This window comes from Zonotrichia leucophrys, chromosome 7, assembly GCF_028769735.1.
Source record: "Zonotrichia leucophrys gambelii isolate GWCS_2022_RI chromosome 7, RI_Zleu_2.0, whole genome shotgun sequence".
NCBI classification, from domain to species: Eukaryota; Metazoa; Chordata; class Aves; order Passeriformes; family Passerellidae; genus Zonotrichia; species Zonotrichia leucophrys.
The window spans coordinates 615,850-756,786 of NC_088177.1; the positions used below are offsets into that span (position 1 = coordinate 615,850).

The following is a 140,937-nucleotide window of genomic DNA, read 5'->3' on the forward strand; positions in this document are numbered from 1 at the left end:
AAAGCTGCTGTGTAAGATCATAGAGTCATTGAATGGTTTAAGTTGGAAGGGACCTTAAATCCCATTCCATCCCACCCTTGCCATGGCAGGGACACCCTCCATGGTCCCAGGCTGCTCCACCCTGTCCAACCTGGCCTTGGGCACTGCCAGGGATCCAGGGCAGCCCCAGCTGCTTGGGCACCCTGTGCCAGGGCCTGCCCACCCTCACAGGAAGGATTTCTTCCCAATATCCCACCCACCCGTGCTGTTCCTGAGCCTCCCACAGGGAATGATAAAATCCCAGAATGGTTCGTTAAAGATGCTCCGGTCCCACCCTGCCGTGGCAGGGACACCTTCCCCTGTCCCAGGCGCTCGCAGCCCCAGTGTCCAGCCTGGCCCTGGGCACTGCCAGGGACCCAGGGCAGCAGCTCTGGGCAGCAGGGCAGCATGTGCGGGGGAGGCAGGCAGGATGCGTTCCATACGCGTTTCTAATGAAAGCACTGCGGCGTTCAGGGCGCTCCACCCGCGCGTCCGGGCCGGCCCCGCTCCCTCATCCCGCCCGCCGCGGCTCGGAGCCCGCTGAGCCGGACCCGAGAGGCACTTACTGCAGAGCGCCGGGAGCCCGCGTCCCTCTGCGGGCTGCTCGCCGGCCGCGGGAGGAGATCAGGAGGGCGGCTCTCTCCCTGCCCGCCCTCCGCCTGCAGCAGCCAGCCGGGCTCCCCCGAGCTCCGCCTCGAACACCGCCGGCGCCTCCCCGCCCTGCTCCCCGCCCGGGGCCGCGGCTGCCCCGCCAAGGCCGCGGGAGCGCCGCCGCTGCGGCCTGGGCCCGCGGGGAGGGGCCCGCCGCGGCCTCCTCATCCCCGGCCTTGCGTGATGGGGGTCGCCGCCCATGGCGGCCCCTCCCCGGGGCCGCGCCCGTGGCGGTACCGGAGGCGGTACTGGAGGCCTGCGGCCCACGCGTGGGGCCCGGCTCCGCCGCCCGCGCAGCTGATCGGGGTCTTCAGCTGTCTGGGTGTCATTTCCAGTCAGTAAACAACTGCAAGGATTGGATTTCGTGAGTTCTGCAAAGTCAGTGATATTCAGTCACTGGTGATGGGAGCCGTGTTTATCCCAGGAACATTAGTGCTCTTAAAAGGAGCTAAGATCTCGAGTGGCAGCTGGAATTAGAAGATACCCTGGCTTAGAAACTGTCAGCTGAAGAGAAGGAATTGAAAAGAAAAGGGAAAAGACCAGACGATGATTCATTGTTTTCTAAGGGTATGGTTTTAGGGTGTGTGGTGTTTGGAGCACAAAGGAAGAATAATTGGGATACAAATAAAATTTAAAAAAAAAAAAGGATTAAAATGCTTTTTCTGGCAAATAATTTCATCATGACCCAACCCAAGTTCTGGATGTGGATGCCTACCCGGTATATATGTTCCAACATGGCACTAGATGTTGTTTCATCCATCTCTTAACAAATATTTGTTAGAGCTAGGAGAATCCCCTTTCCTCCCGCCTCTCAAAGTGGTTGTCTACCCACATGCTGGACTATTAGTGTTCATGTATGACAAATTTTGATTGATAGAAGGCAGTTTATGAGTGCAAAATGTATCTATGGCCAGTTTCCAAGTGAGCATTTTCTGCACCCCAGCACTGCTGTGTCTCATGAGCTTTTTCCAACCTGCAAAATCTTGAAGGGGGTAGAAAATGAGAGCGTTGTACTACTCTCCTCATAAAGGGAAAGTGAAAACTTCATAAGGATCACATTTCCCAAGCAATCTCACTTTCCAGGAGAGGTTGTCTCCATCTTTACAGTGCAGCTACCAAAAAACAGGGATGGGCTGCTCTCTCCCCTACTTTGGGCTTCTGTTCAACTACTGCCGTCTTTTTATCTTAGTTACTGATTGTTTAACATTGGGCTGCATAAGTTTGAAGAGTGAAAGAGTTTTACAAGGTTAAGTAAAAAAATGAGATGCCTGAAAGTATTGCAAAATTCATCCCTCTCAAGTCTGTTTTTTATTTAATGCCTGGATGAAAATATTACCTCCAGAGCAAGTCTCCGTGCGTGTGGCTTGGTCCCCGGGACACCTGCCAAGACAGGAATTTCAGATGCCCGAAATCATGTGCTCAGCAGGTGTAAATTGTGTGCAGGGAGAGTTCACCTTTTGTCCTCAGCCCCAGAGGCACTTTCTCTTCATTAGCAAGGGAAGATGGGGAAAAAGATCATCACCGTTTCCTGACTGCATGCCAAAGTTATGTATCATAAGAAGAAAATCTGTTCATCCGTTCACAAATATGTTTTCTGCTAATCTGTCTTGAGGAAAATGTCTTTGTGAGGAGCAAGGGTGGTGACAGTGGCAGGAGAGCTGAGACAAAGGGACAGAAACAGAAGCAGAATTGCACTGCTGGGATTTTCCCAGCAGGATCCAGGGCAGGTCCTGCCGATGGGAAATGCAAGTGGCTGGTGGTGGCTGTGGTTAGGTGTGAAATCATCCCCATGTCGGGCCGGGGTGTCGGGTGTCACTGCAGTACAGCCCGAGGCTTTCCCCAGGCTCAGTTTAGTGCCCAGCAGCATGTGCTAGTAGTGCTGGTGCTGCTGCTGCTGCTGCTGCTGGTGCTGCTGCTGGTGCTGCTGCTGCTGCTCAGGTGCTCCCCTGCCCTGCAGCGGATAAATCCAGCGCTCTGAGGGGAGAAAGGGGCTGCTTTTCCTGTTCTGGTGTGTTAGCACTGTAATTATGTCTGATTGTTGGCTGTCCAATCGAGATCCCGCACCAGGGCTGAGCTGCAGAAACAAATGCAGAAATTGCAGCTTTAAAAGAATAAGGTCACGGGTCACGTTATTGGTGGCAGAACAAACACTGTAATTAATTGGCCTCTACCTGCAATGGCAGCACAGGAGGGAATGGAAGGAAGGGATGTGGAGCATCCGTGTTTTTCTGGGGCAAATGGCCCAGCTAGGTCTGATGGACAGCACAAATTCATTGGTAAAGAAAAGAAGAAGAGCAGTATCTTTTAGAAAGCAAGACTGCTTGCACTAGTCAAGAGTAGTTATTTTCTCTTTAAACGTTTAAGGAGCTTTGTTGTGGCAGGAAATATAGGAAAAAAGCCTATTAAATTTATTTTCTGTACATGTGCTGGAGTGAGAAACTGTATTCAGCAAAAGCAAGGCAAAAGGCTCTTCAGAATTTGTGCTGTATTATTTTTTTCCCTCAGACAATGACAGATGAAAACCAGCCCTGGTAACTGTACATGTCTGCTGTTTATCCAGGTATTTTCTCCATTGAATTGATTAGGAGAAGCTTAGAAAACCTGTTCAAAGACATATACAAAGATTTTTTAAAATTCCCAGCCTGGCATCCTGTAATGACTAAATCCAAGATTTGAGTCTCCTGTTTGCTTCCAATGCCCATTTCCCTGGCATTGCCTGCCTGGTGGCTTTCCTTTGGGACACTTTAGGCAGGATCTGGGATGAACAGTTTCAGGGTGTCCATGCATTTATAAGGAACTTGCAGATTGCCAGCAACATCATCAATAATTGTGCCAGGAAAAGTTATTTTAAATAACCACATGTATCATTGTCAATTTGGTTTCAGTGACCTTTTGTGATCCAGAACGATTCCATTGAACAAGAAAGGATATTGGAAAATCCCTGAGAGGCTGGTATCTGGAGCAATCAGCATTCCTGGGTGGGAGTGGCAGGGATATCTCGCCCCATTTTCCCTCAGCACCATTTTGACCACACCAGCCATCCTGTACCTTGCCCGGAATTTCAGATTATGCTTTTTCATCTACTGAAATATTTCTCCCTGCAGATTTAAATAATTAATTGGGACGTGCCTGGTGGGTCTTGAGCTAAACTTCAGAGAGGCAGCAGATATGTGTGACCAAGTGACCTTTTGCTGTCCTGCTCGTCCCCGCGCGCTCGCTGTGCTCAAAGGGACGCTGTCAAAATTGCTAGGCCTTAAAACTTTAACCCACACTGACAAGTTGTTCTACATTATAAGTCTCCCCTAAAAGATTACCAGGATTGTTTTGTTTGTTTTGTTCCAACCATCTTTGCTGAGGGCTCCACAGTACGGATTCATTTGTCCTTTTGGGTAGGTGGATATTTTTAAATGCCCGGCTCATTCCGTGACCTGTTAAAATCGAGTTGATGTGCGTGTGCTCCACTCAGGGGAGAACTCACTGGGGATGGAGCAGTTTCTCTGCACTCCACAAGAGGAGGCAGGAACACGCCTGGGAAACCTTTATGGAGAGGCTTTGAGAAGCCATTTTGCAAGGCCTCTTGGTATCTTCAGTGCCTTGGAAGTCTTGACTGGGCTTGCCTGGTGTGTGAGTTAGTGAAACACCAGCTGTTCCTACACAGAGGTTTGCTGTCTTTCACGGTGCTCTGATTTACCCATTGGGCTTTATTTCTAAGATCTCCGTTTACAGAATCACAGAATCCCTAAGGTTGGAAAAAGCCTCCAAGACCATGGAGTCCCAGCTGTGCCCAATCCCACCCTGTCCCCAGCCCAGAGCTCTGAGTGCCACCTCCAGGAATTCCTGGGACACCTCCAGGGATGGGCACTCCAAACCTCCCTGGGCAGCCCCTGCCAAGGCCTGACCACTCTTTTGTGAAGAAATTCTTCCTGAATTTCTAAAAACTCTCAACCTGCTGTCCACCCTGAGCTTCCCTGTGCCAGCCTGAGGCCATTCCCTCTGCTCCTGTCCCTGTTCCCTGGGATGATCCCAAATCCCCCTGGCTGTCCCCTCCTGTCAGGGATTTTTGCAGAGCCACAAAGTCCCCCCTGATCCCCCTTTTCTCCAGGCTGAGCCCCTTCCCAGCTCCCTCAGCTGCTCCTTCAGGATGTCCATGGTTTAATAGAGCTCCACGTGAGGAGGTGGAGCAGAGCCAGCGGTACAGGTACAGCTGTGCTGTCACACTTCCCATTTTCCTGTGCCAGGACAAAGATCAGTGCACACCCATTTTATATGGGCTGACTGCACAGTCCCTCCATGAGACAGGGGAGCACGTGTCCAAGGCAGCAGGCAGGAGGGAAGCAGCGATACCCCTGCCACACCCCAGGTCAGCCACACCTGCACTTTTAGTCTTGATTTGAGCAGATTTACTGCTGCCTATCAACCCAGCCTTGTTCCTGTCACAGTGCACCAGCTGAGCTTGGGGAGAGAGGCTGCGGGTGGCCCTGAGCTGCAGCATCCTCCTCAGAGGGGCACAGCAGAGTCAGCAAAAACACCTGAAGCTCCTGGGCTCTGCCCTGCCAGGCCTCAGCCAGAAGCAGGGACACTTCCACTGTCCCAGGCTGCTCCAGGCCCTGTCCAGCCTGGCCTTGGGCACTGCCAGGGATCCAGGGGCAGCCACAGCTGCTCTGGGAACCTGAGCAGTGCCAGGGCCTGCCCACCCTCACAGGGAAGGATTTATTCCACATATCCAACCTAAATTTCCCCTGTCAGTGTGAAGCCATTCCCCATTGCCCTCTCCCTGCAGCTCCTGGTGAAGGGTCCCTCTCTGGCTCTGCTGTACCCCCCTTCAGACACTGGAAGGGTCTGTGAGGTGTCCCTCAGGGTTTAGGGTTTAGGGTTAGGGGTTGGGGTGTCCCCAGAGCCTGCTCCCCTCCAGGCTGACCAAACCCAGCTTTCTCAGGCTCACAGGGCAGCCCCAGTCCCCTCAGCAGCTCTGTCACCTGCTCTGGGCTTGCTGCCACAGTGCTGTGTCCATGGGGCACACAGAACAGATCCCTCTGCGCTGCAGCTTGGCAGGGAACCTTCTCCCAGCCATTGTGACAGCTGAGGCAAGGAACCCCGTACAGCTCCTTGTTCTGTTGGAGTAGGGTTCTGATTCCTACTCAGCTGAACTGACCCTGTGAGATTTTCAGCAGTTCTGAGGCCTGGAGCACCATTTCTCATATTGCAGGTGTCCATTTCTGCCCCGTTCAGCACCTCCCTACTCCCAGCCAGTTCTGAGGGAAGCCAAGAGTGAGCCTGGCTCACACAGCTTGGGAGCAGATTCCCAGAGAATGTTATGGGGTGACATTTGGGCCCCAGGGAGGCCTGGGAGTCCCACACTCCTCCTGGTGACAGAATTCCCTGCAGGATGTCAGCCAACATTCCCAGATGTTCTGAGCGTTTGCAGAACAGTCCAGGGGACATGAGAAACTGTTCTGTGAGCTGTTAGAGTGCAAGGACAGGTCCCATTTCTGCTCTGAGAACAGGTAGTGCAAAGTCTGTATCACTGTGGGACCCCTGTGCAATAATTCTCCAAACTGTGGCGCAGACAGCACGTTCTGCTCTGCCTGCCCCACAGAGCACAGGGGCACCTGGGGACAGGGAGCAGAGGTGCCCTGCCAGCGCTGGGTGACCCCTTGGACCCATGATCTCACAGGGCTTCTCCAGCCCCAGCCAGCCCCGGTTATCTGGCTCCTTGCCCTCTCTGAGGGCACGCTGCTGGGCACAGCTGCTGGGCACAGATGTTGCCAGGTGCCCCTGCCTGGCACAGCCCCAGCTCACCAGCAATGAGAGGAGGTGGAGAACAGAAGGAGGGGAAGCCTCTGCATGGCTGACTCCCAGACACAGTAAAATGGGGAGTTAGGGCTTCTCAGTATGAATGTCTTCTACCTGAATGCTTGGAGGGTTTTGGTCCTGGCCTTGTCTGAGAAAACTGTTTTGCTAGGCTGACTAATCCAACCATAAGCCACAGCCTAAGTGATAATTATTACTTACAGTTTTTATTATGTTGCCTTCTGGCAGCGGAAGCTGAGAAGGAAAGGGAGCTGTACTGGGTTGTTACCTTGTGGTGTTCATGCACATCCAAGCACAGGACGCTGGAACAGAACCTGCAGTGCCAGAAGGTTGAACCAGAGAACACCTGCTTGCTTCTGACCTGTGCTGACCTTGCTTGTGACCTGTTCCTCCTGCCCAGGCAGTGTTCTCCAGCACTTTTGTACGTAAACCTCCATGTTCCCTTGATGTGAAGCACTCATTGCAGCTTTTCCTTGGACTCTGGCTCACGTGTGGCTGTTTGTGGGAGCGTGTCCAAGGCAAACTGAGCGTTTATTTTGGGACACAGCATGGCCATGTCACAGCACAATCTGGGACTCACTGCTGACATCACACACAGGCACAGTGTGCTGAAATGTCATCACCTGGCAAGTCACAGAGACCATCGTGAGCACACTCTGATGACTCCCTTGTGGGTCAGCTGAGCCTCTGAGCCCTTAACCATTGGCCTCCCCTGGCAAAGTCCTTCCAGGGTGGAAAAGGAACAAAAATAGACATTTATGACTTGATCTGAAAGCTTTTACATGTAAAGAATGATCACAGCACCGTTTAGATTGGAGAAGACCCTTAAGATCGACTCCAACCATAGTGCTTGGGGTAAAGAATCTTGGAAACCTTCACCTGTAATCTCCTGAAGTTCTTCCATTAAATCACTCCTTGCTTATTAGTTTATCTCTGCTACAAACAGAATGCTTAGAAACGAAACAAGTTTTCAAAGAATATACTGAGGAAAAAAAAAAAGTTTTTAAAATTATCACAAAAATAATCATTAGTGACGTCTTGCATCTGTGAGAGATGAACAAGACCAAAAGCAAGTCAGGCCAGACTCTGTGGTGTGTATGGTGGGTGCAGTATACACTTTGCCAGGATTTTTTAAATCCTTTAGAGGAACAATGTATAACGGCTAGTGCTGACTTTTTCAAAACTTTTTTTTCGCTGGAAATGATGGCTGAGCAGAGCAGCGTGGGGCTGAGGACGAGAATGAAGCAGGTGGGTGCGATGCTGCCGATGCCGTCGGTGCGCTGGGTGAGCTGGTTCAGCCAGGGGCGGGGGAGCTTTTCCAAGCGTGCATTGGTGGTTCAGTGGTAGAATTCTCGCCTGCCACGCGGGAGGCCCGGGTTCGATTCCCGGCCAATGCAACTCCCCTTTTTTTTTGCCGGCTGAGGAGCCGCCGCGTTTTGTGGCCGCCGAGCTTTGATTTTCCCCTCGGGGCTCCCGGGCGGGAGGAAGCGATACAGCGATGCCGGGCCGGGCCGGGCCGTGTCGGAGGCGCGGTGCTGGCTTGGCGTGGCGGAACCAGCGGCCGCGCGGAGAGACGGGAAAAAAAAAAAAAAGAATGAAAAAAAGAAGCGCCTGGAGATGCCGGGGATTGAACCCGGGACCTCACACATGCGAAGCGCGCGCTCTACCACTGAGCTACATCCCCGGCTGTGAAAGGCTCCCGCCAGGCGCCCCCAAATGGAGGGCAGGCCGCGGCCTGTGCCGGTGCTGGTGCTGCCCCGTTCCGTCCCCACACAACTCCCTCTGCCGGCACCGCGCTCCGCCCGCACCGGGACACAGCAACAGAGCCCCGCCGGAGGCACCGGGACACGGCCACGGAGTCCCGGGACACAGACACGGAGTCCTGGGACCAAGACACGGAGCTCCGGGGGCGTCAGCGGCCCGTCCGTGTGCGGGGAGCCGCAGGCAGAGCCCCGGGCCTGGGGCAGACCCAATGTCCGTGTGAAACCCTAAATGCCATCCCATGCAGGTGTGAAACCCTAAATGCCATCCCATCCACCCTGCCATGGCAGGAACACCTTCCCCTGCCCCAGGTGCCCCAGCCCCAATGTCCAGCCTGGCCTGGGGCACTGCCGGGGATCCAGGGCAGCCACAGCTGCTCTGTGCCAGGGCCTCACCTCCCTCACAGCGAGGAATACTGGATACTATATTTAATTTATTAAATAAATTAATTTAATTTATTCTCTCACAAGCAGCAATACCAATCCCTCAGGGCCCTTCCACACCCAGCCATTGCCATTCTGACATCCATTGGCCACTCAGGTGTTTCCATCTTGTCAGAAAACAGCACTTACAGTTTGACTTTCCTCCAGCCAGATTTTAAGAAGCTGCTTTCTAGGAGTTACTGGACCTGGTTTTCCTAATCAACACCCAAACTCTGGTTTGTGTGTAACCTAAGGTGCAGAGTGGCCGTGGCTCCTCACCAGGCTGAGCCAAGGGTGCTAATACCAACCTTGCAATAAAAACACCAAGCAATTTAAATCTTTCTCTTCAGTTTCTTCTCCTTTTGTTTACTTTCCTGTAGAGTTCAGAATGGCCAAAAATGAACAATACAGATATTACTATGATGTTATGGATTTGTCAGCTGTGATGGACAGTCACCCAGTTGTGGAACGTCCCCTCCGGGAGGTGGATGGAGGCAGAGCCCATTCTGTGTGCTGAGAAGAGTGGCTCCACATCCAGAGCCTATCAGCAAGTGTTTCATTCCTGTCCCTGTGGCAGCAATACAAGTGCTGCCTATATTGAAGTGAAACACGGCTTCTCTTCCAGCCTGGTCTAACTATCCTCTAGACCGCATCACCTACCAAACACAGAAAAGGTGAATTATTCAGGCAAGACACAGCACGAGGATGCTACGGGAGAAAATAAGCTGCCATAAAGTGACCGAGAAGGAAAATAAAATGCCCATGGATTGTAGCCATGATATTTTCTGAAAAATCCTTTCCTTAGGATTTTTCCTCCTGAGAAGCTGAAAGGCCTCAGGAACAAAATGCAAACAATGGTTATCTGCTGCTGTGGGATGCAACAGGTGCCTCTGTGATTGGTCTCATGTGGTTGTTTCTAATAAATGGCCAATCACAGTCAGCTGGCTCGGACAGAGAGCCGAGCCACAAACCTTTGTTATAATTCTTTCTTTCTCTATTCTTAGCCAGCCTTCTGATGAAATCCTTTCTTCTATTCTTTTTAGTATAGTTTTAATATAATATATATCATAAAATAATAAATCAAGCCTTCTGAAACACGGAGTCAGATCCTCATCTCTCCCCTCGTCCTGGGACCCCTGTGAGCACTGTCACAATGGATGGATGTGCATTGTGGGTGCAGCCCCAGCCCTAGCACAGCACGTTAACAAACAGCAGGGAGCAGATGGGGCCCTGTCCTGCTGCAGGACATTCCCATCCCTGACCTCCCCACCATGGCACACCCCTGACCTTCCCCACCACCAGGGCCCATCCCTGCTCCTGCCCAGCTGGCCGGAGCCAGCCCCTGCTTCCAGGAAACACTTTGTCATCTGGTTTCAATGCGGGCCGGACGCCGGCACAAGCTCCACATTCAGCTGCCTCCAAGGACTACATTCACCTCTTTGTGTTTGGGTTTGTGTGCTGACATCAGGGAAAAACAATGTCACTCTGTTATCTGGCAGCCCCTCCGCATTCCTTGGTGGGATTAACTCATTCCTGCTACCTCGGGAGGGGACCTCAGCCTTTCAGGGAGGCCCTGGGGATGGGCTTTGCTTTGATCTACTCAAGTTTCGGATTTTTCGTCAGTTCTCGTCAGATACACGCACAAACTCGAGTTTTCCAAGCATAAACTCGTTTTTTTCCAAGCACAAACTCGCTGTTTTCCAGTGACTCTTCTGCATGCTAGTGGAGCCTACAGGAGCTCTGCTCCAAAGCCCCCGGGCTGCATGGGAGCAGGGATCACAGCAGGCCTCTGAGGGGACAGATGGACAAGTCCGTGTTTCCTTCCAGCACAGCTTCCTCCCACAGCACTTGTTCCCAGGATTAAATGTTTACACTCAAAGTTCCCTCTGGAAACCAGTGCTCTGTTCAGTAGAACGCAGCAGCAAAGCCCAGTGGTGCAAAACAAACAGGTGAGGAGGATTGGTGTGATGGATCCAGCCCTGGAGCAACGCCAGAGCTGCAGGTCTCTGCTGCCAGGTGTGTCTGACACCTCCGTAACACCTGAGCCCACCTGGCACCAGCATTTACACTTAAATACATCAGATTCTTTTTCTTTCGTCGCATGGCCGTATCATTCATTTGTTTGGGTATCCAAATGAGGGGGTGCAGAATTCCAGCCTCAATTCCAGCCTCTCAGCCTGGAGCAAAGGAGGCTCAGGGGCCCTCGTGGCTCTGCACAGCTCCTGCCAGGAGGGCACAGCCAGGGGGATTTGGGATCACCCAGGAACAGGGACAGGAGCAGAGGGAGCGGCCTCAGGCCGGCCCAGGGCAGCTCAGGGTGGGCCCAGCAGGAATTTCCCCATGCAAAGGGGGCTCAGGGACTGGAGCTGCCCAGGGAGGTTTGCAGTGCCCATCCCTGGGGGTGTCCCAGCAATTCTGGAGGTGGCACTCAGGGCTGGGGACAGGGTGGGCATGGGCACAGCTGGGACTCTGTGATCCTGGAGGGCTCTTCCAACCTCAGGGATTCTGGGATTCTGTATGATTATTTATCTTTTATTGAGCATCCCTCTTCTCCTTCACAAAACATTCCCGTTAGAGACCAGGAAATCTGTGAAGTGACAAACATCAGAGTTAGTGTGTTGGAACAACACTGAAGTACTTAACACTACAGGAATGTGCCACTTACTGCAGTATTTTGTGTAATAAATTTGTCAGAAAAACAAAAAATCACTACAGACTTGTGATTTGCAAAGTTAAACAAGTAAAAAACCTGCCAATGTTACATTTCAAAGAATCAAAGCATCATTAAATTTGAAAAAGAGCTTTCAGATAATCGAGTCCAAGCATCAACCCACCACCATGGCCACCCTGCAATGGTGTCCTCAGGTGTCATATCCCCATATTTTGGAACATATTTCCCACTGGCACTAATCAGGGAATAGAGTGCTCAGAATCACCTTTAGGAAGTTCTGCACACAGGTTACACGAGCTGGAATGAAGTTACCACCTTGAGTCCTCCAAACACAAATGGCTTTTTCTCCTGGAATTTTACATCTTGATTTTTACTGACTCAGCTCTCTGGCTTGTTGGAATTGAAGAATAAAGCAAGGAAGGCTTTCAGCAGCTCCCAGCCATGAAGGAGAACTACAGAGTCCCCATGCTTGGCTGCCTTTTGTTGTGAGAACAAACACAGCCCCAAAATGCAGGTGACAGACGAGCCCATAGTAAACAATTAGGAAAGTTGGAGTTAAAAAAGGAGATAAAAAGGCAGAAAACATGATTAAAGTACTGAGCTGGGAGATTCATTAGTGTTGCAGACAGATAAGTAAATTAGAGCCCTGCAGAAATTATTTGACTGGCAAATTAATTACACAATATTACAATGGCTTTGCCAGCCAAATTTAGCCCTCGGGAAGCAGGTAGGAGTCTGCCTGACTTAATAAAAGGAGCCTCGACTGGTCTGCAGCTTAATCAGAGATGAAAATTAACATTTCAGGATTGGAGGCAAAGGGAGGAGGCCGGGCTCCAGCACAATTACCAGGTTCCACTGGCAAGGAGGCTGTGCAGGCAGCAGGGTGCTCCTGCCTCCTCACAGCCTGTAATTCTCTGCCCTTCCTGGGAGAGCAGGGCACGAGCTGCTCTGGAAACCGGCGTGGAGCCTCGTTAGGTCACTCAACAGGGCACTTTCCATTTGCTTAGGGAATGCCTGATTCAAATATTGCACCCTAGCCCTTAAAAAGTACACTGTAATATTATTATTATTATTATTATTATTATTATTATTATTATTATTATTATTATTACTACTACTACTACTATTGTTACTAATATAGTCCATATTGTTGTTAATATTATCATATTTCCTTCAATGCTGACTTATTCACTGAACCTCACTCTCCATTTGCAGCTCTCGCTCTGCCCCCAGCCAGCAGAAGAAATAGAAGAAATATTTGCTATAAGAAATATTTGGTTTTCAGTTTGTTTGCTTAGTATCACGTTTTTAAGGTATGGATATTAGGAAATCTCTCTCCTGGACCAAGTTCTTTTTTTTCTTTCCCTGGAGCAGCCTTGGAAATGCATATTTATATCCCTGGAACATGTCCCCTTCCATGACAAGCACAGACAGTCCTCATTATCCAGGCTGACCCACAGCATCATTTCAAACATGAAGACCTCAATATCACTGCAGACATTAAAAAATCCCTGTCCTGGGTTTTGCTGCCCCAGAGGTGGCAGCGGCTGTGGTGCCCACCCCGAGCCTGGCAGCCCTGCCCACCCAGGCCCCGCTGCAATAAATAAATCCATTTTCCTCTCCTGCAGGGACCAGGCCTGTGGGATTGCCCTCATTTAATCGGGATCTGACTGATATCAAAATTGACTCGGTTTTCCAATGATACCTTGTAGTGGAATGTTGTGAGCTGGAAACTTAATATATTTCTTCTTGCTTGTCACATCAATATGGGCTAATTTTGTTGGCTTTTGTATTGAACAATCTGGTGAATGTACAATCCAGTTTTGATTTCTCTCTTTATGATGCCTCTTATTATTAAAGCTCCCTGAACCAAAAAATAATGTGTTTTTATTTACTGGTAATATTAATGGGATTCAATTTTTGCCTCAGTTTTAATCTAGTTTTTCCATATTGAAGAACCAGATTCCATTTAATTAAAATTGAATAAAACCCAGTTTTTCCTCCATTCAGTGTGCAGGCTGAGCTTCATTTTGCATAGTTTTATTTAATACTACTCTTCTCAAATCAGTGGTTTTTTACTCACTGTGCTTCAGGTGTTGCAAAAAAGACTAAATTATTTACTATGCATGATTAATTGCCTGTTTCTCCATGATTATTCCATTGTTGGGAAAGGGTGTGCATCCATCCTGCACTTGTGCTGAATTCCAGCTCAGCTTGGCTGGAAGCAAAGAAGTGCTGAGAGAAGGAAAGAGGAGCTGAAGCTTGGAGACCCTCGTGGGTGCAGGATCAGGGAATCCCTAAATGGGTTGGGATGGAAGGGACCTTAGAGCCCATCCCATTATCCCATGCCATCCCATCCCATGCCATCCCATCCCATCCCTTCCATGGGCAGGGACACCTTCCCCATCCCAGGGTGCTCCAGCCTGGCCTCAGCATCGCAGAGCTGCAGTGTTGGGATCCAGGGCATTGCTCTGGTGGCCCTGGGTGATTCCAGACCCTAGCAGGGGCTCACAGACCTGGGCACGGAGTCACAGACACCTGTGCCTTGATTTTAGCCCATGGAAACATCACCGACTTTGTGTGAGGAGTTACAAGCCACAAGGGTTTGAGTGGAGTGACAGTGAATTTGTCACAGGGTGAAAAAGTAGAATTTTGGGGATTTAGAATGGGGGTTCAAGAGGCAAGATGGAGGAATCTGGGTGTGTCCTGTCCTCCTCCTCCTTCTCCTTCTCCTTCTCCTTCTCCTTCTCCTTCTCCTTCTCCTTCTCCTTCTCCTTCTTCTCCTCCATCTTCTGCTGTGAGGGTGACACTTCTGGATTGGTTTGGAGTAGAGACACACTGTCAAACATAGGTGATAGGTATTGGAGAATTATTGTAAATGAAGTACACGTAGTTCTTTGTATAAAAAGCCAACACCATCCCCAGGGCAGGGGCTGTGCCATAACCTGACCTGCTGGACAGATCTCAGCAGGTCAGAGAGAGAATGCCACAGATAAGGAAAAATAAACAACCTTGAAAAGCAGAACCAAGAAATCTCGACTTCTTTGGTCATGGGGCTGGGAAAAAAGAGTTTTTAATACCTTGGGAGCCATTTCAGCAACAGCAAACCCAAGACTGCAGGATGGTTTGGGCTGGAAGGGACCTCACAGCTCACTGTGTCCCACCCTGCCATGGCAGGGACACCTTGCGCTGCCCCAGGCTGCTCCAAGCCCCAGTGTCCCACCTGGCTGGGCACTGCCAGGGCCTTGGTTCAGAGCATGAATTCATGCTGGGTCCCCTCTAGAAGTTAACCCTGTGTTGTGCAAACCAGGCTGTCCTGTCTGGGGGAACAGAGAGATGCAAGCCCTCCCTCCCTGGAGCAGCCCCTTGCTGGGACATGGGGACAGGGGCTCTGACAGACACCGTGTGACCCAGGGTGCCAGGACAGCCCCCAGCCCTGCAGGGACAGCCCTGGACAGCCTGGCACGGGTGCCAGGACAGCCCCCAGCCCTGCAGGGACAGCCTGGGGCTGGTGGGGCCCTGCTTGAGCCGCAGCCTCAGCCCAGGCTCCGCTGCAGGGAGGAGCAGAATGAGGAGGAGGAGGCTGGGCTGGCACGCTCGGAGATCTGCGTGCGTGCATCTCCCACTCACCAGTCATGAGCACAGCAGTGCTCAGAGATGCTGTGGAAAATACCCGAAATAGCTCTGCTTCGGGAGGCCTCGGGGCTCGCAGCCCCGCTGGAAAACGGCTTTGTGAGGCTGTGGGTGACGGGGAAGGACGGGCCCTGCAGCCCCAGGGCAGGGCGGGCTGGGCTGTCACTGTGATGCCGTGGGCTCTGCTCCCACAGCCCCTGGCTGTGCCCGTTCCTCATTCTCTGTATCCCCTGGCTGTGCCCGTTCCCCATTCCCCATTCCCCATTCCCCATTCTCTGTATCCCCTGGCTGTGCCCATTCCCCATTCCTTCAGCCCCAGGGTTTCCCTTGAGCCATCAATCCCATAGAAAACGGGGAGCACTTCAGGCTCTGGTTTGGCTGTTCACTGAACAGCCTGGGCTGTGAGCAGACACCCCTCGGGCGCTGTGTCAGCCCTGCACTGCAGAGCAGGACGGGTGACAGCGCTGCCCTGGTGTCCCCCCTCTGCACAGGTGGCTTTGGCACCGAGGATGTGGCTCCTGATACGAGCCCCAGAGAGCTCACACAGGCAATTAGAAACACCTTGGAGAGAAAACACAGGGCTTTGTGTCGAGTGTCTCCCCTGGCTTCTGCTCCCAGCAACCCAGAGCCACCCTTGGAGCCCGTCACTGCCCCCTCAGTGTGTGCAAGGCCCTCTGGACAGCCTTGTCCACCTGGAGCTGGCCAGCAGCACCTCCCTGTGTGACCACTCACTGCAGACCTGCCCCTTTTCCCTGCTTCTGTGGGGGCTGCTTTTCCTGCTCGGCAGTGTCTTCCAGGGAATGTGCTGCTGAGGGGAAAGATCCCAGATATGTTGAGCAAATCCTTCCCAAACCGAGGAAGGGTTTCACTCAAAACAACAAAATACGTTTCACTTAACGAAAGCGGTTAATTATTCCAGATTTCTGTGTCTTGTGTCAGTAATTCCCAAAATGCAGGGAAAACAATGGGCAATTATGCTATTTTTGACTGTTTGTGGCACAAATACATCAGCCAAGTGCTGTGTTTGGGGGTTTCCAGAGCTGGCAGGACAGCCTGGGGCTGAGGCAGTCCCTGAGAGCGTTCCCAAAGCAGCAGGGGATGGCCAGTGCAGACCCTGGGCACTGGGGACAGAGGGACAGCCCGTGGCCACAGCTGGCCCTGGGACCCTCCCGGTGCTCCTGTGGGGCTCGAGGGCAGCTCTGTGGCCCTGCAGGTGAATTCCAGAGGGGACAGTGTGATTGTGTCTCCATAATCTGCTGGAGGAGCGGGAATGGGGCAGCTCTGTCCGTCTGTCCCTGCGGGGCTGGGCTGTCTGTCCCCATCCTTCCCCACCCCACCTGCAGCCAGTGGTCTGTGCTGTTCCTGGGACGGTTTTGGGGCTGTTTTTCCATTCTCACAGCCCGGCTGGCAGCCTGTCAGCGAGCAGGAGCTCAGCGTGAGGAGCCGAACAGACTCTGCAGCAGTTCCTGCTTTTGGCACTGCCAAGCCTTTCAGGAGAACGCTGCCAAGTTCAAACCCAGCCGACGCCTGTGTGAGCGTGTGTGCGTGGGGGGCGAGTCTGGAGACGTTTTATGTAAGGAAACTTCAGCAGGCACTTTAAATAGTCTGTTTGCTGGGATCGGTTGCATGCAGGGGACGCGTGTCTGACATCAAACCAGCGATGCACTCCTCGTCATGGAGGGGAGCAGCTGCACCCTGGGCAGGGCTGGGCCCGTGGGATCCCAAAATCAGGGAATCGCAGCATTGTTGGGGCTGGAAAAGCTCCCTGAGACCATCGAGTCCAGCCATCCCCCAAGCGCTGCTGAGGTCACCACTGACCCGGTCCCCAGGTGCCACATGCACACAGCTTATAAATCCATTTGAGGATGGGGATTTTAAATCCATTCAAGGATGGGAATTTAAATCCATTCAAGGATGGGGACTCCACCACTGTCCCGGGCAGCTGTGCCAGGACTGAGCAGCACTTTCAGGGAAGAAATTTTCCACAATATCCGAAGGGAACTTGCCCTGGGCCAGCCTGGGGCCGTTCCCTCTGCTCCTGTCCCTGTTCCCTGTTCCCAGCCCGACCCCCCTGGCTGTGCCCTCCTGGCAGGAGCTGTGCAGAGCCACAAGGACCCCCAAAACTCCTTTTCTCCAGGGTGAGCCCCCAGAGCCAGGGCTGGAGCTGGCCCAACACTCCAGCAGGAATGTTCCCTGAGCCAGCATGGTGCTGGAACATCGGGGAGTGTGTGCAGGGTGGGAAAAGCCAAACTAAACCCAAACCAAACTAACAAAAAAAACCCCAAATGAAACCCCCCTCAAATCAAAACACAGACGACTCCCCAGTCCTCGTCTGTGCGGGAGCGCTGAGCGGCGGGGGAGAGTCCGGAGGGAACAGAGGGACAGCCCGGGATGGGAGCGGGGCAGCACAGAGGGGACAGAGGGACAGCCCGGGATGAGCGAGTCAGCCCTGGATGGGAGCGGGTCATCCCGGGGTGGGAGCGGGTCATCCCGGGGTGGGAATGGGTCAGCCCGGGGTGGGAATGGGTCACCCCGGGGCCGCCCCCTCCCGCCGGCCGCCCCCCTCCCCTCCCCCGTTGTCGGCCCCGGCGCTCCCCCGGCGCTGCCGTCACCCGCCGCCGCTGACGGGCCGTGACGGGCGCTGACGCGCGGCGGCGGCTGCGAGGGGGCGCGGCGGCCCCGGCACCGGGATCCGCTCCCGGCTCCCGGGCTCGGTTCCGGGCTCGGTTCCGGCTCCGCTCCGCGCCAGCGGCCGAGGCAGGTACAGTGGGAAGGGACCGGAATGGGAAAGGGATGGGAGTGGGATGGGGATGGGGATGGGGATGGGGACGGGGATGGGGCTGGGAACGGGTACGGGAACGGGGACGGGAACGGGGACGGGGATGGGAACGGGTACGGGAACGGGGACGGGGATGGGGATGGAGACGATGGGGTGGGATGGGATGGATGGGATGGGATGGGATGGGATGGGATGGGATGGGATGGGATAGGATAGGATAGGATAGGATAGGATAGGATAGGATAGGATAGGATAGGATAGGATAGGATAGGATAGGATAGGATGGGGTGGGATGGAGGGTCCCGGCACTCAGCCGCCTTAGCCAGGCGCGGCTCGGCGCGGCTCGGCACAGCTGGCTGCGGGCGGGCAGATGCTGCGGCGGCAGCGCGGCGGGCTGGGCAGGGAGCAGATGGGCTGCAGCGAGCGCCATATGGCCCGTTCAGCCTCTCACCCCGCGGATATCATCAGCCGCAGCCCGGCCGGCACACGCAGCGCTCCCGCGGCAGCGGAGCCGGACACCCAGCACCGGGAGCATCTCTGCGTTCGGACCCTGGCAGGAGCTGCGAGTGGCCGGCAGCGACACGGGGACAGCGCGGCTCCCACGGGACCGTCACGGGCTGGCAAGGACTCCGTGGAAATGGGCATTGCTGCCATAAACACCTCGTGTCGGCGGACACCGCCTGCGCGGCTGAGCTTCAGGAGCGCACCGGGAGCGGGAGCAAAGGGACAATAACGCTCCATTGAAGTTTCTGGGATATCTGAGGGGGATAACGGAGTGCTTGTGAGATGATGGCCCGTTCACACCCCAGCCTGGCAATGAGACCCCCCCGCTCCGACTCACATCGGACATGCAGCTTCGTGCGTGCCTTCAGCCTCCCACGGACATCAGGGCTGTGTCAGAGCTGCCGTGTGCCCCATGGGCTGTGGAACACGAGTGTGAGCTCGGGACCGAGTGCCCCGGGCTGGGGCTGCGGGGAGGGGAGCTGGGAGCTGCTGCAGCCCTGGGACACCGACCTCGAACAGGGGCTGGCACTGCCCGGGGGCCAACACCAGCTCCAGGCTGTGCCTCGCTCTCCGTTTGGGGACCTCACACCCGTGTGACACTGGACAGAAGGACACTCAGCCCCTTTCCCCTCTGAAGGCTCACTGGAGGGGCAGCACTCTGGATCTGGGTGATGGCAGCGGCACAGCTGTCCCTGTGCAGTGTGTCCCTGCTGGGGGGCTGGCAGTGCCCCCTGCACCCCTGGGCACAGGCAGGGCACCCAGCCCCTGATACACAAATGTCCTTTTGTATTAGATCCTCTTTGTTGGTCTGAAACTTTGGTCTGTTGGAGAGGCAGCAAATCCCTTCCCTGCCAAAGTCTGTGCTGAAACACACAGCAGGTTAGACAGGGTGTGAGCAGTGGAAGTGTGGCCGTGTAGGGAAGGGCCTGATGCAGGGGCTGCACTGGTGCTGCAGGGGCTGCACTGGTGCTGCAAGATCTGCACTGGTGCTGCAGGAGTGTCACTATAGGACATGAAAGAACACAAGCGCACACCGCTGTTCTCAAGGTGAAGGAAAAAGGGAAGTTTATTTTCTGACTCTAACATTTATAGATTTCCAAAAGTGGCAGTGGATTGGAGGGTGACAGTGCCACCTCTCCAATGACACTGGGCAAACCAACAGTCCATCAACTCTCTCCTCCGCCATAAAAGAATGCAAAACAATGAGTTATTTACAGAAAGTGTGTGAGAAAGTTCACTACAAGAATGTCAACATCAAAAGGCTCAGAAAATCCTAAAACCCAGGGTGACACAGGAGCTGCTCTGGGGCTGCAGGAGCCTCCTGAGGATGCCCCACAAGCTCAGCCCTGCCGTGCCCACCGAGCCCTGTTGTTGGCTAAGGGCTCTGTACAAATCACAAACAGGACAGGACTGCTGGGAATGTGCCTTGAGCTGTTTGATTTTCCAGCATCAGCCTCATTCCATGGTGATGAAAATGGGAGGATGTCATCAGCTGACATCCCAGGCAGCAGATAAAACTCCATTATTAACCCTAGAACTTGGTAATATCTCACTAGATAAACTTTTCTGCAGTTTGAAGAGTTGTTCTAACACGGGCTGCACGACAGACAGGGCTGACATGGGTTTGGGGTTTCTATGGGATTTTGGGTTTTTATGGGATTTGGGGTTTTTATGGGAAATGGCAGCCAGGACTGCCATGGGTTTGGGGGTTTTTATGGGATTTGGGGTTTCTATGGGATTTGGGGTTTTTATGGGATTTGGGGGGTTTTATGGGATTTGGGGTATTTATGGGATTTGGGGTTTCTATGGGATTTGGGTATTTATGGGATTTGGGGCTTTTATGGGAAACGGCAGCCAGGGCTGACATGGGTTTGGGGTTTTCATGGGATTTGGGGCTTTTATGGGATTTGGGATTCTTTGGGATTTGGGGTTTTATGGAATGGCAGCCAGGCTGACTGGGTTTGGGGTTTTGGGTTTGGGGTTTCTATGGGATTTGGGGCTTTTATGGGATTTGGGGTATTTATGGGATTTGGGGCTTTTATGGGAAACGGCAGCCAGGGCTGACATGGGTTTGGGGTTTATGGGATTTGGGGTTTTTATGGGATTTGGGGTTTTATGGGAAAGGCAGCCAGGCTGCATGGGTTTGGGGTTTCTATGGGATTTGGGGTTTTTATGGGAAATGGCAGCCAGGGCTGACATGGGATTTGGGGTGTTTATGGGATTTGGGGTGTTTATGGGATTTGGGGTTTCTGTGGGATTTGGGGTTTTATGGATTTGGGGTTTTATGGAAAGGCAGCCAGGCTGACATGGGTTTGGGGTTTTTATGGGATTTGGGGCTTTTATGGGATTTGGTGTTTTTAATGGGGGATTTGGGGTTTGTTATGGGTAGAAATGGCAGCCAGGGCTGACATGGGTTTGGGGTTTTCATGGGATTTGGGGTGTTTATAGGATTTGGTGCTTTTATGGGATTTGGGTTTTTTTATGGGAAATGGCAGCCAGAGCTGACATGGGTTTGGGGGTTTTATGGGGTTTTGGGGTTTTTATGGGATTTGGGGTATTTATGGGATTTGGGGTTTTTTATGGGAAATGGCAGCCAGAGCTGACATGGGTTTGGGGGTTTTTATGGGATTTGGGGTTTTTATGGGAAATGGCAACCAGGGCTGACATGGTTGGGTTTATGGTTTGGGTTTTATGGAATGCAGCCAGGCGACAGGTTTGGGTTTTTATGGGATTTGGGTTTTTATGGAAATGGCAGCAGGGCTGCAGGATTTGGGTTTTCTGGATTTGGGATTTGGGGTTTCTGTGGGATTTGGGGTTTCTATGGTAAATGGCAGCACCAGATGCCCTTCCCCTCATGCCCGTGACACCAGCTGGGCCGGGCTGACCCCGCAGGAGCCGTGGGCTGCGAAAGCTCCCCCGTGGCACCCAGGGCCTGCCAGGAAGGTGGGCTGGCACCTCAGGGAGCGCCCATGGGGATGTTCCTGCCATCCGGGCAGCCCAAAGTGTTCATGCTCCCCTCTGCCTGCCCTGTGCCCATTCCCTGGCGCTGGGGTCCCCCAGGAGCCCCGAGGGGCACCCCAGCCCCTGCGGGCACCCCCAGCCCTGCTGGCAGCCCTGGGGGCACGGCGAGGTGTCCGCAATTAAACCCTTTGTGCTCCCGAACCCCGCGTTGAGGCCGCGATTGTGTTGGCGCTTATCTAATTTGGAGCTCTTTTTCAAAAAGCACGGAGTCTGGAATGTTTGTTCTCCGCTTTTTTTCACATCATTACTCTGATACTGCTTGATTAGCTCCCTCCCCAGTCATGATTGGTAATTAAAATAGGCATTAAAATTAGTCACTTAGCAATTTTGCTGTTCAATTGGCAATTAAATTACTTAATTGCAATTAAAGTCCTAATTTTAATTGGCAAAATGATAGATGTAGATTTAAGATAATATGTATAAATACTTTAATAAGTGTCTATATAAGGATTACTTAATTACTCAACTTCAAGTTTATGCTGTTAACTTTAGAACTTTTAAGTGAGTAATGAAATTTATATTACATCTATTCTAAGGATATGGTAATTAGATGTATCACCGAGGGCCCTGGCTGGAGGTTGGTGTGGGCTGGACCGGCTGTTGGGGTGTCACTGATGGAGAGGTGCTGCAGGTGAGGGAGGCTGGCTGAGCTCCTCCTTTGGGGAACCCCAGGGACACAACCCCAGAAAATGTCAGTCTGGACAGCCCTGAGGTGTCTCACAGCTTTGGGGAGTTCATTACTGACCCCAGAAATGCCATTCTGGACAGCCCTAGGTGTCACAGCCTTGGGGAGTTCCTTACTGATCCCCAAAATGCCATTCTGGGCAGCCCTGGGGTATTCTTTTCTGGCCCCAGAATATTCTGGACAGCCCTGAGGTGTCTCACAGCTTTGGGGAGTTCATTACTGACCCCAGAAATGCCATTCTGGGCAGCCCTGGGGTGTTTCTTTCTGGCCCCAGAATATTCTGGACAGCCCTGAGGTGTCTCACAGCTTTGGGGTGTTCCTTACTGACCCCAGAAATGCCATTCTGGGTGGCGCTGGGGTGTTCCTTTAGTGACCCAGAAAATGCTATTCTGGACAGCCCTGAGGTGTCTCACAGCTTTGGGGTGTTCCTTACTGACCCTAGAACATCCTGGACAGCTCTAGAGGTGTCTCACAGCTTTGGGGTGTTCAATATTGACCCCAGAAATGCCATCCTGGACAGCGCTGAGGTGTCATAGCCTTGGAGGTTTCCTTTAGTGACCCCAGAAATGCCATTCTGGGCAGCCCTGGGGTGTCTCACAGCTTTGGGGTGTTCATTACTGACCCCAGAACATTCTGGACAGCCCTGAGGTGTCTCAGAGCCTTAGGCTGTTCCTTCTGCAGGAGTTCTATAGGATCGGGAGAACACAGTGTGGGACAGTCTCTCGGGGTGGGAGCAGTTTGGGTTCCTCTGCTGTTTGTGGGGTTTCTCTGGTGTCTGTGGGGTTTCTCTGCTGTTGGTAGAGTTACTCTGGTGTTTGTGTGTTTCTCCGCTGTCTGTGGGGTTTCTATGGTGTTTGTGGGGTTTCTGTGGTGTCTGTGGGGTTTCTCTGCTGTCTGTGGGGTGGCCCCAGTGGCAGGAGTGGGTTGGGAAGGAGCCTTTCCTCAGTTTCCCAGGAAATTTCAGTGTTCCCGGGCAGGGCTGTGGGAGCCAGCGCTGCCTGCTGGGCTGGGCTGGGCTGGGCTGGGGGGTTTATCCCGGCTGGGCTATGGGGTTATATCATGCACTGGGCTGGGGGATTTTATCCTACACTGGGCTGGACTGGGAAGTCTTATTGGCACTGGGGTATGGGGGTTTATCCCGGGCTGGGCTCAGGGGTTTATCCTGCACTGGTTTGGGGGAATTTATCCTGGGCCAGGCTGTGGGCTTTTATCCTGCACTGAGCTGTGGGGTTTTATCCCAGGCTGGGCTGTGGGCATTTATCCCGGGCCAGGAGCTGGTTCTGGCCCCGGGCTGTGTGGGATTGTGTTCCCTTCACCCCTGATGCCACTGTGTGCTTTTTTCCAGGCCAGAACACAGCGGTGGGACATGCAGGGTGGAGAGCAGAGCCCAGCAAGGACATGCAGGGCGGAGAGCAGAGCCAGCAAGGACATGCAGGGCGGAGAGCAGAGCCCAGCAAGGACATGCAGGGTGGAGAGCAGAGCCCGGCCAGGCCAGGCCGTGTCCCTGCACCCTCCTGAGCCGGGCCCGGCACCGCGGGGGCAGCGGGAGCCGGGAGCGCGGCTGGCATTGGATGAACGCAGCGCCTTCACTGCACCGCCCGGCCCAGCAAACCCACCCGGGATGGAAATGGGGAAACTGGGGGCTCTGGGGAGAGGCAAAATTAAATAAAATAATAATTAAAAAAAAGATGTGCATTTTAATAAATAATCATCAGCCATTGAAATGACTAAGTATAAAATAAATAAAAATAAGAAAGTTTAATAAATTAAATAACACAAAAAATGACAAATAAAATCAAATATGAAGTCCCCAAAATAATGAATAATAAATTAAGCAGTGAAATAAATAAAAATAAAAGCTAATAAAATAGAAAATAATAAAATAAGAAATAATTAAAAAATAAACAAAAATAACTAAAATGAAAAATATTACAATACATAAATCAAAAAAATCAATACAACATATAAAAGAAAGACAATAATAAAATAAAAGAAAATAAAAATAAAGTTAATAATGAAATAAAAACAAAATACTAAAAGAATCAAATAGACTAAATTCCAGATGGGCAGCAGAAGCGGGGGTACATTGCACTCCTTTTGTGGAGGCGGCCTGGCTCTGTCCCATCCCGGCTCTGTCCCCTGTCCCGGTTCTGTCCCATTCCCTGCTCTGTCCCCTGTCCCGGCTGTGTCTCCATTCCCGTTTCTGTCCCTGCTCTGTCCCATTCCCGGCTCTGTCCCTGCTCTGTCCCCTGTCCCTGCCCTGTCTCCATTCCCGCTCCTGTCCCGGTTCTGTCCCGGGCCGGGGTCGCGGTGGCGCGCGCTATTCCGGGTTTCGCGTCACGGTGACGCGCGCGGGGGGGCGGGGGCGGCACCGCCCTCTATGCAAATGAGGCCACGCCCCCGCCCGGGCGCGTGGCCGGGGCGCGTCCCTCGGCGTGACGTCACCGCTCGGAACCGCACCAAAAGGGCGCGCTGGCGCGCGGGGGGGGCGTGTCCGGGGCGGGCCGCGGGCGGCGCGGATTGGCGGGCGGCGCTGACGCGCGGTGACGCGCGGGGGCTCGCGGCGCACGTTGGTCGGCGGCGGCCGCGGCCACATAAACAAAGGCACATTGCGGGCGGGCACAGTCCGGCCGCCCGCGCCGCCGCCGCCGCCGCTCCGCCCGCCGCCGCTGCCGCTCTTGGATGCGCGCCCCGCGCTCCGCTCCCCGGTGAGTGCCCGGCCCGCCTCCCGCGCCCCCCTCCCGCGCGAGGCTCCCCCGTGCCGTGCCATGCCATCCCGTGCCGTGCCATGCCATCCCGTGCCGTGCTGTGCTGTCCCGTGCCGTGCCAGCTGCTGGCGGTCCCCGGACGGGGACGGGACGGGTGGCGCTGCCCGCGGGCGCGTGTCCCCCGCGGAGCTGCCGTGCCGAGCCGAGCCGAGCCGGGTCCGCCCGGGCTGTCTGGCTGTTACCGCGCCCCGCTCCGGTGCCGGCACCGCCGCCGCGCCGGGAGCCCCGCGCCGCGCCCGCTCTCCCCAGGGACGCGCTACTGCTCCCGCAGGGCGGGGAGAAGGGAACCCGGCAGCCGGTGCCGGTGACAGCCCGCCCGCGGGGAGCCGCCTGCCCGCTTACCGAGAAATAACCCAGACCGAGCCGCCTGCCCGCTTACCGAGAAATAACCCAGACCGAGCCCAGAGCTGCTCCTCGAGGGCGCGGGGCGGCCCTGCCCGGCACCGCTCCCGCTCCCCGCAGGCGGGGCTCCCCCGAGCCGGGCGGAGCGGCGGCGGCTCCGTGTGTCTGTCCCTTCACCGGCGGCTCCGTGTGTCTGTCCGCGCTCCGGCAGCTCCGTGTGTCTGTCCCTCCACCGACCGTCCGTGTGTCAGTTCCCCGCTGGGGCTGCCTGACCGTCGGGTCCGTTTGCCCGTTCTCCGCTCCGGGTCCGTGTGTCTGTCCCCGCACCAGCGGGTTTGTGTGTCAGTCTCCCACCCCTGCTGCCCGATCGGTGGGTCCGTGTGTCAGTGTGTCCGTCCGCTCACTGGCAGGTCCGTGTGTCGGTGTGTCCGTCCGCTCACTGGCCGCTCGGTGTGTCGGTCCGCTCGCCGTCGGGTCCGTGTGTCCGTCCATCCGCTCACCGGCGGGTCCGTGTGTCGGTCCGTGTGTCCGCCTGCTCACTGTCGCGTCCGTGTGTCGGTCCGTGTGTCCATCTGCTCACCGGCTCGTCCTTGTGTCCATCCGCTCACTGTCGGGTCCGCGTGTCGGTCCGTGTGTCCGCCTGCTCACTGTCGGGTCCGTGTGTCGGTCCGTGTGTCCGCCTGCTCACCGTCGGGTCCGTGTGTCCATCCACTCACCGGCGGCTCCGTGTGTCAGTCCGTGTGTCGGTCCGCTCACCGGCGGCTCCGTGTCTCCGCAGCCGTCGCGCCGGGCAGGCTGGAGCCGCCGCCGCGCTCTGAACCCGCGGACCCCTCGCTGCCCGCCGCGCTCCGACGCTGTCCGCCCTCGGCTGCCCCGAAGCCGCCGCTCCCCCGGCTGAAGGTGGGTGCGCTCCGTCCCCGCGGCCCCGGCGGGGCAGGGCGCTCCCGGCGCTCCCGGTGCTCGGCCCCGGTGGCCGGCGCGGGGCGGCGCGGGCCGAGCCTAGCTGCCGCTGTTTCGTTCGCAGCCATGCCCTGTGTTCAGGCTCAGTATGGGTCCTCGCCTCAAGGAGCCAGCCCGGCCTCCCAGAGCTACAGCTACCACTCCTCGGGAGAGTACAGCTCCGATTTCCTGACTCCGGAGTTCGTCAAGTTTAGCATGGACCTCACCAACACCGAGATCACTGCCACCACTTCTCTCCCCAGCTTCAGCACCTTTATGGACAACTACAACACGAGCTACGACGTGAAGCCCCCCTGCTTGTACCAAATGCCCCTGTCGGGACAGCAGTCCTCCATTAAGGTGGAAGACATTCAGATGCACGGCTACCAGCAGCACGGCCACCTGCCGCCCCAGTCCGAGGAGATGATGTCCCACTCGGGCTCCGTCTACTACAAGCCCTCGTCGCCCCCGACCCCGTCCACGCCCGGCTTCCAGGTGCAGCACGGCCCCGTGTGGGACGAGCCCGGCTCCCTGCACAACTTCCACCCCAACTACGTGGCCACCACGCACATGATCGAGCAGCGCAAGACGCCCGTGTCCCGCCTGTCGCTGTTCTCCTTCAAGCAGTCCCCGCCCGGCACGCCCGTGTCCAGCTGCCAGATGCGCTTCGAGGGACCCCTACACGTGCCCATGGGCGCCGAGCCCGCGGGGCCGCACCCCGGCGTGGACGGGCAGCCGTTCGCCGTGCCCGGCGGGCTCCGCAAGCAGCCGCCCATGGCCTTCCCGGGGCTGCCGCTGGGCCCCGCGCCGCAGCTGCTGGACAGCCAGGTGCCCTCGCCGCCGTCCCGCGGCTCGCCCTCCAACGAGGGGCTCTGCGCCGTGTGCGGCGACAACGCGGCCTGCCAGCACTACGGCGTGCGCACCTGCGAGGGCTGCAAGGGCTTCTTCAAGGTGAGCGGGGCCGAGCGGGGCTGCGGGGGGCGGCGGGGCAGCCCGCGGGGCCCGCGGATGGAAATCGGTTAGGACAGAGCAGCGCGTCTGAGCTAACCATGTGGAACGGAATTCCCTGTGGTAAAATTAAGTGATCTCTTTATTTCGCCATCCTGATTGAATAATCTTATCATTTTAAATAGAGGAGGTCTCCAAGGAATGTAAATAATATGAATGCCCACGGATTTGTATTTACCGAGCGTCTCTTTCCCTCCTCTTGGCATATAAAACACGGCTAGGAGCTGCGAGGTTAGCTTGGATGTTAACGCTGTCAATTTTCTCCTGTTAAATGCCCTGGGAAGGGAAAAAAAAAAAAGGAAGGGGGGGGGAGGAAAAGGAAATAAAAGGGGGGAAAAAAGGGAAACTAAATAAAGGGGGAAAGGAAATAAAATTAAAGAGGGAAAAGGGCAAAGGAAATAAAGGGAAAAGAAAATAAATCTAAAAGGTCGAAGAAGAAAAGGGGAAAAGGAAATAATAGAAAGGAAAAATTAAAAAGGGAGAAGAGGAAAAGAGGAAGGGATATAAAGGTTAAAAAGAGGAGAAGTAAAGATAAAAAAATGAAAATAAAATCAAGGGGGAAAATGAAAGCGGGAATTGAAAACGAAGGGGAAAGGGAAGAAAACAAAGCAGAAAAACGGAAAATAAAATAAAGGGGGGGGAAATAAAAATAAAAACCAGGGTGAAAGGCGGTAAAAGCAGCCGCGGGCAGGCGGGACTCGGGGCGCTCCCGGCCGGCTCTGACGCCGCTGCCGCCCGGTGCAGCGCACGGTGCAGAAGAACGCCAAGTACGTGTGTCTGGCCAACAAGAACTGCCCGGTGGACAAGCGCCGCCGCAACCGCTGCCAGTACTGCCGCTTCCAGAAGTGCCTGGCCGTCGGCATGGTCAAGGAGGGTGAGTGTCCGTCCGTCTGTCCGCGAGCGTGTCCGTGCGTCGGGCGCGCCCCGCGGCGCCGCGCTGACCCCCGTCTCTTGCAGTGGTGCGCACAGACAGCCTCAAAGGCCGGCGGGGCCGCTTGCCGTCCAAACCGAAGAGCCCCCAGGAGCCTTCTCCCCCCTCTCCCCCGGTGAGTCTGATCAGTGCGCTGGTGAGAGCCCATGTCGACTCCAACCCGGCTATGACCAGCCTGGACTATTCCCGGGTAAGCGGCACCGAGCTCGCGGAGGGACCCCGCCGCCGCCGCCCGGGGAGGGGGGTCCGGCCCCGCGGCCGTGCGGGGACACGCGAGCCCGCCCGGGGCTCGGCTCGGCTCGGCTCTGCTCTGCCCGCCCGGGGCTCGGCTCGGCTCTGCCGGCACCGGGGGCTCGGCTCGGCCCCGCCCGGGATCGGGCCCCCCGCGCACGGAGAGCGGCGGCCTCGGAGCGCCGTCCCTAATCGAATTAATTGCCCCGGAACATCTAATTTCCTCACCGGTCAGAGAGAGCTTTAATTGTTATCCCAGCCCGCTCCCCGGCCAGCGACGGGGCGAGCAATTTCACGGGTTATAGACTTTAGAGAACCTCATTAAGTGCTTTTTAAAATGAATTTCCAGTTCCAGGCTAACCCCGACTACCAGCTGAGCGGTGACGACACCCAGCACATCCAGCAGTTCTACGATCTCCTGACCGGCTCCATGGAGATCATCCGAGGGTGGGCGGAAAAAATCCCCGGCTTCACCGAGCTGCCCAAGACGGACCAGGACCTGCTGTTCGAGTCCGCCTTCCTGGAGCTGTTCGTGCTGCGCCTGGCGTACAGGTGAGCGGGGCACGGCCGGGAATCACACCCCGTCAAGGTCCACTGGGCTGCCTTTTATTAACTCCTCGGTAATTAGGTGCCTCTTAAATCCTTCCTTTATTGCTCCTCGAGTAATTAGTTGTTTAGATTTTCTCCCCCATCGTCTCCTTTCTTATTATTTTATTTCTTTCCTGCTCTTTCTTGTTCTTTTTTCTCTTTCATTGCATCTTCTCTATTTTATCTTTCTCTCCCCCTCTGTCTTTCTTCCTTTTGCTCATTTTCTCGTTCTTTACTCTTATATTTTGTCTTTCTCTTATCTTTTGTCTTTTTCTTTCTTTTCCTCCGTTTTCTCTCCCTATCTAATTTTCCTCCCTCTCTCATCCCTCCATCCATGCATCAGTTCACTCTGGGGTTGTGCCCTTCCTTGCAGGTCCAACCCCGTGGAGGGGAAGCTGATCTTCTGCAACGGGGTGGTGCTGCACCGGTTGCAGTGCATCCGTGGCTTTGGGGAGTGGATCGATTCCATCGTGGAGTTCTCCTCCAACCTGCAGAACATGAACATCGACATCTCTGCCTTCTCGTGCATCGCTGCCCTGGCCATGGTGACAGGTCAGTGTCCCCCCTGCTGCCCCCTGCCCTCCCTGCTCCCAGCCAGACCCCTGACGTCCCGCACCCTTCTATTGCAGAGAGGCACGGGCTCAAGGAACCCAAGCGGGTGGAAGAGCTTCAGAACAAGATTGTAAATTGTCTCAAAGACCACGTGACTTTCAATAACGGGGGGCTGAATCGCCCCAACTATTTGTCCAAACTCTTGGGGAAGCTCCCCGAACTCCGCACGCTTTGCACGCAGGGGCTGCAGCGCATTTTCTACCTGAAACTGGAGGATTTGGTGCCACCGCCAGCAATAATCGACAAACTTTTCCTGGACACTTTACCTTTCTAAGACTCTTCCCGCACGCTTCCGCTGACCCGAGGAGAAGCTCCACCTGCCTGGAGCTGGTGTGGGCCCAGAGCAGCACCCCTGGGTGCCAGCTCCCACCCGGCCGCTGCTGCCAGCTCCTGCAGGCAGAAGGCGATGGGCATTTTGGCTCTGGGCCATCATGGATGCAGCTCATGGACTACACAAATACCATGGTATAAACTTTTTATTCTCGGCTTCTAAATGAGTTTATGATTAAGGACTTCTGGTGCAAAGACAAGCCTGCCTGGCGGCGCCGGCTCACGCGGGGCCAAACCCAGCGCCGGGGCGACCCAAAGCCTCACCCTCCTAAAGACTAAAGTTTTCTGCAGCAAAAGAAAGCTGTAATATACCCAGACAGACCCCAAACCTTGCGTGGGTGGCGTGGCGTTAATGCAGGCGAAGGCTTGTAAATTTATCAGATGCGGTTTGGCTTTTTTAAAAAAAGAAATAAATTCTTCTGTGCCTATTTATGATGAAACGTGGAAAATAATTCTAAAAAAAAAATAATCAAAAATAAAAGCTAAATGTGTTTGGGAAGAAAAATATTAAAAAAAAAAAAAAGGAGAATTAAAAAAAAAAAGGAAAGAAAACCCAATCTGTCCATACCAGGGAAGCATGACGATTCCAGGGTGACAATGTTATAGGCACTTGCTATTTCAGTAATGTCTATATTCTATAAATAGTATTTCAGACACTATGTAGTCTGGTAGCTTTTATAAAGACTGGTAGTTATCTAAGCTTCAAACATTTTCTCAATTGTAAAATAGGTGGGCACAAGTGTTACCCCCGGAATCCCCCCAAAGGGACACATAGTGTTTGTAAACACCGCCCGACACCCCTTGTTTGTAAGTGTTGTATGTACTGTTGATGTTGATTAAAGAAGAAGTTTATATCTTGATTATTTTGTTGTCTAAAGCTAAACAGATCTTGCATGCAGCAGCTTTTGACTGTTTCCAGAGTGCTTATACTATACATAACTCCCTGGAAATTACTGAGCACTTTGAATTCTTGGTTTGTTTTGTTCCATTTGTTTTTTATGTCTAAAAATTGTCGGTTAATATATTATTTTATGTTCGAGTAATATTTTTAATATTGCCATATTCTGTAGTATTTTTCTTTGTATACCCCGGTTTGGCACACGGGAAAGTCGCTGCCTTTTTTTAATATGGTGTACGACAGTTAGAAACGCGGATTATTATTATTATAATTATTATTATTATTATTTTTTCTCCCGAGAACTCTTTCTTTGAGAAAGACAATTTTAATGTTTACAACAATAAAACATGTAAACGAATCGAATTTCGTCTCCTTTCTGCCGAAGTGCGAAGGCGCTCAGCCAGGGGACAAAAGCCTCTGCCCGTGCGGCGCTCCCGGAGCGGCGATGGCCGGGGCCGCTCCCGCTCGGTGCCGCGGGAGGAAGAGGAGGAAGAGCCGCGGCTCGGAGGTTGGTCCTTCCTTCCCCGCGTTTTAGCGCGCTCGGTCCCCGCCGCAGCCAGATCCTGCATCCCGCGCCATCCATCCGTCCATCCATCCCTCCATCCATCCCTCCGTCCTCCCGCGCCGGCGTTCGCTCAGGCGCATCCCTTCGGCGGGGGCTAATTCCTCAGGAAACACCTTCCGTGGAGGCGTTTAATTCCCAAACCCGCTCCCGCCGCGCCGGAGGGGCTCGGGGGGCAGCGCGGAGCGCAGCGGGTGCGGGATCCGGGCTCCTGCCAAGCTTTGGGTCGGGGCGGCTCTCGGAGCCCCGCGGCACCGGCACCGCGCCCGGGGCATGGGCACCGCGCTCGGGGGCACCAACACCGCGCCCGGAGCCCCGCGGGTCCCGGGACCGGGATGCGCTCACGGGAATCCCGTGTGTGCAGAGGGAGGAGGAACCCAAACTCCGCTGGTTTGTCCAGGGGAATGGAACTTCAGCCTCTGGCCTCGGGAGACAGTACAACGCCCGTGGGAGGGTGAGGGAGGCACGACCGGCATCGCTTTTGCTCCTCTGTGCCTCGCCTTCCCGCGGTGCCCAAAACCCCGCGGACACGGCTGAGGAGCAGCCTCTCCCCGCGGCTGGCGGGCAGCGGCCCGGTGCTGCATCCCTGTCCCGGAGCCGCATCCCCGTCCCGGTGCTGCATCCCCAACCCAGTGCTGCATCCGCATCCCGGTGCTGTATCCCAGCCCGGTGCCGCATCCCTGTCCCGGTGCCGCATCCCCGTCCCGATCCCGGAGCCGCCTCCCCATCCCGGGGTGCCGGGATCGCGATCCGCGGCTCTGCAGCCCCCGGAGCGGGCGAGCCCCGAGTACCCGGTGTGCCGGGGAAGGGGCTTGGCGGCTCGGTCAGGCGAAAACCCCGAGAATGAAGAGTTGTAAACAGGAATGAAAGTCGGTGCTGTGGAGGGACGAGGAGCGGGGCTGGGGCAGATGCGGGTGTTTCCTAACTCATCCCGAGCGGGGTCTGGAGCGCGGGATGGCCACGGAGCTGGAATATGTGTGGGTTCAACCTAAACAGTGCACGTGGAATACAGAGATGCCCTAAATATATATAGAGAGAATACGGACATTCCTTCAATATGCGTAAATAAATATGAAAGTGTAAATGCCTATGCTCTAGAAGGAGTTTAAAACGCAAAAGAAAGACAAAAACCTGTTTATCGAAAGAATTTAACAGCTCGATCCCCCTCTGAACATCCCGCAGCTGCTCCCAATCCCTCCCAGAAATCAGCTGCTCCCACCGCGTTAATCAGCGCCCTTCGCAGCAACTTTTCAATCAGGTTTAACCCTCTGCACCTGGGCAGAGCAGAATTTATCCTTCCCGGGCGGCCCTTCCGCACCTGCCGCGGCTTTTTCTCCTGCTGTACCTGGGTGTACCCGGGTGTGTCCCCGGCGGGACGAGCGGAGGCGCCGACCCGGAGCGAGCGGGCACCGAACACCGGACACGGGCACCGAGGTGGGCTCGGGCAGGGGCTGGGGCTGGGGGCGGGCTGCAGAGGGGGCACAGCCTCTGTACTCCCTGCCTTCCTGCCTTTCGCAGGCTCCGGGAATGCTGAGCGCTGTGCAGAGACATTGGGGAAAAAGGTTCAGAATGCGAGCTCAAGGCAGAATGTGGAGCTGAAGGAATGGTTTTTTAACTGGCGGTATCAATGGGAGGATTTATTAAAAGGTTTCGCTTCTCCAGGCTTGCAATATTCCAGATCAATAGCTATCTTAATTATTTCAGCCGTGCGCTGCTGCTGGAATTTGTTACTGCTCGTTCTGCTGGGCTCGTGTGAGGAGCAGCCAGACCCATCCTGGTTTGTTCCTCGCAATTCCAGGTTTTGTGGCTCCTTACCGACCCGCTGGGCTGGTTCGAACCCAACTTTCTGTTTTGCTCAGGCTGATTTGTGTGGAGTTACTCCGAGGTGTAAGGGTGGAGAGCGTTTGCTGTGTCTGGAGTCACGCTGGTGCACACACGGGAGTGTCCCTGCTCCTCCCCAGAGCTGGGCACCTTCCTCCTCCTGCCGAGGAGGTTACACCGAGGCACAATTCCCCCAAAATGTGCCGACATTTCCAAACCTGACAGAGGAACCGGGGCTGGGTTGGGGCCAGGTGTGCGCTGCTCGCCCTGCCCGCTGTGCTCTGCAATCCCAGCCGCGTTTTCCGAGGCTCTGGACGATGTGATGGTGCCCTGGCTGTGTTGGGCTCCGAGTGCCACCAAAGCGGGCTGGCAGCACTGCCGGGGAGGTGCGTGCTGCTCCTGCAGAGGAGCTGCCCCGGTGGGAGCTTTGCTGCTTTGGGAATGCAGCAGCAGCAGCCCTCGCTCTCGCTCCCTGCCCCATCATCCTCACCTGTGTGTCCCTGCCCCATCATCCTCACCTGTGTGCCATGGGCACTGCAAGCAGCTGGCAGAACTCACGGCCGGGGTATCCAGAGCTGGGAAATTCACATTTTATGTGATTTTACCCTCCTGGCTTTTCTGCAGTGTGAGAAACCCCAGGACTGGCTGCATGCAAAAGCGCCTCGGATGCACCTGTAGCTGATTTTTTATGTATAAGTAAACCCCGTGCTGCATAATCTGCACTTGTGAAACGTTAGCCCTGAGTAACCCCTGCAGCTGGGGATGGTGCAGAGGGAGATGTTGGTATTCATGAATGTTTTGACATATTTGACATTTCCTATATGGTGTGCATTCTCTGCTTTCCTGATTTCCTCCTGTCTCTGCTCCCCTGGTTGAGCAGGGAAGAGTTTCCCTCTCTGGTGCTGTGGCACAATGTGGAGAGGCTGCAGCTTCGTGGGTTTGTTTGTTTTCTTAATTTATCTCATTTAAAAGTATATGCTGATCAAAGCAGTGGCACTATTGCATTTTGGTGGGATTGTTGCATTTTAACAGGGTTAAATGCTGAGGAGAAATCTGCCTTTGGACCAGTGTGAGCAGCACCTTTCATTGAACAGGCCTCCTGTCTAGTCATAGAATTCCTAATTTTTATTCAAATCTTTGATTCTCAGTCAGACACCAAACCTCATTTGTAATTTTGGGCCCACCATTGGGATGAGAATGTCCTCAGCAAACCTCAGGTGTTTTGGTCGCTTCAGCCTCTCCTCCTCAGCTCCCCATTTACAGCTGAGCTGCTCTGGTGAGTGGAGGAGTTCAATGCAATGAATGTTCCTGCTGAGGAGAAGGGGTGTTTGGCCAGGTTTGAGTGTGGGCACTCAGCTTTTCTGTGGGGTCACTGGGGTGGCTGTGGCAGCCCTGGGTGTGCTGTGTGGGCTGGGCTGATTCAGCTCTGCTCAATTAATTAATGGCTTTGATAGGATGGCTCTGCTCTACAGCACTGGCAAACCCAGATTTGTGTGCCTGACTGAAGGCACAGGGACCTGCATGTGTTAATAAACACTATATAACGTTACTGGGCTCACTTTTCTTGACTGATTTGTTGTCAGGGATGGCAAACACAGCATTGGGAGAGCAGGAACCTGCAGGGTCCATGGCTCAGGGCTGGCTGCTCCTGCCTCAGGGCGTTTGGGGTTTGTCCCTGCACTCAGGGAAGGTCCAGGACTGTTTTCAGAGTATAGCCTTTCCCTAAAGCTGCCATTAAGTGACTCTCATTTTATATTTTTTTTATTTTCTTGTAAAATTGGGTATTTCCCTGGTGTGTCCAGAGAGTAGGGATGTGATTTTTGAGTGATGTGATTCCTGAGTTATGTGACTTCCAGTATCTGGCCATGAATTTTGCGGCCATAGGCGTGTGAGGATGTGGCGTCAACAAACTGCTGGAACTCAGGGCTGGTCAGCACAGCATCACAACATTTATATAAATATTTATAAAGTGTAAATGATGGAGGGTCCCAAAGGACAGCACCCCAAGTTCATGTATTCATGATATTTGTGTAATGGATAATCTCCTGTGTAACAGGGAGCACAAAGAAGGACAATAAAACACACTTGGGCCTATTACAAATTAATTTCAAGTCGTATGCTGATGTCTTTTCTCCTGAAAACCTCTGAAAAGGATTCTTTGTGCTAATTCCTGAAGATGAACCTTATAGAACTGAAAGAATTGTTACATTTTTATTTCCTTGCATTCCCTGACACAAACAAATACAGTTCATGTGTTCACAATGCTTTCCTCATCTGTAAGTGAGCAGCAGGGCCAGGACGAGAAATGCATATTCCATAAAACACATTTGGGCTAGAGTTGTATTTTTTGATAGATTTGCAAACAAAATATGATTTAATGACAAAGTTACCAGGAGCAAGTCCCTGCTGTTAGTGAGGTGGTGCTAAAATGAATTCCAAAGCTCTGCTCTCTGCCTTTGGAGATGTTTTAGAGGAGAAAGCTGCAGGTTCAGTGACCAGGGGCTGCAGAGAAACCCTTGGCCCTGCAATCCCAGCAGTGCCTGTGCCATGGGGAGCTGGAGCAGGGATATTTTCATTTTCTGCAGGGATCAGAGGCTGTGCAAGCCCTGGGAGCTCTCCCAGGTGTCTGTGCTTCCAGCAGGGAATCCTGGCTTTGTGCATCCGGCCCCAGCTCCTCCCCAGGCTTATTAATAATATTTAATGGGGATTTATACTGTGGAGATCTTCCTTTAGGGAAAGGGAGAAGTAGACCAGGAGCTGCTTGTTTTGGTGCAGAAGATGCCATGTTGTGGCACTGAGTGCTCCAGGCTGAATTGCAGCCCAGAGCTGGGAGTCCAGCTGGGAACAGGCTGGGAATCCAAGGCAGGGTCCCACCAAATCCTCTCTGAAAAAGGAACTGAAAAGGGGGCACTTTTCCAGCTCTGAGACTCCTTTGTGACCCTGCTGACTGTGTGCAATGGGGAGTGGGGATGTGCTCTGGGTGAGGCAGTGACTGCAGAACCAGGGCTGGACCAGAGCCAGAGCTGCAGAACCAGGCTCTGGGGTGCCTGAATCTGGGACAGAGGCAGTGTTCCCTCTCCTGGTGAGCCCCCCTGGCCCTGCAGGACCCTCTCCTGCCTGTTTGCCCCAGCCAGGGCTCTGCAGTGCAGCAGGGCTGGCAGTGAGGGTGACCCTGCCCTGCTGCACTCGAGGGACATTGCCAAGTGCTTTTCCATGGGTTCTGCTGGGCCAGCAGCTCTCTGTGAGGATATTTCTCAGGATCTGATTGCAATGAGAAATGCAGTTCAGGTGTGGCCACCTCCAGCCCATGGAGAGCCCTTGCTGCCAGTCCTGACCCCCTGGCAGAGCTGATTTAAATGGAAGGGTTAACTCAGCTCTGAGTGCGCCGGGGCAGAAATGTAGAATTTTACTCACTGAAAATTCCCATTTTACTCGATTGGAAAGACCTGTTCTCAAACCCTGCTCAAGCTGCAAACAGGAGTGATCTTGAGAGTCCTCCTGATCCTTCCTGGATGTTCCTCTGCTCCATAAATAACAACCAGCCCTCTCTGCCACCACGTTTGGCATGGCTGGGAGTGCTGTGCTGCAAGGTGCAGGGCACAGCTGGGGGAGCCTGCAACAGGTGCATGTGTGATTGGTCTCATGTGGTTGTTTCTAATTAATGGCCAATCACAGTCAGCTGGCTCGGACAGAGAGTCTGAGCCACAAACCTTTGTTATCATTATTTTCTTTTCTATTCTTAGCCAGCCTTCTGATGAAATCCTTTCTTCTATTCTTTCAGTATAGTTTTAATGTAATACATATCATAAAATAATCAATCAGCCTTCTGAAACATGGAGTCAGATCCTCATCTCTTCCCCAATCTGAAAACTCCTATGAACACTCACACAGGCTGGCTGCTGCCTGCCCTGCAGGATGGATGCCTGAGTGACTTAACTCTTGGATAAAGGGAATGCTCTCCCTTCAATTGTCTGTGTTTTAATTTTAGTTTTCCCTGCCATGGCAGGAGTTAGTCTCACGTGTCAGAGGCTGTTTCCACAATTATGGTTTGCCTAATGGTCCTTTTGTTATAATTCATAGGCTAATAGAAGTCAGAGATGGAAAAGACCTGTTAGATTATGGAGTCAGTGCCCTGCAAACGCAGGATATAATTTCCAGGATAGAGGATGTACTGGGTATTATTAAATAGATTTTACACTTGATCTTAGCTAAATTATGGTTAGGAGTCATTGGATTCCTGAATGGTGCGATAACAATGGCATAATTTCAGGTGTTGGGAGAGCACATCTGTATTTAAGTTTACTGTGTGGCATTTCTCTGCCTTGCCTCTAGATGTGCCTGATTTCCAAAGGGAAAAATAGAGTTTTTGCGGGTATTCAGTTTTTTGTGGCACTCAGTTTTTGGAGTGCCCACTCTGATGACGTAGATTCGACCCACGGCACCAATCTGACCCGCAGTTATTTTGGGTGCTGCTCTCATCTGCTCCTGCCATAATTAATTCCTTGTGTAATTGCTCTGTGAGGGAGGCAGCCTGGCCGCTCTGCTGGCGAAAACAGCCGTCATCAAATCTGTGGGAAAAATTGGAACACAAACACGAGCCTCGCAAAGGCCGGGCAGCGAGCGCGGGGATTTTGCAGAGACGGAACCGGAGAAGTAGAAATTATTGCAGCAATAGTTTTTTGTACTTTCCAGCCTCGTGCATGCTGAAATAGAGGCCTGTAACGCACTGTTTACAGCGTTTTTCTTCCTGGGAGTGTGGCTGCAGGAGCCCTGCTGAGCCCAGGGGCATTGTCTGGGACTTACATTGAGCACAAAGCCCATTAGATGGATCAAAATGCAACTTGTAAAGCAATGTATTGGAGCCTTTTCTTTCCAAAGTGAGCAGAGCTGTTGGTGCCTGGGCTCCAGGAGGGGATGCTCCTGCTCAGGGCAGGGCTTTGGAACACAAGGGCTTCATGGTCCCTCCCAGCCCAAACCCCTCTGTGACACACGGAGCCTGAAGGCATTCTCAACTTTCATGCTTGTGGTCCATGGAAATGTAAACTTTTCCTCCTGAGTGGGTCAGTGCAAAACCAGAAGGGGGTTTAGGATGTCCCCATCATTTAGGCTGGATCAGTGCAAAACCAGAAGGGTTTTTAGGATGTCCCTATGATTTTGGCTAGATCAGTGCAAAACCAGAAGGGTTTTTGAGATGTCCCTATGATTTCAGCTGGATCAGTGCAAAACCAGAAGGGTTTTTGAGATGTCCCTATGATTTTGGCTGGATCAGTGCAAAACCAGAAGGGTTTTTGAGATGTCCCTATGATTTCAGCTGGATCAGTGCAAAACCAGAAGGGTTTTTGAGATGTCCCTATGATTTCAGCTGGATCAGTGCAAAACCAGAAGGGTTTTTGAGATGTCCCTATGATTTCAGCTGGATCAATGCAAAACCAGAAGGGTTTTTAAGATGTCCCCATGACTTAGGCTGGATCAATGCAAAACCAGAAGGGGTTTTTAGGGTGCCCCCACGGTTTAGGCTTTCCTGCAGTTTCTGTGGGGTGTTTGTGTTTCGCACAGAGGGGTTTGTTAAAGTGCATTATTCCCGTGCTGCCGGCAGCCTGTGCTGTGTCTGTGCTCCCCATTCCCGTTTCCGTCCCTGGCTCCGCAGGCACCGGGCAGGAGCAGAGCCCGGACAGGGCAAGGGGAGCCTCACCTGCCATTCACGGCGATTCCCTGCTCCGTGCCGGCACACGAAGGGTGCAGCACATCCCATCCCATCCCATCCCCCTGGGCAGCAGGAGCTCCAGCCCGCACCGTGCCCTTTACCTGTCACAGCACATCGGGGCTGAGCCGCTCCCCGGGCTCCTGCAGCTCCGCAGCCGCAGCGAGAGCAGCCCCGGGGCACGGGCTGGAAACGGGATAGAAATGGGATGGGAACGGGATGTGTGTCCTGGGGACACGGACAGCAGGGCTGCGGTGTGACCGTGCTCACAGGGGGTTTCGGATTTGGGAAGAGACGAGGATCTGACTCCATGTTTCAGAAGGCTGATTTATTATTTTATTATATATATTATATTAAAGCTATACTAAAGGAATAGAAGGAAAGGTTTCATCAGAAGGTTAGCTAAGTTAAGAATAGAAAAGAATGATAACAAAGGCTTGTGTCTCAGACTCTCTGTCCGAGCCAGCTGACTGTGATTGGCCATTAATCACAAACATCTAAGATAGGCTAATCAAAGATTTACCTGTTGCATTCCACAGCAGCAGATAATCGATGTTCACATTCTGTTCTGAGTTCTCAGCTCTGAAGACAAATCCTAAGAAAGGGTTTCTGTTAGATGTCTGCCAAACATGGCATGCAGAAGGCCTTCCTGCTCCTCCTCCTGCACGAAACCACACCAATGCAATGCGACGTTAAGTCATTTCCTGTTGGTCCCGAGAGTGGCATCAAGGATGTGGTGGGATAAGGACATTGGTGGTGGCATCTGTGGGGGCTCAGACACCTCCAGAAGGACAGAGCCTCGTCCTGGAGCTGGTTTTGGAGGGAACAAAAAAAAGTTTAGGAAGCACTAAGAGCCCAAATTAACATTCTAGCTTGCAGTTTATTAATATGAATAGGGGCTCTTTTTTCTAACTTTAAAAATGTAAACTTGCCAAAAATTAGGGATCTTAATATGTTTTTTTTGCTCCCTCGCAAAGTATTGGGAGTGAAGGGAGGTGATGCATCGGTGTGGATTTGTCCCAACACCTCCTGACATGGAGAGCAGTCCAGTGGATCACCAAAAATTAACATCCCCAGACACAAAAATCCTCTTGCAGTGACATGGTCTCCAGCTCCTTTCCCACTTTGTCTTGTGCTTTGATAAAAACTTCAATTTGTTGTGCCTAATGAATATTCGTGTCCTTTTGATGCTCACAACCCATTCTACAGCACATTGCTGTCGCTGCAAAGCACAGACAAACTCTCTAGTAGTTCCATGGCCAGCTTGTGGAAATTCCTGGTGCAAAGTGACGTGTCCTTTCACGTCAAAACAATTCTCAGCAGAGTGCTGCTCCTCAGAGGACTGAAATCTGAGTAATGAGAGATTCCAGGTTTGCAAAGGCAGGCGCCCTAAAGGAATGCAGGTCACAGAAACCCCTTCTGAGGGGCTGAATTTGGGGTGAGGGGGCAGGAAAGGCTCTCTGCAGGCAGGGCTGGGGCTCAGGGGGTTATGGGGAGATTCCTGTGGGATATTTCCATGCTGGAACTAAGGGAGCAGGGAGCTGAAATATTCCTGGGCTAGCAAAGGAATGGCCTGGCCACCTCCTTCAGCTCAGTGGAAAAGGACACGAATTAAAAAATGGGGTTATTTGTTGGTTTTGTGGGGATTTTTTATTGTTTGTTGGTTGGTTTTTATGGGCCAAAAAATGAGGTTATTTATTGTTTTGCGGGGATTTTTTATTGTTTGTTGGTTTGTATGGGCAGGGCCACCTTCCACTGTCCCAGGGTGCTCCAAGCGCTGTCCAGCCTGGCCTTGGGCACTGCCAGGGATACAGGACAGCCAGCTGGGACTCTGCTCTGTCCCTGTGTCTGTCCTGCAGGGTCACTTTGTCCGTGTGTCTGTCTGTCCTGCAGGGTTTGGAGCCCACCTGAGCAGGCACAGAGCTGTCATTCCCAAAATGTCCCATGTCACTGTCCAGCAGAATTTGGAGATTTATCCGCAGTGCCGAACTGGAGCAGGAACAGGAATTTTCCAGCTCCTTGGCCTCTGGAACAGATTCTCTGCAGAGGAACTAAATACAAACCAGGCATGGATTAACGAGGCAGATCTGAGTCTCAGTTTCCCCAGCCCAGACCATGGCAGACCCACTCTCCCCTTTGACTCGTGGTGCCCTCAGTGCAGCCCCTGCCTGTCTGGGGTTTTGGAGGAGCCTGGAGGGACCTGGCCATGTCCCAGTGCAGCTCCCACCGTCCCCATGCCCACCTGGTGATGCTCGGCCTGGCTGGAGCTCTGGGAACACAGGGAACATTGGGAACAGAGGGAACACTGCTGCTCCTGGGTTTGGGGTGGGCACAGGCTCCCTGCAGCCCCCCAGGAGCAGCTCCAGCTCTGAGCACCCCGCTCCCCCTGCCAGAACACATTTAATGCTGGTGCTCCATAAAAGATCATTTCTCTGCAGGCAGGATGAGCGCATGGGATGAGAGCGGGTCCATATGTATAACCCAGGCACGGTTATTCCTACCATTACAGGGAAGGCAGTGATAATTACCATGGCAATTTGCTGCTTTATGGATGAGAGTTCTTCAAATAGATGCAGGAATATCTCCTCTCTGTCTCTGTGTCCTTATGTTTAGCTTTTCTCCCTGATAAAGGTTCCGCGGCAAACGTTTTAAGGAAATTGGAGGTGCTTACTGGAAAGCCTCCTCTTTAAAAATGTTATAACATTTTTCACTAGTCATGGAAGCAGCCAAATAAAAAATTGTCCTTAAGAGCCCCCAAATCCTATTGCATGGGCAAGGGGCTCTTGGGAGGGAACCAAATGGGGGAAAGTCTCCAAATGCATTATTGTCCTCTGGGCTGGTTGGAGTGAGCTGGGGCTCTTCCAGGGGTCATTCCCTGTTCCCTGGGGCTTGCTGAGCTTCCAGGGTCATTCCCTGGGCTGGTCATCTCCTGGCCTTGGTCCGAACCTTCTCCTGGCTCCCTTTCCCTGGGAAGGGCTGCCTTGGGCACGGGTGGGTCCCTCAGTGTGATGGTGTTCACAGGGGTCTCAGGGTGAGGGGAGAGATGAGAGCTGACTCCATGTTTCACAAGGCTGATTGATTATTTTATTATATATATTACATTAAAACTATACTAAAAGAATAGAAGAAAGGATCTCATCAGAAGGCTGGCTAAGAACAGAAAAAGAAAGAATGAATAACAAAATCTTGTGGCTCGGATTCTCTGTCTGAACCAGCTGTGATTGGCCATTCATTAGAAACAACCCCATGAGCCCAATCCCAGATGCACCTGTTGCATCCCACAGCAGCAGATAACCATTGTTTGCATTTTGTTCCTGAGGCCTTTCAGCTTCTCAGGAGGAAAAACGCTCAGGAAAGGATTTTCCATAAAATGTTTTCTGCGACACCTCAGTGCCAGGGGCTCCTCTGGATTTGCCTCCTGACCCAGCCTCCTTCCCTCCCGGCCCCAAAGAACATCAATGCCAAGAGGGAAAATCAGTTGTGCCCACACAGAGGTCAATGGGACGTGGAAGTGCTTATTTACCAGAAGAATTGATTCATCAAGTGAATTATTCAGTAAAGATGGCGAAATTAATTGAATCACATGTTTTAACAAATGGGATCTGACTGGTTTTATTGTGTGTGTTCAGGGACCAGCAGTGGCTCTGCCTTCTGATCCAGGTTCCCCTGCTCAGTTGCTCGGTGAGAGAAATTTGGATTTTTTAGAATTTTACTCCTTGCTCTTAACTTTGTAGAAATCAGCATTATGTCTTTCAGTTAACAGCAATCCTGGAATTGAGGTATTTTAGCTACAGGTAAATTTGACTTAGGGTGTGATTAAACCATTTGAGGGGAGGCTGATTTGGATGTTTTTGCATTGAGGGACTCAATCAAATCAGTTCAATGTTGTGCCAATTCAGAGCCATTTCTTTAGGGAAAAGTGGGCAAATGCTTTTTGAAATGCATTTATAGGCAAGCCTGAGTCCTTTGCTTTTGTTCCTGGGTAAGGAAGGGGTTGTCTCCTCAAGTCTCAGCAATGCAATGTTTGTGCTTTAATCTGGATTTATTCAGCCCCCCTGCAGCACTCAGGTCAGTGCTGCTGTGTCCCAGGGGTGGTGTGGCTGCCCTTGGGTGTCCCATCCTGAGCAAAGCATTCCAGCCCAAACCATTCCATGGCTGCAGCATTCCTAATTGGTACGAGTTTGCTTTCTCCAGGCCTGCTTTATATTTAAAAAGTGATTTTCCCTCTTTGTTGTTCGAATCCAGCTCTGATTTCCTTAAAGATTTTCAGTGGATTGTAGCACCAGAAAGACAAATCTGTTAGGTCAACTTTGATTACATTGGGGAGCCATATTCCATTATATAATTCACTGGGGTCTGCACTACTCTTAAAGGAAAATATAAAGCTCCCTCAAATGTCAGGGTTTGATAGATTCAGAATGCAGCCCCTCCAAACTCCATTAGGCCTCCTAATCTCTGCATCTCCTCGTGTTCCTCCCACCCAGGGCTCGGCTCCTCCTCGGAGGCGCTTTCCCAGCAAACTCTGGTGATTTCATCCTGCCTCCATGGAGGGAAACTCACAGGGAGCGTCGGGGTGGCTCCTTTGTTTTCTCCCATTTAAAGATAAACCAATTTTTTTAAATGAAATGTATATCTACATCCAATATACATTTGTTTTATATCGAATGTGTAATGCAAAGCACAAGAGCACCAAGAGGTGAGTGCAGAACCGTGCAGACCAAGGGCAGGTGTGGCTCAAAGGGTCTCAGCACAAAGGAGTTCTCCAGCCCTGGCAAATGGATCAGGTGGAATTGCAGGAACACTGGGAATGCTTCAGAGTTGTAAACTTTGTAAAGTTTAATCATTAATGATCTGGATAGGGAATAAGGGGAAAAAATAAAATAATGCACAAAAGGAGCATTTGAAGCTGAGAGGAGGGAAATTCTGCAAATTTAATTTGTAGTTTTAACAAAGTGCAACTTTTCCCAAAATAACAAAGCACTGCCTGCTAACTGCCCACAGAACTGAGAGCACCTGATGGGTTTGGGTGTGTGCTGTCCTTGCTGTGACCAGCTTTGGGAATTGTCCTGGCACTGCCCAGGGCCAGGCTGGATGGGCTGGGAGCAGCCTGGCACACTGGGAGGTGTCCCTGCCATGGATGGGTGGAATAAATGGGATTTAAGGTTCCTTCCCAGTCTGGGATTCTGTGGGTCAGAAGTGTGGCCTCCCATACACAGAGTGAGCCAGTTAATAAATAATAAATAATAATTAATATAATCATTAATTAGAAGATAAATAATTAGAACAATGTGTGTAGCCAGTACCAGAAGGGACCTTGGGGTGAAGCTGTGAGTGACTTTTAGCAGAACAGGGGAGATGTTTGTCTGACAGCTTTGCTGTACCCTGATTTAGGAGCAGGCTAATGACGGGTGAGGTGAGCCTGGGCTGCAGCGTGGCTGTGCTGTTTATTCCACAATTGGAATAAAACCGTGCTCTGTTTACTCCACAATTCCACAATGACCAATTGGAATTGGTCGTTTCCACAGTTGTGTTTGATAGAGAGGGAAAGTTTTGCACAGTTTGTCGCGGCTGTGCTTTGCTTTTCCTGCGCTGGGGAGCAGAATCCCAGCGAGTTTGGGGTGGGAGGGAGCTCAGAGCCCACCCATGGCAGGGACCCCTTCCCCTGGAGGATGCTGCAGCCCTGCTGCCTGCGCTTGGGGAGCAGGAGCGTGTCGTCACAGCTAAATCTGTTCTGTGTGTGCCAACTGCCAGCTCCTGAGCTGTGTAATTACCAGTTCAGGATGGAGCTGAGAGTCACAGAACAGCTTGGGCCCCTCTGCTGGTGCTCAGGGCCATGTGTGCTGCTGACAATTCCTCATCTCTGCTCCACTGAGACCTGTCCCTGCTGCTCTGGGCACTCCTGGGCACTGCTGGTGCTCCCTGGCATCCCCAGCACTGAGGCTGTCCCTGTCCCCATGCCCAGCAAAGGGTTTTTACCATATAACCAAAATATATATATATATAGGATATATATATATCTCCAATATATATATATATTTCCAATATATATATATATTTTGGAGATATCTATGTATGTATCTATCCATCCATCTATCCATCTATATATATATATATGGATATGTATGGATATATATATATAAATATATCTCCACCTGCCAGGGTTATTAGGACACGAGAGAAGGGGTTATGGAATGACTGCCCCTGGCCCTGCAAGCAAACAGCCCAATCTTGGGGGCCTTTTCTGGTGCAAGCTGACTTTAAATCGCAGGGAAAAGACAATTTTTCTCTTTAAGGAGCTCGAGGCAGGCTCTTGTGCTGGGTAATGATGAAGGAAAGGTTTGGTTTGGCTGCCCTGGTTTCCAGCCCTGTCTAAATGTCACAGCAGCAGCATCCCAGCCTGGCCTGGGCTGAAGGGACCTTAAAACTCCTTCAGCTCCAGCCCCCTGCCACGGGCAAGGACACTTTGCAGCAGGCCAGGAGCCTCGTGCTGCGTGAGGAATCTCTGTGAGATTTGTGAGGAGAGTGATGCTAAAGCTGTCCTTTGTTCTCTGCGTCTCATCCTCCCGATATTTCATTAGTGGCATTTCCTTTTCCGTGACAAACACGTGCTGGAGAGTTCTGGGGACACCCTGGACGTTTTTGGTTTGAATTACAGGTGAATCTCTCTGAAACCAGGGAGGTTTGCAGTGCCCATGCCTGGAGGTGTGCAGGGAATTCTGGAGGTGGCACTCAGGGCTGGGGACAGGGTGGGCACAGCTGGGGCTCCATGGGCTGGGAGGGCTTTTCCAGCCTCAGAGATCCTGGGAAAAGAGCTGAGAACAGCCTCTTCTTCCTCCTTGTGATCATCATCCTCCTCCTCCTTCTTTTTCCCCTTTCTACCTCCCTTCACATGGAAAAGGCACCAAAAGCAGGAGAGTGCTCAAAAGGGTTTTTCTCTCGGCTCTGAGATCTGTCAGATCGAGGAGAGGTTGTGAAAAGGTGCCTGCCTGTGTAAACTCCATCCTGGAGGCTTCAGGTGGGCCTGAGCCTTGTTTGAGCTCTGTGCCCAGGAGTGAATCCCATCCTGGATGTTATTAAAAGTTTCCCTCCTTACCTGTGGCACGGCTCGCAGCCAACGATGGCTTAAACCTCCAAAGTAATAAAGAGAGAGGAATTGGAGTGGTGTGGAAATCTCTGCTCCTGCAGGAAAACCCACGGCAGCCCCCGCTGGATCTGCATTGCGCTGACCCACAAGCACTGCCTGCACACGGAGGTGGAATTGGGCGTTAATTAAACCATTCCAGGGAATGATGGTGCTCAAATAAAACCGCAGAAATATCAGAGAGGCTGAGAGCACGTGGCATTTGCTCTGTCTGCAATCCTTGTGGTTCCTGAGCTGGCAATGCCTGTTATCACCCTTGCCAGCAGTCCTGCACCACTGGGGTACGTGGCTGCTGATAGGCAGGGCATAAAAGGTTGATAAATCACAAAAAAAGGCATACTTTTATGTGGAAAAAAATGCATTCAGCATTTTTTCCCGGGTAAAGTATGCAGAAAACCTGCTTAAATGGAGCATATAATTTTTAATGAATCAGACCCTTTCTCCTAGGAAATGAAGCAAGTATGATAAATATGATGGAAAGTGATGAATATCAAGGGTCTGGTAATCAGATCAGATTGGAAACCCACCTGAGGTTTGTGTGAAAGGTAGTAGCTCAGAAGGATTAGTCTTTAGGCCAGCAGACTTTGAGGGATGTGGGATCAATGGAAGGAATTTGATTGTAATCAATTAAGGTAAAATACTGCTGGAGGTGGGGGGGATATGAGAGGCACAACCACAGGGATGTGAGTGATTCACTGGATCAACAGCCTGGTGGGATTTATTCTGGAGCAATCCAGGCATTGCTGTCCTGGGAATGCCCACCCTGCACTGAAACTGCCCTTGCTGGATTGCCTTTACCTGAATCACCAAAATTCTCCTGTTTACTGAGGTGCTAAAAACCCCTTGGCCATCCTGCAGGGGTTGGAGACAGCAGATGTAACCTCTCAGCTCCAGAAAATGGATATTTTGATGTGCCCATGTTCTCTGAGCTCCAGTTCATGGATGTTTTGGTGTGCCCATGTTTCCGAATGCCTTGCTCAGGATCTGAGCCCCCAGATCCCTGCACAGGCAGCAGGCAAGTGAATGCCAAGGCTCAGTGTCACAGACATCTTTTATGGAAAATCCTTTCCTTAGGATTTTTCCTCCTGAGAAGCTGGGAGGCCTCAGGAACAAAATGCAAACAATGGTTATCTGCTGCTGTGGGATGCAACAGGTGCATCTGGGATTGGTCTCATGTGGTTGTTTCTAATTAATGGCCAATCACAGTCAGCTGGCTAGGACAGAGAGCTGAGCCACAAACTTCTGTTATCATTCTTTTCTATTCTATTCTTAGCCAGCCTTCTGATGAAATCCTTTCTTCTATTCTTTCAGTATAGTTTTAATGTAATATATATCATAAAATAATCAATCATCCTTCTGAAACATGGAGTCAGATCCTCGTCTCTTCCCTCACCCAAGAACCCCTGTGAGCACCATCACAAGGAATATTTCCCAGGACCAATCCCTCAAACCTGAATCATTTCCCACTCACCATTTTCCCTTGGCGTGTGTTTATTGCGTTTCTCTTTGGCATTTTTAAAAGTCCCACACCCTGTGGAAGCTCTTTGGGTTCTGTGGCTCCTCACCTGATGGTTGTGTCTCTTTCCAAGATGGAAATGCTTGGATGGGAGCAGGGAAGGGTGAGGCAGCCCCAGCTGTGCTGGTGAGCCCTGGTGGAGGGCAGCAGGCTGGCACTGCTCATCCCAGCTCCTCTCTCATGAATAATGTACTGTATTCCCTGGAAAACTGCTGGTTCCTGGGAGGGGTTGGCTGTGGAAGGGTTATTAAAGAACAAAGATGGTTTTAAAAGCCTGTTCATGAGTTTTGGCCGTGTCTGATCCAGCTGTGGCACAGGGTGGGGGGTTCATGTCAGATTTTAGGCGGATGGACATGACAGATGTTTAATTATTGCTATCTCTCTCACAATCTGCATCTATTGCAAACTTTGCTCTGCAGTCTTTGTGATGTCATTGAGTGTTCTTGAAGTGGCAAACACTGTGCTTGTCTGTTATGAGACAATCAGGCTGCCTTGGGACCAACTACTGGTGTTGTTTCAGAAGAATTTACAGGTGTTTAGCCATAAATCCTGAGCCTGAAGTGTCTGAATTTCACAGGTTCACACGGGCTTGGGCTTGATTTCCTTATTTAAAGGCAAAGGTGTGCATTGGTGCAGGATGGAGGGGGGCAATGGGGTGCTCTGCCAGTGACCAAGGGACACCCACAGGTGCCAAGGGCTTCCTGCCAGGTTGTCCCTCCTTCCCTGGCACAGTGAGGGCATTTGCAGAGGAGCAGATTTGTCTGTGGTGGTGTTCTTGCTTGCAAGGTCATGGAACCAGAGAGGCACAATTTTGGGTTGGAAGGAGCTTAGAAACCCATCCAGTGCCACTCCAGTGGAAGGGACACCCCACACTGTCCCAGGGTGTTCCAGCCTGGCCTTGGGCACTGCCAGGGAATTCCCAGTTCCCAATGTCCCACCCATCTCTGCCCTCTGGCACTGGGAGCCATTCCCTGGCTCCTGTCCCTCCATCCCTTGTCCCCAGCCCCTCTGCAGCTCTCCTGGAGCCCCTCCAGGCCCTGCAGGGGCTCTGAGCTCTGCCTGGAGCCCAGGGGTTCCCTGTCCCGTTCCCATCCCGGGTATCCTGTCCCGTTCCTGTCCCGTTCCCGTCCCCGTTGCGGGCGGGGCGGCGCCGCCTCTGGCGCCCTCTGCCGGGCACTGCCGGAACTGCGGCGCCACCGCCCCGCCCGGGAGCGCGCCCGCCGGAACCGGGATGTGCCCGTTTGTTTAATTTATCCCTTCATTTATCCACTGATTTATCCCTTTATTTATAAATTTGTGCCCCATGGCGGTCTCTGGAGCCAGTCTGGGAGAGCTGGGGGTGCTCACCTGGAGAAGGGAAGGCTCCAGGAGAGCTCAGAGCCCCTGGCAGGGCCTGAAGGGGCTCCAGGAGAGCTGCAGAGGGACTGGGGACAAGGGATGGAGGGACAGGAGCCAGGGAATGGCTCCCAGTGCCAGAGGGCAGGGATGGGTGGGACACTGGGAACTGGGAATTGTTCCCTGGGAGGGCGGGCAGGCCCTGGCACAGGTCATTCCATGGATGCCCCTGGTTATTCCATGGATGTCCCTGCATCCCTGGCAGTGCCCAGGGCCAGGCTGGGTCACTGGAAGCAGCTGTGGTGCAGCCCTGGCAGGCTGTTTTAGCTGGCTGTGCTGGTCTCAGGAGCACAGCAGTGGGGCTGCAGGGCAGCTGTGATTGCCACTTGAGCAGAGGGACACAGCCATGGGGAGGGGAGAGGTTGTTGGGGTGGCTGAGAACTCATTTAACCGAAGCAGACAAGCACAGAGAGCGGCAGGGGGACCTTGGGAAGGGGAGCAGGGAGGGTGGGTCACAGCCTGGGCTGGCTGGAGCTGCCCCTGGCCATGGCCAAAGGGCTCAGTGCTGCCCTGAGCCCGCTGCCCTGCTCCCCTCACAGCTGATTGCTCACTTAGAGCCCTGCCATGGCACCAAGCCTGTCCTTCAGAGCTGCTGCTGAGCACACGGCAGGGTCCTGCAGTTCCTCAGGCGTGCAGCCAGCCCGTCCCAGCCCATCCTGCTGCAGTTAAACACGGAGTTCATAGCTCGGGTGAGATTGGTGCTCTGGGACAGCCAAGGAGAACTGGGGTGCCCCAGGTGTGCTGTTCCTGTGTGAGGTGGGCTGCGAGCCCTGAGCCCCCAGCAGGGCTGGAACACACCCCAGGCTGCAGCAACCCCTGTCTGGAGGGGAATTGATCCCAGGTTTAACTCACAGATCGATCACAACAGCTGAGATTGTGCTGCCAATCCTGCTTTAGTGGATTGCCATCAATTAGCACCTGCAATGTTTGTGTGGGGTGCAGCCGGTGCCTGCCATGGGCTCCTCTGGCCCCAGGTACTTTGGGGGGAAACCAGGGCAGCTCAGGGTGGGCCCAGCAGGAATTTCCCCATGCAAAGGGGGCTCAGGGACTGGAGCTGCCCAGGGAGGTTTGCAGTGCCCATCCCTGGGGGTGTCCCAGCAATTCTGGAGGTGGCACTCAGGGCTGGGGACAGGGTGGGCATGGGCACAGCTGGGATTTGATGATCCCAGAGGGCATTTCCAGCCTCAGGGATCCTGGAATTGTGTGATTTTTTTTTTGAGATGTGTTTAATTACAGTTCCATTCTTTGCACTGCCCTGCTCTCACTCTCTGGTCAGTTTTACCAAGGTTTCAGGCTGTCAGTGTCTCAGGGATAAAATCTGTACTTACAGAGGCAAAATTAAAGGCTTTGACTCTTTTTTTCCCTTCCATTCATTTTTTCCTCATTCACCCATTGGCAGCACAGGTGGAGGAGTTTAAAGGCTTTGCCTGAGATTATTTTTTAAGGAGGCCTAACGAGCATGTGAAGATGATATTTAGTGAAAATCAGGTCTCTAAACAGTAGCCTCCAAGGGAAGTTTCCTTTCCCCAGCTCCTTGTCTGCAGGTTGTGTGATAATATTTAGTGAAAATCAGGTCTCTAAATACAACAAACTTATACAATAACTTCTGAGAGAAGTTTCTTTCCCCATCTCTGTGCCTGCAGATTGTGTGTGAGCTCCTGGCCCTGGCTGCGTGCACAGCTCAGGCTGGGGTGGCCTTCATGGCTCTGTGAGATGATGATGATGATGAGCCCCGCAGCACATCTGATGAATGAAAGTAATTACAAATACAATAGCAATTGATGTGTTCAGGGTGTGCCTGGCTCTGTGCATTGACAGGGGCATTCCCTGGGCTGTGGGGCATTGCCAGGCCAGCATTCCCAGGACAGCATTCCCAGGACAGCATTCCCTGGGCTGTGGGGCATTGCCAGGCCAGCATTCCCTGGGACAGCATTCCCAGGACAGCATTCCCTGCCCCAGTGGCTGCAGGCAGAGCCTGCCCAGGTCCCCCTGGTCCCTGTGATCACCTGAGCTCAGCAATGTGGGGGCACTGGAAGTTGCTGCTCAGGGCTCTGCCCCCAAAATGCCAATTTTTGTAGATTTTGGCCCATGCTTAGCTTGCCTTTTCTCCTCCCTAAAGGCAAATAACCAGGCAGGTAGAGTATGCATGCTGAAAACACCAGTCTTGCGCCTCAACTTATGACAGAAAGGGAATTAAAAAAATAAAAAATTACACCAGATGCCTCTTTTAAAATAAAACTTAAAAGCGAAGCCACCAAACACTGAACCCCCAGCTTTATGGTGTGTTTTAGCTCATGGTTATTCATTATTGCATGCAGAAATGTGGTTTGGGAACCCAATTTTTATAGCATTAGCATCGCCTAGTTAGGATGCCTGGTTAGCATCACCTGGTTAGCATCACCTAGTTAGGATCCTGGTTAGCATCACCTCGTTAGGATGCCTGGTTAGCATCACCTAGTTGGGATCCTAGTTAGCATCACCTCGTTAGGATGCCCAGTTAGCATTACCTAGTTGGGATCCTAGTTAGCATCACCTAGTTAGGATACCCAGTTAGCATCACCTAGTTGGGATGCCCGGTTAGCATCACCTAGTTAGGATCCTGGTTAGCATCACCTAGTTAGGATGCCTGGTTAGCATCACCTCGTTAGCATCACCTAGTTAGGATGCCCAGTTAGCATCACCTAGTTGGGATCCTAGTTAGCATCACCTAGTTAGGATCCTAGTTAGCATCACCTCGTTAGGATGCTGCAGTTCTGGGGTGCATTCAGGCAGGCTCCAGTGAGGCTGGTGAGCGTTCTCCTGTCGGGATCCAGCTCCTCACACCCAGTGCCACATGAAAAGCAGAGCTGTGAGCAGACATCAAAGCAGAGCTCTCCAAAGGCAGGGATGATCCTGCAGCAGCCACAAAGGGAATATTGACCCAGCTCAGAGCCCAGCGGGGCACTGGCCCCTGGTGGGGCTCACCCAGAGCAATCAGGGGGAGCTGGGGCCATGCCCAGGGAGGGGCACAGGGGGCCTGGGGGCACTGCAATGGTGGTGACTTCCTTCAGCTCCTTCTGCAGTTAGCAAGGGCTCTTCATGATAAAACACTGAGTTCTGGGACTTCACAAAACCTCTTGTGCTTCTGTGCATTCAGTGATGGGCAGTTTGGTGAGGTGGGGCTGGGGGAGCTGGCTTCTGTCACAGACATATTTTATGGAAAATCCTTTCCTTGGGATTTGTTCTCCTGAGAAGCCTCAGGAACAAAATGCAAACAATGGTTATCTGCTGCTGTGGAATGCAACAGGTGCATCTGTGATTGGTCTCATGTGGTTGTTCCTAATTAATGGCCAATCACAGTCAGCTGGCTTGGACTGTCTCGGTCAGTCACTGCCTTTGTGACCATTTCTTCTTTTTCTATTCTTAGCCAGCCTTCTGATGAAATCCTTTCTTCTATTCTTTTAGTACAGTTTTAATGTAATATATATCATAAAATAATCAATCAGCCTTCTGAAACATGGGGTCAGATCCTCATCTCTTCCCTCATCCTGGGACCCCTGTGAACACTGTCACAGGGTCCTCTCCTGGGGCACTGTGGGCACTGTGCCCTCTCCTGCAGCAGGTGCCCCTGGCTGGCAGGAGCTGCCCAGAACCGTGGCTGGAGCCTGTCAGTGCTGTTCAGAGCAGGCTGTGCTTGCTGGGACCAGTCCCTCCCAGTGCTGGTGTGACAGGGACACAGAATCTGGCTGTGTTTGTATTTCCTGCTGCAGGGAAGCTGCCATTTGTGTTTGCACAGGAACCTGAGGTCCAGCGTGGTTTTGGTTGGAAATAATTTGAGCAGCTTCCAGTGGTGGAATTCTGAAGCTGATCAGGTGTTCTGGGTTTTCCTTTGCTGCTGAGAACTTTGGTTGTGCTATTCAGAAATTATGAAGGGATTCTTCAGGAATCTGGGAGGGTGGGCAGGCCCTGGCACAGGTGCCCAGAGCAGCTGGGGCTGCCCCTGGATCCCTGGCAGTGCCCAAGGCCAGGCTGGATCACCCAGGGACAGTGGAAGGTGTCCCTGCCATGGCACTGGAGTTGTTTTCTCTGTGTTTTGGGGTAGCAGCAGCTGCTCTGCCACGTTCTGCAGGTGCTGCTGCCACAGGGAGCCTCCAATTCTGCTTCCCCCCAACTCCCCATCCCAAAGAAGGCACTTGGAGGAGCACTTCAAGATCTCAGCTGAGAATCAAATCAGAAAAGGTTCTTCTCGTGAACGGCTGATCAGCCTTGGCTGCAATGTGATTTAAGAGTACTTAGCACCTTGCATTAATTGGCTCTAAATGGGCAAAAGGCATTAAAATGAAATTCTTTTAATTAAGTGACAATAAGCATTCCGTGCTCCGGCACTCAGCTGTAAATTGTTTGGGAAGCCCAGGGCAGGCTCCTGGAGCCAGGGCAGAGCTGCCAGGCTCAGCCCGGGGTGTCCCCTGTGCCCCAGGGCTGGGGAGGGTCTCTGCCTGTCCTCCTCCTGTTTTCTGCCTGTTTTTTCTCTGCCTGTTTTCCCTTTTCCGTGTGCACAATCCTGGGCTTGTCTCTCGCTGAGCCGTGCACACAGGGAGGTGTCTGCTCTCAGTGCAGCTTTCCCTGCATCTGCTGACTGTCCCTGGTGCTGTTATCCATGGAGGGAGGGCATAAGGCTGGCAAGCCTCAGCAGCTGGTGAAGCAGGTGCATTTTAGTGGCTGTGGGGTGCCCAGGGCTGGGGCTGTCACTGCCAGCAGCGTTTGGGGGTGCAGGGTCAGCTTTGGGGCAGGGCCATGAAAACCCCGCTGAGGAGCTGCTGTGGGACAGGGTCCCTCCCTGCAGCCTGAGACACCTGCTGGGGCTGCTGTCCAGCTGTCTGTCCAGCTGTCCTTCCCAAACACGGTGTGGCACCAGGCTCCTGTCCCTATTCCCATTCCCATCCCCATTCCTGTCCTTATTCCTGTCCCTGTTCCCTTTCCCCACTCCCATCCCCATCCTCATTCCTGTCCCTATTCCTCTCCCTGTGACCATTCCCATCCCCATCCCCGTTCCTGTCCCTATTCCTGTCCCCATTTTCATTCCCATCCCCATTCCCGTCCTCATTCTTGTCCCCGTTCCCATTCCCCATTCCCATCCCCTTCCCATTCCTGTTCCCATCCCCATTCCCGTCCCTATTCCCATCCCCTTCCCATTCCTGTCCCCGTTCCCATTCCCCATTCCCATCCCTATTCCCATCCCCTTCCCATTCCTGTCCCTGTTCCCATCCCCATTCATGTCCCTATTCCTGTTCCCATTCCCCATTCCCCATTCCTGTCCCTGTTCCCATTCCCCATTCCTGTCCCCATTCTCCATTCCCATCCCCATTCCTGTCCCTTATTCCTGTCCCCATCCCCATTCCCATCTCCGTCGCTGTCCCTGCTGTCCCCTGTGCCTGTGTTTCACTGGGGTTTGTCCCTCTGACGGGGCAGTGCTGGGGCAGGAAGGAGCAATCCCAATCCTACACCGCTCCCTGGCTTTGCCTTCCCATCCCACCCCATTTGGATGCAATCAGCTGCTGGGAACCCGCTCCCCTCCGTGGATGTAAATCTCATTAAAGCCCTCTTGGTTCCCTGCCCACTGCTCCACCATGAATCCGATGGCTGTCATTATTTCTGCCTGTGTCACTTTTATTTTCTCTTACCTTTTCCCCCTCGGTTTTATGTAAATAATGTTTGGATAATGGAGTGAAATGGTTTCCATGGTGCTGAACAAATACAGGTCATGGTGTGTGGGACTCCTCTGCACCTGAACATAAAGGTGAACATGTATATAATTTTTAATTACTCGCTTTCTTACAACTAAGAAATAAGTTTGGTGTCTCTTTTAGCATAATTTTTGCTGACGAGAAAAATTAGTTCATTATGAATTCTGCCAAAAATAGTTCTGCCTTTCAAATGGTAATTTTTTCACTGTATTCACCCATATTTTTTTTTCTTTTAAATGACACTATCATGCATTACACCATCTGATTAAGAAATCTGCTGGAATAATATTTACACTGAACATCTGTCATTGGCAGCTGTAAGCATGTTCTGTATTTATCTACAAGAACTCGAGCTCGGAGCCCCTTGCAGGCAGCAGAACTTCCAGAGGGGGGAAGGAGCTTGGGATGCTGTGCCTGGTCCTGGGCTGGGTTGGACAGATGGATTGTGTCTCTGGAAAGCAGCCTGGGCTCACAGGGCTGTCTGTGAAGCGCTCCTCATGTCCCAGAGGGAGGGTGCAAAGGCAGCTCTGCAGGAAGGAGAGGGTGCTGCCTTCAGGGATGTGCTGGGATGCCCAGGGCTGGTCCTGGGCTGGGTCAGACAGATGGATTGTGTCTCTGGAAAGCAGCCTGGGCTCACAGGGCTGTCTGTGAAGCGCTCCTCATGTCCCAGAGGGAAGGTGCAAAGGCAGCTCTGCAGGAGGATGAGGATGTGGGATGAGGATGAGGGATGTGCTGGGATGCCCAGGGCTGGTCCTGGGCTGGGTCAGACAGATGGATTGTGTCTCTGGAAAGCAGCCTGGGCTCACAGGGCTGTCTGTGAAGTGCTCCCCAGTGTCCCAGAGGGAAGGTGCAAAGGCAGCTCTGCAGGAGGATGAGGATGTGGGATGAGGATGAGGATGTGGGATGTGCTGGGATGCCCAGGGCTGGTCCTGGGCTGGGTCAGACAGATGGATTGTGTCTCTGGAAAGCAGCCTGGGCTCACAGGGCTGTCTGTGAAGCGCTCCTCATGTCCCAGAGGGAGGGTGCAAAGGCAGTTCTGCAGGAAGGAGAGGGTGCTGCCTTCAGGGATGTGCTGGGATGCCCAGGGCTGGTCCTGGGCTGGGTCAGACAGATGGATTGTGTCTCTGGAAAGCAGCCTGGACTCACAGGGCTGTCTGTGAAGTGCTCCCCAGTGTCCCACAGGGAAAGTGCAAAGGCAGCTCTGCAGGAGGACGAGGATGCTGCATCCAGGGATGTGCTGGGATGCCCAGGATGGTGCCAGGGCACACGGAGGGTGGGATGCTGCTGCTGCCCCTCAGGGGCACTGCTGGGCTGGCCCTGGCAGCCCCTGGGCCCTGCTGGCCCTGAGCAGAGGCGGGATGAAGTCAGCAGGGCAGGACAGTGCCCTCCCTGTTCCCGTTCCCATCCCAGCCCATGTGCACTCTGCCTCGCTCTCAGGGGCTTTCTCACGCTCTGCAAACAAGGAAAGAGGATTTCACTCATCCTCAAAGAGAGAGGATGATAAAACAGAGTTTATGAGCTTTATCTCGTTGTCTGAGGTGCCATCTAAATAGAATTTACATTGCCTAGCCCCACTTAGGGCCTGCCTTTCCCTGGGAGCTCTGCAGAGGAGCTGAGATGGGGGGTTTGGAGCTGCCCTGTCCCAGCTCAGGGCATCAGGTGTGACCCCCAGAGTGCCAGGGGACCTGCTCAGAGCTCCTGGTGTGACATGGCAATTCAGGGTGACGCTGAATCCCAGAGGGAACACTAAAGAACTTGTCTTTGGAGCTTTAGTTTAAATTGAGATTGCCATTTTTAGTGTCAGTTTAACAAGTAGCAGTTGTTTTTGCTGTTCACAAACCTTGCCCTTCTTAGCAAAACTTGGGGTGAGTGTTGGAGTGAATGGAGGAATGACCTGAAATAATGAAATCCTCAGCAAGTGAGAACCTTAAGGAGCAGCTGAAAGCACATTCTCAGCTCTAGTGCACACATGAAGTTGTACCTCACTCTGAAACTCAGCCTGGGCTGGATTGTCAGGGCAATAAAACCCAGACATGAATTTCTTTAATTGTGAATTCCCTGCCCCAGTTTTAGAGCATTTGCAGCTGGGCTGAGTCCTGGGCTGGGGACAGGAGCCTTGGAGTTGTGGGAGCTGCGAGGAGCAGAGACAGCAGCGTGTGGCTGAAGTGACTAATCAGACAGAAAAAGAAATGCTGCAGCCAACAGACTCGAGAACAGTCCGTGGGCAATCTGTGGTTATCCCTGATATTGAAAACGAGCTGCTGAATGGATCACAGCAACTTATAAATGAAAGTGCTAAATTAGCATCAACAGAAGTTTGTGTAGGGGTGACTCACACACAGAAAGGGAGCTGGGTGTTTATCACAAAGCTTCCACTGCAGGGAGTTCATCTGTTACTCTGAGCATCGCCTTGAGCTGCTCCTGCTGCCGAGGGGGGTTATTCTGCTCTCAGCACGTGCTGTGCCCAGTGATGGTCAGTGCCCTGCCTGGAGGTGACACAGTGACCCTGCAAGGACCTGGCCTGGCACAGGCAGGTGCTCCGTGCCTCACCTGGGCTTCAGGGTGTGTCTGTGCCTCTCAGGTCTGACAGTTCTGCTCTTTCCCAGCAGCAGAGAGTTGTGCATGTGCGGCTGGGAATGTGATATGCTGGGAGTTCCTGGGGGGAGACAGGCTGCCTTCGTCCCCTTTTAGGGGATCTGAGTGAGGAAGGAAGTGTTTCTTGGAGGGGATGTAAATTGTGACGTTGCCACCTTTAATTTAGACCATACAGGTTCTGTTTCTAACTCAGGTCCCACAGATTCTTTTCCTAGGGCTGGTTTTAATAACAAAGCATTCCATGCCAATGAGGGGTCCTTTGGCTGCACCCCTGGGCCATCACCTGGAAATCTCTTGTCTGTGTGCATGGTCCCCCCTGTCCCTCTGGGATGGTTTAGAGGGAATATTCTGTGGGAAGAGTTTGCTTTAATGCTGTTTAGACAATGCTTTAGCCCACCAGTTTCAGAACAAACAAACAAATGTGGGATTTATATAGGTTGGAAAGTCAGACCTACCCTGCTAATCTTGATGATTTGAAGGAGCAGTTGTGTCTATTCTTAGAGAATCCCAGGATTATTTTGGGTGGAAGAGCCCTCCCAGCCCATGGGGTCCCAGCTGTGCCCATGCCCACCCTGTCCCCAGCCCTGAGTGCCACCTCCAGAATTGCTGGGACACCCCCAGGGATGGGCACTGCAAACCTCCCTGGGCAGCTCCAGTCCCTGAGCCCCCTTTGCATGGGGAAATTCCTGCTGGTGCAGTTCTCCTCCCCCTGTGGCATGGCACCACTGGTTTTCAGAGTCCCATTTGAATTCTGAAATGCAGCCAGCTGTCTCCATTGCTGCTGTGTCACGTTACGGGGCAGGGAGAGCAGGCTGATAACAACAGTCCTTAGGAGATGTCCATAAACGTGATTTTCCCTGAAGTTTTGACATGGAAAAGTTTGTGAGGAGAATTATGGCTCTTATTATCAGCAATATGTTAAGGGCTAAATTTAGTTACTGATGTGGCAGGAAACTATGGGAGTAGTTTTGGTTTAGGCTGAGGCTGAACCCAAGCAGCCCACCCTCCTCAGGAATTAATGGAGGCTTTCATTCTTCCTGGCACAGCTACTTTATCATTCATATGACTAAACAGACAATCAATTTAACAGCAACGTATGGGAATGGAGGGAATGAACAAATAAGCTATGAATGATGAGAACAGAAAAATCAAGCCCCCCTCCCTTATTCCCTTTTAATGGCTAATACCAACAGGGACAAGACCAGTAAAAAGAGGTTAATGAATTGCAAAGATCCTTTAGAAAGTGATTGACTGGTATTGAAGCTCAGTCAAATCAGTCATAAATATTTACTTTTATTAGCAACAGTGGGTTGCCTGTTATTTTCAATTGATTTTTAAAGCTGTCAGAAATCTACCACTGTGACTATTATCAAGTGTTTTATTCCATCGATATCTTCGAGCTGCAGGCAGCCCCTGTCCTGAGCCCCTGCCCTCAGCTGCCTGGGCAGTGCTGCTCCCAAGGGATTAGCAGAGGGGAGTCAAAGTTCTCCTCCTGGGAATCTCCCTGTCCTTCCCTGGGATTTAACCCCTGGGCTGTCACCCCGTGTCCTCTCGGGGCTTCTGTGCCAGGGCTGGGGCTGTGCTGGGGTTTGGGCTGGAGCTTGGTGGTCCCTGGGCAGGAGCTGGTGGTACCTGCGATGGAGTCTGGTGGTTCCTGGTGGTCCCTGGCAGCTCCTGGGATGGAGCCTGGTGGTCCCTGGCAGCTCCTGGCAGGAGCCTGGTGGTCCCTGGTGGTCTCTGGGCAGGAGTTTGGTGGACCTGGGTTGGTCCCTGGCAGCCCCTGGCAGGAGCTTGGTGGTCCCTGGGAATCCCTGGGCAGGACCCTTGTGATCCCTGGCAGTCTCTGGGATGGAGCCTGGTGGTCCCTGGGATGGTGCCTGGTGGTCCTTGACAGCCCCTAGGATGGTGTCTGGTGGTCCCTGGCCATCTCTAGGATGGTGTCTGGCGGTCCCTGGTGGTCCCTGGTGGATCCTGGGGTTCCCTGGCTGGAGCCTGGTGTCCCTGGCACCCCTGGGATGGTCCCTGGTGGTCCCTGGCAGCCCCTGGGCAGGACCCTGGTGGTCCCTGGTGATCCCTGGGTTGGTGCCTGGTGGTCCTGACAGCCCCTAGGATGGAGCCTGGCAGTCCCTGGTTGTCCCTGGTGGCCCCTGGTGGCCCCTGGCCTCCCTTCCCTGTCTGGGCTGTGGCACCCCCAGGATGTCCCCAGGGACCCCGAGCCATCCCAAAGGTGCTGCCCGGCCAGGCTGCCAAGGAGAGCCTTGCCCAGGTGCTGTTTGCTGCTTGTTCCAGCCCAGGCACATCGTTCAGAGGGAAATAACAAAAGGAATTTCCCAGAGATAACAACAAAGAGTTAACATTTCCCAGGGCAGACAAGTTTCCAATTCAATTAGTTTTAATGAACCTTCTGCTCACTGGTTACTGAACTAGAAAGAACAGCAATAAATGCCCAGAGGAAAGAGAGAGAGGATATTAAAGGAGGGTTAGTGTATAGTATATAAATTTCCAAGTTGACTAAAAGAGTAGCCTTGATATAGTTTTAGGAACCAAACCTGCAATATCGTCTCTGCTTTCCCTTCCCAGCTGTCATCCATGCTGGATAAACCTTCCCCTGTCCTGATCCTGCCAAATTATTGACCCTCTATTGTCTCTGGAAACACTGGGAAAAATGACAAATTGGTTTTTTGGTCATTTTTTAATCAACTGTACAGCTTTTGTTGGTCTTTTTTTTAAGGAAAACAAATAGTTTCAGTATTAGTGTTTCATAAGTCAAGCGCAGAGAAAACAGGAGTTAATAAGAAAACAAAAAAGCAAATAGAAATTCTGTAGTGAGAATGCTATATTTGATGTATTTTAATATGAAATGCACAGTAATTTTTAAAAAAGGAAAGCTTTGAGGCTGTTGTTCAGCCCGTTATTAACAGCATTGCCATGCCTGTTTGCTTTAAGTTTAAATATTAATTTAGATGAATTTTGGCCACTGAGGTTCTGCAGTGTGGAATTTTCCTGTGGTGCTCCCAGAGCCCACAGAGTGTGTCAGGGCCCAGTTAACACACAGCCACCCCAGTGCATGTGTTTGCACACCCCTGCTGGCTCAATATTGGACAGAAATAATAGATTTTAATAAGTGCTGCATATTGCATTATTGTTTCCAAGAGCATTTGCTGTTCTGTGAGGCTTTCCCCCCCCACTCACTGAATTTCCTTGGAACCAGAGACATGCACTTAAAATAGTTCCCTGCCTGCTTTCTTCTGTCAGCAGTGGTACACGCTGGGGAAAATCCTGCCGTTCTGAGCATGGCATTTATCATTCATCTCTAATCCAATATGGATTCAGAACAAAAATCTGACTTTCTTTCCTATACAGAGAGAAGTGAAAGGCAGGATTCTGCTTGCAGTGTTTTAATGATGGTTTTTACTGAGCCAGTGCTGGTGGAGCAGCAGATTTTCAGTCCTGTCCAGTCCTGCTCAGCAAAGCCAGGCTCATTTAAACCCCACATTCTCCCTCGGTCCCTGAGCAGCACTGCCACACCTTGGGGATGGGAATAATCCTACAGCCACCTTCAAACACCAAAAATACACATCCTGAAGTGGGGCTTTGCCATTGTCAGAGTCTGAAGTAACAGATCCCATCTCTTTTCCTTGCTGCTTGCTTTGCAGGATCAGTACCAAAAGAAGCAGGGCTCTTAGGCTGGGTTTCTATTTTAATTTCATTTTGTATACAGTAGTTGGATGGACCAAGGGATTTTTGGATTTTTTTGGGGGTTGTTTTGGTCATTTGTTTGTTTGTTTTTGATTTTTTGTTTGTTTTTTAAGTCCAACAAATAACCACAAATAGAGGATTTTTTTTCCTTAAACCAGTCTGGCTGTATTTCCCATTTAGACCAGCTTTATTTTCCCAGCAAAGCACAGCCAAGAACACCCTTCCCCACTGCAGACAAACTGGATTTTTTCCTGCACGAGGCACTAAACTCTTGCTTTGATTTTTAAAATTTTTTTTTTTTATTCTCCTGTGTTCATAACACGATAGAAAATTATGACAGTAATTTTACAGGCTGTTTGCAAAGGAACAAATGGAGCAGCTGAGGGGAAGTTCTTCAGGAACAGAAATATTTGTGTTTGTGGAGAGTGTTTTGGGGCAGGGCTGTGGGTGCTGAGGGGCAAGGATGGATTTGGGATGGGTGCTGAGGGATCAGAATTGATGCTGAGGGTTCAGAATTGATGCTGAGGAACAGGAATGGGTGCTGAGGGTTCAGAATTGATGCTGAGGGTTCAGAATTGATGCTGAGAGTTCAGAATTGATACTGAGGAGCAGGACTGGGTGTTGAGGGTTCAGAATTGAGCTGAGAGTTCAGAATTGATGCTGAGGAACAGGAATGGGTGCTGAAGGTTCAGAATTGATGCTGAGGGTTCAGAATTGATGCTGAGGAGCAGGGATGGGTCTGGGTTGGGTGCTGAGGGTTCAGAATTGATGCTGAGAGTTCAGAATTGATACTGAGGAGCAGGACTGGGTGTTGAGGGTTCAGAATTGAGCTGAGAGTTCAGAATTGATGCTGAGGGATCAGAATTGATGCTGAGGAACAGGAATGGGTGCTGAAGGTTCAGAATTGGTGCTGAGGGTTCAGAATTGATGCTGAGGGTTCAGAATTGATGCTGAATGGCAGGACTGGGGATGAGGAGATGCCTGAAATCAGCAGAGGGGCTCTAGTTGCTGCCCTCTGGATTTTTTGTGTCGTTGGCTGAGTCCTGCCCCTGTTGGCACTGGGAATATTCGTTCCTCACAGTGCCAGGGTGGGAGGTGAGCCCCACACCCATTTTTAGGAGTAGGGCCCACCCCAGCAGTGCATCCTGAGCACAAGCTGAGCCTGGAGCAGGCTGGCAGCTCCTCCCCAGCCCGCTGAACCCCAGCAAATGCGCTGCAGAATGCTGGGAAGGCGAACAAGAACAATGGGGGAGATAAAATAACCCTGCCTTCCAGTCCCTGAAATAGCAGCTCCAAGTCTAGAACTTGCCTCTAAGATATTACAAGAACTTTGCCAAGTAGCACATGAGAAAATAGAGCCCACAGCCATATAGTAAGCAAAAAAATTCTGTTTGAGTATTGACATGACAGTTTTTGAAAGTTCAAGCAGAAAACCAATTATAATGAGCACTGAAAAGCCCGAAGCCCTGCTGTTCAATAAATAAAAAAGTACAACAAACTATTTTCCAAAAAGGTTCTAGAGAGTTTCTTCTTGTCCCACTACTTACAATATGATTACATAAATAGTCTCTATTTGCTGTTGAATTGCCAGGCAGCTGTATTAAAGTACAAATCAAATCAAGTCAGGATTAGAAAGTAAAAGAGCATGGTTTAAAGTAATCTATCCCCCAGGAACTGTGCTCAGATTCATCAAACAGAGCTTAAAGTACAGTATATCTTATACCCTTGTGTTTCCATGCTGCACTGCTGCACAACCAGTTATTATTTTTGATATCCAGAGAACGTTGCTCGTAGCTTTGGAAGGCTCGCTCGCTTATTTAAAGTACCAGAAACCTTCTCTGTCACTTATTATTATTTCTCTTGGTTAAGATTCATGAGGAGGCCGTGAGTGTGGAAGGCACGGAGCTGCTTTATTGATCGCATCGTATTTGCCTCCCCTGAATTACCCGAACCTTGCCGTGGATAAAGGAATGATGTGTGTTCCCCCGCTCCCCTCAGCTGCAGCTGCGATATTTCTGAAAGCTTAAGCCCCGTGCGTGGTTCTGCCTCATCAGCAGAGCTCCCCTCCCGGCCTGGAGGGGCCCTGGGCCCCGGAGCCAGGTCAGTGATCTTTAGGTGAGCCGAGCTGTGACACCAGGGTCCCTGATCAAACTCGTTTCTGCTGCTTCGGGAGCACAGCTGGCTCGCAGAGTGAGTTCCATCATACAGAGAGCATGGCTTCATAAAGCCTGTCTGTGTCCCTGTTTTGGGGCTCAGGAGTGTGAGATCCCCCTTGTGCAGAGCCCGTGGATGGAAGAGGATCCCGGAGTGGCAGAGGAGGTGCAGAGCCACGGGCTGCTCTGTGTCATTGTCCCATGAGCCTGGGACTGGAGCAGAGCATCCTGGAGTGACAGAGCCATGGCCAGTTGTGTGTCATTGTCCCACAAGCCTGGGACTGGGGCAGAGCAGCCCCAGCCTCGGTCACTCCCGATGGCCAGAAGGCAACGTGCAGCAGTGACAATTCCTAGGGATGAATCTGAGTTAGAAATAGCCTGGCTGGATGCTCAGCAGCTGGTGGGTGGCAGATAGTGCCCGAATCCTTCCCTGCGGACACCATGGGGTCTGGCTCAGAAGGGGTCCTGGGGCAGGGCTGGCTCCTGGCTGGTGCTGTGGCTCAGCACAGGCTGCTGGATGAGCAGCAGGAGGAGCTGGGACACTCTGGATGTGACTCCTGACAGGGAATTCCTGCCTGTGCCGGTGGATCGGGAGGCTCCTCCTGCCTGCCCTCCTCAGCACAGAGCAGGAGCACTGCCCATGGTGTGTTGTGAGGAAAGGGCTCTGAGCGAGCCAGGGGAGCTGAGGAAGTTTTCCCTCATGGAAAGGGCTGCAAAGCACTGGGCAGGATGCCCAGGGCAGTGGTGGAGTCACCATCTCTGGGAGTGCTCAAAACCTGTGACTGTGGCACTCGAGGACAGGGCTGGTGCTGCACACAGTGCAGGTTGATGCTTGGACTTGGTGATCTTAAAGGGCTTTTCCGACCTTGCCAATTCCCTGGTTCCACGGTTGTTGCCACTCTGCTGGGGAAGATCATCTTCCATTCAGCACAGGGCAGTGTGTGACTGCGCAGGGAGCCTCCATCAAAGAGAGCCATTAAAATTAAATGTATTGCTCATTTTTGGCTGCTGTGCCCTGGGCTGGGGACCAAGGGGAAGGGGGGACAGCGAGCACTTGTCGCTGCACTCCCCCTGAAAGCTCCATCCTGGGAGTGCCTCCCTTTCTTCTGTCATTTGTGGGTTTTGCTTTGGCTTCCCAAGGAGAGAACAGGACCCTTCTCCTCCCTTTGCCCTCCTCACAATCTCACAAACTGCACGTCTTCATCCCTGCTCCTGCAGAAGCTGGCCCTGGACAGCAAAGCCCTGCGTGGTTATATAAATGTTAGTGGGTTACAGATGAGCCCCTTCCTCATTCCCTCTCCTCTGCTGAAATTGCTCTGAACAATTTTGGGGGAATCTTTTAATGAAGTATTGATTTTTATCAAGCACATCAAACTAAAGGTAAATGTACCGCCGTGTCATGTTTAAGAAAAACAATACAAAAAACCCCGAGCCCCAGTATATTACAGATAAACTAAGATAAATGACTTAAGTGCTCAGTTTGTGGAGTAAATTGAAACCATACATCACAGGCTTTCATTATTTTATATTATAAATACTGTAAAGAGTAGGAAAGATGATTGAACAGTAATACAAAATTAGTACTAATTGTCATGACTCCCTTGATGAGGAAATGTGCTTTTAATACAAATAATGCGGAGTAATCATTATAACAAAAGTTAATTTTTTATCGCCCGTGATTGCGGGGTGATAATCAGAGCACTCTGACATCCATTAAATTGCCCTTCCCCGATCCCGCATGAAGAAATGAAGGGATCTGTGTTAATTTTCAGGCTCCCTTTGATTGGGTGAACCTGTCTCCGTGTTGTGTGACACTCCTGCCACAGGTCATTGCCTGGTGCAGTGTACCATGAAACAAACAAATAGAAAAAGGCACCTTCTGGCACTTTAAGTTTCGCTGCCATCTGACTGCAGCCCCGGTGGGTTGAAATGATGAAAAGCACAGCCTTGGAAAAATCTTCCTATGGTTAGATTGGGAAAAATGAGTATGATTATCACATGTGCTGGGAAGGGCAGGATAGACAGCTGAAGTCATCTCAAAACTCCAGAGAGAGGAGGAAGACAAGAGGTCACAATTATATTCTGGTATCACACTCCCTTTCACGGAGATCTGATCTATTCGGTTTGTTCTTGGAGGGTGCTTAGGGAAGTTCTAATTAAGGGAAGAAAGAATTTTGACACATGTGAAGCAGAGATCAATATTTAGCACCATAATCAGCAATTCCTGATGGTTTGACAATGTCACCATCCACACTGTAACTATCCATTATTCCCGGCGAAGGGAGCCAGGCGGAGGCTAACAGGCTTACTGCGGGCTCTCATGAATCACGGCCAGCAGTGCCTCATTCACTTCTATTTGTCTTCCTTTTCATCTTCATTCATCCTTATAAAGCAGCCTGGGCTGCCACCAGCCTGGAGAGCCAGTGCGGCTCTGCGTCGGGACGGGGCTGGGAACCAGCCTGGTGTGGGGTCGGGGTGATTCCAGTGGGATTGGGGTGATTCCTGTGAAATTGGGGTGATTGCTGTGGGATCAAGGTGATTCCTGTGGGATTGGGGTGATTCCTGTGGGATCAGGATAATTTCTGAGGGATCAGAGTGATTCCTGTGGGATCAGAGTGATTCCTGTGGGATCAGGATAATTTCTGAGGGATCAGAGTGATTCCTGTGGGATCAGAGTGATTCCTGTGGGATTGGGGTGATTCCTGTGGGATCAGGGTCATTTCTGAGGGATTGGGATGATTGCTGAGGTATTGGGGTGATTTCTGTGGGATTGGGGGTATTCCTGAGGAATTGGGGTGATTCCTGTGAAATTGGAGTGATTTCTGAGGAATTGGGGTGATTCCTGTGGGATTGAGGTGATTCCTGTGGGATTGGGGCGATTTCTGCAGGATCAGGGTGATTCCTATGGGATCAGGGGAGTTTTGTGCCAGCCCATGCCCTGTGCCATTGGTGGTCGGTGCACAGGATTTTCCACAGCTGATGGGATCAGATGGGGATGGGTGAGGAGCACCTCACACAGGAGCCCGGGCCCACGGCTCCTCCAACAAGAAACTGAGAGATCAGGAGAGTTATTTTTAGGGTATGATCCTGTACCTGCTTAAATTGATGGCATCCAGCTCTAATGGTGTAGCAGCAAAAGAAAAATGGAGCAGGAGAAGGAGCTGAATCTCCAGTTTTTCCTACTTGAGCATGGAAGACCATCAATCATCCTGTTTACTGCCTGAACTCTGAGCAGAGCTGCTGGAGCATTAGAGAGAAGGATGACACACACACCAAGCCCCCATTTGTTTTCGTTTGTTCTCTCGGGATCATGGCTTTAATTGTTCAAGGGAGGAGATCTGAGAGGTGCTCATGGATCTCATCACTTCACCCAATTTCCCCCCAAAATATGAATTCTGCACCTCCCCAGGCATTTGTAGCTGCTTCCCTTTAAAAATTGGATCCCTCCAGTTTGGGAGCAGAACTGACTCAGGTGAGTGCTGCTCATGTCTGAGCACACCACGAGCACTGAACCTTCAAAGCAAAATAATCTGGAAGAAATTCTGAGCTGAAAATGCTCTGCACTGCCCAAGCTTCCTCACTGATTATGGAGACATTACCTGATGTCACTCTCAGTTTATGAATCTTTCATAAACAATGACAGATTTGCACTGGAAAATGCTGTCACCCCCACTTTGTGTCTAGTGTTGATCAGAATCAAATGAAAACACAATTTGTTGGGGTAGGAACGTGGGAATGATGCTTTGGACATGACATGATCTGCACAACCAGCTGACATTCCCGCCTGATTTAAAGTGAAAGGCAAGTGGTTCAGATGGTAAAAATCCAACTGTGAAATTTGGGATGCCTTCACATGGTTCCTTGGGCACATCTCCAGGTGCCAGGCAATGCAAGGGGGGTCCAGTTCTGCTGCTTTTCTCAAGAATGGGTTATATCCCGTGGAACAGTCTGTTGTTAATCCCCATAAAAATGCTAAGTTTTAACATCACTCCTGGTTCTTTTTGAATAAGAAATCAGGATTTTATATTCAAATATCTGAATAACAGCATTTGGATTTCCATGCTGAGTTTTTAAGGATCTGAAGAGCGACTTTGATATTTGCCTGTTTGTTCTTACCTCCCTGGCACCGTTTAGGCAGAGCCGATGACCCTGCATGCTTCAAGCTTAAAGAAATAAATACTTTGTGTAATGGGATAGAATAATTCGAGGCCACTTCACACAAAGTACATAATTTCTGGTTTTCCTCGCAGTGCCAGTCCCCCAACTCTGTGTTCCTGTGGGTGGGAATGAGAGACCTGGTGCTGCTTTTCCAGTTTCCCTCTGGCTCTGGGGAAACTGCCAGGGCTGGGGCTGGTGCTGAGCCCCTGGTGCCCAGCCCACCCTGCCCTGCCTGGGCAGCACCCAGGGCACCCCCGGATGGCATCTGAGTGAGATGCTGACACAGCTCTCATCCTGACTATCCCGAGCAGCACTAATTAAGGGCTGTCCAACTGTGCTTGCTGTTGAGCCGCTTGCTCCGGTGGGTGACAGGGAACAGCCTGGGATCTGTCTGCAGAATGACATAACAAAGAAGGGGGGAAGAAAACCGGCCCTCAGAGGGGGTGGGCTGCGATGGAAAGCCCTGAACCACGCTTGAATGGCATATTTTGTTGTTATAAATATGTAATCTCAGATTAAGCACCACAGCGTGCTATGTTTTTGCTTTCATTATATATTTATTAGTGCTCCAGTGGTTGCTCTAAGTGATAATTATAGAGGAGCATAAATTAATAAGGAACTTGGGGAATGATCTTCCCTTTGTTAGAAAGGTTATCAATAAATCTTCTTTTTTTTAAATTTTTTTTTGTTTTGAAGAACATGATGGTCAGCACTGCTGATTTGCAGGTTTTGGATGGGGCTGGGGAGGGGAAGGACCCTCTGGGTGCCAGGGGCTGCTCCATGTGAGGCTTGGGAAAAGAGACTGAGCAGCTCAGCTTGGAGATTGAGCAGCCCCAAGTTGGCTTTTCTGTGTAGGGACTTGTGGTGGTGTTCACAGGAGTCCCAGGAGGAGGGAAGAGATGAGAATGTTGACTCCATGTTTCAGAAGGCTGATTGATTATTTTATGATATATATTATATTAAAACTATACTAAAAGAATAGAAGAAAGGATTTCATCAGAAGGCTGGCTAAAAATAGAATAGGAAGGAATGATAACAAAGGTTTGTGGCTCAGCTCTCTGTCCGAGCCAGCTGACTGTGATTGGCCATTAATTAGAAACAACCACATGAGACCAATCCCAGATGCACCTGTTGCATCCCACAGCAGCAGATAACCATTGTTTGCATTTTGTTCCTGAGGCCTCCCAGCTTCTCAGGAGGAAAACCCTAAGGAAAGGATTTTCCATAAAAGATGTCTGTGACAGGGATTTTCCCCAGGACGATGCCCAGCAGGGCCTGTCCAGGCCCCCCTTTGGGTGCAGCACTGCCAGGCACCCCCAGAACAGCAGGAAGGGCCGGGAGGGGTTCTGGGTCCCTCCTGTCCCCGTTGTCACCCCCGAGGTGGCGCCAGGGCAGCGATCAGGGCAGGCCGGGCTGTTGGGGACCCCGGTGGCAGTGGCAGTGACACCTGCCGTGGGCAGCTGCCCCCAGCCCTGGCCGTGCCCCCCACGCCGCTGTCCTTTCCCGGTGCTCGCCTGCGCTGCAAACCAAAGAGCAAAGGTCTTTAACTCTTTAACCAAATTCCAATGTCTGCCAAATTCAATCGCTGTCATTCCCTCAGAAAAAGACACTGTAATATGTGCGTCCTGATCCAATTTTATAGAAAAAGACAGAATTTACATACTGTTTATTTAGTTAAGTCTCTAAAATCAATACCTTTGTCTGTAGCTCTTTTATTTAAAATACATCATGACATTGCAAACTGCTGTATAAATGAATTTTTCCAAACCACACATGTTGTTAATGTTTTTCTATTGCACATTTTTTTTAAAGTTTGAATCGTAGCATTTAATAGATCAACTTAAATGTATTTTAATATTGGATTACTAAAGAATGTTAAGTTTTACATTTCTAAAATTATAAATATTATTTCAAAAGGTCAGTCATTTGCCCAAGACTTATCTGTCCAATGGAGAACATATTTCAAACCATCCAGACACAGAAACTGATCAAGTTAAATACTAAGAAAAAATGAAATCTCTTAATAATGTATCTTTTTTTTCCGTAGTGGAGAGAGCAGCCTTGGACTGATGAATACTCGTGTAGGCTGCCAGCAATGCTTCAGGAAAAGAGAGCCCTCTGTTTTGGGGGAAGACCTGGAATTTATGGTCTTCCTTTACACATAGGTTAAAGTGTGTTTAGGATTGTGTCATCTTTGGGCATGGAAGTTTTTAGTGCTCATAGTGGTGGAAATAAGAACCAGGCCTCAAATGTCACTCCTTTAGTTTCAGTATTTGAGTCCTTGCCCTGCATTTCTTAGAAAGTGGATTTATTCTTTTGTGATTGCTCATTTAAAAATGCAAACAAAACCTTTTTATTGATTTGTGTGTATTGGCAGAATTACTGTAATTGCATCAAATGACATAATTGGTGTAAATAGGTATAATGATGTCATTAGCATGTGTGATTGTGACATTTAACAGTGTAATTAAAATGTATAATGACATGGTAAAAGTCCTTATTAAAGAATGCCAGAAAAGCTCTGCAGGTGGACAGAGCAGGATTTTAAAAATTCAATATTGCTGTCACTCTTTCATGTTCTTTTCAAAGCAGCAAAAGCCATTAGGTCACATCAAAACTGATTTTTAAATCCACAGGTCTGTTCCTGGGAAGGCTTTTTCCCCTGGGAAGGTTCCAGCAGCACCTTGGTGCCTTCAGGGTTCCTGTTCAGGTGGGGAAATCTGCTCACCCTCCGTGTATTCCCTGGGTTCAGCCTTTCTGTGGGACATTGCTCCCTGTTTCCATGGGCATGGGGCTCAGAAGGAGAGCTCAGCTGGGAAGGGACCCCATGGACACCAGCGTGCTCAGAGCAACACTGGCTGTGAGGTTTCAGCTCCAGAAGGGCTGGGAGCAGTTGGAAATCCCCAGGGGATGAAGGGATGCACCAGGCACAAAGGGATTTCATTATGGTGTCCCTCTGAACACCCCTGCCCGGGGAAGGTGACTCCATCCCTAGGGGATGATCCACACTGCTGTCCCATTCTTTGTCTTGGGCTTGCCATGGTGTTTGTGGGCTGGGCCCAAATGGCTGAGGATGTGCCAAAGTTTTATAGAATCATGGAATACCAGACTGGTTTGTGTTGGGAGGGACCTCAAATCCCATCCCATTCCATCCCTGCCATGGGCAGGGACACCTCCCACTACCAACCTAAAGTAAATTGAGGAAAAGTTAATAAAGGACTCCCAGAATCCCAGAATGTTTTGGGTTGGATTGGACCTTGACAGAGCCAATGATCAGTGTGGGATGCTTGGAATATCATAATGTAGCACTGAATTTATTTGTGGTGAGTCTAAACTTTGCTTGGAAATCTGTCCCTTGTCCAAAATCTGGTCACTCTGGTGATGAGGAGCCAAAAGAGGGGTTCTTGTGCGCCTCGTGCTAAGGAATGCTGAGTTAATTCAGCTCTGGGAGTATTGGAGTATTTACTGTTCATAAATGATGAGGCAAAGTCCAACCAAATGTGAATTATGTTCTCACTAATTTAATAACACAAAACGTTTTTTCTCACCTAATGTGTTAATAACAGCCTGTGTTGACACCACAGGGATAATCTCATTTTGAGAGCAGTTTCTGCAAGGAGCTCCTGTGAAACTCTCGTGGGGTTCTCTGGGAGAAGGGATTGCCACCCCACGTGGGTGCAATTAAATGACACCAGTTCTGAACAGAAATAAATATTTTTCAGGTGAAACTTATTATGGTTTTTTTTCAGCAGGTTGTACTTGTTCTATGACAGCACTGTTAAGAACACCAGAATGAGTAAATATTACTCCCCAGCAGGGAAGGTTTGAGTAGGTACTGAGTTACTGTGGAATATCAAAGGACAGGGCCAAGAAACCGCGTTCGAGCGTTTGCTCTCACACTTGAGAGGTCGCTTAATTCCATTGCAGCTGTGCTGAGGGTGGATTGAGGTTTGAGATGTGCAGATCTGGCTGGGTGGGAGCTCCTGTTCCACCTCCAGATAAACAGGAGGCACCAGCTGCTGGATGGAGAGGATGGCTCTTCATGGAATCATGGAGTGATCTGGTTGGAAGGGACCTTAAACCCCATCCGTCCCCACCCCTGCCATGGCAGGGACACCTTCCACTGTCCCAGGCTGCTCCAAGCCCTGGTGTCCAACCTGGCCTGGGACACTTCACGGGATGGGGAATCCCAGTTTCTTTGGGCAGTCTGTTCTCTTGGTTGTGCACAGCACATGTGTGGAATGGTTCCTGCTGAGCTGGGTTCCCTATTGTGAGAAATAGCTACTCACTTTTCAGAAATTAAGAAAGCTTTATTAAACCTTATCAAAAATACAACAGCAGACTGAATAGAGAAAGTGTTGGGGCGCTGGGAGCAGAGGATTTTCCCCACCATGTGCTCCCCCACACAATGGAGGTTTCACCTTTTAACCCTTTAGCCCCTCCCAAGGTTCTGTCCATTGGCTCCTTTGCTGTCTAATTATATTGCTATTTTTATAATCATTTTTTACAGTGGTGGAGATCACTTCCTCAAATCCTCATTGCAGGTCAGGAGTTGCCACAGTGACAAGGCAACCCTCCCAAATGTCCCAACCCCAGCTGTGCCTTGATAACAATGCAAGGGGGTAAAACATAACTATAAATCTGGGCCTCTCCGCACTGCTGGGCCTCACTGCACTGCTGGGCCTTGCTGCGCTGTTGGGCCTCACTGCATTGCTGGGCCTCTCCACACTGCTGGGCCTCTCCACACTGCTGGGCCTCTCCACACTGCTGGGCCTCACTGCACTGCTGGGCCTCACTGCACTGCTGCCTCACGTGGGCATGCAGACACTTGGAATTCATCCCTACCAAACAAATGGAGGCCGCCAGCAGGGAGGGCTCTTGCCAGGCTCCTCTGAGCCAACTGTGTGTGGGGACACCTCTCACCCCACGCCTCCCTCACCCCAACACTGCCTGCTCTGCCCAGACGCTTTTCTGATGCCGCTCCTTCCATCAGCAGCTGACAGAACCTCAGAGGTCTCGTCACACAGGGCAGGCAGTGGGACTTTGACAGGGCGTCTGTCATTGTGCTAACACAGGCACATGGCGACACACTTCATGGGCACGTGCTCAGAGATGGACAGGAGGGATTGGCCCTAGGCCCCAGCAAGAGCGGCATTTCTGTGCTGTGAGCTGACGTGTAATTTGAAATAATAGTGTGCCAATAGTGCTTACAGGAAATTGGTGTAGAATGGGAGCTTCAAAATCAGCCTTTAGCTGGGCAGGAGGGCTCAGGAGCTTCCTACAGCGGGCCCTCATCAGAGTGTGGCTCTGAAAACATTTGTGGTGGTTCTGTTTGTGCAGAGGGGAACAGCGGGCTGAGTCCTGACTGCATTCCCTGGAAATGTCCTGGAACTCCTCAGTGGCTGAGGAAAGGGCTGTTCCAGGCCAGCTGGGACAGCTCACACTTCTGATTTTATTCACACACCCAGGCCTGAACTGGCATGGCGCTGGTATCAGGATCTGTGTCTGTATATGGATTATGGATATAGCTTTAAGTGACTCTGTTTGTTAAATCACAGATTATCCACTGCTACCCCAAACTGTTCAACTGTCCAAAGTACAGGAGGTCACTGTTAACACAGCAAATAATTTAAAGCTCTGAATGCTGGAAGGGGGTTTGGGGCTGCTGGACATCACACTGTAATTGCTCATTTAACTAATTTAGCAAATCCCAAAGCAGCTGGACAGTTTTATTTATTTATGGATTCTATATTATCTAAAGATGTTTTATGCATGTGATTTTGAACTGATTCACTTAAACCTCTACACAGAGGAGAACCAGGTCTCAGTGTGATTTACTCTTTCTCTTCTGTTACCATTTGCTGTTTGTGGGAAGTTCATATTTCAGCTCAAAGAGGAGAATTTTATTACTCTAATTATTGTTCGCTAAATTATAGAGTTTAAATGGTGACTAAATAGTTCTTGTACCATCTCCAAGTCAGAATAGCTGGTAATGCTGTGAGTGAAAGGGATAATTTCAGATGGATATAAGGGTGTATCAAGCAAGGCAGTAATTTAGGAGTTTGCCTGATTTCCTAACAGCTTCTATTTCCCTAATACATTTATACTATAATGTGCTCTAAACATATTAAAATGCGTTATCAGTCGCTTAGCAAACCTCCCTAAAGATGTTTGTATTCATGAGGCAAGTGTAAGCAGAAGAAACACAGCTTTATTTCACTTACTCCGCTGCTTTGTTCATTAAGCTAATTACTGTATTCTACATCCTTCTTTTTCATCTCACTTGTTTCTGGAGCTTGATCCTTTCCCAACCCTGAATCGACTGTTACTGAACAGTTGAAGCTGAACAGGAAGGAATTGCAGGTGTCAACTCACAGTTTACAAATATGACATCTCCTCTGGCATAGCTGGAAATATGAAATATTGATTTATGTGCAGTAAAAGGTCTTATAAAAATGATCACATACACATGAGAGATTAATGCGCTGGAGATCAATAGAAATTTCATTCTTGACGCTAGACTGTCACCTATGGTGAAATGCTAAAATACAGAAATCAATATTATCTATGAAATGTCAAATTTATTATAATTATGAGGATGAAAGCTGGCCAAGTGGCTCCCAGGAGAGAAGGAAGGATAGGTTACTGTGCTGAAGCATCCTTCATGTCCCTTGTTCACTTGCTGCCAATTTGAGAGCAATATTGGTGCAGGGGGTTTTCAGGCATTATGTATCACCGTGCAGGAACAAATTCCTCCTGGAATATTTAACTCTTGAATCTGACAATAACACAGGCGTCTCCGCAGCCAAACGGCTCGGGGGGCTTGGGGAATACAGAGCCTGGGGGCTGTGGGAAATGTGCCAAATGCAGAGACATTGCTGTGGGGGTGGAGGGCTGAGCCCAGCCTGCTGAGGGAGTTCAGCAGTGCGGGGGGATGAAATCCCTGAAATTGGGGGTGCTCCTGTCCTTCTGTGTGCTGGGGGCATTTATCTGATTGCAGGATTTACGTTTTGCGTAGGCTTAGCTATCAGCTCGGTTCTTAAAATATGGCCCTTTGGTCTGTTACTTCTTGTCAGTGTTCAGAGAAATAACACTGAAAGTTCTGAGAAATAGCTCCACATCCAGTGCTGGAGAAGGGTGTGTATGGTCCCACTACCTGTGAGTGGTACAGATCCTGCAGGGATTTGTACAAGTGTGTGCCAGGGATTCACTGAGGGGATTTGTACAAGTGTGTGCCAGTGATTCCTGCAGGGATTTGTACAAGTGTGCACCAGGAATTCACTCACTGAAGGGATTTGTACAGGAGTGTGCCAGTGATTCCTGCAGGGATTTGTACAGGAGTGTGCCTATGATTCACTCACTGAAGGGATTTGTACAAGTGTGTGCCAGGGATTCACTCACTGAAGGGATTTGTACAAGTTTGTGTCAGCAAACTCCTTTCATGCATTGAGTTTACAGTCTCCCCAAAACTAACCCAAGGAGGTTGTGAACTGGCAAGAAAAGAATAACAGATCCTGGGTTCTTCAGAGTTTTTCCTTTGTTGTAGGCCTCTGATAGAAGTGGGATTTTGTAATTAGTAAAAGCCGCCTGATATCTGGGGATGCTGTTAAATATCTGATGCCATGGTAAAGGGTTTGACTTCTTGCAGGTGAATTGTATTTTTTTTGATGTCTTCTATTTCTGTTGCATGGGGAATTTGAGTTCAGTTATTCAGTGTTAGCCATGTAAAAAAATTCCCTTTATGATTCCCTTTAATTCCCTTTTGTACCCTGTACCTCTTTGGTGCTTTGGTTCTGTTCTGCTTTTACTCCTGACCGGCCAAAATATCCTCCTGTCTTTATTTCCCACTCTGTGAGTGGCCCTTCTGCCCCTCAGGAACCACAGGTGCCTTCATCTAACCCTTTTGAAGTGCTGTTATGTGTCATTTTACCTTCATTTTCAGGGCCTTTGCTTTACTTTTCTGATTTCAGTAACATCCCCCAGAGAGGAAGGTGAGGAATACTCTCCTTCAGTGTGGGATTATTGCTGCTGCCCTTGTCTTTGAAAGGAAAAATGCCTTTTGGCTTATCAATATTTCCTTCTCCTAAGCTGCCCCACACACTCCTGGTCTTTTCTGCCTTGCCTGGGGCTTTTTTGGGGCAGCAAACTGGAATCTTTATAAAGCAGTGGCAGAATACACCTGCAGCTGCAGGAGTGGGGATGCATTTAGGTCAGGGTGAGACCTGGACTCACCTGAGCTCTTTGAATGGGCAAAGAGCCTTTGAAAAGTCAATTTATTATTATTTATTTCTCGTTCATGTTCATGGAAATAGCAGTGCTCCTCATCCAGTGCAGGAGAAGGTGTGAGTGATACCTGTAGTGGGGAGGGCAGGGCTCCAGGAGGCAGAGGGCTCCTGGGAAGGGCAAGTCCTGCTTTCCCTCTGCTTTTCCGTGCTGCACATTCATTGGCACAAAGATCCTCCTGAGAAACTGGGTTTGGGCTAGAAGCAGCACTTCATGCCTTGCGTAGTTTTGCTTTAGAAAGGAAGTGATCATTCATGAGGAATTTGTGGATCTCAGGCTTTTTGCCAGGGCACCACAGTTTGGGACAGTGCTGGCCCAGAGGTTTTAAGCTGATGTTGGATTGTTTTCACCCCATTTTACCGAGGATAAAACTGCTGCCCCAGGAGATTTGTGCCAACGTCTTCAAACATATTCTGAGCTTTGATGTTCAGTTTGGAGAGTCACAGAATCACTGAGGCTGCAGGAGACCTGCAAGCCCAACCTTCAGCTGAATCCCCCCGTGCCCACCAACCCACTCTGGGAAACAAACACCCTGTCCACTTGTTTTCCCAGCATTTCCAGGGATGGTGGCTCCAGCAGGGCCCAGGGCAGCCTGGGCAGTGCTTAACCCCTCCTCCAGGGATGGGATCTCCCCTGATGTCCAACCTGGGCCTCCCTTGGCACAGCTTGAGCCATTTCCTCTCGCCCTGCCCCTTGTTCCCTGGGAGAAGAGACTGGTCCCCACCTGCTACCCCCTCCTGCCAGGGACATCTAAGCTCCTTCAGGCACTCTGAAAGCAGCTTTTTGGGAGGTTCCTTGCCAAGAAAATGGTGAAAAACACAAACCCAAATCAGGTTTTGTGTTCCAGACACCAACAGGGAGTGGAACACTTCTGTTCTTGGGGCTGCTGCTGAATGCGAAGCGTGTCTGTGGGGAAGGAGTAAGTGCAGAGTGGAGCAGCAAGAGAGAACCTGAATCTTCCACGCTGTCTTGGCTCTGCCAGACTCCACACTCTTCGCTCAGAGTCGCTCTGGGAGGGATGCTTCAAAAAAATACAGATATTTCCCATCAAAGTGTGTCTGTGGCAACCCCACACCCGCCCGGCTCCTCCATGAGGAGATTCAGCTGCTGCTGTTGACAACTGAATGGACTGAACAGATCATTCGGTGAGAAAAGAATTCTTTACCACCTTTAATTGTGAAATAATTCCTTATTCATACACATTCATTTCCTAACGCTTTCCTTTTCCAGGCCCTTTGCATTTTAATGCATTTCAATGCATTTCCAGTTAAGCAAACAAGTAGATGGAGTTGATTTCTGTCTGTAATACACACTTTCCTTTTCTATTTTTCCTTTTACTTGTGGGAAGAGGCAGAGAAGGAAGAAAACGATTTATTTTTTTTATTACACTGTAGCATTTACACAGTTTTTCTAAATAGAGATTTGGGGAGATTTTTTTTCACCCTTTTCCCTGCTTCTTAAGGTTTTTCTGTACCTCAAGTAGCCAAAGCAGTTCAAGTTAATACTTAATGCACCACACTTTAAGAGATAGGCATTTCTTGCAGTCAGGTCTCAATTAAGAGATAAAAGACAAAAAGTGCAAAGCACTTGATAAAGCTCAGCATACAAGGAGCAGCATGGAAGTGCTTGAAGCTGTCCATAGCGATAACTGGATAGCCAGCTGGAATCTTCTTGAAATGAAGTGGGTGCTCTAACTTATCAAATTCCACATATGGGGAAATTATTGGTGCCCACAGGGGTGATTAACACGAACTCAGTGGGTCAGAAACAAGCTGGGATAAAGGTGAGGGCTGTATCTGCCTATCAACACGGAATGGAGCCATTTAGAGGGAGATAGCGGCGGGCTTTGCACTGCCCTGTATCTGCAGCACTGCAGCTTGTCAGGGGAGAGGCAGGGGGAAGCTGCACACCCAGCCTGTGCTGGATGATGTGCAAATTGCAGTGCACATTAAAATGTAATCTATTTTAATAAGTCATATTAAGATTACATTTTAGATAATTGTCTGTTTATCTTATACAACAAATATTTGCCCTGCTGTATGTAGTCCCTGTCACTCTCTCGCTTTCTCTTTAAATTCCGAGTGCCAGCACCAAAAGAGAGAGCAGCATTTAACTGGGAGAGGGAAGGCATCAGCTGGAGCTCAGGTGAGCCAGGCTGGCAGGTGAGGAGGGGCTGGGCAGTGCCAGTGGCTCTGCCAAGAGCAGTGTGGGCATGGAGGCATCAGTGTGAAATTACTGGAGCACAGGCCTGGAACAGGATTATTTTGTGCCCATTTAAGGCGTTTACTCATCACTCCTAATTTTGTGTGGTCGCTGCTGCTCGCTGTGTTTTGTTTCCTGAGAGCTGTGGAGCTGTTTGAGGTGTTCCTGGGCTGCACTGGGGAGCCAGAAGCTGGTTTGGAGCTGACACCTCAGTGTTTCAAGGGTGATGGGGACGATGGAGGTGGACAGCTGAGCCATGGCTGGGCACTTTTTCAAAACAGCCAAACCCCCACTGTCTAGATCATTAATATACATTAAATTAACAGCATTTGCTTTTTGGTTGTGGGCAGCAGAAGCTGAGTACTCAGGTAACAAGATTCCTGGGGATCCTGGAGTGTTCAGCTGCTTGTTTCTCCTTAGCAGAGCCTCCCCCAGCAGCTGGGCTGGGCAGGCACCTCTGTTTTGTGCACACACCACACGGGCTGTTTATTCAGCCCAGAGCCCATCTCCCTTATTTGCTTATTCCACGAGCAATTTTGGTTCATTTCTGATGGGTTTTCCCCCTACTTTCTCAAGTACACTGCAATTTCCAGCCCAGTATTTGCTCAGCTGACAGCCCTGTAATCGATGGCTGGAAATAAGGCTGAATCCCGGCATTTCTGTTAAAAGAAAGTGTTTGGGAACAATCGGATGAACAATGGTGTCGGCAATAAAACTTGGAGTGAAATTGGGCTGGCACGGCTGACCCTGGCTCTAATCTTTGCTCCTGCCATGGGACTGAATGTCAGGAGGTGAGTCCCGGTGACATCCCTCAGCCTGCAGGATTGAGGGCACCGAGCACCTCCCTGCCTGGCCACAAACAAACTAACAGCTTCAAATGCCTCTTAACCTTCATCTCCATGAGCTTCAAAGGATCAGCATGAGATGCATCTTCATCCCTCATCGCAGCAGAAACCCAGGGACAATGTGATCAGTGGGCTCAGGGGCTGTGCCTCCTCTCCTGCAAATGTCTCCTTTTATTCTGCTCCCTTGAAGGGGAAGCAGAAGGGAAAGCAGGGAGTATTTTGGTGCAAAGCCTTGTTTCCTGCAGGTATTTGTACCTCTGATGGAGTAGATCCAAATTAGGGAGTGAAAAGTGTCTGGGGAGACTAAGATCTCACCTGGAGCATTTTTTAATTTATTGCTTATAATCAATAAGGGAGAATTTTGATGCCCAGTAAACTTTTCCTCTTTTTTTGCATTTTTCTTCATTTTCCCTTGGTGTTTTCTCTTTTTGCTGCCTGTTAAAGCAGAAGCAGGTTTGAATAATTCAGAGTTTGTGAGTCAGGAGCTGGGAGGGTGAGGTGACCACCTGACACTGGTGTGCTTGATTTCTCTCCATTAACGCTGCATCATTAACTCTGCTCCCCTATTAAAGGGAGAGGCTGCCCTGTGCTGGGGTGCAGAGGGAGCTGAGAACAGCTCTGAGTTAACCTGGAGCAGGGCAGGGGCCTGGTGCCAGCTGCTGGGGAGTGCAGCTACACCAGGGCTGTGTTCTGGTGCTTGCTTGGTATTCCATGGAGGTGTTTCTGCTGCTTGGGCTGGTGCCTGGGGAAATACCATCCACTGCCTGGAAAAAAATAAAAGAACATCTCCAGCAGCGTGTTCTACCCTGAGCAAAGTAAACTGTGAGTAAAGGAAAGGTTAATCAAAGTGGTGTCTTGCTAGAAGGAGCAGGGAAGATGCATTGTGCTGCTTGCCCCCGTGGCTGCAGAGATCTACCAGGGATGCTGCAGGTGTCAAAGGCACTGCTTCTGACCCCACCATGGGACAAAGCAAGGACAGAAGGGTAGGAAGCAGCTCCTGGAATGTGGGAGCTTTGCTCTGAGCTGCCACTTGTGATGCAGGTTTGAGATCTGGGCAGTCCCAGGCTGGGCATGCCTTTATTTCAGCTGCTGGTTCTCAGGCCATCAGGTATTGCTGAAATCACTGAAAACAGGCACAAGGAATATCCCTGGAAAGTGGGAAAATTTGGTGTTAATTACACACCACCTTTTCCCAAGCAAAGGAAAGCTGTACCCTCTTGCACTGCCTTAACTACCTTTATTATTTGAAGCAGTGTGGGCTGGCTCTTCCCCACCACAGCTGATCTGCCAGCCTGCACAGGTTTGCCTTTTCCTTGTGGAGGCACAGGGCAGGGAGGCTCCTGCTCCAGCCCTGTTTGATAGCCTGCCACAACCTGAGCTGAGCAGGTGGCAGGGTGAAGTACAAAAGCTTCACTAAACAAAGAATTGTTATTTCCTGGACTGTGCCCGCAGGGGAGGAATCCTGAAAGCAGAGCAGGCACCTGACAGCCAAAGAGCATCCCAAATTTTTAAGCGAACAGTTCGATTGTTCTTTTATAAAGCTATGCAGATGAACGGCAATTTGTAAATAAAAGAGGGGTTTGTGATGGCTGGCCACTGAAAAAGATAGTAAATTATGAAGTGGGTTGTTATTTCTTGAGAAATTGGTTTCTAAAGCTGCCTGGATGAGCTGTTTTTGTCCACCTGACTCTGGGCAGGGCACTGTGAGCAGCACCAACAGCCACGGCCTGCTTTTGCTGGGATTGCCCTGGGATAGGTGACATTGGGACAGGTGACATTGGGGGCACACCCTGCTGGTGGCTCTGCCTCAGTCCCAGAGCTTTGCTCCCCCTCCTCTCGCACACCAAACCCCAAGCCAGCAGCCCCGTGGCCTCTGCCGCGAGCCCAGAGCTCCTGAGCAATAAACACCCCTGGCCCTGCTGGAATTAATAAAGTTACTTTGAGCCTCAAATGGCTCTGATTTGCTTCCCTGTTTTCATAGGTGATTTCACTAAGCAGCAGCACTTGCTAATCCCACATTCACATAGATAGAAGGTCAAAGTTGGTCAGTGAGCCAAGAAATACCATATCAGGGTTTCTTTCCTCTCCAATTGAAAGAGGTATAAATTGTGGAATTAGTGTATTGATTGAAGGCTACAACTTCAAGCAATCAGTTTTTCTGGCTTGACAAGATTATTTTATCCTACTTTTCTTTTATTATTATGTGTTGTATTTGAGTCATCCTTCAGGCAGATGAAGTGACAGCTTGATTTAACTCAATAAAACCCAGCAGTTAGGAAACCTACTGAGCCGAACAAAAGCGGAGGGAAGGTGCTCGGCGGCGTGAGCAAGCAGAGCGTGCTGCAGGGACACAACATTAACGGGAATTAGGCTCTAATCAATGCATTTCTATGGAAACTCTGCACCAGGCTGCAAGCCCTCTGTGCTGGGCCTGTGGACGGGGGGTTCTGCCCTTCCTACCAACAAGTGAAATTGAAATTTCTGCCGCCGGTTCTGTTGGAGCTGTGCTTTGGTGGAGTTGCAGAAAGTTCAATTTTGTTCCTTTCCTGATAAGTTTGAAGGGAAATGCTTTAGTGGGGGTTGTAATTATGTGGTAATTAAAATAGTAATAAAGTAAGTAAAAATAATAATAACGTAAGTCTTTGGACAGGAGGTTTTTGCTTGGGTGTAGATCAGCAAACACAAATGCTAAAATGTGTATTTTTGTCTTCACAAGGGTTTTTTTCTCTTGGTCCTGCCTGTGTTATGTGTGGAGTAAAGGGCCCAGAAAAAGGATGGTGTAAGGCAGCTCCTCTTCCTCCTGGATTTGCCAGAGGTCCTGGTGCAACCAGCTGTGAGGATGTGCCTGAACTGGGGCCCAGTAAATGACCCCATGTCCCCTTTGTCTGTGTGGGCAGTAGGTTCAGGGCCATGCACTGGGATTGGCATTGGGATTTCTTGCAGGAAAGTGGGAACTTGCTGGAGTGGGGTGACCCGTGTTGGCTCTCAGGGTGGAGAAGGAGATGGCCAAGGTGACAGGAACAGGCCTTGCCTCTGCTCCTCAGAGGTGTCTGCTCACTGCTCCTAGTTCCTCAGCAGATGGGAATGGGAAAAACTCATTATTGATGTGTGAAAAATTATCTCAGTGCATTATTTACACCCTGGAAGTGCTCCAGGCCAGGCTGGGCAGGTCTTGGAGCACCCTGGGATGGTGGGAGATGCAGGGGTGGAATGGGATGGGCTCTGAGGTCTCACTCAACCCAAACCATTCTGGGATTCTGAAATTCACTGTATTTTAATCATCATTTGATTTGGGTGATGAGTTCAAGATCCCAATTATCTATGTTAATTAGCAAATGATCTCTTGCTGAGTTATCTTGAAGAGCCACTGATTTGGCTGGTAGGTTTGGGTTGGTTTCTTTCCCACTTGGACTATTTTTGCAGACGTGCATCTGAAATCCTCATGGGTGTCAGAATCACTTTAAAAGTTGCATTTAATAAAATAAAGTTGCATAATCTATAAATACATTTAAAATCCACTGCTTTAAGCAGCACTCCTGTGGCAAACAGCAATATCTGCCCAACACTGAGGCAGTGTGAGGGACTCTCTTGCAGTGAGGTCTGGATCCACGCTTTTCCATCTCAGTTCCTGTCGTCAGTGGGATGTAAAAACAGGAAAAGAACAACTCCCACTTAAGGGCTCAGGTGAAAGCCCAGGCTGCTGCCCCATTATTTTAAAAACCATGGTTTGCTACTTTCAGACCATGCATTAACATTCACTAACTTGTGTGTAATTTCTCCCACCCAACATTTCTTCACCATTTAAAGTTGTTTTCATCTTCCTGTGGAACAGCATTTATTGTCATGATCTCCTTAAACTGCAGTTTGGTAAATGACTTGTTTAAATTTAAGGAAAAGAGGTTGTTGATAAGTATAGTTTTCTAATACTCTTCCTCAGCTGTCATTTACTTTGACTAAATTTATTTAAACCACCTTAACCTTTCAGAGAAAGGCCAGGAGATGTTTAAAAGAATAATATGTGTCTGACATTTTGGTTTACCAAAAGGACACCATCATAATTCTGTAGTGCCTCTGTTAAAAATAAGCTAAGAAAAGAAAACTAAAATCTCTTTTTCTTTCTGCTTAATTTTGAAAGAATGGAAGGAAATTTGATTGATCGCTGCATTAGGAAGTGACCTGCAGAGGTGATCACCAATGCATTGATCTGTCCCTGCAGCAGGGAGTGATGAGCAGCTGCCAGGTGCAGGTGGCCTGTCCCTGCCTGAGGAGCACCTGGGAGGTTTCCATCCTGATCAGAGAGGTTTCCATCCCGATCTGAGAGGTTTCCATCCCCAGTTTGAGAGGATTCCATCCCATTCTGAGAGGTTTTCCTCGCATTCTGTGAGGTTTCCATCCCAAGCATGAGGTGTTTCCATCCCCATTCTGAGAGGTTTCCATCCCGATCTGAGAGGTTTCCTTCCCCATCTGAGAGGTTTCCATCCCCATCTGAGAGGTTTCCATCCCCGTTCTGAGAGGTTTCCATCCCCGTTCTGAGAGGTTTCCATCCCCGTTCTGAGAGGTTTCCATCCCCAGTTTGAGAGGATTCCATCCCATTCTGAGAGGTTTTCCTCGCATTCTGAGAGGTTTCCATCCCCATTCTGAGAGGTTCCCATCCCCAGTTTGAGAGGTTTCCATCCCCGTTCTGAGAGGTTTCCATCCCCAGTTTGAGAGGTTTCCATCCCCAATCTGAGAGGTTTCCCTCCCCAATCTGAGAGGTTTCCCTCCCCATTCTGAGAGGTTTCCATCCCCATTCTGAGAGGTTTCCATCCCCGTTCTGAGAGGTTTCCATCCCCAGTTTGAGAGGTTTCCATCCCCGTTCTGAGAGGTTTCCATCCCCAATCTGAGAGGTTTCCATCCCCGTTCTGAGAGGTTTCCATCCCCGTTCTGAGAGGTTTCCATCCCCGTTCTGAGAGGTTTCCATCCCCGTTCTGAGAGGTTTCCATCCCCATTCTGAGAGGTTTCCATCCCCATTCTGAGAGGTTTCCCTCCTCATTCTGAGAGAGTTCCCTCCCTATTCTGAGAGGTTTCCATCCCAAACCCGAGAGGTTTCCACCCAATCTGAGAAGTTTCCATCCCAAACCCAAGAGGTTTCCATCTCCATTCTGAGAGGTTTCCCTCCCAGTCTGAGGTTTCCCTCTAAACTTGAGAGGTTTCCACCCAAACACCTCCCACTGTCTCAGGAATCCCAGCCCAGCCAGGAATTCCCAATTCCCAATGTCCCATCCATCCCTGCCCTCTGGCACTGGGAGCCATTCCCTGGTCCTGTCCCTCCAGCCCTTGTCCCCAGCCCCTCTGCAGCTCTCACAGTCCATCCACCATTTTATCTTAAATAAGGATATTCAAATAATCTTTGAAATGTGTTAAGATGCAAATTCAAAATTAAAGAAATCAAAGTCTCCAAACTTGATACCCAGACTGGAGTTGCACTTTTGCCCCCCTGACCTTGCCCAAAGTTGTGTGAATTAAGGGCAGTGTCAGCTGTGATCTGCATTTCCCTGCTTTTGTCAGCTTGTGTCACAACCTCAGCATTATTCAAATGAAATTTTCTTTTCTCTCTTTTTTTTAAATATTTAATATTCACATTCAGGTATTCGAGCCATAATTTCTGTTAGTAAAAGTGACATTTTGTAAAGTTCATTATTTTTTTACAGAGAAAATCTCATCCACATTTAAAAATAGACATTAAATAAGGGAATGGCATCTCCAGGCTGGGAGTCATTCCTGCAATTTCCCATTTTAATTCCTGAGCACCTGTGAACCACAACTTTGATAATATCTGGGTTATTTCGCCTGACCTGGTTGCCTGGCCTGTCCAGGTACACACGCCCCTGATTTTCAAATAAATTGAAAATAATAATTTCTGTGTTTAGGAGACAGATTTGAAGCACAATTAAATATGAGGAAATGGTAAAACATTCCTGATATTATCAAAACACAGAGTATATTTAGCTTATAAGTAAATGAATTAAACTTTATTGGTATTACTGGAGCTGATCATACTTTGATAATCTCAAACTGGATTTGGGTGGAAATGCTACATTAACACCAATTTGCCTTTCTTAAGCCATTCTGTGTTTTAAATGCTTTTAGATTTAGGCTCTATCTTAAGAAGAATTTGTGGATTTTAAGAACTCCAAACTTCTTTGGCTGAGAGCTTTCCCCATCCCTCGGAGAGGTGTTTAGGGTGCCACGAGGGTGGATTTAGGGTCAGTGAGTGATGCTGCTGTAAAGGTGGAAAATTCCTGAACAAGGAGGGATTTCTGACAGGCACCACAGGAGTACACCTGGTGTTCTCCCTCTCTTTTCCAGTTCTACATCAGGAATATTTTTTTTTAACCTAGAGGAGATAATTTAATCTATTGTCTTGATTTTTTAAATGGGCCCCAACGACTCCGGGAAACCATTGTAATTTCTCCTGATACAACTGCTTTTATGCAAGAACATCTTATTCATGTACTGCTTGGCATTCAGAAATGTTGGTGAAAATCAAGCAAATTCTTGCTTAAAGCCATATTTCTGGGAGTAACAGCTCCAGCTCAGTCTTTGTGTGGCCCGTGGTGGCTCCTGAGGAGGCTGCAAGTTAATGAATAAACATTCTGTGAGTTGCTCCCCTATCAAGGAGTGCCCAGGGCAGGATTTCACACTCTGCTGGTACTTTCTGTTCCAGTCCCCAAGCTCCAATTCTAAAAGTACCACATTAATTAATGCCCTGTAACGTTGTTGTGACAATAAATATCCCACTTTCGAGAGAGAAGCCCCACAAAACCACGTGGAGGATGAATATGAATTAATTCTAAAATCTACATACTCCAAAGAAAGGTCAGATGCTGCAGAGGTGAAATGCTTGACAGAGGCAGGATTTTCCAGGAGAGCTGAGTGAAATGTCTGAGATTCAGATGAAATCTCAGACTGGTTTTCTTCAGCATCCAAAACTTCATTTTTTATTTTTCTTGTAGTTTTGTTGTTGTTGTTTAATTGTTTGCTTGGGGTTTTTCCCCCTGGTTTTTCCCCTTGGATTTTTTTTTTTTTTTGTTTGTTTGTTTGGTTTGGTTTGGGGTTTTTTGGGGTTCTTTGTCCTTTTTTTTCCTTTATGAATAATTTGTTGAAATTTGTACGTGTATCATATTTTAGATTCCATACAGAAGCACAGAGAGATGTTTTTATTTATCCCAGCAGATAAATCTTACTGAATTTTGGATTGAGCGCCCTTTGTGAGGCCCCATTTCCCAGTAACAGACAGAACAGCCTCAAACACCCTTCCTGTAATTATTGATCACCCAAACTGGATTTTTTAAAGAAACACCAAGGCAATGGAAGGAGGAGAGCAGCAAAGCTTGATTTCCACCAACATTGCTGAATGCCAAGCAGTACACGAATGGGATGTTCTTGCATGAAAACAGTTGTATTGGGAGAAATTACAACGGTTTCCAGGAGTTGTTGGGGCACATTTAAAAAGATGGAGACAATAGATGAAATGATCTCCTCTAGATTAAAAAAAAAATGTATTCCTGATGGAGAACTGGAAAAGAACACCAGGTGTGTGCTGGGGCGCTCAGGTGTTGGGGGCTCAGGGGGTGCTGGTGCCTCCCCAGCCCCCCGGGCATTGCAGAGCTGCCCACAGCTCCCAGAGTGACCCATCCCACAGCTCAGCCTCCCAGGGTGGCACTGGGCCATCCTTGGTGGCATTTAGGGCAGTCCTGGGCCAGCACAGCAATAACACACGACTTTAATCAAACTGGAAATGGTAACTGGGGTTATTGGGCTGGGAGCGAGCATCAGAGGGCACCTGTTTGTCACAGGCTGCCTGGCCACACCAGCAGCTGGGTTCTGCAGTGCCTGCGAGGAATATCAGGAGCCTTTTAGAGGGGCAGATCCCCCCGAGCTGCGGCGAGGCTCCGTCAGGTGCCCGGTGTCACATCCCGTGTATGACAAACATTTGATGTGACACTTCTGCGCGCAGGTTGCTCCAGAGATATTTTTATAGGTCAGACTAAATATCACACATCCCAGCCTTCAGTCAGGTGCTGGAGCTGCTGTGACTGCAGCTAATGGCCTTGGGAGTTGCCATGGCTGCTGTAAACAGCGTCCCACGGAGGGCAGGGACACGCTGGGCTCTGCCAGCCCGGGCACTCTGCTGGCCCTGGGCTCTGTGCTGTGCGAGCTCACCTGTGCCAGCTGTGCCAGCTGTGCCCTGGGATTGCACAGCCCTGCTCCTCAAAGCTCCTGGTGCCTCTCAGGGCTTTGCTGCTCACAGTGACCCCGGGATGTGTCAGAAATTCTCTTTTCCCAGCCTGGCTCAAAGAAGGAGTCAGAGCTCTTCAGCTCTCGCTCTCAAGGTTGTTCATTGTTCCTTATCTATAAAATTCTTTCTCCTGTCCAGCCCAGCTCTGCTCAGCAGCACAGACAGAGGCACTCTGCCTGCCCCAGGGTGCTGTTATCTGTTTATACTAAAAACTACGTGTGCAATATTTACAATTACTGCCCAATACCCATCACCTGTGTTAGACACTGAGCTTCTGCTCTAAACCAATCCCAAAGTGCCACCATCACAGCAGGAGATGGAGGCCAAGAAGGAGTAAGGCTGGACACACCCAGATCCCTCCATCTTGCCCCCTGAACCCCTATTCTAAAAACCCCAAAAAATCTATTTTTCTACTTCGTGACAAACTGACTATTATTCTACTTAGACTTTTGTTGCTTGCAGATCCTCATACAAGGTTGGTATATTGGAAATCCTGCAGAGCCCAGCCTCTTCCCCTTCCAGCCCCATCCAGAGATGTGCCTGAAACAAAGGAACAGAAAACTATCTGAAAGGTAGGAATTTGAATTACAGCAAGTCAGGTGTTTTTTGTAGGTGATGGGATACAAAAAATTGCTCCTAAGGACAGTGGGAAGATGTTACATAACAAAATGTGACAGAGTTAAATTTGACTTTAATCATCTCCGAGGCGTGTTTTGGCTGATCGTTCGCCCTTGTGTGATCTCCTGATGTTTTCTGTTGTGTTCTGGGTGGCTCCCAGAGGAGGGAAGGCTGGAACAGAGCAGAGCTCCTGCTTTGCCTGCCCCTCTCCTCCCTTCCAGAGGCTCATTTGGGAGGAACTGAGCCCCAAAACCCTGATTAGCCCCATTTCCAACCACCCTCCCCTGCCATTTGAACACCCTGATAATTCAGGTGGCAGAGAAGGAGCTGCAGGTTCACACACAGAGCCTGCCCAGGTGGGCTCCTTTCTGTGCCCCAGCAGGGCCAAGCAGGGCCTGTGTCTGCTTCCCTAGGCTCCCAAGGTGAGGAAGAGCAGAGGAACAGAAGAACAGTATGTGTTGTAGTTGTAGCTGTCCTAGGACTCCATTATACTACAAATCATCAACAATATACCATGCAGTGGTATATTTCAAGATTCAAGTTTTTTCCTCCGGCCCTACAGCAGTGTCAAATAAGTTCCAATAGATTTAAGGAAATTACTTACCTGATAAAATCAACAATCATTTAATAAAATAATTTGCGCAATTATTTAACTATATTTTTAAAATTTTCAAGTGAAGCACTAATGTGCCCAGGTGGATTTCAAAGTTCACTTGAATTTAGGGAATGAAAAACATAATTTACTGGATTGCAGAATTTGGACACCTGCAAGGAGGTGACAACCCATGGATTAAAAATCTAAATAAAGGAGCAGGGAGGGACTCTGAGGGAGCATAATTTCAAAATGGACCAGTGGAGGGAAGAGAGTATGAATGCATTGATGTTACAATATTTATTGTGCTGGGCACTCACCCATGTGTCAGGAAATCTTGCTGGCCAAAGCAATGGGTGCTCCTCTGTTGGGTTAACAAAATATTTAATACTGTGCTTGTTTGATTTGTCATATGTTGGTGATTTGTTAATAATGTATGGATGTAAGCTTGCTTTGTAGAGGGAGGATTCTAGCATTAATTCTCCTATTTGGATATAGGTTAGCCTGTTAATGGGGAGGGAGTCATAAAGTTCTTATATTTTTGTAGTGTAGAGCTTTAACACACTCTTTGTTGATGGCTGCTTGAGGCCCCACAGTGTAATTGGGAAATTAATATTTATCTGCTCATAGAGATTGTATTCTTTTTAGAGGAGCTGGCAAGAAATAAAGAGGCAAGAGAAGGGCTGGGTAGGAGGGGGAGCAGAAAGTGTTCCGAGGGATGGCTGTTGGAGGGAGGAGCAGCCTTAGCCCTTGCTGGTGTAATTCTGAAAATGTCCAGCTTCACACGGCTGTAAAAACACAAAATAACCTTCAGAACATTCAGCATCATCTGTCACCTGCAGCTGTGGGGCAGCTTGGGAGAGGCTGGGAACCCCAGGACTGCTCCTGTGCCAGGTTTAAGGTCACATTGGCCACCTCTGAATCTGGGGAGTGGATCAGAGCAGTCCTTGGGGCTCAGAGCAGTCCTTGGGGCTCAGACCAGCCCAGGAACTGAGGGTCAGCTCAGGATAATTCTCCTGGGGTTGCCCGTGATTGTTGAGGCATGGCTGACACCAGGTTTGCTTTTTTCCCAGGAAAATGTTTAAAATGCCGTGGTGCCCGTGGTCCTGTCCCTGCAGCACCAGGCCTGCTGTCCCCAGTGTCCCCATAGAGCCCCTGCCACCTCCTCAGCACCGACCGTGCTCTCCACATTGACTGCATCAGGCTGCTCCTATCGACGTTGTTAAGCTCAGGTGACTGATAGATTTTTCCTTAATTTCTTTAATTTCCCAATAATCCCCTGGTTTTATGTTTTATTGGGTGTGCTGTGGGCTCTTTATGGGTGCCCAGAGTTGCTGCTGGATTTCCCCTGGAGCTCAGATCCTGCCTTGACTGTGATGGTGTTCACAGGGGTCCCAGGATGAGGGGAGAGATGAGGATCTGACTCCATGTTTCAGAAGGCTGATTGATTATTTTAGGATCTATATTACATTAAAACTATACTAAAAGAATAGAAGAAAAGGTTTCATCAGAAGGCTGGATAAGAATAGAAAAAGAATGATAAAGGTTTGAGACTGACTAAGACAGTCTGAGCCAGCTGACTGTGATTGGCCATTAATTAGAAACAACCCCATAAGACCAATCCCAGATGCACCTGTTGCATTCCACAGCAGCAGATAACCATTGTTTGCATTTTGTTCCTGAGGCCTTTCAGCTTCTCAGGAGGAAAAACCCCAAGGAAAGGATTTTCCATAAAAGTTGTCTGCGACACTTGACAGGCGCTGCCTCCCCACCAGTGCTCCCAGTTTGCTGCTCCCTTTCTGGGGGGCATGCAGGGGCTGGGGGCTGCTCCCCAGCGCTGGGACCCTTCCCTGGCAGCAAGGGGCAGTGCCAGCCTGGCTCCAGCAGCACTGAGGGCACATTTACCCCAATGGATTGAGCACGGCTCGGGAGGGGAGGCGGCTGTCTCCAGACTCGCTGTCTGTGCCTTTCATCCACTCCTGACAGCAGTGATTGGAAATGAGAGGAATTGTTTCAGAACAAGCGCCTCTGACAGCTTGGCAGATTGATAGAGAGGTTTTCTGATTTCATCTCTTTTTTCTCTCCTGCCCTTGCCAGCTCTCCCCAGCAGCGGGGTGGTGGCTGAGGCGCTGAGCAGCCTGTCCTGCATGGCCACTGAAGGCTCATGGCATTTATTGGGGCTCTGCTGCTCCCCTCAGCATCCCCAAAGCTCTTTCAGCAGCACACGCCCCTGTATGAATTTCCTTTACCCTAGCAAGGTGTGAGCTGAGACCTGGGCATGCTGGGTTTGTGGGAGCCAGAGCTGCACAGGGAATAGGCAGAATTCCCACTGTGTTTCCAGGTAAATGCTGTGTTCCTCTTCCCAGCTGTCATTGGCTTTCAGGAAACCCCACACTTTGCCCCGGTTAAAACTGCAAAAACAAAACTGAGGGTTGGTTTTGATTTCTTAGTGATGGAATCACTGAAATGTGTTGGGACTGTGGGCTCAGGGTGGAATATTCCCCCAGAAGGGCAGTGCAGGGTATGGCTGTCACCTTAACAACATCCCAGGAGCACAGCTGTTGATAAAGGCATCATGAAAAACTCTACCCAATTAGTAAGTTTAAAAAGAGGTTTTTTCCTTCATTCAGAGGAAAAAAAAAGGAGTTAGGTTTCTCAAAGAATCCCCTGTAAATAGCAGGCTTTCTGTTTAGCAAAGAAGCATCTTGCAGACTCTTCCTCTTGTCCCTGCCTTATCTCCAGCCTTATCTCACTTCCCTGCTGTTCACCAAGCACAGATTTTGGGTTCTCTGGTGAAATGCAATGGATGCAGTCCCTCCTGCCCTTGCACCCACCTGCTGAGGTGCCTGATGGCAAAGTGACTCAGTCAGGAAAAGAGGGGTTAAACGGGCTTATTGACATTGTTCTTCCCCAGCCCCACAGGAAACACTTCTGTTTCACATCTTGATTATTCTGCAGAATGTCTGAATTCCATCCCGAGGTCCTGGGGTGGAAATGGGGATGGAAATGGGAGTGGAAATGGGGGTGGAAATGGGGGTGGAAAGGGAGGTGGAAGTTGGGGTGCCCAGAGCAGCAGGGGATGGGATTTAAGGTCCTTTTCAACCCAAACCTCTCTGGGATCCCACAACTGTGACAATTCACTGCAGCAGTGTCCTTACAGGACAGGGGCAGAGCAGAGGAGGTTGTGGTGAGGAATGTCGCAGCTTTAGGAATATTTGCCAAAGGAAGGTGGTCAGAAAGAACTGAGAACTGCCGACGTGCAGTTGTGACCATGTTGCTCGCCGAGCTTTCTGCTCCTGCTTTCGCTGGCAGTTTGCAGTAAAACCCATGAAGTTAAGATGTGAATTGCTGCCCTTGCCGGGGTGGCTCAGAGGCAGGGCAGGGCTGGCTGATGTCCCCGTGGGATCCAGTGAATTCCTCCCTGAGGGGTGCCTGGGGTCTGGCTCCCTGCTCCCCCTTCTCCTTCCCCTGCAGTCTCTGTCAGGCCGTGCCTGGTGGAATTGGAGGTGTTTGTTATTCTGCTGCCCGGGCTTCTCCAGATGTTTAGCTACAGGGTAGCTGAGCTGCACAGCCCCCGCAGCTGCTGGAGAGGGAGATGCAGCATCTGTGCCTTGTCTGGGGAGCCGCAGCTCAGTCCCTGACAGTGCCCCCGACTCGCAAGGAGCTTTTGCATTTCAGTCAAACCGACTTCAGAGCACACCTAAGATTTATTCCTGCCTTTCAAATTGACTTCCAGAGCCTGTGCTGATGGAAATTGCTGAGCCTCTCCTGAGCAGAGCTGTTTGCAGGGAAAGGGAGGTGGATCAGGGCAGAGAAAGGGGCTTTGTATCAGCCCAGGTGTGCCTGGCCCCTGGGGTGCTGCAGTGCAGCTAAAACATTTATTTACTTCACAGAACAAAGTTTTTTATTATTTCTATTATGTAGGCTTTTCCCCCCTAGAATTATCACAAGATGCATCTTGGTGAACTTGAGAGATTACCATGCTTTTAGCATTTTAATTGGAAAAAAAATGTTATTCAGCATTTTAGGGGTTTTTAAAGCATGCTTGTTTTTGTTAAGGTGTCAGTTTTAGTTAATACATTTATTTTTAGTCTAGCAGAGTGACAGAGGAAGTCAGTATTTTTTTCCCTGCTACAATGGCACTGGCACAATCACTTATCACAACCCCAGCTGCTCTCTGCACCCTCCCGGTTCCACCTGTGATGTTCAGAGGAATTCCTGCCTCCCTGTGCCCTCCAAAGCTCTGCCAGCATTATTCAAACATTTGGAAGATGGGTTCTGATGAACGCTGAACGCTCTCCAAACCTTTCCCAGAATATCTCCGATAAATGAAAGAGCCTGCTCCATAAATATTTGGCGTGAAAGGAGGTGATGTGGGGAGTGCAGAGCTCAGGGGATGATTTCTGTGCTCAGGTGATGTGGGGAGCGCAGAGTTTGGGGAATGATTTCTGTGCCCATGGATGCTGTGGGGAGTGCAGAGCTCAGGGAATGATTTCTGTGCCCATGGAGGGAGTGCAGAGCCCAGGGGATGATTTCTGTGCCCATGGATGCTGTGGGGAGTGCAGAGCTCAGGGAATGATTTCTGTGCCCATGGAGGGAGTGCAGAGCCCAGGGGATGATTTCTGTGCCCATGGATGCTCTGGATACATCCCTGGGGGCCCTGGGAACACACACACAGCCCAGCTCAGGATCATGGGCCCTTATGGAGCCTGGGAAATGATTTAAAATCTCTTCCCTGCCCATCCCTGGTATATCCTCTCCCCCATAGCTCTGCTGGGCTCTCCCCTGGCACCCCAAAGCCATCCCAAAGCTGTCCCCGTGTCCTTAAATCCTAGAGAAACTCCTTCTGGATTCCTAAAATTCCTAAAACTGGAATTCCTAAAACTGTGGATTAGTAATTCCAATTCCAATTAGGAATCCTAGTGGACTGCTAAAACTGTGCCCCATTTCTCAGCGTGTCTGCACAATCATCACCTTTTCTCTGCTCTTTTCCCTGGCATCAGCAGCCCCTGAGCTGACCCACCCCAGGCACACAAAGCTCTTTTTCCCCAGCAGGAAACGGGAGCCCCTTTCCCCTCCAAAGGCAGAGAGCCCTTTCCAGCCTCTCCTAAATAGGTATCAATACCTGGCTGTTACAAACAGGGGGAATTAGGCTCGGTAGCATTTTGCTATTTGAATGACCTACTCAGTGGAATTACAGCAGCAAACTAATCCTTTAGGAGAGATGGCTCTATCAATCTTGGGATTTTTCTAATGTGGAAGCTACTCAATTGCATCTCAGAAATCAGGGAGGTAATTACTCATGCAGACAGCACAAAATGAAAAAAAAAAAAAGGCAAGTTCTGCTGAGTATCCCTTTTAGAAGAAGCAGTGGAACAAGGAAAACAGCCTCTATAATCAGTCAAATTCTTCCACTAATTTTTCAGGTGTTGAAGGCTATGCTGAGGATACATGCCATGAAAGTTAACAAAGCAAAGTGGCTTTAATAGAGAGTTTCACAAGAGAAAAATGCCTCTTATTAGGCAAAGCTACTATTTGAGATGTAGTTCCCCTTGTTACAAGTTCATTGTTTAAAGCAGCCGTGGTGGGAGATGGATGCATCCCCAGATGCCGCGGGAGGCTGCGGTGACAGGGCCCAGCTGTGCCCTCACAGCACCAGGGCAGGGCAGGGGCTGGTGTGGTGGCAGTGCCAGCAGCCTGCACTGGGGCTGGCAGGGGCAAAATGGGGCTGTGCTGGAGCTCAGGGCATCCCCCTGGCTGTGCTGGACTGCCCAAACCCTGCCAGGGGCACACAGACCCTGCACAGAGCCCAGGACGCTGTGACTTTGATTGTGACCCATGGAGCACATTACCAACCTGTATGAAGATCTGCAAGCCACAAAAGCATAGGCAGAATGACAGTGAACTTATCATGGGATAAAAAATAGATTTTTAGGGTTTTTAAAATGGGGGTTCAGGAGGCAAGATGGAGGATTTTTCCTCCTGAGAAGCTGTGAGGCCTCAGGAACAAAATGCAAACAATGGTTATCTGCTGCTGTGGGATGCAACAGGTGCATCTGGGATTGGTCTCATGGGGTTGTTTCTAATTAATGGCCAATCACAGTCAGCTGGCTTGGACACAGAGCTGAGCCACAAACCTTTGTTATCATTCCTTCCTATTCTATCCTTAGCCAGCCTTCTGATGAAATTCTTTCTTCTATTCTTTTAGTATAGTTTTAATATATCATTTTCTTTTACTATAATATATATCATAAAATAATCAATCAGCCTTCTGAAACATGGAGTCAGATCCTCATCTCTTCCCCAATCCTGAGACCCCTGTGAACACCTCCACACTGGGGTGTCCAGGATTTCTATGCATTGGTAGCATCCTTCTAAAAGCTCAGACTGAGCAGGTGTTTTGCTTTGATAGAAGCAAAATGTTTTTATTTGTAAATATGTTAAGGAAATAACATATTTACAAATGTTACCTTTTCCAGGCTTTGTCAAACATTTGCCAAATTAGATGGGAATATTCCCCCTCCAGCATTTACAGATATTAATGAATGACTAATATCACCACTAAAATGTGGTGATATTAGTTATTCACTAATTAGATATATTATTAGATTATTCAGTTAGATATAACTAAATAACTAATGTCACCACTCCTGTCTGCAAGTTGGCAAAATAATGGTTTTGTTTGATGTAATTGTATATTTATCTGATAAAGACAATTAGCAGAGAAGACAGATCACCCCTCTCAAGGTGTGCGTTCATTTCCATGCAGACCCAGTATTTTATGTGTTTATAGGAGTGTGTGTGTGCTGTGATGCATCTGTTTGGGGTTTTATTAATTACAGTTCCCCATTTTTACAGGTTTAACTTGCATAACATCACAGATCCTCCTCCAAAGCCAATGCATTAATTGCTGGGGAAGAACAGGAAAACATAAAGAGCCTTTCAAGGGAACAATTTTCTAAAAGTCAGAATCTGCAAAGCTTATTTCTGATATCTCGAGTGCAATGGAAATATTCAGCAAGGTAAGAAACTCCTGCTCCAGGGCTGAAATCCTCTCTGCTCCTCCTGGAGAGGGAGAGATTCATGTCTTCATTACAGTGATCTACAGTGTATTGCAGGGCTGCTTAGAGCCAAATTAACCTGTAATCCTGTGTTTAGTCACAATTGCAGAGTGATATCCCAGGGAAGGTGGATGGATGGATGGATGGATGGATGGATGGATGGATGGATGGATGGATGGATGGATGGAGCACTTCCAGGCAGGCTCAGCCTGCTGTACCTTCCATGCAGGGCTTTTCCCATTCCCAGCAGTACCCTGTGCTCACGCCCACCCTGGAATTCATTCCATTTGGTATTTGTCAAGCTCACAAAGCTGTGAGTGTTTCTTTCGGCCATCCTGCTCCAGCCTGCACATCAGAGGACACAGTCCCCAGCTACGGCAGGGAAGGGACAGGTTGGATATCAGCAAGAAATTTTTCACTGAAAGAATAACAAAGTACTGGAATGCTCTCCCCAGGGAGGTGGTGGAATCACCATCTCTGGATGTGTTTAAATTTAAAAAAGACTGGACATGGCACTTGGTGCTATAGTTGAGGTGTTGGGGCACAGGTTGGACTGGATGATCCTAGAGGTCTCTTCCAACCTCATCATTCTGTGATTGTGTGATCCTGTGATTCTGTGACTCTGGGATTTTGTGATTCTGTGATTGCGTGATTTGGTGAGCCCCATGTTCTGCACAGCTCACACAGCTGCCCATGTTCTGCTCACCCCTTCTCTTGGGTAGCAATTCAAACCAACCCAACACAGCCTCCTCTGTGAGCAGCTCCAGCATTCCTGCTCTGGCACGCTGCATGGATGAGTATTTCCCTTTTGGTTAATTTGCAGAGAGCAAACCCAGCTGCCCTTCCCTGGCCTGGCAGGGATTTTGCAGCCCTGGGTCTCAGCAGAGTTTCCATCACTTTGCATTTACCTTTCCCATCCTTCCCCATGCCCATGGCACATGGTGAGGCTCCTCCTGCCCATCCCACAACCTCTGCCCAGTCACTTCTCCCCTGCAGAAAAGTCTTTATTTATGACAGTGCCTGCCTGTCCCAGCTGCCCTTTAGCCCATGTCAATCCATTTCACCTTGCATTTCTGTCCACTCCACTTGCTCTGCTTGCCCAGACCTCAATCTGTGCACAGAGACCTTGATCTGTGGTGTGGAACTGTCAGGAGCTGTCAGGGAGGAGCAGCAGCCCCGAGTCTGTGGTGGTGCTCACAGGGGTCCCAGGATGAGGGCAGAGATGAGAATGTTGACTCCGTGTTTCAGAAGGCTGGTTTATTATTTTATGATATATATTATATTAAAACTATACTAAAAGACTAGAAGAAAAGGTTTCCTCAGAAGGATGGAATGGAATGGAATGGAATGGAATGGAATGGAATGGAATGGAATGGAATGGAATGGAATAGAATAGATAACAAAGGTTTGTGTCTTGGCTCTCTGTCCGAGCCAGCTGACTGTGATTGGCCATTAATTAGAAACAACCACATGAGACCAATCCCAGATGCACCTGTTGCATCCCACAGCAGCAGATAACCATTGTTTGCATTTTGTTCCTGAGGCCTCCCAGCTTCTCAGGAGGAACAATCCTAAGGAAATGATTTTCCATAAAAGATGTCTGTGACACCATGTCCTCCCCACACTTTCTGCTTTGCAAAAGCTCCAAGGAAAGCCTGGGCTCCTCCTGCAGCCCCTGCAGCCAGCCTGGGTCTGTGCAGGGAGGTTCCAGCTCACACAAACCCCACATTCTGCTGCTCTGGGCTGCCTGCAATGTGACATTTACTCACAGAGCAGCTCAGCTGACATTGATTTTCGGCAGGAACACGCTGGTCCCATATTTGACCAAGTGTGGAAGGGGTGCTCGTGCTCCTGCCTTAAATATGCAGCAGGATAATGGCAGCAAAGGCTGGTGCCAGGCACCGAACCTGCTCAAACCATCCATTTTCAGCACTGCCATTGGGTAGCTGCTTCATTTCACAGCTCCCATTTCCCTTGGTCCACCCTGTTCCTCCTCTCCGCAGCCTCCTGAGGGAACACAAAGATTCCCATTTTCTGCAGGAGGGGTGGGGGGTCTTTGAGTGAGGAATACTGCAGGGGGATTTGCTCCCTGCTTTTTCCAGTGCTATTAAGTGCACACCAAGTGTCATTTTCTTGAAGCCTGTTTGTGGGGAAAAGTTAAATTGAGGGCAGGAGAAGTTGTGGGTTGGCTGCGTGTATTTTTTTCTAAAATATCAGATTTAATTTGTTTAGGAAGTAAATGTTATCACATTTGTGAGGAGGAGCACTTGATGTTTGTGGCACGCTGTTAGTCGTGTCCCTGCTGCAGGCTTGGGAAGTCTCCTAATCACCCTGTGAATCAGTATTTATGAAATAGGTGATGTTTATCACTTGGGGTGAGGGGGGCTGGCAGCCTTTGAGGGGGAGCTGCCTTGGAGGATGGAGGATTTTGGTGCCTGCATTTTCTAGCCAGCCATTCCTGCTCCCTGACTCATCTGGGATTTAAAACAAACCACCCCAAAACAACTCAGAAAATGCAATAAAGGACCCCTTTTAGCGGCACTGACTTCATCACACCCTGCTCCTTCCCACGGGCCTGGCTGAACAAAGGGGGAAACTGAGGAGCTGCAACTCCCAGAGCCAGCCAAGGAGCTCTGGGCTGGGACTGGGGCTGGGCGCTGCCTTTCCCATGGATCAGCAGCTGTTCCTGCACTGTGGAGCCATCCCCAGCTCCTTTTCCCCATTATTCCCCAGCTGTTCCCCATCCCAGCCATCTCCAGCTCCTTCTCCCCATTATTCCCCATCCCAGCCATCTCCAGCTCCTTCTCCCCATTATTCCCCATTATTCCCACTCCAGCCATCCCCAACTCCTTCTCCCCATTATTCCCCATTATTCCCCATTATTCCCCATTATTCCCCATTATTCCCATTCCAGCCATCCCCAACTCCTTCTCCCCATTATTCCCCAGCTGTTCCTGCACCAGAGGGCAGGCATGGGTGGGACATTGGGAATTCCTGGCTGGAAGGGTGGACAGGCTCTTTTCTCTTCTCATTATTAATGCCAGCTGTCAGTCCTTTTTTAAGGATTTTTTCCTATTTCATTAATTTAGCCAAGTTACCCCAATTTTTGAGCCTTGCCTTCAGTAAGCTGCTAATTCCACTGATGCACTTGGTCATTTCCCCTGGTGTGACTTTAATGCTGTGTCACCACTGATAATGCAGCACAGAAGTTAGGGAATCATTGATTAATATTCTGCAGATTAATAAGAATTCTCCTGCCTCTCTGAGGCTGTTGCCACCTCTGCTGCTCCAAGCAGCCAGTGCTCCTGTTTTAAACACACCTGTCCATTTACAGACACCTGTTTTTCTGTTTTCTGTTTAGCTCACAAACACAGAGACACTCTGAATCAAAAGGAGCTGAATCTCGGAAAACTTTAAATATTATTTTTAATTGGTTTTGATTTAACTTGTGTCCACAGTGCATTTAAAAATAGAATTTCTAAAAGGATGAAAAGAAAAAAAAGGCCATTTTCCTGCAGTATTTGCCTGTGCCACCACTGCTCAGTTTGGATTTAATTCAAACAGAGCCCCAGCCTGTCTCTTCCCCCGTCGTCCTGTTTTATTAGAGAAGATGCTCGCCTGCATTAGGCACTTATTAGATAAATACAGGAAAACTGCTTGTCATTTATGGGTTTATCCATTATCATCTCGCCCATCCGATAGAGTAGCCTGATTTCAAAGTGACAGCTGGTGGAACCTCTCCTTGATACATGCTAATCCAGTTTTTATTATGGAAAAATTGCCTGTGCTTTCAGGGAGTGAGAGGCAGTTACCAGCCGTGGCTGCCAGGGGCGGGACCCTGTGATCTCTGCTCTAACAGCCCAAAAATGAACCATTATCTCCCGGGGAAACAGGGATGCACAGCTCCTGCTGCAGCCCCGGGCTCTGCAGCCGCGCAGGGCACAGGGGCAGAGGGATTCCACCCGGAATTACAGAGCAGGGGCTGCTGTGTGCCCAGACCCGGAGTGGAGAGGCTGCTTTGGGGCTGCACTGACCCTCCCTGCTTTTGGGGCTGCGCTGCCCCTCCTTGCTTTGTGGGCAGAGGGTGGCACTGGGGAGGTGCCCCCACTCTGCCCTAGTGCCAGGGGATGCTGCAGAGCTCTGGGGCTCTGTGCCCATCCCTGCTGCCCATCCCTGGTGCCAGGGGATGTTGCAAAGCCCTGAGGCTGTGTGTTCATCCCTGGTGCCCATCCTTGGTACTCCACTGGGTACCTTGGTACCCCACTGGCTGCCAGGGGCTGCTGCAGAGCTCTGGGGCTCTGTGCCCATCCCTGGTGCCCCTGGCTGCCAGGGGATGATGCAGGGCACTTTGAAGTTTTGCCCATCCCTGGTGCCCATCCCTGGTGCCAGGGGATGCTGCAGAGCCCTGGAGCTCTGTGCCCATCCCTGGTGCCCATCCCTGGTGCCAGGGGATGCTGCAGAGCCCTGAGGCTTTGTGCTCATCCCTGGTGCCCCCATCCCTGGTGCCCCATCCATGGTGCCCCATCCCTGGTGCCCATCCCTGGTACCCCATCCCTAGTGCTAGAGGATGCTGCAGAGCTCTGGGGCTCTGTGCCCATCCCCAGTGCCCATCCCTGGTGCCTGGGAAGGGTGTGGGTCAGGATCCTGCAGGTTCCTAAGCCTCCCTGGGCTCTGCTGGGAGATGGGCAGGGCTGGGATGGAATCCCAGCTGAAATTCCAGGTGAAATTCCAATGAATTCAGTACAAACCTCAGAACCCTCTGGGGAGGGACGAGCTGTAAAACAGGAGGCAATATTCCAGCTGTTATCCCAAACCCCCAAGCAGAGCCCCTCATCCCCAAAATCCCACCCAAGGCAGGTGCAGAGGCAAGGAGCAGCTCCCTGCCAAGAGCAGCTGGCTGCTCGGCTGCCACCCAATTATTAATTTATCACTAAATTTATTAAAAGTGGCCAGATAACAGAATCTTGGCTAATTGAGAGAATAATAGATGTTCCAAGCCTTGATTTTCCTTGCCTTTGACTTTATCAGATCTCAATCACTGCAGCACGTGTGTTCAACCCCTGATTCCAGTCAAACAGCCTGGTTTAAATTCTGAATTAGAAAAGAATTAGCGCTGTGGCATCCAGGCTTGACTTTCCTTCTGAAGCTTAAATAAAAACTTTCATCAAAGCAGGGAGCCTGTGCAGGTTAAGTGCCCCTGCATGTACAGACCCTTAAAGATACTCTTCTTAGAGGCACTGAAAGGAAAGAAATGGAAAAAAATCTCAAGTGGAGCCATATTAAACAAAAAAAAGAAAGGGAAAACAAAAGGAAGAAAAAAAATTTCTCTATTCTTTTGTTTTTGTACAAAATATTTGTTTGCTGTCCATATGCTGTGTATGAACTCTGATTTTACTGAACTCAGCTGGGTTTGAGGCAAAGCTTCAGGAATTTGTGAGCACGGATGCCAGGCTGCAAAGAGCATTTTGAGACTTTCAGCTGAGGGAAAAGCAGGTTCTGGATGATGGAATATTGCTTTGGGGTCCCTGTGTCGGGTAGCTCCTAGAGATGGATGTGCTGGTACTGAAACTGTTCCATGGTGCTGAAACTGTTCCATGGTACTGAAAGTGTTCCATGGTATTGAAACTGTTCCATGGTATTGAAATTGTTCCATGGTACTGAAAGTGTTCCATGGTACTGAAACTGTTCCATGGTGCTGGTACTGAAACTGTTCCATGGTACTGAAAGTGTTCCATGGTACTGAAACTGTTCCATGGTACTGAAACTGAAACTGTTCCATGGTACTGAAAGTGTTCCACTGTGCTGGTACTGAAACTGTTCCATGGTACTGAAATTGTTCCATGGTACTGAAACTGTTCCATGGTGCTGAAACTGTTCCATGGTACTGAAACTGTTCCATGGTACTGGTACTGAAAGTGTTCCATGGTGCTGGTACCGGATCTGTTCCACGCTCCTGCAGAGCCTCTGGCCCCGTGCTGAGGGTTTGGTCCTGGCTGAGGAAGTGGAAATGTTCTGTTCCCCCAGCCTGTTCCTCGTGCGTGTGACATATGTTGTTCTGTGCTGTGAAACACAAAATCCTGAACCTTTAGGAAAGGGATGGGGAGCATTCTGTGGGCCCAGCCACGGCCCAGGGCAGCTGGGAGATGGGAACATTCCCACCAGTGCTCCCAGTTGGGACTGATCTCCTACAGCACGGGCTCCAAACGGCGCAGGAACAGAGATAAATATAGATAAACAGGCACATGGCTGGGCCACGGATGGCATTTCATCCCCCGGTCTGAATTTCCGGGGTTTCGTGGGTTTAACTTATTTGAGCACAGTTTTCTGCGATTTAATATAGAATCGTTTCAGATCAGAAACCGGTAGGAAAAGAGCTGACACTCTTTTTGCTGCTGCCTCCCCCTCCCCGCCCCCCTTTTTAAGGGAAAGAGCTTTATCTTAATTAAAGTTTAATTAAGGATCACGTTTGGCAGTACTTTTCACACCGATCTACACCAGCAGATTTTCTAAGGCTTAACTTTATCGTGCAGAAAATCCTCTTTTATTACTCCCAACCTGTTGTAAAAGCTGTTGGCACAGAGCGGTGGCTGCCTCATTCAGCGGCCTTGTTTGCCGCTGGAAAATTCCCAAGTCTCTGGAGACAGCACCACTGTGCTTCAATTTAATATCTGTCCTATCACCGCCAGGCCCGGGCTCATTATTAATGATACTATTCATTAATTTCTTGTTGGGCCGATGTTGTTATTTATTAAAATATTAAAGGGAGCTCCTGAGACACATGCATAATGAGGGACACCTCCATCTCGCCGGGGCACGGGGATGGGCTGGGGAGCTGTGCCCCCGCTGCAGCCTCTCCTCCCTCATTAGTCCTGCCGGCTCTGAGTGACACCGTAAATCCATTTTGTGCCGGGCCCAATCGGCGCCCGCCGCAAACGGGGGGCTCTCGCTTTTAATGAGCCATTCCTATGCAAAATGAATCGACTGCTGTCTAACTCATCTCATCTGCCCCTGTTTGGGGGAAGGACTAAATTGCCTGTATTTATATCGGGAATAAATAAAAGACAGACAGGGTTTTTTTCCCTTTCCGGTCTCACATTTGGAAAATCTCAACCCCATAAATTCTGGGCTTTAAGGAGCTGCCACCTTGGCCGGCTGGAGCCCGCTGTGACATTTGGAGGCGCGATGGTTGTATTTAAAAATTTACAGAAACTGCCTCCCCAGCAGTTTGTGCCCCACGCTGGCAGCCGTGCCCAGGTACTGCCTGCAGAATCCCCTGGCTCCTGATGTATGGCTCACCCTTTGCAGCTCCCGCCTCAGCATCGCCCCAGATCCATCAAACCTGCCGCTAATTAATGAATTCAGCGCTGATGTCACACCCGTGTTCAGGTTCCCTCCTGGGCTGCCCGGGACAGGGGATCTGCATCACAATCGGGGTGCCATCTGAAGGTGAAGTTTTCATTCGTCCCGCGCGGTTGTTATTTTCACCCCGTGCAAATAATGAAGAAATACCTCCCTGTTTTCCGAGGATTAGCCGGCCGTAATTGCAGCCTGGTTTGATCCCTCTTTTAATAACCTGGGCCCCTCTCAGCCCAGCCTCTCCGGCAGCTTTGTGTGATCCAGGGGCTTCCATCTGCACACACCTCCAGCCTTTGTGCTGGGCACTCCCAGCCCCTGGTGCCCGGCAGAAAAAACCTTCCTGGGGGCAACAAAACCCTTCCTAGGTGCAGAAAATCCCTTTCCTGGAAGCAGGAATACCCCTTTCCTAGGAGCAGAAAAAACCTTTTCCTGGGAATAGAAAAACCCCTTTTCTGGTGGCAGAAAACCCCTTTTTCCCGGGAGCAGAAATACCTCTTCCCTGAGAGCAGAAAAACCCCTTCCTGGGGGCAAAAAATCTCTTTCCTCAGAGCAAAAATGTCCCTTTCCTGGGAGCAAGAATATCCTTTTCTGCGAGCAGAAAATCCCCTTTCCTGAGAGCAGAAAAGCCCCTTTGCTGAGAGGAGAAATACCCCTTTCCTAGGAGCAGAAAAACCCTTTCTGGGAGCAGAAAAAAACCTTTTCTGGGAGCAGAAAAGCCCCTTTCTGGGACTAGAAAACCCCTTTCTTGGGAGTAGAAAACCCCTTTCCTGGGGCAGAAAAACCTCTTTCCCGGGAATAGAAAAACCCCTTTCCTAGGAGCAGAAAAGCCGCTTTCTGGGAGCAGAAAAACTCTTTCCTGAGGGCAGGAATATCCCTTTCCTGGGGGCAGAAAAACTCCTTTTCTGGGAGCAGAAAAACCCCTTTCCTGGGAGCAGAGCACTGCTGTGTCAGGGTGGGATATTTGGGATATTCCCTCAGCAGGGCATTTTTTGCACCTCTAACCAGTGGCAAACACACTGGAGGTGTCTCAGCTTCAAGTGCAAAGTTCAATGAATTTGCGTTTCCCCCACAATTTTAAGCAGTATTTTACCATGCAGTTTTGAATTGATTTTTGAATAAGCATCATAAGGAAGTTTTTCCCAAAGATCTCCCCAGGGAGTGTTTTCAGGAATCTCGTCTGGGTTTGGGGTGGGAATGGCTCCCTTGCAGGAGGGTTCCCCTGCCTGGAGGGCTGTTGGAGTACAATCCTCCTGCTGACAATTGTTTAATTCTCTGCTCACACCTCCAAAGCCTCTCTAATGCACGAGAGAGGCTCTGGGTGATGTGAGGTCACCAAACGAAGCAGCTCTGGCCCAGCAGGTCTGGGGGTGAAATCTTCATTCATTTCTGGCCCTAAAAACGAGCAGGTGGCCCTGGGCTGCGCCAGGGTGTCCTGCAGGAGCTGCGCCCTCCTGCTCGGGGCTCCCAGCCAAAGCTCAGCATCATTAATGGGAGTTTAAATACTGGGAGCAGAGGGTGGAGCAGGCAGAGAATGAAACTGCTGGAGGGAACAGCTTCCAAAAATGTGTGGGAAATCCTGGGAAAGGGAGATCCCTGTCCCTCACCCTGAGCAGGGACAGCTCTGCCTCACTGGGACCTGCAGGCATCTCCTCCCTGTCTGCTAAACCTGTCAGGCTCTGGGCATGGAATCAGGGGGGATTTTGCTCCAGACCCAGTGGCACAAGCAGAGGTTCAGCTCTGATTTCTGGGCTTTTATTTTCAACGCCATTCCCTTGTAGGGTATTTATTTTTGGGAGGATGGGGCTGTATTTGCACAGGCACAGAGTAGCAGCATTGCCAAGTCAGGTGTGAAACCCACTGTGGGATCACAAATGTGCAGGATAAAATAACAATAAATATTATATATTATATATCATATATAATATATTATATATTATATAATATATATTATATACTATATATTATATATTATATATTATATATAATATATTATATATTATATATTATATATTATATATTATATATTATATAATATATAATATATAAAGTATATAATATAAAACATCTAATATAAATATATACTATATAAGATGTATTATATACTATATACTAGATACTATGGTATATATTATATATTATATGTAATGTGTAATATATAATATGTAAATTATATTATATTATATTATATTATATTATATTATATTATATTATATTATATTATATTATATTATATTATATTAACAATAATAATAATGTTTCACATTTTTCTTTGAATACTACATTTCCACTCGAATAACCCATTTTCACATGACTAAAGCCTATAATTTTGTTGTATATTGTTAGGGGGCATTGTGCTGTTTGGTCACAGGTTGGGTTGGATGCTCCTGGAGGATTTGCCAAGCAAAATATTCCGAGATTCTTTTGGAATATTTTCTTTCTTTTATTCTTTTCTTCCCAAAACGCTTTGGGTCTCTTGAAGCTCCTCTGACAAAGCTGAGCCTGGAATAGCCCTTTGCCCATTTCTGCCCCCCTGGGAGTGGGGTATTTAGGGAGAGAGGTAATTAAACAGCCCCAGCTGTTAATTGGGAGCAGCCAGGTGTGATAGCTCCTGGAGCAGCCACACCACAGCTTTATTTCAAAGGCTGGGATTTATTTCATTTTTTTTCTTTGCCTTCTTTCAAGGAACTGTGAATGTTTTCATCTGAGTCTGGGTGCAGCTTTTAGTGCAAATGTGCTGCTGGAGCCCCTGGCACAGCTATTCCAGCCATTCCTTGTGATTTGTGGGAAGGGACAATTTGCTGGAGGTCTCTGAGGCTCTGTGGGGAGGGTTAATAACTCCTGGAGAGGTGGGAGAAAAGAAAGAGTTTTGTGTCTCCTGCAACCTGCAAGACTATGAAATGTTTCCGAGTGTAATTTCCTTGAAGTTAAAGTTGAGGTTATTAAGGTTCACTTAGCAGATAAAGTTTGCCACAATTTTCTTGCTCTCTGTGATCAGATGACAAGATTTCTAATCCACAAAAGCAGGGCAGGATGTTGGGGGCTCTGAACCATGCTCAGGGGATACACCCAGGGCCTCCCGGCTCCTCTCCTTCCCATGCATTTTTATTTGCAAGGAAATTTGAAAGCATTGCATTGAAGTTCCCCCAGCCACCCCCGGAGCTGGTTTCAATTTGTTGGGCTTTGTAAAGCTCAGTATTAGCAGCACTGGGGTCGGGATCTGGGGTGCTGCCATCCCAAACCCTGGAATTGCTGAGTCCCTGAGCCTTTTCCAAATGGGGTTCTGTGCAGCTGACGGGAAAACGGGGCAGCTTTGGGGGAAGGACAGGTTAACACCAACAGAGAGAAAACCAAAGTGGTTTTGTGGGGAATTGATAGGAAAGAAGCGTTCTCACAAGGAATGGGGCTGTTACTGCATGCCTGGCTCTTGGTGCAGTCATTGCTTGGTGCTTTAAGGAGCACAAAGTTCTGCGCAGCTGCTGGGAAAACAGAGCACCTTTGGGGAAGGACAGGTTAACGCCAACAGAGAGAAAACCAAAGTGGTTTTGTGGGGAATTGATAGGAAAGAAGCGTTCTCACAAGGAATGGGGCTGTTATTGCATGCCTGGCTCTTGGTGCAGTCATTGCTTGGTGCTTTGAGGAGCTCAAAGGGGTGCCCTGTGTGGATGGGAATTGATTTGTTCCAAAGCACAGCCAGGGTTTCTGGGCTGTGGTGCAGCTGATGGGGATCTCTGGAGTCTGTGATGGTATTGAGATGAAAAGAAGCAGTCACACAGAAATGGGAGGCTCAGCCAGATCTGCACGGGTTCCATTTCGTGCTGCCCATCATGGGGTGCAGCAGAGCTCCACCAGCAAAGCTTCTGCTCCCTTGTGGGAAGCAGGAGAGCCCTGGCAGTGTCCCAGTCCCAGCCTGGGGCAGTGGAAATGTCCCTTCCATGACAGGGTGGCACTGGGTGGCTCTGAGGTCCCTCTGACCCAAACCACTCTGGGATTTTAGATTATGACCAAGCCAATTCTTCACCCTCTTTTGAAAAACTGAGCAGTTCATTCTGAGTTATTCACTGAGTTAAACTCGTGCCTGTCCCTCTGCAGCTCTGTCCTCTCCAGTCACTCCTCAGGGGCTGCTGAGGGCCTTCCTGAAATTTCCAGCCTCTTCTTTTGGAATGTGGGCACCAGAGGAGGCCAGGCTGGGCCGGTGGTGGTCTCACTCACACAGCATTTGTTGGTAAATCCACCTTCCTGCTGCTGCTTGCTCTCCTCTTCCCTGTCACTGACATGCTGGATAAAGAACTAGAGAGCATGAGAAGTTATTTCTGACCCCTTGCAGTTGTATTAGTGTAAGGGAACAGCACCTTTCATATCAGTGATGTTTGTTGTATTAATGAGGCAAAAATAGCCATTAAGGAGCCCTGAGCATGTACTTGAATTTCAATAAGTGCTTTCTGTGCAGAGCCAAGCAGAGATTACACATCAGACCTAGCAGCTACTGGCTATGGCCAATTTTTAAAACACAGGCACTTCATTTGGAAGGGTTTCTAATGCTAAGATGGAGATCTTAAATTAAATACCCGATCATCTAAACTCATCCAGTGTTTGATTTTTAGGTCTTAGTGCTTCATCCAAGCTCAAGATAAAAAGACAGGCGTTAAAATGTATAAATATGCTCAGTTCCTCAGCCAGCTCTAATTGCCTAATGCCCCTCCACACGTTTCTTAAAATGGATCACGACTTAAGAAGACTTATGTACATTCCATGGATAAAATGTATTGATTTCCTGCTCGGCTCTCATGGCAGAGGAGAGCACAGAGACACTGCTGTGTGTCACAGAGCAGCCCCAGCCCCGTGCTCCGGGGCACAGCACAGCCTCCTGCAGCCCAGCACGCATCAAATGCAGGAAAACCCCCCTGCCCGTGCCCTCAGGGTGGGGGTCCCGGGCAGGCAGGGCTGGCAATGCTCACAGGGGCTGCTGCAGTGACAATGAGTGCCCTGGCTCCATCCTGCTGCCTGCGCTGGCACTGCCAGGCCCTGCTGGAGCCACCCAGCACCATGGGACTGGGATGTGCCCATGTGTCCTGGCTGGGGTGTTTCCCCTCACATACTCAGGGTGTCATCCATCCATCCATCCATCCATCCATCCATCCATCCATCCATCCATCCATCCATCCATCCATCCATCCATCCATCCATCCATCCAGATACAGGATGGGTAAACGAAGGTGTATAGAATGTAATCTAATCCCCAAAGAGTTGCAGCTGAATCAATTACTGAAATTAGGAGCAGGCCTGGTGTTAACAGGCCACACCTGTAGCCAATAAGAGCAGTGGTGTAAAAGAGTGGGTTGGTGAGATCTGGAGTCAGATGGTTGCTGCAGGGACCAGGAAGAATCAGTGCTTGGAGGAGCTGCTTATAGAAAAATTGAGGAGGTATGAATCCCTGGGGATATGGAACTCTTGCACTATAATGATTATAGAACTCTAAACTATAAAAGACAACACATCCATTGATGCCCGTCCATCCATCCCTCTATCTATCTGTTCCTCCATCCAGTCCTTCCAGGCATGATTGGCTTTGTAATATGTAGAGAAAATATATAGAGAGGTACCTTTAAATCTTTAGAAAAATACATAGAGAGTCTCTTTTAATTTGATAATTAATTAATTTAATTTTATTAATTAAATTATTAAATAATTCTGTATTAAACTGGAATTATTTAAAAATATGTAGGCTTGCACTCAGGAGGTAAATCCATTATGTGTAGACTCAGAATCATAAAGTCTCAGAATCTCAGAATGGTTTGGGCTGGAAGGGACCTTAAATCCCATCCCACTGTGCCATGGCAGGGACACCTCCCAGTGTCCAGCCTGGCCTGGAATTCCTTCCCAATCTCCCATCTGCCCCCACTCTGTTTCAGTGTGAAGCCACTCTCTTTTTCCTGTCCCTCCAGACCCTGTAAATTTTCTCTCTCTATCTTTCTCATCATCCCCTTCAGGTACTGGAAGGCCACAATTAGAATTTACACCATTAGACTTTTATGCCAACTTGAATGCAACACTTTAAATTCATGCCATTTTTTAGTGACAAAAAAAAAATTAATTTTTTTTAAAAATTGTGATTGTTTTAATGACAATTAAAATAACACCAAAAAAACCAAAATGCACCAAACTTCCAGAAAGTTTCAGGAGGAAGAAAAGACAAAAACCCCAACATGTGCCTTTCCTGTACCAGCCCTGTGTGTGGCTCAGTGGCTGTGCAGGCAGGGAGCCCAGCTGGGGAGATTGATGGAGCGAGCTGGGCTAATGCAGAGCACGAGATGCTAAGGGCTTGTGACGCTCACATTTGCCTGCTCCATTACGGGGCTCTAAATGTTGTTTCCTCCCGGGCTGATATTTCACTCATCTCAACCGCCTTTATTAAAAAAAAATGATTAAAGCCCCCCCAAGAAAAATGAAAACAGAAGAGCGAAATCATCTCGAAATCATCATTTTGCAGGGAGGCAGTTTGGAGGCTCCCAGGTCTCTGTTTTCCATCTCAGAAGAGAGGAGAGTGCTCATCAGCACATCCCTGCAGGTGTGGGGCTGGCACTGCCCAGCTGGGGCACAGGGACATGGAGAGGGACCCTGAGGGGCTTTTAACTGGGCAGGAAAGGGTTACTGCCCCTCAGCTTCCTGGGGCGAGATGGGTTAGAAACCCCAAAATCCACAGTTAATGTGAGCAGGTGGTTCTGGCTGTGAGGTAAATGCTGGGCTTGGCCACAGGAGTGGGATGGAGCAAGGTCAGGGTGGTTGGATCAGAGATGGGTTTGGGACCTTAAATCCCATTTATTCATCCCCTGCCATGGCAGGGACACCTCCCACTGTCCCAGGAATTCCCAGTGTCCCATCCATCCCTGCCTTCTGGCACTGGAAGCCATTCCCTGGCTCCTGTCCCTCCAGCCCTTGTCCCCAGCCCCTCTGCAGCGCTCCTAGGCCTAAATAAGGGGATATCCTAAATAAGGATAACCATTTTATCCTAAATAATGGTATTCAAATAATCTTTAAAATGTATTAAGACGAAAATTCAAAATTAAAGAAATCAAAGTCTCCAAACTTGATACTCCAAGACTGGAGTTACGCTTTTGCCCTCCTGACCTTTATTTCAAAATATTCTGTGGCCCACCCTTTCTCATTTCCCAACACACCCCCTCCTCTCCTCACATTTTATCTGGAGGGCAATTCCCAGGGCTGGGCTGCCCTGTTCCCCCAGGGGATGAGGAGCTCCAACCCCATCCCCACAGGGTCCCTCTCCTGCTCCAGGCTGCGTTTCCCCATTCCTGGTTGGGCTCCAGGGACAATTCCAGGGTTCCTCAGCAGGAATCACTGGAATTGTCTCTGTGCCCTGCTCCAGGCTGGGTTTGCTGAGGGCTGCTGGCACTTTATTCCAGATTAAATCCCCTCCATCCCTGGGTTTGCTGGGTGCTGCTCACTTTATTCCAGATTAAAGCCCCTCCAGCCCCTGGGTGTGCTGGCTCTTTATTCCAGATTAAAATCCCCTGCAGCCCTAGGTTTGCTGGGCACTGCAGGCACTTTATTCCAGATTAAAACCCCTCCAGCCCCTGGGTTTGCTGACACTTTATTCCAGATTAAAACCCCTCCACCCCTGGGTTTGCTGGGTGCTGTTTTCTCTTTATTCCAGATTAAAACCCCTCCAGCCCTGGGTTTGCTGGTGCTGCTGTCTCTTTATTCCACATTAAATCCCCCTGTTTGTGGCTGTCCCAGGCCAGGCAGAGCCAGCCCCATCCCATCTCCAGCCCTTTCCTCTGCCCTGCCTGCAGCTCCTGCTGCTCCCCTGTGCTGCTGCCATTAGAGGGAAATGATTTTTGCTCAGTTTGCTCAAAGGCAGATTTAAAGGCAGGTCCCCGAGGCAGCAGGAAAGTCGATCCCCTAAGCTACTCCCTCACTGTTTGCTTTTTTACATGTAATATCCCATTGCTGAGCTGGGCTGTAATTTCAAATACAGCACACGCTACGTAAATACATCCCTCAGAAATGGGCTAATGTGACATTTAATGGAAATTAACTGCTTTTATTGTGGTGTTTGGTTGCACTGCCACCTGAAAAATGGGTAAATCCACTTCATATACATAGAAATATCGCCCAGGCTTTTCTTTTTTGCCAGTTTCCTGACTTTTAATGGATGTAGCTGCATTTATGCTGCTGAGCTGGTTTAAAATATACCCAAATATATGTAATTTTAACTACAGCAGTCCACCTAAGAATTCCACCTGCATCTCTCCCCCATTACTTATGTACTTAGGGCACTGGAAAATGCACAGATCCGTGGGGAAATTCCAGATAAACCCTGGTATTTATTGCAGGGCTGGAGCAGCAAAGGGTTACTTGAGCCCAGGCATTGTAAGTACAAGCAACAGGACTCCATTGGCTTTAATTTGTCCATGTCTTTCATTTGATACTCCCAGTATTAATAGCTTTGCAAGGAAATTCTGCAGTCATTAATCATAATAATTAATCAGATCCAATTATATTGCATATAAATGCGAACAAATTGCTGAAAAAATAATGATCTATCACCAACATGTCACGAGGAAAAAGAGACTAAAATAGTAATTAGAAGCAGGGATTTAGTTGTGTGCAAGTACTCTGCGCCTGATTTTAGCAGTGTGATGATCTGATGATGTAATTAGCGGGAAGAAAGTCAAGCAGGCTTTTGCAGCAGACCCCTTAATGACTGTGCAACGCAGGAAAAAATATCCTTGCATTGCTGGCTGCCTTTATATTTACCCTCAAACCCTCGCTGCTGCACTGAGAGGCTTGCAAAGAGATGGCTCCTGGCATTTTCCACCCAGATTGCCTTGAGGTGCCTCGAAAATATTCAGAATTCCACCCAAAATTGGTGCGGGGCAGCAGCGCTTTCCCTGGCACAAAGGGTGGGATCTGAGTGGAAATCTACTGGTGCTGGTGAATCTAGGAAATCTGATTTTGGTAAATCTAGGAATTCTGATTCTGGTAAATCTAGGTAATCTACTTGTTTTGGTAATGTAGGAAATGTGCTGGTAAATCTAGGAGCTCTGATTCTGGTAAATTTAGGAACCCTACTGATTCTGGAAAATCTAGGCAATCTACTTGTTTTGGTCAATCTAGGAAATCTACTGGCTCTGGTAAATCTAGGAAATCTGATTCTGGTAAAACCTAGGAAATCTACTGGTGCTGGTCAATCTAGGAAATCTACTTGTTTTGGTAAATCTAGGAAATCTACTGTCTGGTATAGGAAATCTAAAATCTGATTTTGGTAACTAGAATCTATGTGTAATCTAGGAAATCTGATTGGTAAATCTAGGAAATCTACTTGTTTTGGTAAATCTAGGAAATCTGACTCTGGTAAATCTAGGAAATCTTCTCTTGCTGGTAAATCTATGAAATCTGATTCCGGTAAGTCTAGGAAATCTACTTGTTTTGGTAAATCTAAGGAATCTGATTCTGGTAAATCTAGGAAATCTGATTCTGGTATAAATCTAGGAACGATACTGATTCTGCTAAATCTAGGAAATCTACTTTTTTTGGTAAATCTAGGAAATCTAATTCTCATCAATCTAGGAACTCTACTAATTCTGGTCAATCTAGGAAATCTACTGATTCTGGTCAATCTAGGAACTCTGATTCTGGTAGATTTAAACCTGTGCCTAGATTTACCCCCATTATTAGCCGATTTAAACCCAGGTGCAAATCTCATAATTCTGGTTACTGAAGCTGCCTCTGTGGCAATACAAGGGTCCCCATTTTCCTGCCGCTGCCAGGTGCTGGGTGACCAATTCCTGCTGAGCGCAGCCAGGTTCATTTTATATTTTATTTATATTTTATAGTCTCAGGGTGCCCTGGGAGTGGCACAGGGTGCCCAGGGCAGTGCCAGCCCCCCATACCCACCCCTCTGTGCCCCAGACGCAGGTTTTGTGCCAGCACACACTAAAGCAGAGTTTTTAGGAACAGCAGACCCGAGCCTTTAAACTCCCGTGCCCTGCTCCAGTGGATTACACTTGAAACAGTGACTGAAGATTGATGAGCAGGTTTGTGGCAGATTTTCTACTTGAAAATAAATGTGAAGTTCATCATAGTTTTCAATACTAAGCACTGCACTTTCCTGCCTTTGATCTGGGTGTTGTGACTACTACAAAGAAATAAAACCTTATCTTACCTTTTGCAGCATCTACTGCAGAAGACCTCAATAATGCATAAGAACATCTGGAGGTGCGGTAATTTCGGCTATCAGAGATAAGAATTGACACAAAACAGGTAAACCCTACAAAGTCATCATGTTGAAATGAGCTGATTAAGGTCTGGGAACATAAAACATCATGTAGAATGTTTTCATGCTTGCTCCAGCTTCCCATTTTCTATATATTTATATAGAAAAGCAGGAATGCCAATTATTTCATCTCCCTTTTATTTTTTTTCCGGTGTGTTTAATAGGTTGATTAGCTGGAAGCCATAATATATTTTTATATAAAGAGACAGGAGTGACTGCAAACCTATTGCCATCTATTTCTGTGTGGAGTTAACTGTGAGTTCATAGAAAATACATGGGCATAGTAAACAGGGGTTTGAAATGACAATTTTTTACTGGTTGCAAGTGCTAATTGCTAGTTTCTCAAGGGTATAGAATTAATCACCTGCTAGATTTACAGTCTCTAGGTTGAGACCTGAGGATGGAGGCAATAAGAAAAGCTCTTGAGGGACATATCATATGGTGAGTCTAAATATCAGTCTCTATGCATATGTAAATTGGCAACAAAGTTTTTTCAAAGCTCAAGTATGCTAATTTCAAACAGACAAGACTAAAGCTCGCTTTTAGCAGCTGTTTAACGTCTGCCTGTGGGTGGTAGAGAGAGCTTAAAATACAAGCAAACAGTGGTGCATAAGTAATTAAGCAACATTTTGCCGGGCATAAATAATTCTGTTTATATTGCTCTTTGAAGAGTATGGAATACAAAACAACAGCTCGAGTGCACCTTTGGTCACCAGAGGTTGGCTGAGCCTCCTCCTTACCTTTGCTGCTTCCACCTTTTCCAGGCAGGAATTAAATGGGGGTCGGGGCTGCTCCTGCCATTTGTGTGTTGGAGAGCTTCGCTCTGCATTGCAGCAAAACAAAACAGACGCTGGAAAGTTTTTAACGTGCTGTGTTTGCAGCTCAGATTATTCCCTTTTTGCTTTCTCCCCAAATAATTCCCTTTTTGCTTTCTCCTCAAATAATTCCCTTTTCCCCTGAAATAACCCCCCTTCTCCTTGGCTCCCCAGCCTGAAGCTCCCCAGAGTGGCTCTGGGAAGGAAATTCATCTGTTTGGAGATCTCTGCACTTTCACCGCATCAAAGTTGATAAAATCATGCTGCATGTGCTATTTTGCTAAATTGTAAAAATTAGTGAGTCAACTCGACTATTTTCAAGGTCATAAGGCTGTTGATAATCCATAAAACAAAACAGCCTGACTTTTGCAGTTGTTATCACTTAAATTATTGCATGCATTAAAATAATAAGATGGTTGCCTTTATGGGATTCTCCTAAACCCAGGAGTCACTGAAGTGGCTGAGCACAAAACGCTCGTGTAATTTTGATGGCTCCTCTGAACTGCCAGAATCGGCTAAAAGCTGGAAAAACTAAAACAAGAGAGATTTAAAAAAATATCTCATTTGACTCAGTAAAGACCTTGAAATTAATCACAAGGAAGATGAAAGACGTAACATGATTTGGGAACATCTAGTCTGGAAAAAGGGATTATAAGTACCGGCTGTGATAAGAGTCAGGGTTTTAGAACTTGGGTTTGATGAAATGCTGATGGTTTAAAGAATTAGCAGTTAAAAGAGGAGGTGGTTGGTGGGGGAACCCTCTGTGCTGTGTGCTGCAGAGAGGGCTGGCCCCAGTGTCCCCGCTGGTTTGGTGGCACTGGTGCCCCAGTGTCCCTGCTGGTTTGGTGGCACCGGTGCCCCGGTGTCCCCGCTGGTTTGGTGGCACTGGTGCCCCAGTGTCCCTGCTGGTTTGGTGGCACCGGTGCCCCAGTGTCCCTGCTGGTTTGGTGGCACTGCTGGCTCCTGCGTCCTCGCTGGTTTGGTGGCACCGGTGCCCCAGTGTCCCCGCTGGTTTGGTGGCACTGGTGCCCCAGTGTCCCTGCTGGTTTGGTGGCACTGGTGCCCCGGTGTCCCCGCTGGTTTGGTGGCACCGGTGCCCCAATGTCCCTGCTGGTTTGGTGGCACCGGTGCCCCGGTGTCCCCGCTGGTTTGGTGGCACCGGTGCCCCGGTGTCCCCGCTGGTTTGGTGGCACTGGTGGCCCCAGTGTCCCTGCTGGTTTGGTGGCACTGGTGCCCCAATGTCCCTGCTGGTTTGGTGGCACTGGTGCCCCAATGTTCCCGCTGGTTTGGTGGCACTGGTGCCCCAATGTTCCCGCTGGTTTGGTGGCACTGGTGCCCCAATGTTCCCACTGGTTTGGTGGCACCGGTGCCCCAGTGTCCCTGCTGGTTTGGTGGCACTGGTGCCCCAGTGTCCCTGCTGGTTTGGTGGCACTGCTGGCTCCTGTGTCCCCGCTGGTTTGGTGGCACTGGTGCCCCAATGTCCCCGCTGGTTTGGTGGCACTGCTGGCTGCTGTGTCCCCGCTGGTTTGGTGGCACTGCTGGCTCCTGTGTCCCCGCTGGTTTGGTGGCACTGGTGCCCCAGTGTCCCTGCTGGTTTGGTGGCACTGCTGGCTCCTGTGTCCCCGCTGGTTTGGTGGCACTGGTGCCCCAATGTCCCCGCTGGTTTGGTGGCACTGCTGGCTCCCGCGTCCTCGCTGGTTTGGTGGCACCGGTGCCCCAATGTCCCCGCTGGTTTGGTGGCACCGGTGCCCCGGTGTCCCCGCTGGTTTGGTGGCACCGGTGCCCCGGTGTCCCCGCTGGTTTGGTGGCACTGCTGGCTGCTGTGTCCCCGCTGGTTTGGTGGCACTGGTGCCCCGGTGTCCCCGCTGGTTTGGTGGCACTGCTGCTCTAGTTTGAGGCGCAGCAGGAGGGACAGGGAAGGGACCCTTGTGCAGCAGAAATGGAAATGGCTTTGGGAATGGGGCCGGGGGTGCCCAAGAGCTCTCAGGCTGGAACAGCTCCCCTGTTTGTGCCATTTCCCCGTGTCCCTGGAACTTTGTGTTCGTGGATGGCTCGGGCAGGTCCTGGCTGCTCCCAGCCCTTTCCTTGGAACACCTGAGAGCTGCTGGAGCCCAGGCTCCCAGACTGAGCCTTCTCTTTCCCTTCCCTCCCGATCTGCTCACCTTTCTCTCCAGTTTAATTATTCATTCCCTAATTTGCTGCCTCTCCCCGCGCTCCCCTGGCCGTTTGTCACTGCGGCTGAGCAGCGCCAGCGCTCAGGCTGATGGGGACACCTTCCCAGAGCCACCAGCACAGCCCAGGCAAGCCAGCCTGCCCAGGCCCGGCTTAGCCACGTCCCCTCACTGCCTCCAAAGCCCAAACAAGGGCAGCCAGGTGGAATTTGGGGCTCTGCATTGGTCCCTGCTCTCCCTGTGTGACCGTGTTTGCAGGGGTCCCAAGATGAGGGAAGAGATGAGGATCTGACTCCATGTTTCAGAAGGCTGATTGATTATTTTATGATATATATTACATTAAAGCTATACTAAAAGGATAGAAGAAAGGATTTCATCAGAAGGCTGGCTAAGAAGGTTTGCTGTTGTGATCACAGTTCCCATTTTCCATCCCTGTTGCTGAACCCTCTCCTTGCCTATAAAACGTGGCTTTTTCAGGCTGGTTTTGCTCTCTGAGCCCCCTCCCTTCTCCTCCTTGGAGGTGCTGCCTCTGCAGCTGGAGAAGCCACTTTGGGGCCAGCAGCAGGACAGCAGGGGATTGCACTGAGGACAAGCTAGGAAAATTAAGAAATTGAGACATTTTTGGGGTTTGTAGTGATTTGCTCGCAGGAAGAGGTGATAAATGTGTTCACATTATATTTTTTTCTCATAATAAAGAGCTGGTAATCTCTTTCAGCCTCCCCTGCAATAACTGAGGGGCTGGCATCTCACCTGGCCTAGGGGGGAACTGTGCTCACCTGGCAAAGAGGTGTTTCTCCATCTCCTGAAGGATTTTAGTCCATGGAATTCATACTCAGTGTCATTTGTGCTTGCAGCTAGCAATAAGAACCAAACTGAGACAAAAATAAAGAAGATAAAAATCCAATTTCTAGCCAAGCTGCTGGTTACTGGAACAGGAGGATCCTTGCAGAAATATTGAAAATAATCCCATTTCTTGCCAAATTTGTGGTCTGGGTTTCACTTTTGCAGCAGCTGGGAGACCTCAGGAAACTTTGGGGTCTTTTTCATGGATGCTGTGAAACCCAGGGGTACAGGGGGGTTTTACTGGGAAATCCCAGCTTTGGTTCCCTGTTTGGGAACCTTTCCCTGCACAGCCCATCACCATCCCCAGGCTGGATCCCTTCAGCTTTGTGGGATTTTTACCCACTAAACAAAAGGGGAGAATCTGAGCCTCAGCTTTCCTCCCGGTGAGAGGCTCATCCGTTATTTAGGACAACAGTGCAGCTGTGGAATACTATATTTTAATAGTATATCTGGAGAACAACATCCTCTATTGATTTTTCATTTTGGTTTGTTTTTCCTCAGGGCTTTTTTATTGGTATGATTATGTGAGTTTGCTCCCACCTGCTACCAAGCACTGGCTTTCATCTTATGGGCACTCATTTGCATAAAACCTAAAAGCAAGGGATAATAATAAATATTTGGCAATTTCATGAATTTTAAAATTGTTTTCGTTACCAGGGAGAAATACTTTTGCAGGGCCTTTATTTCCTACTGAGTTTTTGACTGCTGGCCTTAAAGGAAAATTTTAAAAAAGGGAATTTCCTATCTCTTTTCTTTGGGTCGTATTGTGCATTTGCTTGAACATAAACGTTTCACAGTAAAAACAATCTGATTAACAGAAAATTACCTGCTCCCAGTGCTGTCAGCTTCCCAGAAACATTATGGGATTTAAAAAAATCCTTCAGGAAGCCACGGGTCCAGGTAGTTTGTGCCAATGCAGGGCAGATTCCTCCCAGCTCCGAGACACTCGCACATTATATTAAAAAAATGGAACCCAACCCTCTCCAGCTGTCAGGTTGCTGTGGCAGAATTTAGTTCTGTTCTCAAGAGCTTCCCTGTCCCATGAGTGCAAAGACAATAGTGCACTATATAGAGAGCCAATAAATCAATTAGCTCTAACAGCCAGCGTTCAGGAAATGCATTTATTCTCTTCAATGAAAACACAGTTTTTACTTGTAGCCATACTTCATACTGTTAAGGTCAATTTTTCATGTGGAAATTAAATCCAGTGGATGAAAAACTGCTTGTATATTCCATAAAGCAGGGAAGAAGTGTTCTCACTGATGTGGGATCACAAGTTTGTTTTATTTGTAATTATCCTTCCGCAGAGTAATTGAGATTCCAAACAGTGGCTTAATGGCTCGGCGCCCTCAAATTACCACTGCCTGTAACTTTACCTTTCCAAAAATAAGTGAGCTTTTCAATTGCAGCGCTCCTGCTAGAGCCCGGCTCCTTTTAGAACAATTAATTGAGAGAGGTGATTAATAGCTTAATAATGGGCTGCTCTGCGAGCGCCGCGAAGGCGTGGACAGGGAATATGCAATTCTGTGTCCCTAAAACTGCTCCTAATTGGGATCCCTGCAGCTCCTCTGAGCCCTTCCTAAAAACCCTGAGCCCAGCTCTGCCCTGGGCCTGGCCCTGCCCTTTTGCCAAAACCAAAAAACAAACCAAAAACCAGATCAACCAACCAAAACAAACAAACACAAATCCCAAAAACCAAAAACTAAACCAACTAACCAAACAAACCCAAAACCAAACCAACCAAAACAAACAAACAAAAAGATCCCAAAAACCAAACCAACCAAACAAACCCAAACCAAAAAACAAACAAACCCAAAACAAAAACCAAAAATCAAACCAACCAACCAAACCCAAAACTAAAAACCGAACCAAACAAACCAACCAAACAAACCCCCAAAACCAAAACCAAACCAATCAAACACAAAACAAAAACCACAACCCAACCCAAACCAATGAACCAAGCAAGCCCAAAACCAAAACAAAAAAACAACCAAACAAAAAAATCCCAAAAACCAAACCAAAACCCAAAACAACCAACCAAATACAAAACAAAAGCCAAACCAACCAACCAAACCCAAAATCAAACCCAAGACAAACCAACCGAAACAAAAACCAAAACAAAAAACCAAACCAACCAAAAAAACCCCCAAATAAAAAAACCTCCAAAAAGCCCCTAAACCAAAGATTCCCAACCCTCAAACCCCAACAAGCCCCAAACCAACCCCAAATCTTGGGGAATGGGAACGGCCAAGCTGAGGAGCAGGGAGCGATGGTGCAGCTGCTGTCACTGCCCGTTCGCCTTGGGCCCTTCCAGAACAGAATTCCCGAGTCCCTCAGGTGGGGAAGGAGCTCCAGGACACCCAGCCCAGCCTTTGGGCAGCCCTGGTGCTGCTGAGGGTGCTGGGTTTGGGATTTCCTGCCCTGGGACAGGAGGCCAGCAGAGCTGGAGCAGGGCCATCCATCTCCTGTGGGATTTTGTAAGAAGAAATTGTGGGATTGTGGAAAGCAGAAATGCCCTGAACTGGCACCTGCTGCTGTGTCTGATCCCTGTGACACACAGGGCTCTGGGTTTGGTTAAACCAAAATGTAAAACTCTCCTTTATTTAGGGGAACACATCATGGTGTCCATGGGGCAGACAGCTCCTCCCAGCCTTTGTCCCAGGTCCTGCTGACCCTGTGTGTGTCCCACAGGTTCTGCTCTCACACCAATCCCTCCACAGCCCTCCCAGGGGCCCCTCCCAACACTGGGCCCTGCTGGGATGGTGCTGGAACCCAGAGCAAGGGAGAGGAGCAGCAGGAGAAGAAAACCAGTCCTGTGCTTGCAGGGATGGGGAAGGCTCAGGGCCTGCTCCCCTGGCTCCGTGTGGTCACCTCAGAACCATCAGCTCCAGCAAAACACTCCTTAGGCTGGCCACAAGTTTAAGCAAAGTGCAGTTTAAAAGCAGCTAATGCATTCATTTCCATTAATGAATGCATCCTGGGCTGCAGCAATTAGCTGTAATTATAGTTTGGTGGGTACAGGTGGGGCTGGCTGGGAGCGTGGCTCCTGCTCCTGGGTGCTGCTGCTGCCTTCAAGCCCAGCCTCAGAGGGGCTCTGCAGAGCATCAACCACCCTGGGGAGACCTGCACATTGGGGACCATGGAAAGAGTCCCAGAACTGCCATGAAAACTGATTTCTGCTCCTGGCAGAGCCTGGGTCTCGGGGCTTTAGCTGCTCACAGTGACCCCAGATGTGTCAGAAATTCTCTTTTCCCAGCTCCAAGAAGGAGTCAGAGCTCTTCAGCTCTCGCTCTCAAGGTTGTTCATTGCTCCTTATCTATAAAATTCTCTCTCCTGCCCAGCCCAGCTCTGCTCAGCAGCACAGACAGAGGCGCTCTGCCTGCCCCAGGGTGCTGTTATCTGTTTATACTAAAAACTACGTGTGCAATATTTACAATTACTGCCCAATACCCATCACCTGTGTTAGACACTGAGCTTCTGCTCTAAACCAATCCCAAAGTGCCGCCATCACAGCAGGAGATGGAGGCCAAGAAGAAGAAGGAGAAAGGCTGGACATGCCCAGATTGCTCCATCTTGCCCCCTGAACCCCCATTCTAAAAACCCAAAAAAATCTATTTTTTAGTGATAAATTCACTTTCATTCTACTTAAACTATTGTGGCTTGTAATTCTTCGTATAAGGTTGGTAATTGCTTTTTTCCAGGGGGTAAATCAAAGGCACAGGGGTCCTGGGGTTTGGGCAAGGCTCAGGAGAGCTCAGGGGCAGAGGACAGTGAGAAAGCCCAGAGTGGGAATGGCAGAACTTGCTGAGGAAGGAAAGCGAGCCTGGAATTCTGGAGCTCTGGGAGGTTGGGTGGAAGGGATTTGTAAATTGTTTTGCAGTTGGTGACCTCCCGCTGAGTTTCCTCAGACTTGGGTCAATAATGGACACATTTATTCGCTCCTTTTTGTCGAGAACTCCATCAGGGAGACAGAATGGAGGTAAACAGAGCAGGGCTCTGAAAAGGGAGCGGAAAATAAGATTTTTATTGTAGCATTTGCATAATAGTCATCTTACAAAATTGCCTGGGAATAATGGGCGGAGGAGATGGGGATGAATAGGTTAAGGAGAAGGAAAGTCAATTTTTAGTGGTGTTGGAAGTGATAATGTTCTCTCCTCCCTGAGATACAAGAGGGGAGTGGGGCAGGGCTCTGAGGGAGGCACTGCAGCCCCGAGGGGCTGCCTGGACACACAGAGCCAAAATCAGTTTGGGGATGTTCACACCCCTGGGGCTGCCCAGAGGTGTCAGAGAGCTCCGGGGATGGAGATGGAGCTGCTCTCTGCTGTCCAGCCTGATCTCACCTGACTGGGGCTGTCCCTGTCCCTTTTGCACTGTCTCTGTCCCTGTTCCCTCTTCCTTGTCCCTGCTACCGGTCCCTGTCCGCTGTTCCCTGTCCCTGTTCCCTGTCCCATTCCCTGTTCCTGTCCCTGTTCCCTGTTCCCATTCCCCATCCCCTCTCCTGTCCCTATTCCCTCTCCTGTCCCTGTTCCCTGTCCCTGTTTCTGTTCCCTGTCCCCTATTCCCTGTCCCTGTTCCCTGTTTCCATTCCCTGTCCCCTCTCCTGTCCCTATTCCCTGTTCCTGTCCCTGTCCGCTGTTCCCTGTCCCCTATTCCCTGTCCCTGTCCCCTCTCCTGTCCCTGTTCCCTGTCCCTTTTTCTGTTCCCTGTCCCCTCTCCTGTCCCTGCTCCTGTCCCTGTCCCTCTTCCCTGTTCCTGACCCCCTGGCCATCCCCTCCTCTCAGGAATTTTTCAGATTGCTCAGCTCCTCCTCCTTTGCTCCATTTTTTAAAACTGTAATTCCATTTAAAAAAAAAAAAAAATCCTAATTGTGATGACTATTGCTATTAACTCCCTGCTCACCTCTAGGTAGGTCAGTTCCAAACTGCTCAGCTCCAAATCTCAGCTGATTTCCCCATTTCTGGCCTTTGGTCAGTGTGCATAATTTAGGTTAAAATTTCAGTATTAAATACAACAATAATGAGTACCCACAGCTAAACTGATAGAAACACCCCTGTTTATTTGGTGCCAATTTTTGGAGGACATTGGAGGGTTTGGATAGAACTTGAATCCATGCTTGAAACCTATTGATTAGTGCGAGTTAATTTTTCTTGAGCTCTCTCTGATAGCGCTGTAAATATTTTCATTTGTTACGCATAACAAAATATACATTAATCTGTCAGAATATAAATGGCTTTCTGCTGGCCACTATGGCTGGAGGGATTTATTCCAAGTTCCTCGTGCTGCTGTTTGCCCCCAGGATATATAATGTATATTTTAAGGGAATGTGGATTACTGTAAGACACTTATATTATTTGTGTGATTAATATTAGTGTTACAATGAATGAGGTCCCGTGCTCTTACTTTGCTCTTAGAGTGACTTCATCATTTCTCACCACGCCAAAGCCATCTTAATAAAACATTCCAGCAGGCCGTTTGTTTGTGCTCAGATGTGACAGATGTGGCTGCGGCAGGACGTGGAGTTTCTGTTGGTAGGGATTCAGCATCATGGATTTCATTTCCTGTGCCACAGGTCTGTGATGTCCTCCTGGAGCAGGGGCAGAATTCCCAAACTCACAGGATCCCGAATCACAGAATCACACACAATCACACACAATCACACACAGTCACACACAATCACACACAGTCACACACAATCACACACAATCACACACAATCACACACAATCACACACAATCACACACAATCACACACAATCACACACAATTACACAATCACAGAATAATGATGTTGGAAGAGACCTCTAGGATCATCCAGTCCAACCTGTGCCCCAACACCTCAACTATAGCACCAAGTACCATGTCCAGTCATTTTTTAAACACATCCAGAGATGGTGATTCCACTGCCTCCCTGGGAAGAGCATTCCAGTACTTTGTTATTCTTTCTGTAAAAAATTTCTTCCTGATATCCAACCTGTCCCTTCCCTGACGTATCTTGAGGCTGTCTCCTCTAACTCCAGCCTGGCCAGCACAGTGATGTGGGGGTGTTTAAAGTTCACTCCTCAGCACCCCTGACTCACTCCCCGAGCCTGGATGTGGAATTTCTCACGCTGGAAAAGGTCAGGCCTGTGGAGGAGTGGTTAAACTTTCATGGGTGTCATTTGCTGTATGTGGCAGTGTGGAGCTTGGCACCCTCCTGGAACCTGTCCCGTGTCCCAGCATGGTGGCACTGCCTTCCCTGCTCCCAGGGGGTGCCAGGGTCCCTGTGACAGGGTCCCATGTACCAGGGTCCCTCTGTGCCAGGGTCCCTTTGTGTAAGGGTCCTTTTTGCCAGGGTCCCTCTGTTCTGGGGTCCCTTTGTCCCAGGGTTCCTCTCTTCTGGAGTCCCTCTGTTTTGGGGTCTTTCTGTTTTGGAGTCTCTCTATTCTGGAGTCCCTCTGCACCAGGGTCTCTGTTTTGGGATCCCTGTACTCTGGGGTCCCTTTGTGTAAGGATCCCTCTGTGCCAGGGTCTCCCTGTGCCAGGGTACCTCTGTTCTGGGGTCCCTCTGTGCCAGAGCCCCTCTGTTTTGGGGTGCCTCTGTGCCACTGTCCCTCTCTTCTGAGGTTTCTCTTCTGGGGTCCCTTTGTGTAAGGGTCCTTCCAGGTCAGGGTCCCCCTGTGCCAGGGTCCCTCTGTTCTTGGGTCCATCTGTGTCAGGATCTCTCTGTTTTGGGGTCCCTTTGTGCCAGGGTCCCCTGTGCCAGGGGTTCCTCTGTTCTTGGGTCCATCTGTGTCAGGATCTCTCTGTTTTGGGGTCCCTTTGTGCCAGGGTCCCCTGTGCCAGGGGTTCCTCTGTTCTGGGGTCCCTCTGTTCTGGGTTCTCTCTGCTCTGGGTCCCCTCTGTGCCAGTGTCATTCCCTTCTGGGGACCTGTCCCCCTCCTGCCAGAGCCCAAATGAGCCCTGGTGGGAAGGGATGGATCCTGACCCTTCCTGTCCAGCCCTGCTGTCCCAGGCCCCAGGCCCCAGCTGGAGGCTCCTGAGGCTGGAACGTTCCCCGATGGAATTGGGACCTCACAGAGGTGGCCAAGGGGGAGCTTTTCCCATCACCTTTCCCCAGATCACTGGTGGATCCCTGTCGTGGCCCAGGCATGTCCCCAGGTGTGTGGGGCTCTTCCCTGCTTTAATCATTTAATCACAGCACTTTCTAATTGCTGCTAAGTCCTGGGGGAGCTGCTCCTGGGGCTGCTCCTGCACGGGGCTTGCAGGGACGTCCCCAAAGTGGGGCTGGGTGCCCAAAGGGCTGAGCTGCTGTGTTCCCCTGCCAGGGCAAGCTCAGGGAGTGGCAGGGCTTGGGAAAGCAGAATTAGAACATTCTAGAGCCTCGGGGGTGCAAAGGATCTTAATGCTTTCTCATCCCATCCCTGCCATGAACAGGACACCTGCCACTGTCACAGGCTGTCCCCAAACACAGAATTAGAGAATTCTAGAGCCTTGGGGGGCTCTGGGGTGGAAAGGACATTACAGCTCCTCTCATTCCACCCCTGCCATGAACAGGACACCTGCCACTGTCACAGGCTGTCCCCAGTTGATGGGCACACTGCTGCCAGTGCAGGTTTTGGGGCAGATTTTGGGCAGATGTGCCTCAGTTTGTGGACACACCCCTGTCCCCAGCCTGGGAGGGGCTTGGAGCACCCTGGGACAATGAAAACGGTGGGACAATCTTTAACGTCCTTTCCAGCCCAGGCCAGCCCCTGATTCTGTGCCATTGTCCCTAAAATGTCCCCCTTGTCCCCGAGGTGCCACCAGCCCTGTCCTATTGGTGCCACTCTGCAGCACAACCAAGGTTGGATGTTGGGACAGCATCACCTGTGCTGGAGCAGGAGGAGCTCTGACACCCAAACCAGCATTTTATGCTTTAAAGGACTCAAAATTATCCAGGGAGAGCCGTGTGCAGTGCCCGGGAATGGGGCTGGTAATTACAATAAATTCATCCAGGATACGGTGGACAAGAGCTTTAGAAACTTCAGAAACATCAATTAAAGCCCAAGTTCTGTGCAATAAGCATCAAAAATTGATAAAAACTCAAATTTAGGTTTTTAGATTTAGTGTTTAAATCAATCAACTGCAAACAAGATTTAATTAAAGAATATTATTTCAAAGTGTAATTACCTACTGGGATTAGAATGAACCTCTATTGCCCATAATGTTCTCCTACTGTGATCCCACACTGAAAAATGTTGAGTTTTAGATTAATATGCATCTTGTAAGTACAAGTCCTAATCTCAATCTTAAAGGACATTTAAAACACACTTGGAACCTTCTATGCAATCAAGCACAGTGTGACTACAATGTCCACCATGCTAAATTTGTGATTACATTTTTTATGTGCATGATTTAAATCGCTTTAGCAGCCGTCCAGGGAGCATTTTTCCCTGCATATTAATTACACAAAGGCTTTGTCATGTGAGGGCTCGCTGGTCATGGTCTGTAATCCAGCTCAGTGGAGCTGGCAGCGAGTTCTGCCCACGCTGAGCACACCCAGCAGCGCCCTGGGGAGCAGGGAGGGGCAGTGCCGCACATCTGGGCACATCTGCCCCAAAAACTGCCCTAAAATCTGCCCTGGCAGGGGTGTGTCCATAAACTGAGGCACATCTGCCCCAAAATCTGCCCTGGCAGGGGTGTGTCCATAAACTGAGGCACATCTGCCCCAAAATCTGCACTGGCAGCAGTGTATCCATAAACTGAGGCACATCTGCCCCAAATACTGCCCCAAAATCTGCCCTGGCAGGAGTGTGTCCACAGGCTGAGTGCCTGGAGAACAGCCCAGTGCTCCAGCATCTCTAAATTCTGCAAAATCTCAGGAAAAATGACCAGAAACCAACCCCAGTCCTCACTCAGACACAGACTTACACTGTCCTTCTGATCCCAGCCACTGCTAGTCAAAACTACTTACTAATTATCATTTTAGTTACTTATTTTTTTCCCCTTTCCCTCTAAATACCCCTTTTCCCCATTTTCCCTTTTTCCCCTTACAAAATTAACTCACTGGTCTAATTCTTTTTTATTCTAATTTGTTCCTCTTATTAGGATCATCATCTTGGTTTGCCAGGGATTTACTGCACAATGCTGCAAACCAGCTCAGGTTCCCTGCGATAAGTGAGACACACACTTTTTTAGAATTCACTCTGGTGGTTTTAAACGCTGTTTTTATATTGCCTGTGGAAAATTGTATCTGAGGGCTGATTTTAGGGATTTGGGGTCCTGGGGTATCCTTGCTCACCTCAGCACAGAAAGATTTGCTGGTTTGGTTTGGGCACAGACCAGATCCTGCCACCCTTAATTATTTCTCACTGAGGAAACCTTTAATTGGAGCCATAACCAGACCATATTTTTGTTATTCTAATGACATTCCTGGGACTAATCACGTCCCACAGACAGCACTGGAACCTCTGCTGCCTCCCTTCTTGCTCAGGGACAACGGGGGGACAACCAGACCCACAAATGTGCTCAGACCTTTGGGAAAAATTGCCAAAATCTGGGATTTTGGGAAAGCCCTTGGAGAACATTGAGCCCAACCATTGCCAGCACTGCCAAGGCCACCCCATGTCCCCAAGTGCCACATCCAGAGGGCTGTGAGGGCTCTCCAAAAACAGCAGCGAGAAGGTAAAATGAAAGCAAACCCAGGCGGAAAATGGATTTGTGGGGATGTTCTGGTGGTCTCAGCCTGGGGGAAGGACAGCCCCAAACACTTTTCCACAGAACCTGGAGCAGGGTTTGCTGTGGTTCTTCCTGAGGAGCATTTGCACCACGAATGTGGGGGAATTCTGGGCTGGGTCCAGAAGAAGTCAGGGAGTGGTGTCTGTGCTGGATTTATCAACCCACTGAGCAAACCCAAAAAGAGAAACAACTTCAATTATATCGTTTTAGTGGAAATTCTTCTTAGTGGAAATTCTTCGTCTTCTTCCCTGCTTGTAAGATTTTTGAGACTGCACCAATAGGCAAATTGGGAAGGAAAACATCATTTTCACATGGTGAAAATCCTTCTTTGTCTGGCTTTGAAATAGATTTCATATTTGATTTTTTCCCCACATTACACCTTATTCTTCAGTTTGCCAAAATTGTGAATTTGGCTGTTATTTTGTTTTTCCTCCATAACATGATCAGACCAGCCATCACACACAGGTGTTTAACATTTATTCTTGGTAATTCCTGCTTTTCTTGATGTGAACTTCAGAGGAACTGGCTGTGTCCATTATCTGCCAGGGATGGCTGGGACGCCTAAATCCCAAAATCCCAAAATCCCTAAATCCTCAAGGTTGGAAAAGACCCCCAGGGTCACCGAATCCCAGTGCAAAAGGCCCAGCCCAGCCAGTGCTGCTCTCCTGGAATTCCAACACAACTTTCTTTCCCTTGAAACTTATGCTAGAAAAAGCCAGAGAGATTTTTGAAGTGAAAATGCCATTTTCATGCCTCTAATGTCTTTTATGGTGCCTTCTAATAGAGGTGCACATTAATGAAATCTCTCCTCGCAGGTTGGGAAGCGATTTTTCTTGCCAACCCACCCCAAAACGTTGGCCTTTTCCATTAAATTTTAATCAGTCTCGAATTTTGAAATCTCAGCATAAAGCTCTTGATATCGGGCTCCTTTGATAAATTATAAAGGTAAACTTTAATGAACAGTGAATGGGATCACCTTTGCTACTTGGGGGTAATAGAATAAAAAAGCAAACAAACACATTTTTCTTACTGCCACATGCCTCTCCTTAATAATAAGTTTTGTGTCTTCTGCAGAAATGGATGCTGGATAAAGTCTCATTAAATTAGCTGAGTGATGGAATAAATGCACAGCCCGTGGCTCTCCAGTCCAGAGCAGAGCACGGGGCTGATATCTCCGAGTTCTGCTTATTTACACATGCCTCGGACTCTTCTCACAGATATGTAAATTATCCTGGTTAAAACTAAATGCTAAAGTCTACACCATTAGTCTTCCACTTCATGATCTCCACATGGGGCTGTTAGAGGGATAATGTACCATACAATACACGGTTTACTTTTAATTAATAGGAAAAAAAAGTGAAATGAATATTAAATGTAGCTTAATGTGAAAGAAACCTCAAAGCAGTACGGTTGTTTTTTGTCGGGTTTTTTTGTTGGTTTTTTTTTAAAAAATATTCATTTCTGTTTCTGCAGCAGGAAATAAGAAATGTGGTGGGAGCCTGGAAACATCCTGGGAGCATGGGAAAAGGGGGAAAAGCAGGAGAAGGTGCTGGAAAAGGGAGGTCAGAGCCTCCTTTTTTGCCTCCAAATTGCCAGGGATGGGAACGCTCCCGCTCCTATGGGAGCCCTTCCCCAGCACCCAAGGCAGGAATAGCAGAATCTGGTATTAAATCTTAATATAAAACCACCTCATCAAACAGAAGCATTTAATTAAAACACAAGATCTGTTTGTCTGCGTTATAATTCAAGGTGTCAGAATTAATGCCCCTGTTTTTAATAAATAGAATTACCGATTCACAAACAGTTTATCACGGCGCTCCCGACGCCGGGGCGGAATTTTAATGATGTCCCGTTATTTATTGCGCCCAAACGAGCGCCCGGCCGCTGTTTGCTGGGGGCACAGGTGGGATTTAGGCAGGAAAGGCCCCGCTAAGCCGAGCTTTGCTGGGTGAGCCCCCTTGGGCTGGCAGGGCTCACCTGGGGCCAGGTGGGCATGAGCGAGACAAAGGATGCGGGGATAACGGAGATAACAGAGATAACGGCGCTCGCTGATTTGGGGAATTAAAGGGCTTGAGCTAAAGCTGGAATTAGTGATTTCTCATCCCTCTCCCGAGCCAAACCGGGGCTCTGCACTGAAATAAAAACCCAGCTTGAAATCCTCTTCAGTGGGGAGAGGGGATGCTTAGGGCTGAGGGACTCACATTCCCCACCAGAATGCTGCCCCTATAAAGGGGTGGGAATGGCACCAGTTAAACCCTGAACTCAGCTTTTTCATGGGAATGACACCAATTAAACCCTAAACCTGGTCTGCCCATGGCAATGGCACCAGTTAAACCCTGAACTCAGCTTTTCCCTGGAAATGGCATTAGTTAACCCCAAAACCCAGCCTGCCCATGGGAATGAAACCAGTTAAACCCTAAATCCAGCTTTTTCATGGGAATGGCACCAGTTAAACCCTAAATCTGACTTTTCCATGGCAATGGCTTAAGCTAAACCCTAAACCTGGTCGGCCCATGGGAATGGCACCAGTTAAACCCTAAACCTAGCTTTTTCCTGGCAATGGCACCAATTAAACCCCAAACACAGCCTGCTCATGGCAATGGAACCAGTTAAACCCTAAATCCAGCTTTTCCATGGCAATGGCACCAGTTAAACCCTAAACCCATCCTGCTCATGGCAATGGAACCAGTTAAACCCTAAACCAGCCAGGCAAAATGTTTATTTCAAACCCTACACTTCCTAGAGATTGGCCACTGTGAAAAAAAAAAAAAAAACCAACAAAACCACCCAAGATCAGTATTTAAAACATTTATTTAAATCGTACAGAATCGTGTTTGTTCGAGAACTTTAGGAGGTGCAAAATTGGATTATTTTTATTTTTTTGGTGCAATCCAGTGCTCAGCAACAAAGCATTAAGCTGCATTGATTTTTCTGGGGTTCCTGACGTGGGGCACAGTTTGGGAGGCTTTTAAGGGCTTTTACAGGGCCGGGCCTGTTTGCAGGCAGCCCCATCAGGGGGGCAGCTGCTGTGCCCAGCTGTGCCCAGGGCTGCCCACAGGTGTGGCAGTGCCACCCCAGGGCTGCCCACAGGTGTGGCAGTGCCACCCCAGGGCTGTGCTCAGGTGTGGCAGCGCCATCCCCAGGGCTGCCCACAGGTGTGGCAGTGCCGTCCCCAGGGCTGCACTCAGGTGTGACAGTGCCATGCCCAGGGCTGCCCACAGGCGTGGCAGTGCCACCCCCAGGGCTGTGCTCAGGTGTGGCAGTGCCACCCCAGGGCTGCCCACAGGCGTGGCAGTGCCACCCCAGGGCTGCCCACAGGTGTGGCAGTGCCGTGCCCAGGGCTGCGCTCAGGTGTGGCAGTGCCACCCCCAGGGCTGCCCACAGGTGTGGCAGTGCCACCCCAGGGCTGTGCTCAGGTGTGGCAGTGCCACCCCCAGGGCTGCCCGCAGGTGTGGCAGTGCCACCCCCAGGGCTGCCCACAGGTGTGGCAGTGCCGTCCCCAGGGCTGCACTCAGGTGTGACAGTGCCACCCAGGGCTGCCTGCAGGTGTGGCAGTGCCACCCCCAGGGCTGCCTACAGGTGTGGCAGTGCCACCCCAGGGCTGCCTGCAGGTGTGGCAGTGCCACCCCCAGGGCTGCCCACAGGCGTGGCAGTGCCACCCCCAAGGCTGCCCGCAGTGCCATCCCCAAGGCTGCCCACAGGTGTGGCAGTGCCACCCCCAGGGCTGCCCGCAGTGCCATCCCCAAGGCTGCCCACAGGTGCTGGCAGTGCCACCCCCAAGGCTGCCCGCAGTGCCACCCCCAGGGCTGCCCACAGGTGCTGGCAGTGCCACCCCCAAGGCTGCCCGCAGTGCCACCCCCAAGGCTGCCCACAGGCGTGGCAGTGCCGTCCCCAGGGCTGCCCACAGGTGTGGCAGTGCTGTGCCCAGGGCTGCCCACAGGTGTGACAGTGCCACTCCCTGCCCACCTGGGCAGGAACACCTGTGAGGAGGAGGAGCAGGAGTGGGAGGTGCCGTGGGCAGGAGGGACCCCACTATAAATTCCCTTTATCAGCAGCAGGGCAGCTCCCAGCAGGGCAGAGTTCAGTGGTTTAGGGGCAGCCCCGGGGACAGCAGGATCCAGGTAAGCTCGTGGTTTTTTCTATGAGATGTTTGTTGTTGTTTGTGGGTTGTTTTTGGAAGCAATGTTCAGACGTCTGTTTGAAAGCTGATTTTTGTGTAGAGATGTGGTTTTGGAAACTCATGCTCTGCTCTGCTGCAGGCTGAGGTGGTTGGGAGCCCTTGTAGTGGCAAAATGAGATTTACAGAGCTTCACCTGTTCTGTTTTCCCCACTCTGTGCGAGCTCCAGGCTGAGCTGGTGCTCCCTTTTTAGGTGACAATTTCTGGGTTATTGGCTGCTCCTTTGGGGCCCTGAGGTTGTGTTTTAGGGTGAGCTCCCTGAGCCTGGTGGTGCCTGGGACTCTTGGATGCTGCTGTGAAGTTAAGGAGCAGTTCAGACTGTCCCAAATGCTGGTTTTTCAGGGTGCAGTAAGACTTTAAATTGCTCTGGCTTGGCCTTTTCTCATGGGGGTTTGGACTGTAGAGGGAAAGTTATATATATAATCTGTAAATTATCTGTAAATAATCTGTAATCTGTGCCCCTGGTAGAACATCTCTATAGGCCAGAGTTGGTGTTTGGAGCCTCACCTGAGAGCTGGCAGCCTTGGTGTCTGGGTTCACTGTTGAGGAACACTTTGAGCAGCGCAGCCTAAGGGGAGGGGGCAGAAATAAAGAGCTGATTGACAATTTCTCTCTGGTTTGTGCCGTCACACACTGGTTTGCATTCTGTGCCTGGCATTTCTGAGGGCTCTAGTGCAGTGAGTGAGGTGGGTTCTGTGGGAATCCATAAATCAGAGTGGTTTTGGGAAAGCTGCAAGATGCAGGCCTCAGATACAGCAGAACTGTGCTTGGAGCTAAGCAATAGCCATGAGATCGGTCAGCAGAAAAATTATTTAAACTGTAAAAAAGCAAAGACAAATAGAACAATGGTCTGTGTATTAACGCTTGTCTAGAATAACTCTCTAAGCTGCAGAAAAGTTTATCTAGCAAGATATTAGGAAGGTTAAAGCTTAATACTGGAGCTCTGTGCATTGTGTTTGAAGGCTCACAAGCAGGTACTGTATTGGAAATAATCAAGCCTTGTTTAACCAAAGGCACCTGTGCTTATAGTGGTTGGATGGAACTGCTGTCAATGTGCTTTTGCTTTGTGTGATTGGTCAAAAAACTTATGAAGTGAGTTGTGACATTGAGTTCTGTGTCTGCTGACACCGACACACGGGGCAGTGCTGGGGATGGTTGGACTCTGATCCTGCAGGAATTTCCCAGAGGATCCTGCTCTGCCCAGCTCAGCATCCCCTGGTCCCAGCGTGCCCAGCCAGGGCTGGCAGCCCCTGGGTTATCCCTGGGGATTCAGTGTTTTCCTCGCAGTTACAGCAAACAAATGGAGAAATGTGCCGTTTCCCAGGGTGTGTCCTCAGACAACACCACAGTGCTCTCCTGTTCTGCACCAAACTGCAGGAGAGTGGGTCAGAGCTCACCCCAGCCCTGCCCCACAGGGACAGTTCTGTCACAGACATTTCTGGAGCTCCCCAAAGCCCCAGTAAACGCGTTTACAGCCGAGTCTGTCCCAGGGCTGTGACAAATGCAGCACATCCCCAAGGGGCTCCCTTTCCATGCTGCCTTCAAAGCTGAGCACAGACACTCCTGTGCTTGGGCTGTGCCTCGGGCGCTGCTGCGGAGGGGAGGAAAAGTGGATTAATGCACTTCACCGGGCTTGCAGAGCTGCCCTCCTGAGCCTGCTCTGGGTGGCGTTTTCAGTTCCTAAATAACAGGACCCAGAGCTCTGCCCTGGGAGCCTCCTCGGCGCCGCAGAGTTTTTAATTTTGCAGAATTAAAATTAAAAACGGAATAAAACCCCCTTTCTGTCGGCTGGCAGTGCTTCAGCTGGGTGGGTGCTTTTCAGCCTCAGCAGGAGGAAAAGCAGAGTGGGGAGGAGATCTGAGTGAGAGCTGCATTCTGACACCTGTGATCAGCCTGCTCATGGAATTATGGAATATCCAGAGCAGGAAGGGAGCATGGAGTTGTCCCACAGCCCTGGTGTTGGTTAGCAGGATGAGGAATGGCAGAAACTCCCATTCCCTGGGCAGGATGGGCTCTCAGGTGCCAATCCCATTCATTCTCCAGCCATAAGCCAGTCCTGGGTGTGTTTGCTCTAAGCCAACCTCACACATGATGGTTGGGTTTCCTTCCAGCAAGGAAAACAAATCTATTTAATCCTGCCTTTTGTGGAAACTGATCACAGACACCAGGGCAGTCTGAGTTCTGTGGATGGGAGCGTTATTTGTGAATTAATGCCCTTGGTAGCCTGGCAAAATTATTATTCAGGGTGTCTTCCCATCTCACAGGTGAACTATGAACTAATGGTTCCTTTTTGCATAGTTCACTTGACAAAGAATTGGTAGATTTTCTGTGTAATTTGCTATTATCCTCAAACTCTCAGCAAACCAAAATGCCAACCTGGGTTTTAAAATGTGATGTGTTTGAAAATGGAAATTTGACCACTCCAAATAGCAAAATCTTCATTTCCATTAGGATTTTTATGAACTGTCTGATTATAGATCAGGAAAACTCACACTGTTCTCCAGCCTCCCGCGATGCACAGGCAAAATGATGAAAACAAAGGCAATTATTTGTCCTGGGAGTGGTGTGTTTCATTTGCAGCTTTAGTGGGGAATTTGGTCACATTGAGGATATTGCAGTGGCAGGGATTTATTTACTCTGAGAGACCAGAGGTGTCCTCAGCCCTGGCAGTGTGAGTGGGACCTCACTCCCCAGGCAAGGAGCACTGAGGTGGCAGGTTGTTAACGTTGGGATGTGCCCACTGACACATGGGGACAATCCCACTGGATCTGACTCCATGTTTCAGAAGGCTGATTGATTATTTTATGATATATATTACATTAAAACTATACTAAAAGAATAGAAGAAAGGATTTCATCAGAAGGCTGGCTAAGAATAGAATAGGAAGGAATGATAACAAAGGTTTGTGTCTTGGGCTCTCTGTCCGAGCCAGCTGACTGTGATTGGCCATTAATTAGAAACAACCCCATGAGACCAATCCCAGATGCACCTGTTGCATCCCACAGCAGCAGATAACCATTGTTTGCATTTTGTTCCTGAGGCCTCCCAGCTTCTCAGGAGGAAAAATCCTAAGGAAAGGATTTTCCATATAAGATCTCTGTGACACTGGACCTGGCAGGGGAGGTGGGGATTGGGATAGGAAGGCTTTGGGTCCCTTGGGCCCGGGAAAGGAGCTGGGAATTGGGAGAGGAAGGCTTTAGTACTGCTCCTCCTCCTCCTTTGGCCGCTGCCCCTCCTCAGCACTGCTCTGGGCCCATTCCCTGAGAGAGCTGTCCTCATTTCTTAGGATGTTGGGGTTGCTAGATATTACCTCTGTCAATAGCCAGGCAAATTAATTCTAGAGGAGTTATGAACTTATGAACTCTTGAGGGCTTGAGCTTTAAGGTGATGGGCACTGCCCAGGCTCCCCAGGGAATGGGCACAGCCCCGAGAGCTCCAGGAGGGTTTGGACAGAAATCCCAGGGTGGGAATTGGGGGTGTCTGTGCAGGTACAGGGGTTGTGTCAGTGATGCTGTGGGTCCTGTCCAGCTCAGGGTGTTCTGTTTGGCATTTCTGGGTTTTCTCTCCTTTCCCTGGCCAGCTCTGGCCCCACACAAACCCCAGTGATGGAGGTGATGGGTGTAACTGAGCAGCCCTTGTAGCAGCTGAGCCATTATTTCAAACACAGAAATTATCCCACATGAAGTCAGGATTTCCCTCCTGGGGGATTGGGGGGGGTTCCCTATTTCATATTTCACTGCTGCTCTGAGATACAGATGCATTTTGCACATAATTGTTGGGGTTTTTTAATTAGGTGTGATGACTTGCATGAGAAAATATGAGCTCTCGAGCCCCACGTTTATTCTGTCAAATTTTTCTGATAAAAAAATCTTAAAAGATTTCGCTTTGAGTGCTGTAGTTTTTTAAAAGTTTATTTAATGGCTTACACAATGAATTTCTGTTTAAGCAGTCAATAGAAAAGATAAGTGCTGCAGCTCAGTCTCAGAGAATGAAAGTGATTTTTGCCTTTCAGGGAAATCCCAGAAATATAAAACCTGACTATTCCTGCTATTTATTATTTTCATATCGTTACTTTTTTTTATTTTTTTCCACGTAGTTTTATCTAAACAGAGTCCTGATAATCTAAACATAGTGATGCTCTTTGAGTGAAGAGGGACACTGCAGAGTATTGGAATCTCCATTTCCAGGGCCATGGTACTACTCCCAAGAGCAGAACAGAGTAATAATGAGAATAAAATACTTTAATGGTGTCAGGAAGAATCTGTGTCATCTCTTGGCTTTCACTGCTGATGGCTGAGGAGCAGGGAGGCATTTTGGGCTGTGGGGTGCAGGCCGCGGAGCTCTGCAGGTTGGGTGCAGGCCGCGGAGCTCCGCGGGTTGGGTGCAGGCCGTGGAGCTCCGCGGGTTGGGTGCAGGACGTGGAGCTCCGCGGGTTGGGTGCAGGACGTGGAGCTCCGCGGGTTGGGTGCAGGTCGCGGAGCTCCGCGGGTTGGCTGCAGGCCGCGGGGCTCCGCAGGTTGGCTGCAGGCCGCGGGGCTCCGCAGGTTGGCTGCAGGCCGCGGAGCTCTGCAGGTTGGGTGCAGGCCGCGGAGCTCTGCAGGTTGGGTGCAGGCCGCGGAGCTCTGCAGGTTGGGTGCAGGACGCGGAGCTCTGCAGTTTGCTCTGTGCTCAGGGGTGTGACAGGAGCAGGTGGGGCCAGATCCAGGCAGGTCACTCCTTGGAGCTGTGCTCCTTGTTTGTTCCCTATGTTTTTAGCACATTTCCCTGCTCTCAGCAGCCGTTCTGGGCTGGGCTGGTTTGGGAGCGCAGCCCCAGCAGACACTTTGTCCCAGGCCCCGCGTTGGCGCTCTGTCCCGCTGCGGCGGTGGCAGTGCCACAATGTGTCCCTTGTGCGCCCTGTGAGTCACTGTCACCCGCCAGCCTGGGCCCGCCTGCCTGCCATGTGCCCGTGCCACCCCCATGTGCCCTGGCAGGGAGGGGTTGGCACGGCTGCCTTGGGGTTGGCACGGCTGCCTTGGGGCAGTCCCATGGCTCAGCTGGTCCCAAACTGCCCAGCAGCAGGAGCTGGGCCTGTGGCTGTCCTTGTCCTGGTGAAACAGAGGCAGGAAATAGGATTGGGGTGCACTGGTCTGCCACAGAGTTCCTCGAGGGAGGCAGGAGGTGCCCGTGGGGACTCTTGGCCTGGGGTGTTGGCCACTGGCCCCATGGCCCCATCCCTGTGTCCCCATGGCCCCATCTCTGTGTCCCCATACTCTCATGGCCCCATCTCTGTGTCCCAGTGGCCCCACAGTCCCATCCCTGTGTCCCCATGAACTCATGGCCCCATCCCTATCCTGGTGACCCATGGCCCTGATCCCATCCACATCCTGATGTCCCCATGGCCCCATAAACCTGTGTTCCCATCCCTGTGTCCCCATGAACCCACAGCCGCATCCCTACCCCTGTGTCCCCATGAACCTGTGGCCCCATCCCTGTGTTCCCATGAACTCATGGCCCCATCCCCATCCTGGTGTCCCCATGGCCCTGGCCCCATCACCACCCTGGTATCCTCATCCCTGTGTCCCCACAGCCCCATCATTCTGTCCCCATGAACCCACAACCCCATGGCCCCATCCCTGTGTCCCTAAGAGCCCACAGCCCCATCCCTGTGTCCCCAGGGCCCCATGAACCTGTGTCCCCACCCCTCTGTCCCCATGGCCCCATCCCCAGCCCGCTGCTCCCTCCCAGGCTGTGCCATCGCCGCTGCCATGGAGAGATCCCCGTCACCGAGGGACTGCAGGATAGAAATCCCAAAGGTTAATCTATCCATTATTATAAATATTTATAAATGGGTTGGATAAATCATACTGTGTAATTATCTACCTAACTAGTCAAGCCATTAGGACATTAAATAGCACAAATCAGAACTCATTTTGTTCATCATGAGCCTGATATTGTTATGAAACAGCTGAGCAGTGCTGTGAACCTTCCAGGGCTTTCAGGGCAGGCAACTTCAGCTCTGAGGGGTGCTGGGCCTGGAAAACTGGAAAACCAGGGGGGGTTGGTTAAAAACTGACTGCCTGCAACAGGCACTGAAAGGTTTCACCAGCACTGAGTCAAATGTGAACTGACCAACAAAACTGAAATGTGCTGTTGGAACTTCTGCATCCTCTGTTGGCAGCATTTTATTTCTGCTGCTCCCACAAAGTGCAGCCAGCTTTATTTGATGCTCTTGGTGGGGATGGGTTGATTTTGGGAGAGGCAGCACCTTGTTTTACCCAAAGGCTTTTGGGGCTGTCCCTAATGAGCGATTCCCCTGGGTGCTTTCCATGTGGCCAATTCCTGAACTCCCATGGGATTCTCCAGCTGTTCCTTTAATTATCCTAAAAACACGTGGGTAACACCCAGCTGTGAGAATGTGCTGCTTTTGGGCCATGATTCTGGCATTCCTTCCCAGCCCCATCCAGCCTTCCTGTCAGTGCTCCTTGTGGAGCTCCGGATATTCCCTGATCCCCTCTGCTCCTTCCATTCCAAGGAGGGAGAGGAAATGCTGGGATTTGATGGCATTTGCTGGTGTTGGGCAGGAGAGGCCCAGGGCCTGCCCTTCAAACTGAGCTGGGCTTGGGCTTTTACATTTTACACAACCCCTGGCGAGAAAAACAAAACCAAAAACCCGAAAGCAAAACTAAAAACCTCAAAGCAAACAGGAGAATGGCTGTGGGTTTGGAATTACCCAAAGTGACACAGCTCAGGTCTCGTGGATCTGTAAATTTGGGATGGGGTAGAAGTTGGATTGCTGGGGATGGATTCATGGATGTGGCAAATAAAAACCTGTGCCAGGAAGGTGTGGAAGTGATGCTGGAGAGGATGAGCAGGATTCCTCAGTGGGAGTCACTGGACACTCTTTATCTCATTATTAAAAGAGAAAACTCTCTATGGCATTTCCACTCCGAGCTGACTTTTGTAAACAAACAAATTTGGGGTTTTTTCAGCCCAAGCTGAAATTTCCCTCACTCCTGGCTCAGCTGGATGGTGGGAGCCCCTGGATTTGGAGTGTCCCTGGCAGGATGTGTGGTGTCCCTGAGTCCTGTGTGCTTTGTGGCTGCTCCTGGGCACTGTCCCTGTCCATGGCAGGGACAAGGGGTGTGTCCCTGGCAGGATGTGTGCTGCTCCTGGGCACTGTCCCCATGCAGAGCAGGGACATGGGGTGTCCCTGGCAGGATGTGTGCTGCTCCTGGGCACTGTCCCAGTGCAGGGCAGGGACATGGGGTGTCCCTGGCAGGATGTGCGCTGCTCCTGCTGGGTTCTGTGTGCTTTGTGGCTGCTCCTGGGCACTGTCCCAGTGCAGGGCAGGGACATGGTGTGTCCCTGGCAGGATGTGTGCTGCTCCTGCTGGGTTCTGTGTGCTTTGTGGCTGCTCCTGGGCACTGTCCCTGTCCATGGCAGGGACATGGGGTGTGCCTGGCACTGAGCCTGTCCAGTGAGACAGCCCCGGGGTGGCACAGGGACAGCTCTGGGGTGGCAGGGATGTGCAGGAGGCTGCTGCGGCTGTGTGTGCAGGGCTCCCCTCCCCGAGCACGAATGCCCTTTAGGCTCCAGGCTGGGATTGGCAGCGCCGGCACCGCGGGCAGCAGCAGCCTGGGGGTACCGCAGCTGGCACCCGCAGGCAATGCAGATCTGAGCGCAGCTCGGGGTGCAGCAGCGGGCTGGGCTGGGGCTGGAGCTCTCTGTGCGCAGATTGCAGAGCCGGCTCGGTCTGACATTTAAATACCAGCCGTGGAGGGGAGGCAGGGGCTGCTCGGAGCGCGCTGCTCTCCGGGGCTGCTGCGGCTCCCACCGGTGCCCTGCACGTGTGGCTGGGGCAGGAACACCTCCAGCATGGCATAACCAGCCTGGATGGCTCTGGGGATCCTGGAGCGGCCCCTGCACGTGTGGCTGGGGCAGGAACAGCTCCAGCATGGCATAACCAGCCTGCATTGCTCCGGGAGCGCTTGGCAGAAACCGCTGCGGTTCACAAGTTAGTTGTTTTACCTGCGCATCAAACTCCACTTTGTGTTTTTATTCCCCCGGTATATTGCACGGGCCGCTTCTGGGGAAAAGCTGCCTTCACATTCCGGTTAAATTCTGTTTCACACTGTGCCTAAATACGTTTAGTGAGATGAGATTCAAACAATTAAATGTGTCTTCCATGATTTTCTCTCTGTTCGTCCAGCAGCCTAATAATTATCCCAACTGTTTTAATATGGCTTGCACGGCGTTGTCAATTTATTTAGTTGGAATTAGTTCCCTATTTCTTCTTGTAAGTGTTGCCTGTTTACTTAACAATATTTGGCTTTGCCTAATGATATGTACAGAAGACGGGGCTAAGTGGAACATCAGCTGTTTACATCAGCTCCAACAATTAATGCATGTTAATTTTTAATTACAGTGATTGTACTGGAGGCAAGAATGTATGTTTTCTCACAGAACAGATGTAGCAGTCAGCTTTGCTGGGGAACGAGGCAGATCGATGGGCTGGGGCCGCTGCCAGCCCTGGGCTGTGCTGCTGTGTCCCCTTGTCCCCAGGAGCCACAGGTGGCACAGCTCTGGGTTCCTCGGGGGGTTCCTTCCCCCAGACCCCTGCCCATCCCAGTGGGTTCTGTCTCTGCCCCAGTTTGGGCTCAGTTTGGGTGGGATTTACTGGAAACCCTCAGTGGGCAGCAGCAGGAGCTGGTGGCATTCCTGTCTGGGGAGACTGTGCCCATCAACACAACCAGGGCTGTGAGAGACACCAGAGCCAGCAGGTTCTCCTCTCAGCCACGATAAACTTGCTCATAATGCCTTGTGAGAGCGCCAGGATTCATTTTTATGGCTCAGGAGGCGGCTTTGTGATGAGCATTGCGGCTTGTCCTTGTCCCCAGGAGCCACAGCAGGGTCCTCACCCACAGGTGGGACAGCTCTGGGTTCCTCGAGGGGGTTCCTTCCCCCAGACCCCTGCCCATCCCAGTGGGTTCTGTCCCTGGGCACAAATGGAGGTTTTATTGTGGCTCTGAAGGGCAGGAGCTGTGGGATAACAGGATCCAGGCTGTGGCAGGTCCTGGGGAACGATGGGGATGAGACCCCAGGGCAGCTCAGGCTCACAGAATCCCAATCACTGAGCTTTATTCAATTACCTTTGCATCCCAGGTGACTTCACACCCTCAGCTGTTTCATTCTCCCGTGTCAGGTTGCTTTTGCCTCCAGCACATTTGAAGTCCTCACCAGGCAAATGCTTATGAAAAATAAACTCATCAGAATTAATTATTTTAAGCAGAAAGCTGGTGTAATTCCAGGGAGGTGTAGGGAAATAAGAACCAGAATTAAAACATGCATCCCCTAATTGGTGTTGAAGTCATTTCCATCAGCAGAGCAGAGTTGCCAGGCTGAACTTAAAGCTGATCCTGCTGCACAACATCCTCACCCCCATGTGCACCCTGGCATCTGCTGGGGATCTCAGCAGGTATTAAAGAATTTAAAGAGTACAAATACTGCAGGTAAGAGACTCCTGGTGTACAAACCATGATATTCATCACAAAGCCACCTCCTGAGCCATAGAAATGAATCACGGTGCTCTCACAAGGCATTATGAGCAAGCTCATCCTGGCTGAGAGCAGAACCTGCTGGGTTTGGTGTCTCTCACAGCCCCCACATGCCAGCAGTTATTGGGGAGAAGGGAAAAGCCAGGGAATGGCTGCAAAGGCAGAGCAGGGTGGTGTGGAGAAGCTGCTCCCTGTTTGGAGGTGAGGGCCTGGCCAGTTCCCAGAGGAGCTGTGGGGTTTGTGCCCATGCACAGGTGGGACAATCCTGGAGCCCAGGGCGGCTGCAGGACACAGTTCCCTGGAGAAATGCAGGACACAATTCCCTGGAGAAATCCCCCACTCCTGGCAATAAACTGCTGGAGAGCCTCGCTCCCTGTGCCAGCAGCAAGAGGTCAATGGGAACAAGGTGCTCTGCTGTGATCTCTGTTAGGGAAAGGACACTGAGGAGTTGTTCCTGTATTTACCTGGGGGTTCAGCGCCTGCAGTGCTGGGGTTCCTGGCTCCCTCCCTCCTTCCTATTCCTTTTCCCAGCTCTGGCAGGGCTCAGAGGCGGTGTTGAGCTCACCTGGAAAATGTTGACGTGCCCAAAGCTGCTGGGCATCATCACTCACAAGAGGCAATCCCTCCCTTCCCTCCCATCCCATCCCCTGACGGAGGGCACAGTGCTCTGGGCACTAATTGCATTAATTGGTGTCCCTGCCATGCTGGGGGTGCAATGGGGTGGTTTTAATGTCCCTGCCTCTCTGGGGGTGTTAAATGGGGTGTTTTTAGTGGCTCTCTGGGTTTGGGGTTCCCATCCCCTCTGTCTGGGGTGCAGGGGATCAGCAGCAGCAGCACCCCCGGCTGGGCTCCTCTGCTGCAGCGTGCACAGAGAGCAGCAAATGGAAATATTCTCCAAATATTTCCAGCAAAAATGTTGAACAGCAATGGGAATACTCTCCCAAGAGTGCCCTTGAGGGGGTTTTCAGCCTGCAGCTGTTGGGTGCCTCGCTGGCTCTTTGCAGCACCCCTGGTACAGCTGTGCTGGGCTGGCTGTGATGGCCCAGCCCTTTGCTCACCTCTCTGGGCATACCTTCGAGCTGGGAAATAACCTTTAACAT

The 140,937-nt window shown here is 50.2% G+C and overlaps 2 protein-coding genes, 3 long non-coding RNA genes and 2 other non-coding genes across 9 annotated transcripts in view; 5 read left to right on the top strand and 2 right to left on the bottom strand.

The window, feature by feature from the left end:
* The window catches only part of GPD2 (glycerol-3-phosphate dehydrogenase 2), a 48,397-nt gene extending 47,624 nt beyond the window's left edge, over positions 1–773 (bottom strand). Inside the window, exon 1 of the mRNA XM_064717954.1 lies at positions 585–773. The gene's annotated coding sequence lies outside the window, so the exon portion shown is untranslated. The remainder of the gene's footprint in view (positions 1–584) is intronic.
* Positions 774–7,806: 7,033 nt separating this feature from the next.
* TRNAG-GCC (transfer RNA glycine (anticodon GCC)) lies at positions 7,807–7,877 on the top strand. The gene has a single exon. It is a non-coding gene; the product is annotated as a tRNA-Gly (tRNA).
* A 215-nt stretch (positions 7,878–8,092) lies between these two features.
* Positions 8,093–8,164, bottom strand: TRNAA-CGC (transfer RNA alanine (anticodon CGC)). The gene has a single exon. It is a non-coding gene; the product is annotated as a tRNA-Ala (tRNA).
* A 9,438-nt stretch (positions 8,165–17,602) lies between these two features.
* Positions 17,603–23,355, top strand: LOC135450610 (uncharacterized). Of its 2 annotated transcripts, XR_010441112.1 has the most exons (4): positions 17,603–17,728; positions 18,215–19,791; positions 21,808–21,902; positions 23,302–23,355. It is a non-coding gene; the product is annotated as an uncharacterized LOC135450610 (long non-coding RNA). The 2 variants fall into 2 exon arrangements; XR_010441113.1 differs by lacking the exon at positions 21,808–21,902 and having other exon boundaries at positions 23,302–23,346.
* A 1,209-nt stretch (positions 23,356–24,564) lies between these two features.
* On the top strand, positions 24,565–30,918 carry NR4A2 (nuclear receptor subfamily 4 group A member 2). 2 transcript variants are annotated; one of them, XM_064718714.1, is made up of 8 exons: positions 24,565–24,664; positions 25,845–25,966; positions 26,091–26,956; positions 27,758–27,887; positions 27,971–28,134; positions 28,525–28,727; positions 29,137–29,315; positions 29,393–30,918. In XM_064718714.1, the coding sequence occupies exons 3-8, from the start codon at positions 26,093–26,095 to the stop codon at positions 29,647–29,649; spliced, it is 1,797 nt and encodes a 598-aa protein (XP_064574784.1). In that variant the 5' UTR covers positions 24,565–24,664; positions 25,845–25,966; positions 26,091–26,092; the 3' UTR covers positions 29,650–30,918. The 2 variants fall into 2 exon arrangements, with proteins under 2 accessions (XP_064574784.1, XP_064574785.1); XM_064718715.1 differs by having other exon boundaries at positions 27,971–28,059.
* Positions 30,919–32,491: 1,573 nt separating this feature from the next.
* On the top strand, positions 32,492–94,995 carry LOC135450441 (uncharacterized). Its single transcript, XR_010441071.1, has 5 exons — positions 32,492–32,599; positions 69,704–69,777; positions 87,141–87,250; positions 88,962–89,120; positions 94,747–94,995. It is a non-coding gene; the product is annotated as an uncharacterized LOC135450441 (long non-coding RNA).
* A 12,686-nt stretch (positions 94,996–107,681) lies between these two features.
* Positions 107,682–113,026, top strand: LOC135450062 (uncharacterized). Its single transcript, XR_010440938.1, has 3 exons — positions 107,682–107,726; positions 112,498–112,586; positions 112,979–113,026. It is a non-coding gene; the product is annotated as an uncharacterized LOC135450062 (long non-coding RNA).
* Positions 113,027–140,937: the final 27,911 nt, after the last annotated feature.

Coding starts and splice junctions, on each gene's coding strand:
- NR4A2 (XM_064718714.1), top strand. CDS start 26,093: ATGCCCTGTGTTCAGGCTCAGTATGGGTCCTCGCCTCAAGGAGCCAGC. Junction 27,888..27,970: donor CGTCGGCATGGTCAAGGAGG/GTGAGTGTCCGT, acceptor CGTCTCTTGCAG/TGGTGCGCACAGACAGCCTC. Junction 28,135..28,524: donor CCAGCCTGGACTATTCCCGG/GTAAGCGGCACC, acceptor ATGAATTTCCAG/TTCCAGGCTAACCCCGACTA.